The sequence below is a fragment of the Sphaeramia orbicularis genome, chromosome 14 (genome assembly GCF_902148855.1).
Source record: "Sphaeramia orbicularis chromosome 14, fSphaOr1.1, whole genome shotgun sequence".
In the NCBI taxonomy this organism is placed as follows: domain Eukaryota; kingdom Metazoa; phylum Chordata; class Actinopteri; order Kurtiformes; family Apogonidae; genus Sphaeramia; species Sphaeramia orbicularis.
The window spans coordinates 51,995,318-52,139,496 of NC_043970.1; the positions used below are offsets into that span (position 1 = coordinate 51,995,318).

A 144,179-nucleotide genomic window follows, 5' to 3' on the forward strand; every position below is an offset into this window, starting at 1 on the left:
TCATAAATGTAAATAGCAACTAAACCATATAGCTTGGTTAGGGGTGATAGGGAAAAGGGGAAGACGGGGGTGTAAATGAAAGTGAGAAAGAGAGAGGGGGGGAGTGAGGGGGAAAATAATAATTATTGTAATAATACAAAAATATTTAATAATACCAGTAGCCTAATTTGCTAGAATTATTGTGGCAGCGGTAGTGGTGGAGGCAGTCACAATACTACTAGTTAAATCATTTAATATTTGACATTTGACAAATATTAGACATTTTTGCAACTTCATGGAAAATAGGTTCCTAAGAATTTTTTTTGTATTATTACTATTTTTTTTTAATGTTTTTTTTTTTTTTTTTTACTTTTTTTAAAAATTTATTTATTTTTCATAAGAAATTTTTCAATCACATTGTTTTTTTCATGCCCAAAGAGGAATAAAAACACTCAGGAAAAAAATCTTGATTCAGGTTCTCATAATTCGTGCATGAAAGGGTTAAAACAACATGTTACAAAGTGCTTCACATAAAGGAGAGATAGATCAAATCAAATCAAATCAAATTTTAAGCCAATTCACAGAAACCCAACAGAATCCTCCAGGAGCAAACACTAGTGACTGGTGACAGTGGAAGGAAAAACTTCCTATTAGTGGCCGGTTGACAGGTTTATTATTTCAGATTTTTCTTCTTTCCTTTTTTTGTTTATTTTTGGTTTCTGTTGGATTTTCTTTCCATTTTGTTTTATTGTTGCCACACCCCCTTTTGGGATTTAATGAGGCTGATTGCCACACACCTGTTTTGCCATATGCTTCTGGGTTGCCACACAGAGCAGAGCAGGACTGTGCTGAACAAAGAAGTGAGGTGAGCACAGATAACATTTGAGTTTGATTTGTTTGATACATTATTTTTGAACAAATATCAAGCTTGACACTCATGTGGAATGGGCTGTTTTTGTTGTTAAAGCACAGTTTGATCCGCATACCTGTTATACATGGGATGAGTGAGGAGTTTGCGCCCTTGGTAGGCGGAGCAAGGTATGTGTTAATTGTAGTGGCATGTTTGTTCTTTTGTTTTTTGTTGTTTGAAATGTGTGTATTAAATTGCAAATTATGAGTAATATGTCTTGTTTGTAATGTATGTGCTTTTAAAGAAAATGTAACTAAGTAAATTTTGTAAAATAACTTATGTAAAAATGTTTGTGTTTTAGTTTCATGGTGCATCATGATGAAATAAAGATTTGCACCAGTCGAACTCTATGCCATTTCTTTGATGCCAAGGGCTGCTTTAACAACAGAAACCTGGAGCAGACCCAGACTCCTGGAGGATGGCCGTCTGCCTGGACCAGTTGGAGTTAAAGAGAGAGAGTAAAGGAGGAGAAAAGAGAGTGATAGAGAGAGACTGGGGGAGAAGGGGGGAGGTAGGGGGAGACGCATGGATGCAGCTGATGCACAGATAACTGAACTAGAACATCTATGGAATATATAATAAACACTATCGTAACTATATGGATAAGTGAGTGAAGGCAATGAAGGTGGAGAGAGGAAGGACCACAGCAGCAGGTCCAGAGATGATCCTGGGAAAACCTTTGATGATCCTGGGAAAACCTGTGAGGCAATAAAGCACAAGCATAAAGCACAAAACTGGACATAAGACACTTCTTTAGGAGTCAAAGTCAAACTCCAACCTCTTCAAAATTCAGCCGCTCGAGTGCTGATGAAGACCAGAAGGTGGGCTCACATTACACCGGTTTTAAAATCACTGCGTTGGCTCCCCTTGTGTTTCAGGATTGATTTTAAGGTCCTTTTAATAGTCTTCAAATGTCTTAATGGTCTTGTGCCTTCTTATCTTTTAGACTTTTACCTTATGAACCCTCGCGGACCCTGAGGTCCTCTGGCACTGGTCTTTCAACAGTTCCAAAAGCCACACAAAAACCCATGGCGAGGCAGCTTTTTACGGTGGCCCAGAGGTGCAACAGGCCAAAAAATTATCCACTAGACGAAAAAAATTATCTACTACAAGAAAAAAAAACAGCCTAAAAAATTATCCACTAGATGAAAAAAAATTATCTACTACAACAAAAAAAGAGAACAGCCTAAAAAAAATTATCCACTATAAGGGGAAAAAAAAGGGGAGAACAGCCTAAAAAAAATTATCCACTAGACAAAAAAATAATCTACTGCAAGAAAAAAAGAGAACAGCCCAAAAAAATTATCCACTATAAGAAAAAAAAGAGAACAGCCTAAAAAAATTATCCACTAGATGAAAAAAAAAAAATCCCCTATAAGAAAGAAAAGAGACCAGCCTAAAAAATTATCCACTAAAAGAAAAAAAAGAGAACAGGCAAAAAAAAATTATCTACTAGCCCAAAAAATTATTCACTATAAGAAAAAAAAAAAAGAACAGGTGAAAAAAATTATCTGAGAAAAAAAAAACATCATCCACCTTTTCAATTACGGGCGCGCTGTTTACCCGAAAGGTGTCTTGCTTTAAAATTAAGACCACCACAAAAAATAAAAGGATAGGCTGAAAATTTTAAGGCTTTCGGCTAATGTGGCTAATGCTAAGGAAGTACCCCACCGGAAGTGGAGGTCGTGCGCTAAAAAATAGTTATTTTAAAATATAGATATTTACATTAGTATAGTTTGCAAAGCAGTTAAATGATTAAATACGGTTCCAGTGTCTGCTCAAGGTTAGGCATGGGCGTTAAATGGTTAAGGTTAGGGTTAGGGTATGGTTGGGGTTAGTTTTCAGTGGTAAATGGCCCTTGTGTGCACTGTGTGAAGGTTCGTTGCTTAGCTAATGCTAACGCGAAAAGTTGACGGCAACTTTGTGAACTACCAGTGCGAGTAAACAATTGTGTGATTACGGTGTTGAATTGTTCAACTGCCTGACATTCAATATCATTTTTGATGAATATTCGCTACAAGAAGTTCTAAAATTATTTTATTTTGAGAGGAGGAGAAGAGGAGCTTCCTGTGGAGCTCCACTATCATGGCATCGCCCATTTGTTGAGAGCCAGCGAGTGCATATTGCGGCACTGACACCTGGTGCCGTGGCACCTCGGCTGGTGCCGCGACGTACCGCGGTACCACGGCTCGGTGCCAGGTACCCCAGCACGGCACCGCGTACCATGGCTCGGTACCACAGCTCAGCTCGTTGCCAGGTGCCGAGGCACTGCGGTACCACGGCACACATCTGTATCTCCACAAAATGTCCTTGATCTAGTGTTAGTGAAGACACTCCGTTTGAGTTGAGGAGGAAAGGTCTACCTGCAAACAAATGGGCGATGCCATGATAGTGGAGCTCCACAGGAAGCTCCTCTTCTTCTCCTCTCAAAATAAAATAACACAATGTTGCCGTCAACTTTTCACGTTAGCATTAGCTTAGCAACGAACCTTCACACAGTGCACACAAGGGCCATTTACCACTGAAAACTAACCCCAACCATACCCTAACCCTAACCTTAACCATTTAACGCCCATGCCTAACCTTGAGCAGACACTGGAACCGTATTTAATCATTTAACTGCTTTGCAAACTATATTAATGGAAATATCTATATTTTAAAATAACTTTATTTTTTAGCGCACGACCTCCACTTCCGGTGGGGTACTTCCTTAGCATTAGCCACATTAGCCGAAAGCCTTAAATTTTTTCAGCCTATCCTTTTATTTTTTGTGGTGGCCTTAATTTTAAAGCAAGACACCTTTCGGGAAAACAGCGCCCCCGTAATTGAAAAGGTGGATGATGTTTTTTTTTTCTTATAGTGGATATTTTTTTGGGCTGCTCTTTTTTTTTCTCATAGTAGATATTTTTTTTCACCTGTTCTTTTTTTTTCTTATAGTGAATAATTTTTTGGGCTAGTAGATAATTTTTTTTTGCCTGTTCTCTTTTTTTTTTTCTTTTAGTGGATAATTTTTTTGGCTGGTCTCTTTTTTTTCTTATAGGGGATTTTTTTTCATCTAGTGGATAATTTTTTTTTAGGCTGTTCTCTTTTTTTTCTTACAGTGGATAATTTTTTGGGCTGTTCTCTTTTTTTTCTTGTAGTAGATAATTTTTTTCATCTAGTGGATAATTTTTTTAGGCTGTTCTCTTTTTTTTTCTTATAGTGGATAATTTTTTTGGGCTGTTCTCTTTTTTTTTTCTTGTAGTAGATCATTTTTTTCATGTAGTGGATCATTTTTTTAGGCTGTTCTCTTTTTTTTCTTACAGTGGATAATTTTTTGGGCTGTTCTCTTTTTTTCTTGTAGTAGATAATTTTTTTCATCTAGTGGATAATTTTTTTAGGCTGTTCTCTTTTTTTTCTTATAGTGGATAATTTTTTTGGGCTGTTCTCTTTTTTTTTTCTTGTAGTAGATAATTTTTTTCATCTAGTGGATAATTTTTTTAGGCTGTTCTCTTTTTTTCTTTTAGTAGATAATTTTTTTCATGTAGTGGATCATTTTTTTAGGCTGTTCTCTTTTTTTTCTTATAGTGGATAATTTTTTGGGGGCTGTTCTCTTTTTTTCCTTGTAGATAATTTTTTTCATCTAGTGGATAATTTTTTAGGCTGTTCTCTTTTTTTTCTTATAGTGGATAATTTTTTGGGGCTGTTCTCTTTTTTTTCTTGTAGTAGATAATTTTTTTCATCTAGTGGATAATTTTTTTAGGCTGTTCTCTTTTTTTTTCTTGTAATAGATAATTTTTTTCGTCTAGTGGATAATTTTTTGGCCTGTTGCACCTCTGGGCCACCGTAGCTTTTCAGCATTATGCTCCTCGCCCTCTGGAACAGCCTGAAGGGAACCTCAGGGCCGCAGAGAATGTAGAAATTTTTAAAACCAGGCTCAAGACCCACCTTTTTAATTTGGCTTTTAACTAATGCCTCTGTTTTATCCACTCAAAGGTTTTATAGTTATATTTAATATATATATATATCTTAAGATTCTTTTAACCTGTTCTTCTGTTTTATCATTTTAACGTTTAATATTTTTATTATTTTCATATATGTCTTAAATTAGGTTCTTTTAATAAATTCTTTTATATCTTTTTAATGTTTCTTATTCTCCAGTGTTTCATCAGAGGGAGCCCTCCATGCCGGGGGGCGGCTGCGGACTCCGGGGGCTGTGGCACCTTCTCTCACTGGGTCTTTTCCTTTCTGGTGGGTGGGGGTCCCAGTTGGCCCTCTCCCACTAGTTGGGATGCGGTGCTGTGTCGCTGGTGCCTGGTTGCCGGGGTCGGCGGCTGCCCCCAGGTGTGGATGGCTCCCTGAGACAGCGCCTCCTCTTTTATTTTTACGTTTTTGTTCTGGTCTGCCCATGCTCAGCCAGTCTTTTTAAGTATGTGTGAGCTTGTGGGTTTGCGTGTGTGTGTGTGTGTGTGTGTGTGTGTGTGTGTGTGTGTGGGTGGGTGGGGGGTGGTACTGATTTTTAAACTGATATGTAAAGCACTTTGTGCTACAATTTTAATGTATGAAAAGTGCTATATAAATAAAGATTATCATTATTATTATTAAAGTGTAAGTTAGTTCAAGGGTCTAGAACTGTAGAGGCTCAACAACACAGATACTGAATAAAAGACACTCTTTAATACCAAACAGATACACTTTTTAAAGTTACTTTTACTTATTATTTTCATATATTGAGAAGAGAGCAACTGTATAAAAAAACACAGATAAAGAAAATTTGTGGGGAAAATACAATAAAACCTCAGGTTCTAGATGCTCATATGATTTTATCTGTATTTTTGGGGAATAAATTACAATAATAATGATTGAAAGTAAAAGCCTTTGAAATAACTGTACCATCAAACTCTATGATCATTGTATCTATAATCTGTTCATATGTCATGAATCAACATACTTATGTCAGGTGACGGACAGTAGAGAGGAGGGAGGAGGAAGAGGAGGAGGAAGAGGAGGAGGTAGAAGAGGAGAGGCTGTAAACTCACAGTTGAGGTTAAATAATGATGGATATGTTCGTCATTAGAATAACTTTGCAGAATGCATTAAATTCTTGCATTGTCTTTAAATATTCAGATATGCATTATAAACATGTCAATTACTGAATTATTTTTCTGACTATGATTGTTTACTTGTTTGATCAGCTCAACAAGACGTGAAATTATGATCGCAAATGCAAAAAAATATTAACTTTCAGGAGTGAGTGCTGCCTTGGAGCACTTTAGTGTCCACACCAATGTCCAAATCAAACCTACTCCTTTGATTAGTTGAATTAACTTACGGGGTTTTTTCTTTATTTTCAGACACTTAGAGGCTGTTTGGGTTCCAACCTTATATTTATTTGTGACTTAGATTCTTGGAGGTCGGAGGTCCTTCTGCAAAAACCTTATAATTTAGTATCATCTTTGGTTCATTTGTTTTATCATATGGGACTCATTTTTCCCAAACTAAGGGTCCAGACCCGTGATAAGTCATTGAATTCCTTGTATTGCAGAAAAATATTCAACACTCTTATGACATACAATGGTATATTAGTGCCATTTTAGATCAAACTAAAGAAAACTAAGAGTTGGGGAAGACAGGTAATATTTAAAGGAAAGAGTTCAAAGAGATTAAACTCATTAATTTTACAAAAAAGACAAACATGATGTTCTCTGAGATGAAAACTCAAAATTACAAGAAAAAAAAAAAAAAAAAACCTGTCCTCGACACTATAGAATTATAAATTTACAAGAAAAATGATTGATTGAAGTTGTAACATTATTAGAAAAACATCTTTGAAAGATTTTGATCGAAAAATCCCCCAAAACTACAAGAAAAAAAATTACATACTCCAAAATTATGAAGTCATAAATTCACTAGAAAAACTCATCAATTCAAGATTGAAATTGTACATTTATTAGGAAAACAACTTAATTATTATTTGAGATTGAACAAAAATTTCACAAATTTACCATAAAAAAATATCCTCAAGTCTCCTCATTTCCTGGCGTCTGAAAAAATATGTTTTACAGCCTGGATACACCGTTGTGATTTTTTCTAAACACGTTAACATCCAGTTTATTAACATTTAAAGTAATTTAGAGAGCTGTTTTTACTTGACAGAAAAGATGGGGAATTGTAAATCTGAAAAAGGAAATGGAGCTGTCCAACAAATTTAGTTAAATGAAAAAGTATATTATTTGCAACAGATATGCAGTATTAGTAAAGTTGCATCAATTTCTCATACTTTGTAACATACTTTAATTTTTTTTTTTTTTTTTCTCTTTTTATTGAAAGAATTCAGATTTTTTTTTTTTTTCATACATTGAAAAAACAAACACAAACTATGCACATCCAGAGAGTGGGTGTAAAAAAAAAACAAAACAAAAACATTTACAGCAGCTCATCATGGTCCTGGTATACAGGATCTCAAAGTAAAGAATCAATGTATAAATAAAGATAAATAAAAACACAAAAACTTATTTCCTTCAGAGGATTTTGGGTTCATTTTCATGCATTCATCTCAAATGCTTCACATATCTCACCCATCGCTCCCAGTGTTGCACAAAAAAATCCATCTTCAAATTTACAGTGAAGTTTATTCTTTCCATCCCATAAATTCCATTATTTATGTCTATCCAATTATTTATTGTCGGTTCTTCTTGTGTCATCCATCGTTTAGTTATTGCTTTTTTTCCTGCAGCTAGTAGTATGCTGAATAAGTATCTGTTTATGTTTTTGACCTCTGGAGAAATGTATCCCAAATACATGGTTTTGAAATCAAAAGGTAAGTAGGTATTAAGAAGGATTTTTATGGCTTTATGTATTTCTTTCCAATAATGATTAATTTTTGGGCATTCCCAGAATATGTGGAAATGATATGCTGTGTGGCAGCTACAATTCCTCCAGCATTGTGAATTCCCATTTGTATAGTGCAGGGGTCACCAATCCTGGTCCTCGAGGGCCGGAATCCTGCATGTTTTAGATGTATCCCTCTTCCAACACACCTGATTCAAATGATGAGTCTATCATCAAGCTCTGCAGAAGCCTGATAATGGCCGTCAGGTGTGGAAACATCTAAAACATGCAGGATACCGGCCCTCGAGGACTAGGACTGGTGACCCCTGGTATAGTGTGACTTATGGCTAGGGGTAATAAAGAAACGAGTTACGTTTATCCAACAGAATCGTAACGTAACAAACAGAAATTCTCATAATCGGACCAGATGCCTTCTCCGCTTCAGTTGAGCAGTTTATTGGTTCCCTCTACTCAAACATCACACCCACTGTTAAAAACCTTGGTATCATCTTTGACCAGCATCTGTCTTTCAAACACCATGTCACTAAGCTCGTCCAGTCCTGTTTCCTCCAACTCGGAAATATTGCCAAAATCAGACCCATCCTCTCCCCTTCTGACCTCCAGCTCCTCATCCACACCTTCATTTTCTCCCGTCTAGACTATTGCAACTCACTCTTCACCTGCCTCAACCAGAACTCCCTTAATCGTCTACAGTTAGTTCAAAATTCAGCCGCCAGGTTGTTAACACGCACCAGTCGTCGGTCCCACATCACTCCAGTACTCGCATCCCTACATTGGCTTCCAATAAAATTCCGCATCCACTTCAAAATACTCCGAATGACTTTTAAAGCCCTGCACAACCTCGCCCCACTTCCATTTCTGACCTCCTAGTTTCCTACTCACCGCCACGACCGCTCTATTCATCAAACATTAACCTCCTATCCATCCCCCGCTCCAACTTCTCAACAAAAGGCAACCGTGCTTTTGCAATTCTGGCCCCAACCCTCTGGAATAGTTTTCCCCATCACATCAGATCATCAGATTCTATAGACACCTTCAAGCAACTCTTAAAAACTCACTTTTATAAACAAGCATTTCATTAAATCAGGACAGTGTAGTGTGTGTGTGTGTGTGTGTGTGTGTGTGTGTGTGTGTGTGTGTGTGTGTGTGTGCGCGTATGCATGTATTTGTGTATGGAGGTTTGTTTACATCTATATTGTGTCTGTGTATTGGTGTATTAAGTGTTGGTTATGGGTCTGTCTTAGGGGTTGTTTGGGACATATGTGGCCATGGTGTTCGTTCAGTGTGTGTTGCTTGTGCCAGACAGTTTGTATCTGCATAGTCACAAGTGTTTGCTCCTGGAGGATTCTGTTGGGTTTCTGTAAATTGGCTTAGAGTCTGGTTTGGACCAACTCTATATATAAAGTGTCATGAGATAACTTTTTTGTTGTGATCTGGCGCTATATAAATAAAATTTGATTGATTGAGTGATTTGATTGGTTTTCCCCTGTAAGTCGCTGTGGAAAAAAGACGTCTGCCAAATGCATAAACATAAACATAAACATATTGAAAGTGTTTTCTTATTCTTGTCTTTCCTATTTGTTCTTATCTATCTCTCCTTTATGTGAAGCACTTTGTATCATGTTGTTTTAAAAAGTGCTGAATAAATAAAGCTTTACTTACTTACTTACTTACTTACTTACTTACTATACTTTAATTTTTAAGAGTACATTTTTTTGGGTCAAATATTCTCATTTTTAGTTTTCCACCGACAGAGGGCGCTGCTGTCACTTTCCGGATAAGGACACGTCACTACACTGAAGCGGCAAGGTACGGAACAAAGTTTGACTGACAGCAGGACAACCAATCAAACTACCATAGTGTTACCGTAGTGCAGCGTTCGACCAATAAACACGTAGCATAAGGAGATAGGGGCGGGATTAGTTTAAGTGAAGGTTGTGTGTGAAAAGTGTATGAGTAACAGGAGCGGAGCGGGTGAGTCTGTCACAGCATGAAATATTCAGCTGTTAGCACGTTTAAGATCTAAAGTGTTGTTTTGAGCTGTTGTCCTGCTTTTGTGTGTGATGTAGCTCCTGCTGTTTAGAGAAGAAGTCAGAGAAGAGATGTAGCAGTGTAGTATTCATTGTACAGTTAGCATATTAGCATCGCTAGCTGCTCATACAGCCTCAGTAGCATCAGTACTAGCCGGCCGCACACTGGCTAAAAGATGCTCCTGACACTCATCAATGTTTGCATTTATCTTAGATTTGCAAGTAAAGTTTACCAGCCGCTAGTTATTAAAATTTGAGCCGCTGTTTCCTTCCTAGCTGTGGCTGTTGTGTTGAATGGGTGTCTGACTAACTGTGAATCGCTTAAAGTTAGCATTAAATAAGGCTGTGCTAGCTTTAAAGTTAACATTTCCTGTGCAAATATGTTGATGTAATTTGTAAAATAGGAATAGGAATAGCAGAAATCAGTGCAGAGGTTGTCCAGAGTAGCTGCTTCCTGGTTCCTGACGCTACATTTTACTGCGTGGCCTTATCTGGTTGGACTGGACGTCAAGTTTACTGGAACAGCTGGAATACTTGGGTTTATGTAGAATATAAGTCTGTATGTCTGACTTGACTAGAAGATCTTTACATTTAGTTGCCTTACATGAAGCTTCTCAGTGATTTAAAACGTGCTGATTCTATACAAAGACCTTATTCATGTTTTTCAGAAGGGACAGATGCAGCACATGGAGATAAACTGAAATCAGCTCTCCACTTTTAGTATCTTATTGTTCATAAAGCAGGCTCATTTACAGCATCCATTCATTATAAGGGCTTTTATGATAGTAAGCATTAATAAGTAAAACTTAAGAGTCCAAATACGAGACAAGAGATGGAATAAATGCCATGAAAGGGTGAAGAATATACGCAGAAGCACAAGAAAATATACTGGCTACAAATGCATAATAAGATAAAACAAAAGATTTTCATGAAAAGTTAATAAATTGTACTCCAAAAATATGATAAGGTTAGATGAGCTACATAGATAAGGGTACACACTGCAGGACATTATGGTTAACATTCTGACACCAGTACCAGTTTGTTGCACTGAGTTACAGATAAAAATCTGAGCTAAAGAAGTTTTACAGAATAAAATGTTTGATTGCAACATAAAGTACTTGTGGTGTGTTCACTGCAGTTCTGTAATTTATTAATTTCCTCAACATTGATTCGGAACAATTCACCCATTTCAACATCTGCAAAATTTAAACTCTGTGGTGATACTACTGTATTTATGTTTTGTCTTCGCTGTTCAAGGCTTGATTGTGAAGTTGCCTTATTTTTTTTTTTTTTTACTCTAAATCTTAACATGATTTCTTTTCTTTGACAGGTAGTACGGTGAGCTGTCCCTAACCTCGCCAAAATGACCAAGCTGGGCTTCTTGCGTTTGTCCTATGAGAAACAGGACACGCTGCTGAAGCTGCTCATCCTGTCTATGGCTGCTGTCCTTTGTGAGTCCTCTGCATTCAAGACACTATGAGAATTCTACGGTAACAGCATTATCTCCCATTATATTAAAAAGTAATCATCTGTGTGCTCTGTCTCTGTTTAGCATTCTCCACCAGACTGTTCTCTGTGTTGAGGTTTGAAAGCGTCATCCATGAATTTGATCCGTGAGTGCAGCTTCTCTTATGTTATTTATGTCTTTCTGAGGATTTTTACTTGAGTGAACGAACGTCTCTCATTCATGTTCATCTCACCGTCAGGTATTTCAACTACCGTACCACCCGCTTCTTGGCAGAAGAAGGATTTTATAAGTTTCATAACTGGTTCGATGACAGGGCATGGTATCCTCTCGGGAGGATTATTGGTGGCACCATCTATCCAGGTAAGATTCTGAAGAAGGCATAACAAGTGGGCAAGTACAGGCATTTTAATTGGTCTGATTTATAGCTGGACCAGTGCCCCGTGTCCCATCTCCCATTAAAATGCCATTTCAGACACCACCTCAGATAAAATACTGTAAAATGAATGTTGAGAGCATAAAAGCCAAATGACTTTCCCAGATCAATCTGTGGTCCTCAGCGATCTTCTTGCAAGTTTTGTTCTGAGGTAGTGTGGCTCCTGTTCATTATCTATTCTAGCTTTTCCAGAGTTTTGCACTGTGGTTAGTAAATGTTTTGTGAGAAAAAACTTTTGGATGTAAGGCCAGAAACCTTGGGAATACCATGGAACCAAGAAATTTTTGAAGTCTTCTGAAAATGTAGGAGAGATCTTGGCTGGATAGAATGTAGAAAGCCAGATTGTGATTACTTTGACACATATGATAAAGGTTATATGAGCTACAGTTTAAGTGAGGTAGTCTGTACATTTGGTTTTCACTGTACTTTGTACTTGATATACTTTTAAGGGGATCAGTGCAATCATTTTTATTTTATTTAACCTTTAATTAACCAGGCAAGACAGATTAAGAAATCATACTTATTTACAACTGTGGCCTGGCAAAAGACAGGGCCTTTTGAGGGAGAGGGAAAAGGGAGCTAAAAAAACAAGATTAAAATTAAACAAATATGGTAATCAAAAAACTAGACTGAATTAACATATCAATAAATATTTACAAAGAGAAACAGGACAGACTAGAAGCAGCATTAACAGAATAATAGAATGTATACTTATGTGTGCTTGTTTTTTTTTTACCCACAATCTACTTATTTGACCTTTTTAGTTTTGTATTTGTATAATAGGTTTTATCTGAGTCACATGTTGGATGGCACTTTTGATTACGTTGTACATGTTACAATGCAACAATTACAGTAAATCTGTTCTATTCTGTTCTATTTTATTCAACCTTACTTATTGACATGATGCTGAATATCTGTTGAATCTGAGATGATACCAGAACCACTCTGCTCTCCGTCTACAGGACTGATGATCACCTCTGCCGTCCTGTATCACGTCCTACATTTTTTTCACATCACCATCGACATCCGTAATGTTTGTGTGTTCCTGGCTCCCTTGTTTTCCTCTTTTACCGCCATCGTCACCTACCACTTCACCAAGGAGCTGAAGGTATCGCTGCTAATAAAACACTCACACAAACCATCACTGAGGGTTAGAAGCTGTAAAGATACTTTTAAAATGTCATTCCTCTGTTGAATGTATACCGGGGATAAGTCATGTTTGTAAGTAAGTAAGTAAGTAAATTTTATTTATAGAGCACTTTTTACAGAGTCACAAAGTGCTTTATCAAATCAAATCAAAATCAAATCAAATTTACAGAAACCCAACAGAATCCTCCAGGAGCAAACACTTGTGATTGGTGACAGTGTTACTGCTGTCACATTACACACAGGTGTCAAACATACGCGGGCCATCCCACCGGCCATTTCGGCCAGTGGGATGAATTTTTGAAACGCAAAAATGACACAGAAGATATTAACAATCAGGGGTGTTCTTTTTAAATCTTTTAACTTCATATTCCACATACAGACCAGTATGATCTGAAGTGGATCAGACCATGAAAGTACTATCATAATAGCCTATAACTAATGAAAACTCCAAATTTTTCTCTTTTTGTTATACTGGAAAAGGTAAAATTCCATAAAAATATTGATATTTACAAAGTATCCTTTCACAAAAAATGTGAATAACCTGAACAAATATGAACAACGTGAAATGTCTTAATAGAAGTAAGTGCAGTTATACCAATATTCTGTCTGCTACCATATGTTTTGTGTATTTGTAGATCTACTGTGATTTATAAGTTGTAATGCACATGTGTAAATGATAAACAGTAAAAGTGCACTTATTTTTCTTAAGAAATGTCAGCTTGTTCATATTTTTTAGGAAACTTTGTAGATGTAAACACTTTCATAGTGTAATTTTACTTTTTTCACTGTTATTTTACTGGTCTGATCCACTTGGGATCATATTGGGCTGAATGTGAACTAAAATAAGTTTGACACCCCTGCGTTACACACATTTGGAGGTAAATGGAATGCTTAACTGTGACTCATCGGCCTTTTTCTGTCATCAGGATGCAGGAGCTGGGCTTCTCGCTGCAGCTATGATCGCTGTGGTTCCTGGTTACATCTCCCGTTCAGTTGCTGGTTCTTACGATAATGAAGGTATGGAACATGTCATACCGATGCTCTGTTATCAGCAAAAAATACCCGGGCTGTTTGGTCAGACCTGTTCTGTCTCCCACAGGTATTGCCATCTTCTGCATGCTGTTGACCTACTACATGTGGATCAAAGCCGTCAAATCCGGGTCCGTGTACTGGTCCTCCATGTGTGCGTTGGCGTACTTCTACATGGTGAGCAGCTGTCATGTCCAACATACGGCCCACCAAAGGGTCCAATCCGGCCTGTGGGATGAATCTGTGAAGTCTGAAAATTAGACTGAAGATACTAACAGTCAAGGATGTTAAAATCATTTTAGTTCAGGTTCCACGTACAGACAAATATGGTCTAAAGTGGGTCAGACCAGTATAAAAGAACATAACCTATAAATAATGACAACTACAATTTTTTCTTTTGTTTCAGTGCACGCACTCACTGCACACTTCTTACTTTATTATTAATATTATTGAACTTTTTTGTCATTTTAGTCACTTTAACGAACTTTTATTAATTTTTTTTATGTTACTATTTTTCTATGGTATTTGATGCATATTGTCGTGTGCTGCCGTATAGTTGAATTTCCGTCTTGGGGGATCATTATAGCATAGCTTATCTTATTTTAGTTTAGCTTAGCTTAGCTTAAAAAAGTTAAATTATATGAAAATGTTTATATTTACAAACTATCCTTTCACAAAAATGTGAATAACATGAACAACCTGAAATGTCTTAAGTGCAATTTTAACAATATTCTGTCTGTTATTGGAGGTTTTGTGTATTTGTAGATCCACTGTGATCAGTAAGTTGCAATGCACATGTAAATGAAAAGCTTAGGCAGAATATTGTTAAAATTGCACTTATTTTTCTTAAGAAATTTTGGGTTGTTTATGTCATTCACATTTTTTAAAGAATAGTTTGTAGGTGTAAACATTCTCATAATGTAACTTAACTTTTTCACTCGAAGACATAGAGAAAAGTTTAGAGTCGACATTATTTCTAGGTTATTATGTTGTTATTTTACTGGGTTGACCTGTTTGACATCATATTGGGCTGAACGTGGAACCTGACCTATAATAAGTGTGAGATCCCTGCTCTAAGGAGTTTCTGCAGAGCTCATATTCAGGTGTTTGTGGTCATGTAGGTTTCTTCATGGGGTGGATACGTGTTCCTGATCAACCTCATCCCCCTCCACGTCCTGGTTCTGATGCTGACAGGCAGATTCTCTCACCGCATCTATGTGGCGTACTGCACCGTCTACTGCCTCGGCACCATCCTCTCCATGCAGATCTCATTCGTGGGTTTCCAGGTAAAGACGAGTCTAATCCTTCAGTTACACCATAAAAACAAAAGGTTTGACTCAGTGAACCTGTTTACATGCACACCAATATACTCAGAGCATTAGCCAATTTCTGGAGTTATCGGACTATTAATGATCGTGTAAACAGGATAATCTAATATGTTTTATCAGATAACAGCAGTAATCTGAGTATGAGAAATCAGATTAACGCCTGGATTTTTCCTCAGTACTCAGATGTCTTTCTGCATGTACACAGGTTAATCTGATTTATTTAGTTGTTTTACATCTTTGTATGTGTAAAACAATTTAAATCATAGAAACTGGAAATTACATAGTCAAACATGAGCGGAAGACAACAGGAAGTTTGTGTTTACCGTCACTACATACGTACTCAAAGAAGTCCGATAATGGACTGGAGGGTTGAAAGCAGGATTTTCAATTACTGCATTTCTTAAATGCAGTAGATCTGATTATTACATTATCCAATTTCTCCCAGTTATTGGATTTTTATGCTCATGTAAACGGGTTCAATGTAACAAAGAAGCGTCTGAAACAAGGTTAAAACACTAATAGTTGTAATGAATCTTAGTTCTCTACAAAAAATATGAGTAGAATTAATGAAATAATGACAAACATTTTATGTTTTAGCTGAGGATGTAAAGAAAAGCACTAAAAATTAATTTAAAAAAGGAATAAATTAAAGTATTGATATTTATCCTTTTAAGGTCCAGCCCTCGCTACTCTGTATTTATGAATCAATACATTTTCTGATTAGGTTAGATGTAGTGGCTTTACCTTTAGCCACTACTATGGTGTGGAAGGGTTCAACTTGTATTTTTGACGCGTACATGAATGAATGTCTGGATGGTTTTCTTTGTCTTTGGATTTGCCAATTCATTTATTGACAAATATCAAGTCCAACCGTTCAAAATAGGTCACAATCGTCATTCAAAATATTCTCTATAAATAAACAAAATAGGCTACTTAATATAAAAAAAACACTGAAAACACAGACCAACTGAATTTACGCTGTGGCTCACGGTCAGAAAATTGTTTGGGGCTGTCCTCACACACACCGCCCACATCACACAGCAGGTATTTGTAACCTCACAACTAGGGATGTAACAATTACCAGTATAACAATAAACCGCGGTAAAATTGCCAATGGTTTGTATTACCGTTTAAATTCTAATTATCATGATAACCGTGTTTGATTACCGCACTTTTAGGGAAAAAACCCTATGTAAAGATCTGCTTTTATGTCAAATATTTGAGTATAGTTTTAATTTATTACAATTTTGATTTTCTACACCTAATACTTGGAACCAATATTCACTTTTAAAATCTTTGAAAAGGTTCGTAAAGCATCTTTGTGTTATTTATGCAATAAATTCTATATATTTTTCAAATTGGATTTTATATATATTTTTTGTGATTTCTGGCCTTTTATGTTGATATAGTAGGTTAAAGAGAAAAAAATAACAGGCAGATGATATAGATGAAGTTGTGCTGAAAAAAAAGATACCAAACATGGGTATAGTAAACATTTATTTATATAGAATATAAAGGTGAAATCAAAAGTATTAAAAAAACGGCCAAAATAAACTCAGACTCCTAAGGGTTAATACTTTTTTTTCAAAATTCAACTTGGTTAAATTATTTCAGTGTGTGTATTAGTACTTTTTGAACATTTTGAGCACAATTTCAACAATACGGCGATAATAATGATAACCGTGATAATTTTGGTCACAATAACCGTGATATGAAATTTTCATATTGTTGCATCCCTACTCACAACACCCGTACCAACACCCATGATGAATTGCACATGTGGTCATCATCACAGCCACACCCACTACACAATTATTAAATTAAGGTCAAAACAAAAAAAGGAATAAACAAACAAACATGTATTTTGGCTCCAACATTAGATGTGTTAATTTTTCCTTCACAGGAAAATTTTCACAATCTGTACAGCCACGAGAATACAGCTCATCACCCACAAACATGTAACACAAACTCAAAAACAGCCAGTCCACTCCATGTACCCGCCCAAAACAGCAAAGACAACAGTTCACGTTCGTTTCTGTGTTTCCTGTTTCCAGCCGGTGCAGTCGTCCGAACACATGGCGGCCTTCGGGATGTTTGGCTTGTGTCAGATTCACGCCTTTGTGGATTATCTGCGCAGTAAACTCAACGCCCAGCAGTTTGAGGTGCTGTTCAAGAGCGTCATCTCCCTGGTGGGCTTCATCCTGTTGTCGGTGGGAACTGTCCTCATGCTCACCGGTGAGAGGGTCAACGACGCGCCGTCAGACGGATTCACATGATTCACGCTGTATCAGCAGAAGTTCTTCAGTCTCAGACCAGTCACTGTTGTTTGTGTTGGTTCCTTCAGGTAAGATTTCTCCGTGGACCGGCCGTTTCTACTCCCTGCTGGACCCGTCCTACGCCAAGAACAACATCCCCATCATCGCCTCTGTCTCTGAGCACCAGCCCACCACCTGGTCCTCGTACTACTTCGACCTCCAGCTGCTGGTCTTCATGTTCCCAGGTAAAGCTTCACTCGGCAGATGGCGTGGGATCGCTACATTTATAGCTCACTGATGAAACTACTGATCGGATTCATTTCAAATTTTATATGTAGCTGCCATGGGACAATGTCTACAAAGTTTGTTCACAGTTTTAAGGAATTTGGAATTTTTTTTTTTTTTTTTTTACAAATTTTTGAAATATTAAAAATGTGCCTTTCCAGTGCAATCTAGTCCAACTTTATTTATAAAGCACTTTAAAAAAACAACCATAGTGGACCAAAGTGTTGTACAGAAAAATAAATAAAAAGCAAAATAACAGAGTAAAATGTAAGAATAGATTAAAAGACATAGAACAACTGTAAAAATAACATTAAAAAAATAATAAAATAAATAAAAATACAGAAGAATACATAAAACCTAAATAAAAGAATAAAAATACAAGACAAGATTAAAACATAAAAAGCTGTACAATTTAAAAACAACTACAAATAAGAACAATAAATCAATACCAAATAAAACAATTGAAGAAAAATAAATACATTCAAACATCTCACATGGTTTCAAAAGCCAAGGAGAAAAAGTCTTTGCTTATAATGGTCCATATTTTGATGGTTTATAACATGTAAACGGTTACAGATATCAATGTAGTTACTATTGAGCACTGATAGGAAGTCATACATGGACTTTCATTTGGGTCCATGACCTTTGACCTTGAAGGGTCAAACTTAAGGTCATCAATGTCATATTTCAACAGTCTTCTCTGAAACTACTGGTTGGATACATTTCAAATTTTTTGATGTGTCTTCCTTGGGACAATGTCTACAAGGACTGTTCAGAGTTTTGTTTTGTTTTGTTTTGTTTTGTTTTTTATTTATTTATTTATTTATTTATTAGATTTTTTGATGTTTTTGAAATATAAAAAATGTACCTTTACTTATAATGGTCCATATTTTAATGGTTTATAACATCTAAATGGTTACAGATATCAATATAGTTCCTATTGATCCCTGATAGATGTCATATATGAACTTGACTTGAGTTCTCCTCCAGTTAAAGTACCACCCACCTCTTTTGGGAGATTGATCTCCTGCATTCAGACCACAGAACTTTAACATAGAACAGAACCTGACAACCTCATAAATTCCACTGGGCATTGATTCTTTGTAGAACTCAAAGTTGAGAAACAGGGACATTGGGTCCATTTCTAACTGAACCGAAGCACTGATGACACCATTATCGTTAACCACAGACATGTTTTGACTGATTACGACCCTCTTTTCCCTTTAGTTGGTCTGTATTACTGCTTCAACAACCTGTCGGATGCGAGGATCTTCATCATCATGTACGGAGTCACCAGCATGTACTTCTCAGCCGTCATGGTACGTACTTCACCAGAAACTCAATAGTACTGTCCTCAGACGTTCCAGTACTAATACAACACTGAAAATACTCCAATACGCATCAAAGTACTGCATTCAAAGTCTACTTTAACTGAAAGGTTGCAGGTATTATCAGTAAAATGTGGTTTTCAGTGCCGTGATTGTGTAGTAAAATCAACGTTTTACCATTATATCTGATATTTTTGAGTAATTTTATCTGTACCTTTTGAGCTCATTTGACTTTATGAACTGTGGGTAATTTAATATACATCAATACATCTATAAGATCACCATATATTTGTATTTCTGTCTTGTGGGATTCATTTATCTATAAGTTTTCAAGAGCTCAGACCTGTTTTCAGTTTTTTGATGAGTTTTTAAGAAAAGGACTATTTCCTCATGTCATAAAAGAAAACTGAAAATGTGAAAAAATTGAGTTAATCACAGACATTTGAAATTAGAGCGTCTTTTCCCGCATTTTGCAAACAATTTATGATGTAAATAGATTTTCTGGCTTCATTAACTGAGGAAAAGGCTTAATTAAAAAAATTCTTTACTTATTAAAACCAAAAAAATATATAAATATAAAATATATATAAATATATATATATATATATTTATATATATATATATATATATATATATATATATATGAGGGAACAAATATTTTTATATTTAGTACATTACAAGAAGAAAACAAGTTTATTGAATCAAGAACACTCTATTAGTTTTGATTTATTTAGGGTATATTTCATGAATTCAGTGGAAAAAACTTCAATCTGATTTATTTGATGCATCGCTCCGTCCTGCTTTAAATGAATTCATGTGTTTGACTGAGCAGGAAGGAGATGGAAAACTGTAAACTGAGAAGTAACTAAAGCTGTCAGACAAATAACGTGGAGTAAAAAGTAGAATATCTACCTCTGAGATGAAGTACAAGTACCCGTCTACCTCCCAAATGTAATACTTGGGAGTTTGTCCAATTTTAGACAAAAACCAGAATATAATAAAGTCTAACCACCACTTCCTGTTTGATGATCATGTGATTCTTCGCTGCGTCCTCAGGTGCGTCTGATGCTGGTTCTGGCGCCTGTCATGTGCATCCTGTCCGGCATCGGCGTGTCCCAGGTTCTGACCACGTACATGAAGAACCTGGACGTCAGCCGCCCAGACAAGAAGACCAAGAAGCAGCAGGACTCCACCTACCCCATCAAAAATGAGGTGGGGCATGAGAGTTGAAGACGACGGTTCCCAGATTTAACACACACCGTTCTGTTCGGGTCGTCGTGTTATGATCACTGTTGTGCAAGTTACTTCCAAACTGTAATCCATTACAGATTACTTGTTACTGTTATTTAAAAGTAATTCCTTCTCTCAGAATTGTAATGTGTTACATGACTCCTGTATTATTTTTAAGTTACATACACAGGCTTCACTTCTTAAAAAGTCTTACATTTACGGATCTGCATTTAATACCTTAAAAAAGTCTTTAAAATGTATTTACATTTGATATGGTAGGTCTTAGGTTATGTTGCCATAAACTATAAACCATAAACAGTATGGACTTCCACATTCGAGCAGTTTTAGTGAAGCAGACCCTCACACACACACACACAAACACACACAGTTGGAGTTACTATGAAATAGGCTGTAAAATGGGCATTCAATTCTGTTCTAAATAGTCTTAAAAGGGTCTTAAAAATTCTTAAATTAACTTGTAGAAACCTGTAGGAACCCTGCATACAGACTCTCATCGGCGTGTGCACAGTAGAAACCCCCCCATAAATTTGCTCCCTAAAGTACATGTGGACAGATAGCTCAGTAAGTAACGCTACAGTCTACGATGTTCGAATCCCAACAGGAACACTTGTATTTTTTTCAACATTTTACATGTTCAAGCAGGGGGCAGGGCTGAGGACATTAGTAGATGAATCCCCAATCGATAAAAAATTCTAACTAGTCATAGAAACGTTAGCCTACCTTGTCATTGCTGATCACAGGGGTCATGCTAATGCTAACTAGCTTCTGTAAAGCAGGGTTAGGATTAGTAGTGAGCATACGTCCATGTGGACAATGGACTATCTTCTGCCGTCTCCACCCATTAGCTGAACACCAACAGGAAATAGAACTGTACAGATACATTTTTGATTCCTTAAGGTCTCACAGTCTTACTGTTTTGGTTTTTTTTTTTCATTTGAACAATTAAATTATGGGGAAAAGTGTGTTGTAACACAAGCGCTATTGAACATGTACCGAGTAATGTATTACTAGAAATTGATTAGTGATGCCTTACACTACTGCGTTACAGTAAAAAGTAATCTGTTACTATAATGCATTACTTTTGTATGTGTTACTCCCAACCAGGGGTGTTAGAAAATATGGTTTCTGCAATATATCGTGATGTTTCATTTCACAATACTGTATCAATATTAAAAAGTACTGTATCGATATTTTTAGATATTTATTCAAATGCAGATATGGCAGAGGTTCATTTTTGTTTTTTGGTTTAATTTATTGGTTATATCTTATTTATTATTATTGACCACTGTTTTATTAAATAATGGTTATTTGAAGTATCCTTAAAGTACTTTTTACTGTCTGACAGGCAGATGTTAGTTCCTTTGTTGGGATTGCACAAAAATAATGTTCTGATGTTAGTTCTGAACTAATTGAATATGAACATTTGAACAGGATCTTAATCTGTAATGTCTGTAAAACAGAATTTAAATTTGAACACAGGAAAATTTTGTGATACAACATTAGATCCTGTTCTGATCAAATAAAAATGCGTTCAGTATTTGTGCAGATTTCTGGTGTAATTCAGTTCTTCCAGGAAATAATCATTTTTAAAAAAAGAAACAAACCAAAAATTGCCTTTTTAACAGTATCGTGATATATTGTGATAAATGGTATCGTGATCCTAGTATTGTGATTTGTATTGTATCGCTAGATTCTTGCCATTACACACCCCTACTTCCCACACTGACTATGATAGTCGTTGTTTCTCGTGTTAACAGGTCGCCAGTGGAATGATCCTGGTCATGGCGTTCTTCCTCATCACATACACCTTCCATTCCACCTGGGTGACCAGCGAAGCCTACTCCTCCCCCTCCATCGTCCTTTCAGCTCGCGGAGGCGACGGCAGCCGCATCATCTTCGACGACTTCAGAGAGGCTTATTACTGGCTGCGTCACAATACCCCTGAGGTCAGAAAACTGATGTTTGACGTGCACGGTGGTGGTCAAGCCTTCAGGCAGATGTTTGAGTCTAATGTTCTCTTTCCAGGACGCCAAAGTCATGTCATGGTGGGATTACGGCTACCAGATCACGGCCATGGCCAATCGGACCATTCTAGTGGACAATAACACATGGAACAACACGCACATATCCAGAGTTGGTCAGGTGAGCATCTGATCTAACACAGGGGTGGCAAACGTGCGGCTCGTGGGCCAAAAACAGGTCGCTGAAAGGTCCAATCTGACCCGCAGGGTGAATTAATGAAATGCAAAAATTACACAGAAGATATTAACAATCGAGGATGTTAAAGTAATTGTAGTTCAGGTTCCACAGACAGACCAAGTCAATCTAAAGCGGGTCGGACCAGTAAAATAGCTACTTGCGGTCGTGCTCTGAAAAATCGATCTCATCCACTATTACTCAATTATGCGAAATTAAAATGAAATTGATCTAAAATCGATCAAATCGATTTTTTTACCCAGCCCTAGTGGAAAGAGTGAAAAGGAAAATTGTTTACATTTCCAAACTATTCTTTCACCAAAAAAGGGAATAACATGACCAACCATGAACAACCTGAAATGTCTTTAGAAAAATAAGTTCAGTTTTAACAATTTTCTGCCTGTTACTAAATGTTTTGTGCCTTTGTAGATGCACTGTAAGTAAGTTGTAATATACATGTCTGAATTGATAAACTGAGGCATAAATTTGGTGTTCATGTTATTCAGTTTCACGTGTAAACATTTTCATAATGTAATTTAACTTTTTTCACTTTACAACATTTCGTAGTTGTCATTATTTCTTGGTAATAATGTTATTACGAGCACGTTGACCTGTGGGGAACCGCGGGTCATATGAATACAGATACCGAGGGACTGAAGTTAGTTAATGCGTTGTTTCCGTTTTTAACTTCATTTCCCACCATCCAGTGTGGTACTGCACTTCCCATCAACCGTCACAGGCATAGCAAGATGACTGTAAGGCTGTTGTATTCCAAAATTACTAATATCTCCCAAATATTGGTCCTATCAACTCACCGAGATATTTAATGTGGAGATGGGACCAAATTGGCCGGTGAAAACATCTCAGTTTCTCAGAACTTTGCAGACACACACACAGACACTCTGAGACCTTCCAGTATTATGAAATAGATTTTACTGGTCTGGTCCGGCCCACCTGAGATCATATTGGGCTGAATGAGGCCCCTGAGCTAAAATGACTTTGACATCCCTGATCCAGGACTTCACTATCATGTAGGAGAAGTGTTGGTCCACAGCCGGTGCAGATGAGTGAGTCTGGTTTATCTTTTCCAGGCCATGGCGTCGACAGAGGAAAGAGCCTACGAGATTATGAGGGAGCTGGATGTGAGCTACGTCCTGGTCATCTTTGGAGGCCTGACGGGATATTCCTCCGATGGTAAGGCAGAAGAGAGAGGGTTTATTAAAAGAGTCATATTTTGCTAAACCCACTTTTATTTATTAGTCTTTGGTTCATTTATTTGTGTATTTAGACCCTAATAGTTCATATAGTTTGAATTTGAACCCTCCAGGTGCTGCAAAGCTATCTTAATATTCATTTGGGCACAAATCAAGTGGATTTCTACAGCCCGTTTTAATTCCTTCTTAATTTGTTATGTTTTATAACAAGTTACGTCACGACATTTACACAAATAAGGTCAAGACTTCCGATGAACTTTTCTCAGAGTACGACATAATTGTTTATCAGCAGCAGCGGTTGTAGTCCAAACTGAAAATATGTCCAAACTTTGAGCCGATTACCTAAAATGTTCAGTTGTTGGTTGAACAGGACAGAGCAGCACAGCCAACAACCTGGAGGGGGCGGGGTCATGTGCATTTAAAGGGCCAGTGCTCCAAACCACCTTTCTGGTGTCATTACTCAGAAATAGGGTTGAAGATGGACCTGTGGAGTTGAATGAATGAAGAATTCAGACACAAGCAGAGCATTTACAGTTTATGTAGACCGCAGGGACATGTTTTAAAATGCATAATTCCATTTAAAAGAGCAAAATATTGCTCTGTTAAGTTCATTATGGCTTTGAATGTGTATAAACTGACTCAATGATGCTAACGGTCACTTTAAACCTCTGGTATCCCACCCATAGAGGCCCTTTAATCACTGAAAGCAAGTAATCTGCACAGTGCTGTAGTAATGTCAAAATGTTTTTCATAGCTTTTTTTTTTATTTCATCAACTCGAAAACTGTTTTTTTTGTTTGTTTTTTTTTTGTTTTTTTTACCAATATACTTTTTCAATATAAGCTAATGAATTGGCAGTTTATGGCAGCTTTTTGAGGCTTTTGGCTTCATTCAGACGGTAAGTAACACTGTCAGGTCATAGTACAGGTATGACTGGAAGGGTTTCTAGGTTAGATTTGAACTTGGTGGTTTGCTTAGAGCAGAAGAATGACAGCACACCAAAACCTACACAGAAATCAGTGCATTAAAGGTGTTGGTAATGGAGATGGTCATTAACTGAGTAACAGAAGGAAATCGAACTGAAGGACATACATTCATCACATACATTCAAAGTCATTTTAAATGATTGGGAAAAGGTTAAACCTGGATGTAGATGTTTTTCTAATTGATTGAATCAGGTTCTGCTTTGAGATGCTTTAAAGCAGGGGTCTCAAACATGTGGCCCGGGGGTCAAATGCGGCCCGCCAAAGGTTCCAATTTGGCCCACGGGATGAATTTGCAAAGTGCAAAAATTCCACAGTCAAGGCTGTGGAACTCATTTTAGTTCAGGTTCCACATACAGACCGATAATAGTATAATAATCTCCAAAAAATAATGACTCCATATTTTCTTCTTGGTTTGATGTGAAAAAGATAATATTACATTATGCCTATAAATAATGACAACTTCAAATATTTGATTTTGTTTTAGTGCAAAAAATAACATTAAATTATGGAAATACTTACATTTACAAACTATCCTATAACAATAAAATGTGAATAACCTGAACTAATATGAACAACCTGAAATGTCTAAAGAAAATGAAGCACAATTTGAACTCTTTTCTGCCAGTTCCTCAGTGTTTAGTGTCTTTGTAGATCTGATCCTTAATGCACATGTAGAAATGAGAAGTGGAGGCAGAATATTGTTAAAATTGCACTTATTTTTCTTGAGGAATTTCATTTTTTTCAGGTGATTCACAACTTTTTTGTTTGGATAGTCTATAAAAGTAAGTATTTTCATAATTTAATGGAGGTTTTTTTGCACTAAAACAAAGACAAAAATTTGCAGTTGTCATTATTTATTGGTAATTATGCTATAATTTTACTGGTCCGACCCACCTGTGATCAAGTTGGACTGAATGTGGAACCTGAAAGAAAATGAGTTTGAGAGCCCTGATTTAAAGGAACATTGTTGATGATAGTTTTAGTAGCTTTTATATTATCAGCGGTGTTTTATATGTATGTTTTTAGTTTAGCGTTTTATGACTGGCTTTAGAACTGAGTTTTACTGTGTGTTTTATGTCTCAATGAATCTTTTTTCCTAGTTAAATAAAGGTTGATAATAAATAGTCAGTTGAAATCAGCAGATGATCGACCACTAGAGGTGTAAGAAAATATCGGTTCTGCAATATATCGTGATATTTCATTTCATGATACTGTATCAATATTAAAAAGTACTATATTGATATTTTTAGGTATTTATTCAAATGCAGATATTGTGGAGGTTCATTTTTGTTTTTCTTTTTTGTTTATATTTTATTTATTATTATTTAACACTCTTTTAATAAATAATGTTAGTTCCTTTGTTGGGATTGAACTAAAATACTGTTATGATGTTAGTTCTGAACTAATAGAATATGAACATTTGAACAGAATGTCTGTAAAACATAATTTAAGTTTTAACAGAGGAAAATTGTGTGATATAGCATTAGATCCTGTTCTGATCAAATAAAATTGTATTTAGTATTTGTGCATTTTTCTGGTGTAATTCAATTCTTCAAGGAGATAACCATTTAAAAAAAGAAACAAACAAAAAATCACCTTTTTTACCATATTGTTATATATCGTATCGTGATCCTAGTATTGTGATTTGTGTCGTATCGCCAGATTCTTGCCGATACACAGCCCTATCGACCACAGAATAAAATGACCCCAACATCACAAAAGCACACCAGAGTTGAACACCTTCCATTGTACACCTGTCTTTATTAAATCTCTGCGTTCCAGACATTAACAAGTTTCTGTGGATGGTCCGAATCGGAGGAAGCACAGACACAGGAAAACACATCAAAGAGCACGACTACTACACACCCACCGGCGAGTTCAGAGTGGACCGCGAGGGTTCGCCTGTTCTGCTCAACTGCCTCATGTACAAGATGTGTTACTACCGCTTCGGACAGGTCTACACAGAGGCCAGTGAGTAACGCCACTACATCTGCTTTAATGGCTGGGACACAGTTTCATCTAAATGTAATTTCTGTTTCATAAGTTTATACTGTAAGTGTACGGATACAGACAAAACATCAGCCTCTGACTCCACTGTCCACTTAGTTCACATTAAATATAAAACCACGGAATATTCTGGGTGAATTCTGATCATTTCTTCAATTTTTTTTTTTTTTTTTTTCCCAGAGCGCCCACCTGGTTACGACAGAGTGAGAAATGCTGAGATCGGAAACAAAGACTTTGAGCTGGATGTTTTGGAGGAGGCCTACACGACAGAGCACTGGCTGGTTAGGATATACAAGGTACCATGAGCATCTGACACATTTGTCAACATTTTCTGACCCTGTTTTCGTTTGTTTTTCACTTCAGATATTAACAATCATTTTAGTTCAGCAGCCAAATTCAGCCCAATTCAACTTCAAATGGATCCGACTAGTAAATTGCAATCATTATAACCTATAAATAATGAGATTCAACATCAATCAGTCAGTCAATCAAATTTTATTTATATAGCGCCAAATTATAACAAAAGTTCTCTCATGACACTTTACATATAGAGTTGGTCCAAACCAGACTCTGAGCCAATTTACAGAAACCCAACAGAATCCTCCAGGAGAAAACACCAGTGACTGGTGACAGTGGAAGAAAAAACTACCTTTAACAGCAGAAACCTGGAGCAGAGCCAGACTGAGGGTGGTGGACGTCTGCCTGGACCAGTTGGGGTTAAAGAGAGAGAGTAAAGGAGGAGAAAAGAGAGAGCGATAGAGATAGAGACTGGGGGAGAAGGGGGGAAGTAGGGAGAGACACATGGATGCAGTTGATGCACAGATAATTGAACTAGAACATCTATGGAATATAGAATAAACACTATCAGAACTATATGGATAAGTGAGTGATGATGAAGGCAGGAGAGAGGCATGTTCATCCATCCTTTTTCGCTGTATGGATGTCTGCCTGTTCACTGTCTAAACTTGTTTTCCGTCTTCTAGGTCAAAGATCTGGACAACCGGGGCCTTTCTAGGACATAAAACCTTCCAATTGCAGTGAAAATCACCTTTATACCGTACAGCACTGAGAGCCTTCCCCTGTGGTCAGCAGATGCAGATGAGTGGGAAAAGAATGCTTTTGTACTTTTGTTTTGGGGAAGAAAATGCATCAAAGAGATTTTGGTTTTTTTGTGGATGATTTTTTTTTTTTTTATTATTTTGTTATAACAAAATGTCTCATCTGGGATCAGAGGGAGCTGGTGTCAAAACGTCCAGTCTGGTGTCAGGAAGTGTAACTCACCATTAAGTGGTTTCAAGAAAGCAGTGTTCATTTACGAGCGCTTTGGATTTTTACAATGTGGTTAAATAAAATGGGATTAAATGTGATTGACTTGTCATTGTGTTCCTCCTTAAAGCTCACGTTATTAAGTTTATATGAAGCTGGTACTTTAATAACAATAATAATAATAGATTACATTTCTATAGCGCTTTTCAAGACCCATAAAAACCCAAATGACCACCGCTGACCAAAAGCATTTACTGATCTGTGTTTAATATCTATTGATCCACTAATCCTATCAATACATGTAAATAATTGCTGTAAAATACAATTTGTCTCCTTTTCATGGTCATCAGATATGACCCATTTGGACATTCAGAAGCTCTGTAGTTACCGTGGAAACGGTCATCTTCTACAACATTGATTCACCAGTCAAACCCATGGAGTTGGATCAATGACAGTGGGTTTATGTTCAGTTAATGATGTTTTACTAAAAGTCCCTTTTTCTTCAGTTTTCTGTTTTTGGTGTAATAACCCTCAAATGTAATCTCCTCATGATGATTTAAGTACATGATCAGTAAATGAAATAAAGGAAAATACCTGATTTTCACTGAAAATTGCAAAATAGAGGACCATATTATGATAAATGGTGATAAGTCTCTTGAGAAAGGTTAAATAGAAAGAAAATTATTTGGGAACTGCCACAGAAATGGCACTGGGTCTTAACAAGCGTTGAACAAACGGCCCTTTGGCCAAAATACACTATATATCCAAAAGTATTCCCTCACCCATCCAAATACTCAGACTCAGGTGTTCCAGTCCCTTCCATGTCCACAGGTGTATTAAATCCAGCCCTAGGCATGCAGACTGCTTTTACAAACATTTGGGACAGAATGGGTCTCTCTCAGGAGCTCAGTGAATTCCAGCGTGGAACTGTGATAGGATGCCACCTGTGCAACAAATCCAGTGGTGACATTTCCTGGCTCCTAAATATTCCACAGTCAGCTGTCAGCTGGATTAGAAGAAAGTGGAAGTGTTTGGGAACGACAGCAACTCAGCCACGAAGTGGTAGGCCACGGAAACTGACGGAGCGGGGTCAGCGGATGCTGAGGCGCAGAGTGCGAAGAGGTGGACGACTTTCTGCAGAGTCAATGGTACAGACCTCCAAACTTCATGTGTCCTTCAGATTAGCTCCAGAACAGTGCGCACAGAGCTTCATGGAATGGGTTTCCGTGGCCGAGCAGCTGCATCCAAGCCATACATCAGCAAGTGCAATGCACAGCGGTGGATGCAGTGGTGTAAAGCACGCCGCCACTGGACTCTGCTTGGCCCCTTAGTTCCAGTGAAAGGAACTGGGAATGCTTCAGCAGACCAAGACATTTTGGACAATTCCATGCTCCCAACTTTGTGGGAACAGTTTGGAGCCGGCCCCTTCCTCTTCCAACATGACTGTGCACCAGTGCACAAAGCAAGGTCCATTTGGACATGGAGGACAGAGTCTGGTGTGGATGAACTGGACTGGCCTGCACACAGTCCTGACCTCAACCCCATAGAACACCTTTGGATGAATTAGAGCGCAGACTGAGAGCCAGGCCTTCTGTCCAACATCAGAGTGGGACCTCACAAATGCACTTCTGGAAGAATGGTCCAAAATTCCCATGAACACACTCCTAAACCTTGTGGACAGCCTTCCCAGAAGAGTTGAAGCTGTTAGAGCTGCAAAGGGTGGAGCCACGTCAGACTGAACCCATAGACGAGGAATGGGATGGACCTGAAACTCATATGAGTCAAAGCAGGTGAGTGAATACTGTTGGTAATATAGTGTAGGTCCACCAAGCATCCAGTCCAGCCCTTTAATGCGAAAATTACACTTCAGTCTAAGGTGTTGAACTGGTTTTAGTTTACGTTCCACATACACACCTGTGTGATCTCAAGTAAAATAACAGCATAAGCTAAAAATAATGACAACTACAATTTTTTTTCTTGGTTTAATGTGAAAAAAGTAAAATCCCATTTGGAAAATATTTACATTTACATCCTATCCTTTAACACTAAAATGTGAATAATCTCAACAAATATGAACCTGAAATGTGTTAAATAAGCACAGTTTTAACAATATTCTGCCTGTTACTAAATGTTTTGTGTATTTGTAGATCTACTCTGATTTGTAAAGTGCATAAATAACAGTGTTGAAATTGCACTTATTTTTCTTAAAAAATTTCAGGTTGAACATGGATGTTCAGGTTATTCACATTTTCAGAAGGAGTCTTACTTTTATCACACTAGAACAAAGACAAATTTGGATTATTTATAGGTTATATTATTTTACTGGTCTGCCCCTCCTGAGATCATACTGGGCAGAATGTGGAACCTGAACCAAAATGAGTTTGACATCCCTGATGGAAAAAAAAAAAAAAAATCACACGATTTAGAGCCTTTGAAGATGAGGCAACAGTTCCTTTAATATAGTGCATTTTAATAAAATTTTAATCAAAGACATTAATATTAGTGTTAGAGGAACATAAAAGAATATGAAGACATTAACATTCTTTGTTCAGATATACAGTCGGGTTAGTGAAGTAAAAGAGGCACTTTAAGACAAACATAAACGTCCATTAGTTCCAGTCCCACACATTTTTCTTTTTAAAACCGTTTTAAAAAACTCAAACTCTGGGCTCGTCCGGCAGGTCTTCCAGAAGCGCCGGGTTTTTCCTGTAAATGTAGGCGTTGGGATTGTCGTCCAGCTTCACCAGCTCGGCCAGCGACGACACGCACGGATCGTGATCGACCAGCATCGTCGGCAGGCGCGAAGATTTCCGCTGAATTCTGCTGGAACGTCGAACCGGGGTCAGAAACTTGACGTCGCTGATGTTGCTCTTCCTCCTGGACGAGCCGGTACCGACTTCATCTGCAATTGTCTTCTTAACACTAAACAAAACACAACTTGGAATGTAAGGAGAGTGGAGAACAACCAGATAATGACACAGAAAAGTAACGAGACGACAGAGTGACTGGTCAGAAACGTGAGGCTGCAGAGCAGGCCGTACCTCTGCAGGTACGGCGTCGTCTTCACACTGTATTTAACAACAGACGCGTCCCGCACCGCCGACGTCGACTCCATCACGTCATCGTCGCTGTCAACTTCCTCCAGACTGTCTTCCAGTTCCTGCTCATCAGCCTCTTCCTCTGTTTTCTCAACAACGTCCTCAGGCTTTTCATCCATCACTTCTTCCTGTTTGTTTTCATCCTTTAACTCGTCCACAACTTCAACATCATTACATTCATCGGTCACCTGTGGGGGTTCTTTAAGAAAAACAAAAAAAAAAAAAAAAAAAAAAAAAAGACCAGTTTATGTCAGTGGAAGTTTGCAAACATGTATGTTTCTATTTAGAACGGGGGGCGTGTCAAACGTGGACCATGGGATGAAGTTACAAAGCGCAAAAGTTACCCTGACGATGTTGCACATTTATGTAAATATGTTTTTCTCTTGGTAATTGTAGTGCATATTTTTAGATTTTATGCTATTTTTCATGCCTTTTTTGATGCCAATTTGTTTTGGTTTTCATTTCCTAGTTAAATTATTCTGTTTCATTTTTTATACTTCTATACTTAACTTAAATTCTCGTGTCATTCAGTGTGAACGACAAAGTAAGATTTTCATTGTACAGTGAAACCTGTTTCTTTACTCAACACATGACAATAAAAGACTGAATCCTAACAGTCGACAGTGTTTAGAGGTCACATTCAGACCAGTAATATTATTAATAATAATAATAATAATAATAATAATAATAATAATAATAATAATAATAATAAATCTTTATTGTCACAGGAACAATGAAAATCAAGTTCAGCTGCTCTGTTCCGTTTAACGACTAAAAGACTAAAAATATCACAAAATACTGAAAAATTTAGGCATGTGCAAAAAGCTACAGGATAAAATATTAAATATACGTATGCTATAAAAGTATTACTAAAACTACTGAAATGTACAAAAAACAACTCCATACTACAGATGGGAAATATGTACAACAAATAATAACATATACAGGTAATATAGGATATATACAATCATAATAATAATAGATAGGATTTATCTAGCGCTTCTATAGTAGCTTAGTAAAGTAACAGCATAAAAACCTATATTGACAACTCCAAAGTTTTCTCTTTGTTTTACTGTTTAATTGCAAAAGTACAGTTTAATTATGAAAATATTTACATTTACAAACTATCTCTTTGCAAAAAATGTGACTCACTATTCTTTGTTGTTATAATCGGTTCCACAGTGTAGCAGTTATCACATCTGCTTTAAGCGCAGAAGGTCCTGGGTTCAAGCCCCAGTGGAACCACAGATATTTTCTGGAATTTCCCCTTGCGAGACTAATCTAGTCATATCTTATCTTATCTCTAACCTGAGCAAATATGATCAACCTGAAGTTTTTCCAAGACAAATCCAAGCAATTTTAGCAACATTCTGCCTGTTATTAAATGTTTGGTGTCTTTGTAGATCCACTGTGATCTGTAAGGTGGCATAAAACGGATAAGAAATCTCAGGTCATTCACCATTTTAAAGCATAGTTTGTAATTATGTGTTCATGAAGAGAAATATTTAGAGTTCTCATTATGTATTGGTTATGTTATTATTTTACTGGTCCGACTCACTTTAGGTCAAATTGAGCTGAATGTGGAACCTGAACTATAATGAGTTTGCCGACCCGGGTCATATTAGTGTCTAAATTTTAACATATAGGCCGTTTCAGAAATTGAAACGATCTGAAAACGGTGAAGAAGAGGCAGAACTTACCATCATTACAGCAGGAGGGCGTCTCCATGGCCTCCAACGCTTCACACAAGTTAATGACAATCTATCAAAATAAAAGCATAAAAACATTAGCAGTCAATACAAAAAGCTCAAAGGATTTCATATTTTATCCTGTAGTTTTTTGCACACGCCTCCATTTTTCAGTATTTTGTGATCTTTTTATACAGTTCTTTTTGCACCAACTATTTTTGCAGTTAAACTGATTTTCATCGTTCCTGTGACAGTGACAATAAAGATCTATTTTATTCTATTCTACAAATGTTAATATTCTCAATCAGGTTAAAATCAGAGCAGATCCACAGGTGGTCTCTTACATCATCGACTCCTTCCGCTGGATTAATGGACAGGTCCACGTCTGAGTTTTCCAGGAGGTCCAAGGTGGTGTTCATGATCTCTGGTGTTGGGTTTTTTTGGGTTACGTCCGGTTCCTGGTTCTCTACACGTTCATCTGCAGAGGTGGAAGACGGCTCATGTGTGTCCAGACTGGGTTCAGGTTCAGGTTCAGGGTTGCACTGTGCTGCAGGTTCAGGTTCAGGTTGAGGTTCAGGTTGGGGCTTCAGGTGGTCCTCAGGTCTTGCAGGCGCTTTGGTTTTTGTGGGCGGTCTTGTCACCATCGCTGGCCTTTTCAGATTCTTTCCCTTGGATGCGAGCCACTCTGCTAGTTTTGCTCTGTGAAAGGAATTATGAAAAGATCTTAAACATTTTCCTGAACATGAAACCACTCAAACATAAAGCGGGTCTGTAGGTGGGGGGGTCGGTCTTACTTTTTCTGCTCCTCGGTCTCGGCGGCCCGTCGGTATTGGCTCAGGGTGCTACAGACAGGAGGCTTGCTGGCTTTCCTGTCTGTAGCTGGAATCGTTGGCTTCGATATGAGAGTCCCGCATCGCTTTGTGGGACCCGCCGTGGCGTTTCTGGACCTTATCGCTGTTGGGACAGTTCTGGTGGGAGGACGGGCAGAGGAGAACCCAGTGGGAGGACGGCTGGCGACGGGTCTGGATGCGGGTTTAGTCGCTCCATCTGACACAGTCTTGGACCTCGGAGGTACAGGTTTTTGCGTGCTGCATCCTGCAGCAGGTGTGATTCTGCTTTTCGTCAAATTTCCGACCCTCTGGTTTGTTGTTTTGGGTGCAGATGGTTTTGCATCTTCTGAATTCAGGGAGGAACTTGACTTCCAAATGGATCCGATTTTCGACTGAATGATCCTGCCTTTGTACATGCCCGGGGCAGGCTTTGATGAAGGTGCAGCAGTCGGTGGTTTTGGAGCTTCTGCAGCCAGTTTCTTGTGTTTCGATGCTTGTGTAGAGGTGAAGGCGTGGCTCTGAGGAGCAGGAGCTACTTTTTCCACTTTCTTCAGTGTTATGTTTTTTACAGCCACAGTGGACGTCAACTTTCCATCCGTCTGTCTGGTGCTGGCTTTAAGAAGGCCACTTTTTGTCGTGGTCTGATCTTTTTCTTTGCCTTTTGGTTGCAGAGGAGCTTTCAAAGGAGGTTTAGAGATGCCTCTTCTGATTAAAGACTTGGTTTCATTTGCAGGCTGGGCGTTCTCCTTGTTTCCCTGAAACAGTTAACACAAAACCATTAGTAAGAATGAAAGACTCTGAATGTGACTCAGTAGTTGGCACAGTAAGTCAAACATTTCAGCTAGGGATGTAATGATTACCGGTATAACGATAAACCACGGTAAAAATTTCCGATGGTTAGTATTACCTTTTAAATTCTAATTATCATGATAACTGTGTTCAATTACTGCACTTAGAAAACTTGATATGTAAATGGTCAAACAAGCTCTACTATGACCTGTCCAACTCCTTTTTTTTCCCCCACTCAAAAAACACTCAGGAATCAATAGGAGAATTGATAAGGGATTGGACTGGTAAACAGAATCGACAATCGCATTGATATTGATAAAATCCTACCAATTCCCACCCCTAATGCAGATATCTCTGGCCATAAAGTGCCCTCTTTAATGCACATTTGTATGTTTACATGTTAATATTTGAATGTTTCTCCCACAGAAAGTACATTGTGCATGTTATTTTTTATTTTTTTCAAAATACAACTTGTTTACATTATTTTAGTGTGCGTTTAAGTACTTTTTGAATATTTTGAGCATATTTCAACCATACCGCAATAATACTGATAACCGTGATAATTTTGGTCACAATAACCGTGATATGAAATTTTCATATCGTTACATCCCTAATTTCAGCCAATATGAGTTCACTTACTTTCTTACTGGTGTGATTTCTCCTTGATGCTGCGACGGTGTCCATCGTGCAGCTTTAACCAGCTCTTATACAAATGGAAAATCCTAAAAAGGTGTAAGAAACAGAAAATACTTATTATAATATGGTTTTACACAATCTACTTAGATAGCAACAACTCAGTGGAGCATTCGTTTTTCTCTGTACTTTGTAACATTGCCAAAAAAAGACGTGTATATGTACAGTTCATTTTAACCCTCAAATATAACTAACACATTTTATCCTTGTTTATTTGTTGAATACATAAATAATACTTGACATGATCATTTGGGGGGGGGGGGGGGGGGGGGGCATGTGTAGGTGGAAAAACTTGGATGTGATCAACTCCAAGTCTACACTGGTGGGAACAGTTGTTTTCCGCACGCCCCTGTTATGAATCAACTCTGCACAGGTGTGGGGATGTTAGGTCACACACACACACACACACACACACAAACACAAACACACACACAGCTAAAACAGCTTGGGACCCCAGAGGAACACCAATGCAGGCAATGTGTCCGGCACATTGAAAAAATATCATCATGATAATTTTAAGTTTAATCAGTTGTCCCCATCAAATTAGGAAAAGCCATATAAAATAATATAAAAGGAATATAAAATTCAACTATTATTTATTGAATGAAAAACATTGAATGGGGTGAAATTGACCCTAAGGATAGTAAGAGGGTTGATTAAAAAAATAATTTAAAAAAATAATTAATAAATCATACATTATTGTCAAGTCTTCAAAAAATAATATTTAACTGACAACATTTGGTTATTTATCTTTAATGTTAAAACTCACCGTTACTCCAAATTACCTTCTTTACAGACAAATCTACACTTTTTTTGTTTCTAATTAATATCAGTTCAGAAATTTAACGTTAACAGATTAAACGTAACTCAGACATAAGCTAAACGTTAGCAGGCTAAACACAGGACAGGAATAACAATGACTGTACCCCAGCTCCCATCTGCTATTCGTGTAAAGTTAAGTTAGGAGTACACAAACTTACAGTGTTTGGCTCCTCTGTGGTTAAAACAGGACAAATGTCCGGCTCGGCACGGCTCGGCTCGGTTCTGCTGCTCTGTTCTTCTTCTGCCTTCGAGGCGGAAAACATCGGTTTGACTTGGCGGTTCTGCTCCGTCATTGGTCACGGAAACATCGCGAGAATACAAGACGGACCAATAGGGTGACTCCATTCTTGAGGAAAAACGATAAGTGAGAGTGCGCCACTGAAATCTGCTCTGGTTTGAAGGTTTGAAACTAAATAGGATTCCTGAAAAACCGGCCTTCACAAACCCCAGTGCATGACGGGCTGATGGAAAACAAGTAGGAAACAGAACACTGGGTCTGAATGAGTCTGAAAGTAACTGACTGATGTAAACACTGAGGCAGTTTTACTGTTTATTTATACATTTATCTCTATTAACATATGACAACTAATTATCAATGCTCAACTGGCAATAATAATAATAATAATAATAATAATAATAATAATAATAATAATAATAATAATAATAATCACTATTTTGTAGAAACAAATTATTTTCTTTATAATAATCGAGGGGTTCATTATATTCAATATTTTATTGTCACTAGTGGGGTTTCTTTGCAGATACAGGAACAACTCCTGTTCGAAAAGTGTCTGTTTCATTTGAAATTAACCCTTTCATGCATAGTGGTCACTACAGTGGACAGCTGTTCTCTTGCATATTCATGGGTTTTGTTGTTTTAGTTCCATATCAGCCAAAACAGTAGACGCTTATGCATCATCCCAAATTATGCATATTATCTCCATGAAGTGAGTAACAACTAATTTTAGAGTACACTAAAATGTGAGAAAACGGCATTAGCGGTGTTAAAAATGTTTTTATTTCATAGTTTTCATACAGTATATCACTTTCTAATGATGGGTTTTAAATAAATGTTTCTTTGTTTAAAAAATTAAACGCATGGTGTCCAGCTGAGTGGACATTTTTGTAACCTCATGAAAAATGGGTTCATGAAAAAATTCATTTGCATTGTTTTTTTTCACGCCTAAAGAGGAATAAAATCACTCAAGAAAAAATATTGACTAAGGTTCTCATAATTCATGCATGAAAGGGTTAAATGAGACAGCAGAATAAAAAAAATACTGCATTTGGAGTCTGACTGTGTAAAGACAACATGGGTTCTTTATATAAAATAGACAGACAATCTTCAGTGTGATTTATACTTCATGGTATGAATGAACGAATGAACGAATGAATGAATGAATGAATGAATGAATGAATGAATGTTTTTATTGTTGTGTGTTGCATACAGACATGCCCAGCCTTTACATGGGCTTATAAAACACCATAAATACAAACCAAAGATCAAATACCACACAATAATATGGAATAACATGGTAAGTTTGGGCAAAAAAACATTACTATAAGTATGTCAGGTTTATTTATAATGCACATTTCATATACAAAGACTACAGATGCACCAATGTATTGGTTGGACATCCAGGCAGATAAACTGTATTCACTGATGGCAGTGGCAGATATTTACCTCTTGTGTTGGTTTTTTGATAATTTTGTTAAAACTGTATTCATTCAAACATAAATACTCAAACTAGCAGATTTAAATTAGAAGATTTATTTGTTATTATTTATTTGTGTATTGTCTATAATAATACATTTATTGATAATGGTGGTTTTTGGTAGTTGTGCTTCATCTTAAATGTAGGAAATATCATCCATATGATTATTATGATTAGGCTATTGTGTCACTTGGTGCCCAATGTTAAGTGCATGATATGTGTAAATGGAGACTGACTCTGAAAAGCAGCCTGTAACAGTTGTATTATACATTGTACAGCAGCACCATGTACACACTGCATGTGTCACTTTAAACATAAAGATACATACATACAAGACGTCTGCAAATATAATGGCATGTTGCAAAAGTCTGATCACTGTTCCAATCTAAATTTTGCAGTTTATTTATATGATCACACCTGTTTGTTTGAATGTTACATCAAAATAGTAAATGAATTCAATGTAAACAAAGAATAAGAGCACTGAATAGTAATAACAAATCAATAAACCTTTAAATGTAAATACATGAATGCATATTAAACACTTAATAAATGTGTTGTAGTTTCGACTAAACTGTTAAAAAAAAAAAAAGTGTATCAGTTTATAGTTACATTTTTCGGTCTGACATGGTTAAGGGCTTGCACATGACAGGGCATGTCCGCAAAGGTCAGCTACTATGGATTTTGGGCGTGGCCTCGGTGGCGCGCTCAGAGGGCGCGCTTATTTGATTTTTGTTTTACATAAAGTTTTTCAATTTAAGCTGCAAAACGGAAACACACTTGCAAAATAAAGTAAATAATTTAACTCCAAATAATATTTTATGTACCGTAATCCCCTTACAATGTATTATGAGTCGTGTATTCTTTTGTTGAGTATATTATTTAGACTTTAAATAGGGAAACCTTATTTTGCTGTTCTACAGTGTTTAGTTTAAGCCTTTCATCCAACAAAGGTAATATGTAGCTAACCTAATGGTTACTGGGACAAATTAGTAAATTGATATTTAAGGGCTTTTATAAACGGTTAAATATGTGTGAATTGCTCGCATAATGGTACATTCTGTACATTAAAAAAAAAAAAACTTTTGAAGGGCAATGGTTTGATTTTTTTTTTTAATTTTTATTTTGAAAGAATAAGTCGGAAGTCATTATTTTGTTTCCGGTAGCTTCATGGCTAACGATAGGCTAGCATTAGCATAGTCACAGTTATCTGTCAGCAAACACCTGTCAACAAAAAAACAAGGTTTAAAATTGTAAATTACAAAATGCATAATCAGTGCGTTGTGTCGAACTGCACAAGCGGAAAATCTGACCCTCAGTATCTCTTCAGATTCCCCCGCGACCCAGAAAGGTAAGGCTAATACTGGAGCTAAAGTGGACAGGAAGAGCTAATGCTAACGGTAGTCAGTGATAAGAGTTAGATGATGTTACACGTGAAAATATAACAAAACAAACGCAGGACCAGTTTTATTAGACAATCTCATTAACATTAAATGAAAATCCTTATAGATATCCTGTAGCAGGTTGGGTTTTATGTTTGAAAATAATAGACTTTAATCAATGCAAACAGTCTGAAGAAGTTTTGACAGGGTCAGACATTAACCACAATGTTAATATGTTTGTAAAGCTGTACAATTCTTTGACCTAAACAGAACTATTTGAATGCACTGGTAAGCAATACATTAGAATCCATGCATCCTAAGTAAAAAAAAAAAACTTCTCATGCACTTTTGTGATTTATCAATAGCTCTTGTACATAAGTAGGTTTTACATTTACATTCTGTATTTGGGATTCAAATGTGCAGTAATATTGCATGTGCATGTATTTTTATATCATATGCAAACTAATTCCTGGAATTACATTACAGATTTAATACATTTTCCTGTCCTGGAGTATGTATTGTTTTTTAATCTCATTACATAGATAATTCTGATCATCATTATTCTTATAGGGTTATGTATAATGCGTCTGAACTGTCAGTCCACATTACTTTTTTGTTGTTGTTGTTGTACTAAATGGAAGCTCAAGAATGACTTTTTAACTCTCTCCAACTGTTTCTTACCGTTTTTCAGGTGCAAGAAATGGGTGGAGAAATGCCAGCGGCAAGATCTCGCAGATAAACCACCAGACCAGTTGTACAGATACTACAGACTTTGTGGAAAACACTTTGATACCTCTGCATTTGACAGTGTAAGTCCTGGTTTAATGTTGTTTAGAGAATGTTATCGGTTTTGACAGAACCTGATAGTGCCTGATGGATAGTATTACAATTCCTAGGTTGAGTTCTCCTGATTTCTGTGGTTATTTTAATGTTCAATGATCCAGTTATTAAATGATTTACATTTTTACTTATTAATTACTACAGTTATTTAGTTTCTAACAAAGCCAGTTGTTGCCACAAGAGATTGAATTATCATTAACAATGTTTTTTTTTTTTTAGGATGCCCAGAGTAAAGTGTTGAAGGATGATGCCATACCGACTATCTTTGATTTGACAAACCAGCCACAAAACGGACAAGGAAAGCGTGGTAAAGAGACGGTGGGTTAAACATTCTTTACAACTTTAAGTGGGACAAGTAATTTGTGTTGTCAATGTTTTGTTTTGTTTTGTTTGCTAATTACACATTTGTATCTGTTTTTGCAGACCAAAAATGAAGAAAAAGAAAGTAAAGGAAGAAAAAGTAAGTGTAAAAGAACCATTTTATAGAACTCCTTTAAATAAATGTAATGGTTATTACTTTACAAAGATGAAATCACACACTCAGATTTATGTCTGGGAATTTAAACAAATTACAGTCACATTCTGCACATGAGTTTGGTTGCTTATTTCTTTGTAGAGATGAAAAAGTCTCCAGCAGAACCAGCCAAAGATGACGTCCAGACAGCGCCAGAAGAAGATCCATACAAAGAATATCTGAAGTCACTGTTTGAAGTTCTTCTACTATTGGGAGCACAAAATATTCCTCCAACAGGACCGAGGGATGATAAGCAGGACAACCTCAAGTCAAGCAACTTCCAGGCATTGTTAGATTATCGCATGAATAGTGGAGATGAAGTCCTAAAGAAGATGTGTGGTGAGAACACGGAGGGTTTCTCCACAGAGCGACTGAACCAGTTGATCGAGGTCTGTGAGAAATCCATCCGCGGTGAGCTGGTGAAAGAAATCAACCAAAACGGCTTTTTCTCGTTGCTTACTGATGATTTGGTGAAGATCTCCGGTGAATGGTTCCTCCCTGTGTTTCTGCGTTTTATGGATCAGTCAAACTGCCAGCGAGAGAGGTTTCTTGGATTCTTGTCCTTTGAAGGAAACGGAGACGCCTTGGCAGAGAAACTATTATCAGAAATAACTGACACATGGGGTTTGAACATGGATCAGTGCAGAGGTCAGGCCCACGCCAGCTCCAGGGTGCATTTTATTAAAATCAAAGCATTCGCTGCTAAAATAACCGAGAAGTATCCAGCAGCGGGGCTGACCCTAAAATCCACTGAGACCTTGAACGTGTCCCTGGCCAATGGCATAGCTCTGTCTGGAGTTCAACTCGTCATGTCCACCTTCAAGAAGATCGAATCATTCTTCAAAAACACCCCGTTATTGCAGGTGGAGTTGGAGCATGCCATCTCCATCTTCTATCCAGATAAAGAGGAGAAAGCCAATGAGCTGAAGGAGATCTGCCGCACCAGCTGGACCAGAGGAAACAATGCATTCGAGGTCGCAGTAGAAATATTAGAGGCGATGCTGCTCTGCGTGGACAGCGTTCATGACAACGAAGATATGAGGTGGAGCGACCAAGCTGCACACGACGCCTTGGAGATTTCAAAAGCTCTGACTGATTTTGAGTTTGTCATAGCGTTGGTTGTGCTGAAAAACACCATGACACTCACTCGGGCCTTTGGAAAAAACATCCAAGGGAGCACAGCAGACCTTCATTTCGCCGCAAGCAGTTTAAAAGCCGTCGCGCACTCGCTGAAGGAAGTGTCCGACAACATCGACGTGTACCACGAGTTCTGGTACGATGAAGCCATTAATCTCGTCGCCGCACTGGAGATCCCAGTCAAGGTTCCCCGGTCGTTTGTGAGGAAGCATCACACCGAGTCCTTGTCCATTCTGCCGGAGAGTTACTACAAGGAGCACCTGACCGTCCCAGTGGTGAACCACGTCATCCGAGAAATGAACGAGCTCTTCAGCGACGACAGCCTGAAGGCTCTGCGATGTCTGGGGCTGGTCCCGGCCATCATAGAGCACTACAAGACCACCGAGCCCGAAGAGGACAGCGTCCAGGTGTTCAAGAATGACATCCCCAACGCAGGAACCCTCTCTGCCGAGCTGCACTGCTGGTGGGTGAAGTGGAGCAAAAAGGGCAAAGGTGAGAGTCTGCCTTCGACTCTGGGTGAAACGCTGCAGCTCGCCGACGTTAAATTCTTCCCCAACGTGCTGGCGGTGCTCAGACTGATCGGCATCGTGCCGACGTTGGCTCTGGAGGACAACTCAGATGTAGCATACAAGAGTTTCAAGACGTACATGGAGAACACGCCGGATAAGTTTAAGTCAAAAACAATCGCGCTTCTGAACATAAACTCTGACGTTGGGTGTGACCTGGATTCAATGGTGGAGCTGTACATGAACACGTACCCGGAGAGGGACCAGGGTCAGGGTCAGTCATCATGAGGACACTGGGACTCAGGATCAGATGATTCTTATTTTGACCCAGTAGTTTGTAGACTTTGTCTTGTTTTTTTGGTATGAAATGTAAATTAATAAAGCTAAATGAGTCGTCACTTCAGTAGTTACCATCAGACCCCAGTGACCTTTGTTTTTTGATGTGTTTTTTAATACAGTCATGATATTGCATTTGTTTTATTAGGAATAGACCAATTATCAATTTCAGCAGAACTTGACCAATGGCTAATAGATGTATAATGGACCTGATAACAGACAAAAATGAAAATAAAAGGTTCATAAATATAAATTGATTTCACCCAAATTAGGCTCAATTTTAGTTCAACATTTTTCCATTTACAGCGGTTTAGATTTTTCTTCAGGTAGGAGGATTAAATGACTGTTTCGTACCATATTCTCATTAAGCTTTAAAAATTCACCCTGGGTCAGATGATGTTTTGATTTTCACAATGGACAGGAGGCCTGATTTCTGGTCTGTTTTCACTTATAGTTTTTGTATAAGTAGATAGTTGATGTAAGTATTTGACATTTCAATTCATTAAACTGTAAAACCACCACTGTCACTTAGGTAATTTTTTTTTTTTAATAGAAAATTAGACTCTTTGGTCTTGAACCTTTAGTGATCGTCTTGTTCAAAAGGTCTTAAATGTGATCTTCCATCAAATAGGTTTTTTTTGTGGTTCTTTTTTTAGTAGAAATCCCTGAATGACCAGATGAATTCAGATCCTATGGTGTTGTTTTACGCATAGTCTAAGACACAGGTGTCAAACATGCGGCCCGGGGACCAAAACCAGCCCACCAAAGGGTCCAATCCGGCCCCTTGGATGAATTTGTGAAATGCCAAAATTATAATGAAGATATTAACAATCAAGGATGTGAAAATCATTTTAGGTCAATTCAATCTGAAGTAAAATATAATCATAACCTATTAATAATGAAAAATGCAAGTTTTTGTCTTTTTTTGTGTGTAAAGGAAAAAGTAAAATTACACAAAAATGTTTACATTTACAGACTATCCTTTTACAAAAAATGTGAGTAACCTGAACAAATACGAACGGTATGAAATTTCTTATGAGACGTATGCAGAATTTTACCAATATTCTGCCTCCTACTAAATATTTTGTGTATTTGTAGATCCACTGTGATCTGTAAGTCGTGATTCACAAGTATAAATGATAAACTAAGGCGTAATATTGTTAAAATTGCTTATTTTTCTTCAGAATTTTCAGGTTCATATTTGTTCATGTTATGTTCAAATACTGTTCGCCGATGTAAACATTTTCGTTATGGAATTTTACTTTTTTGTCTCAAAAAAAGAGAAAACTTTGGAGTTGACATTATTTATAAGTTCTTAACCTATTATTTATATTATTTTACTGGTTCCGGCCCACTTTAGATCAGATTAGGCTGAATGTGGAACTGAACTAAAATGACTTTGACACCCCTGGTCTAAGATCATGGGTGGATGATTGGAAAAAATGTGTATGAGTTTTTCAGTATTTTTTTAAATTTTTACTTTCAATGAATCTACTCGCTTGTGTAATAAAACCATCAAATGTTCTATTTAATTGCAGGTATTTTAATCACACTGACAGTAAAAGCACAGCTGTAGTCGACAAAATGTGTCATGGGTGGGTTTTATTTTCACTACTTTAGTGACTTATCTTTATCTGTTTTGGGAACATTGGTTCACTCATATAGAGGAAGCTAAAAGCTGAAACATGCAGTAAATAAAAGATGCTTTTACACATACTGACACTGATACTATTGTTCTTTAATAAGAAAAAGGCCTTTGTTGCTTTAGTTTTGTAAATGTCACTGCAAAAAAGACTAATTTATATTTACATTTATGACACACTTGATGCCCTGAGGATAGAAACAAACAAATAGTATGTGTTTGGCAGGAAATGATATAGTAAATGTAGCCATTAGCACGGACACATGACGGGGTTTTTCCGGGGTCAACATGAACAGGAGGCGGTTCCATCTGGATCATGTGTCCTTCATCTGGCTCAAGGATTTTGCTGTAAGTTCTTTTAGTATCTGTAGTCCTTATATGATGCTGAAAATGACTGATATCTTAATACAGTAAAACTTTTCACTGTTAGTTCAACGAGACAGACTTTAAACAAACCAAATCGCTGAATATATTAATGTCACTGAATGCAGATTTGCTGATTTTTTAACTGATAAAGACCCAAATAACCAGCGACCAGTGTAAAATGTTAAATAACTGATCATCTATTGTAATATTATCCTCTGTATTTTGCATTTTTAAGTGAAAATCATCAGGTATTTTCCTATATTTAATTCACTGATCAAATAGATGTTCATAAAAGCTCAGAGTAAAGTTAAGGGTTATTATATCAGACACAGAGAAAACTGATGGAAAAGGGACTTTTTCAATAAAATACATGGGTTTGTTATTTTTTTCTTCAGTGTCATTCAGTTTGTGGTTTAGTTTGTTCTTGTTGCTTATTATTTTTGTCAATTTTTTAAAATCCATTTTGTTCATTTTATTGATCACTTTGGCTGTTTTTGTTCCTTTTTTTTGCTTATTTATCCTTTTTTTTTTTTTTAACTTAATTTCAGCTGGGTTTTTTTGCTTATTTTTTCACGTTACTTATTATTTTGCAACATTTTTGTTAATTTTATTTACTATTTAATATATATACAATCCAAAAAAGAGACAGTAGACAGTAGACAGTTCTTCTCCAGCTGTTCTCTTTATATTCATGGATTTTACTGTTTTAGTTCCATATCAGCCAACACAGTGGACGCCTATGCATCATCACATACACTGACATTCATACCATTACTGTAACTTTGCTGTTCTTGATAAATCTGATCTGCACTAACATGTTTGAGTGTGAATCAGTTGCTTGTTATTGTTATTAGACTGTAGTTTTTTGTTTTTTGTTTTTTTTTTGCATATTATCTCCATAAAGTGAGTAATAACTAATATTACAGTATATTAAAATGTGACAAAACATCAGATTAGCAGCATTAAAAAAATTATTTCATAGTTTTCACTCAGTATATCAATAAATACATGTTTCTTTGCTTCAAAAATTAAATGCATAGTGTGCAGCTGAGTGGACATTTTTTGCAACTCCATGAAAAAAAAGGTTCATAAAAAATTCTTCAGTCGCATTGTGTTTTTTCAGGCCTAAAGAGGAAATAAAAACACTCAGGAAAAATATCTTGATTAGGGTCAAAACACAGTATTCAAAATCTCTCTGACGGGACATTTTAGAGACAATTTGACCCACATTTTTACTTTTAAATTCATTTTTGCTTTAGTTGGACCACAAGGGATTATCCAAAACAAGGAGCTACTTTATAGTGAAATAAACACTGGAATGGCAATCAATTAAAATTCGCTCTCTGACTGGACACGACTGTTTTGACCCATTAAGATTCTCATAATTCATGCATGAAAGGGTTTGTAAAACAGCATCACCTCATGTCAGTCAGTTAATGTTTGGACAGTTTGTTAAATGAGCAAAGTGTCAGGTAGTGGTGTCATCTATTTTTAAATTATTTCTAGTTCAACATCAGTTCAAAATGCTGATGTCAAATGGACAGACATGGTGGAACAGATGCCTGGAAAGATGATAGAAATGAACAAAGCAAAACTGGATTTCTAGAGTATGATATACTGCATATGGAAAAACAATGTGTGAAGTACAAACTGCAGCTGAAACAAAGCCAGTAACTGAACATATAAAATAACAAAGGAAAAAAACTTTATTAAATAAGCTTAAAAACAAAGAGCTGTTTAATAAAATATATGAAACTGGAAGTTTAAACAAATAAAAATGATAAAATGGACATTTAAGAGGGAAAAAAAACTCACAAAAGTACAATGAAGGACCAATAACAGATCATAACACATGAATGAAAACAGTAAAATAATACAGAATACTAATAAACAAACATCTGCACTCATAAGTTAAAATTATTATCGTATATATGGCGATACATGGAATCCATTTGAAGAACCCATAGAGCAGACCTGTTAAATAACAGCGCTCACAAAAACCACAACACCTCAAATGAAAGAGGCTCATTGTAACACCATTTATGACATTGTTGATCTCATATGAGGTTTGTGTAAATGTACATGTGTGTTGTTCCTCCATCTGTTACCTGGTTCACTGTACTGCTGCTTATCTTGGCCAAGACGTGGAAAAGAAAGTTTTAATCTCAAAGAGTTTGTCTCGGTTAAATGAAGGTTAAAGAGATAAGAAACACAGGCTCTGTGGGACAGAATATTAATATGAGATAATTTTCTGCTATTTAGAATTATTTTAAAGTCCTCATTAATGCATGAATTACTTGTAAAATATAGCCCTTAAACTTAATGTATTTTTTTTTTTAGCCTTTGCTTATTGATGTGTTTCTTATATTATCTTGGCATCAAAAGAAAAGAAAAGAAAAGAAAACTGCCCACTGCAAAGGACTTTCCATAATAATAATAATAATAATAATAATAATAATAATAATAATAATAATAATAATAATAATAATGATTTATAAATTAGAAATGTCTCAGTAAAAAAATATTGACTATTATTTACTTTTTCTTTACTGTGTCTAAGGAGGATGTATTAAGTTTTGATGTAGTGTGCTGTTTTTTTTAACATTCTATTTTATTTTATTTTGTAATTAATCCTTCAACTTTATTGAACCAAAATCTGGACATACATTCTGAAGAATTACAGAAAAACACTTTTTTCCAGACTGAGCATAGAAATATCAACCTTATGCTGAACAGTACTTGTAAAGAACATTATAAAGATAAATAAATAAATGAATAAATGAACAAATAAATAAACAAACAAACAAACAAACAAACAGAGGTCTATTCAGGTATCAATACATTTAAACTTTCATAGACAATAAAGGCTTGTTTGGTTTTTACATGTTTCAGTGTTTTTTTTTTTTTAAGTTTATTTCATTTAGTAGCATCATTTAGTTTCATTTAGTTAGTATCTAGTTTAAATATGGATATGTGAGTATAATATTATTATATTACTATATAAGACAATATAGAATATTATATGTATTTATATTATATATGTATATGTGTTTTTGTTTGTTTTGTTTTTGTTTTGTTTTTTTTAGTTTTTATTAATATCTAGTAGGATAAGTAGTAAATGGTATTATCATATTAGTGTAAATAGGAAAAAGGATGTATGATATTGTTATATTACTATTATTATTGTTGTTGTTGTTGTTGTTGTTGTTGTTGTTGTTATTATTATTATTATTATTATTATTATTATTATTATTATTATATTGATATTCATACAAAATAATAATTACTATATAGTGATCCTAAGGAATAGAAATTGGGGGCAGGAGTACACAAGTTTTTACTTCTTCCAACTCCTTTTCGAGCATGTATAATTCCATTCCATTTGTTTTATTTATCTTCTTCTTTTCTTTTTTTTTTTTCACTGTCTGCATGTTCGCAATAAAGATTTTATTTATTTATTTGTTTGTATTTTTATTTATTATTATTATTATTATTATTATTATTATTATTTATTTATTTATTTATTTATTTATTTATTTTTTTACATTTTTCTTGCAGTTCTTCCTGGTCCTGGTCCTGCTGGGTCTGTTCTTGTTCGGCCTCTTCCTGTTTTCCGCTCCGCGGCTCCACTGCGCCCTCTGCCGGCCACCAGCGGCCTGTACACGCCTCAGTTCCTGGTTGTAGGATAACACGCTTTCGGCTCCTCTTGGCTCAGCACGGAACATCAACTTTGGAAAGCATGGAATTAGACGGTTCTTAAGTCTTCCAAAGATAGTTTAAGCGAAAGTAGCGTTCAAAGTGAAGTGTGCCGGCCGCAGGCTTCGCTTAAGGCATGTTTGTGTAGAGTCCCTGCAGCTTTGCTCACACAGTAGCTTTGCCAGTTTGCAACCGCCAGCTAAGCTAACTTGTTAGCTTGGCTACATTGCAGTCCAAAATGACTGACTCCTGCGCTGCAGCCAACTGTGCTTATCAGCAAGGGGGATCTGATAACACCATCCCGCTTTTCAGCTTCCCACTGGATCCGGAACGGTAAGAGTTGTGCTTTTTGTACCCAGATATGCATAAGAAATTAAGCTCTTAGTGTGCAAAATGACTGTGTTAGCTGCTAGCGTTAGCATTAGCGCTAGCTTGACATGATGTTGGCTAACAGCGGTAGAAGTCAGTGGAAAATGGCGCAGACTATCGTTACTCTTCAAAGAAAAGTCAGAGTGAAATAGACTCGGATTATTGATTCAGGCTTAAAGGAAGACGCTGAGCTCGGGTTTTGATTGAAGCCTGGTATCTTAACTCTCCATCCAGTCTGCAAACAAGAATAAATAAGACCACTAGCAAACTTTTGGTGTTATTTCAATCATCGCTACTCGACACTTGTCGTGTGAACTGTGTGGTCTGACGTTAGCTTAGCGCACTTTACCTGACTTTAAACCAAGTAGAATCACTTCTCCAATCCGGTTTTTCTGTTCAGCGGGGCTGTTGTGCTCTAAACCTTTATGTGTGTGCAGTCATTTTGCTCTTTAAGTCATTGTGGACTCATTCAGAGGAGTGTGTGTTTGTCCTAACAGGTGATGTTCTGTCCTGTCTCCACAACTGGCGCTTTTCACTGCGGCCAATGTGCTGATGCATGAGGGTTGATCTGGATTTAATGCATCCGGTGTGAATTAACTGATGTAAAACCCATAAATATATCTGTGAACAGGAAATAGATATCACTGATAAGTCAGCTTCTGTCATACATGTGATTTTTCATCTCCATCTTTCATCTCTTGTTAAATTTGACACATTTCATGGAGGTGATTTTACTTTTCTAAATCTAATCCACACCTTCTTGATGTGCATGAATGAAGTAAACAAAGCATGGCTGTCCTACACAAATGTAAATGCTTTAGTGCACAGGTGTGAAACATCTGGCCCGGGGGCCAAATTCAGCCCGCCAAAGGGTCCAATCCGGCCCCTGGGACGAATTTGTAAAATGCAAAAATGACACTGCAGATGTTAACAATCAAGGATGTTCAAATCATTTTAGGTCCTTTCAGTCTAAAGTGGATCAGACCAGTAAAATACTATCATAATAACCTATAAATAATGAAAACTGTAAATTTGTCTCTTTGTTTTAGTGTAAAACAAGTAAAATTAGATGAGCCTTTAACAAAAAAGTGAATTATCTGAAATCTCTTAATAGAAGTATGTGGAATTTTAATAATATTCTCCCTGTTATTTAGTGTTTTGTGTATTTGTAGATCCACTGTTATCTGTAAGTTGTGATTGACATGTACAAATGATAAACTAAGGTGTAATTTTGTTAACATTGCACTTATTTTATTAAAGAATTTTCAGGTTGTTCATATTTGCACATATTATGTCAGTGTTTTTCAACCTTGGGGTCGGGGCCCCATGTGGGGTCGCCTGAAATTTCTGTTAATTGATATGGTGAGTTGAGAGAGACAATAATACATAAAAGACATGACAAACTGTGAAGCTGAAACTGCAGCACTGTGGTTCTGTTTATCTGTCAAATGTTCATTGTGGTCAGTTTCAGATGCTGCAGCTCTTTCATAATTCATAGTTTCAGTTCTCGTTTGTTCAGTATTAATTGTCCTCCTTGTAAATCACAGCTGGACTGACTGTACATATCCTGACCAAGGAAAATCAAATTCTCACTTTGTGCAGTAATCTACACCTGGCTTTTCTGCCTCCGCCCATAATAATATACATTATGTAGACTAAATGTCCTCTAAAATTAATGTTTATTTGCAACATAGTATAGCAAACTATTACATGATCAAAAACAAATTCATTTTAGCAAAAAAAAGTTTCTGTTTTGAATGTCTGGGGTCGCTAGAAATTTGTGATGTTAAAATGGGGTCATGATTCTAAAAAGGTTGGAAACCAGTGTGTTATGTTCAAGTACAATTTGTAGATGTAAACATTTTCATTACGGAAATTATTTTTATCACTCAAAAGTTCTTATCCTATTATTTTACAGGTCCGGCCCACTTTAGATCGTATTAGGCTGGATGTGGCCCCTGAACTAAAATGAGTTTGACACCCTGCTTTAGTGCAATATTCACTCCAATAGTTTACATTCCTATGTTTATATTGTTGTGTTTTTCAGCTGCAAACAATGGGTAGACAACTGTCAACGCCAAGATTTGGTATCGGAGCCTCCGGAGCAGTTGCACAAATCCTACAAACTTTGTGCGAAACACTTCGATCCTTCTATGATCTGTCAGCAGGTAAGAAACATATTATGAGTCTGTAATTATTACCACCCCACCCCACCCCAAAGGGGAGGCAAAGGGTATTGTTTTTGGTTGGGTTTGTTTGTTTCTTTGATTAACACTCTAGCGGCAAAACTATTGGTTGAATTCATACCAAACTGGGTTTATAAATTGTCAATGACACAGAATAGATGTCATTACATTTTGGGAAGAGTAGGACAAAGTTGAAAATTTTAATGAATTTTTAAATCTTTTTTTTCCCCGTATTTAATTTTAATGGGCGAAAGTTCAAATGTCTGTAGCAGCAAAACTATTGGTTAAATTCATACCAAACTGGGTTCATAGATTGCCAGTGACCCAGAATAGATGTGATTGCATTTTGGGAAAAGTAGGTCAAAGTTCTGAAATTTCAAATGTCTATAAAAACATAGATTTTGTTTCAGTTTACCTCACACTTGGCACATTTATAGAGGCAGTTGATATTATTACATCAGCACATGCAAAGACATGATGACATCAGCTGGATCCGTGTCGAAATAAGCTACAATACGTGTGAGGGGCGGGGTTTGTTGTGCCTGGCACCACTTGTTGTTGTTATTATGTTTTAATATCTGTTCTGATCTATTTTTTTTCCTGATTTTATGAGCTTATTAACTATGTGATTCTTACAGTCTGGAATGTTATTTTGCTCATTTCCAGGTCTGGATTAATATCATAGTGAGACTAATGGAAATAATGTGTCAAGATTTGATTAAAAAGTCATACTGCAATTTTTGTGACTGCAGTTTTAATCTGCTAGCATGGTTCACAGGAAAATGTGCATATTTATCATGTAGAAATAACAATTCAAACATAGACACATAAAGTAGGATCACTGAAATAATAAAAACTAATAATAAAAAAAAACAAACTAAAAATGAATGGGGTGACTTTCAGTTTGCTGCTCAGTGTCAATAAATCCTAAATAATTTAATCCAGTTTTTTTTTTTCCTCTTCTACAGTTAGTTCATCCTTAATTCTTCCAAATCTGGACCTGGAAATTACATCCCTTGCGATTATATAATTGCTTAAGCTGTAATTATTATTGCAATTTCTTTAATTGTGCTGCCTTAGTTAAAACTATTTTCCAGATAGAAATAAACATATGTTAATTGTATATTTAAGGCATTCGCATAAACTTAAAATCATACAACATTAATTATGAGATGGGAAATGTGTGGGAACTTAGACAAATAATCAAAATATTGATTTATTTATTTATTTTTTCAAATAACAATTGCTAGTCTCCACACTTGGATCTGAATCAAATCAAACTGACAGCACGTTGATTAAATCTTTCTGAGGCGTTTCTGATGTGTTTCCTGGAAAGGAAATTTGAGAAGCATGTGTCAAAGTACAATGTAGTGAAGACTCACAGTGTCAGATAAATAGATCCTCAGTCGTTCAGATCTGAGCTGACACTGTCTGACAGTTTATCAATAAAAGCTAAACGTCAGTTCTGTTGTACTTGAGTGTCTTAAAGAGGATCGAATGAATCAGTGTTGACTCTGATCATCTGGTGTTTGAAGGAAATGATTATGATGCTACTTTTATTATATTAGAATGTAGTTGTTTCAAGATGCTACTAATATTTTTACTAAAATCCATGCTGACATTCTCAGATTCAAACTTTTATTAATCCCAGCAGGAGCCATTTATCAACAACTCACACTTTAGGTCAGGGCTGTCAAACTCATTTTAGTTCAGGGGCCACATTCAGCCTAATACGATCTAAAGTGGGCCGGACCAGTAAAATTATATAAATGATAGGATAAGAACCTACAAATAATGTCAACTCCAAAGTTTTTTTCCTCTGTTTTTGAGTGAAAAAAGTCAAATTCCGTAACGAAAATGTTTACATCTACGAACCGTACTTGAACATGACATGAACAAATGTGAACCTGAAAATTCTCAAGAAAAATAAGTGCAATTTGAACAATATTATGCCTTAGTTTATCATTTATACATATGCATCACAACTTACAGATCACAGTGGATCTACAAATACACAAAACATTTAGTACGAGGCAGAATATTGGTACAATTCCCCATACTTCTCATAAGAAATTTCCGGTTATTCACATTTTTTGTGAAAGGCCAGTCTGTAAATATAAACATTTTTGTGTAATTTTACTTTTTTCACACTACAACAAAGAGAAAAAAATGTAGTTTTTGTTATTTATAGGTTATTATGATAGTATTTTACTGATCTGACCAACTTGAGATTGAATTGACCTAAAATGATTTTAATGTCCTTGATTGTTAATATTGTCAGTGTAATTTCTACATTTCACAAATTCATCGCAAGGGCCAGATTGAACCCTTTGGTGGGCCGGATTTGGCCCCCGGGCCGAGTGTTTGGCACCTGTGCTTTAGATAAACCACAGTGTAGCATATAAACATATAGAAAACAGATAAAAATCAAACAAAAAATATGTCAAGAAGCTCAATGGAAGAAAGAAATCGATACGGAAAACGAAGATGTTGGTAATTGGTTACTATAAAGAAGAATCAAACCAGTAGAAAATACAGATGAACGGAAACTCTGGATCCATTTACTTCCTATTTGTGAAATGTATGAACTTGTCAAATGATGAAGAGGAGGAAGGAGAAGTGCATCCTTCATCCTCAATATTTTGAATAAAATGGAATATTGTTTAGTAGAAAAACCCAGTGTTTTAGTTTTAGTGGTAACATGTTTTTTTCGATCTACCTATTAATAACCTTTTTAGTAATACTCAACTTTCTGTGTTAAAAAAATTAAAGTTTTAATGAATATATGCTTAAAACATTAATCACATGAGGTTTTTTTTTTTTTTTTCCAAGTTCTGGTTATTTTTACAAACAAAAAATTGACTGAACAGAATCTGCCCAAAAGAAGCTAAAACACTTGGTCCTGTCAGGAGGATTCTTAGTAACAAAGCTTATGGTGTTTGTTCTTCAGTCGTATGAAAGTCACTTCATCGTATGACAGTAGCCCATGGAGACCCAGCATCCTGTACGGAAGAATAATGGACTGTGTTGTTTTTTCTTCATTAGAGTGACTCCAACTGTGTCCTAAAAGAAGATGCTGTTCCTACAATATTTGACTTGACAATGCCGGTCAACAGTCAGTCAGGATGCAACAGGAAACGAGCTAGAGATCCCGTAAGCGATGGATTTACTAACATAACTCAGAGCAGATTTAATGTTTTTAATAAGATGTATAAACCTGTTTTTATCCCTCTTTATGCATCCAGTGTGAAGAAGACCCCACATCTGTGAAGAAAACAAAAGGTAGAGTAACTGTTTGAATAATTTCTGGTTAAAACAACAACAAAAGAAACAAAGCTGCTAATATAATTTCCTCGTTCTGTGATGTCACCTTTAAATGAATCATTTCTTTTTCCCTCCAGAAGTGAGCGAAGAATCAACAGAAATGTGTGAAGGAAACAGTGCAGCTCTCGAACTCCAAGATGAAAACCAAACACAAGAGGATGTAGCCACCTCCAAAGCAAAAGAGACACTCAAAGTCTACTTCAAGGAAATCCTGGCCCTGACTGGATTCAGCATCAACGGCGCAAACCCCGACGAGTCAATCGGAGGCGCTCGGGGTCAGCAGTCTCTCAACCCAATCTGCGTAGAAAAGATCGACAAGAAAGAAATCCTCCAGTTCAGCGAAGACCTGATGCGGGAGGAGATCCAGAACAGCCTCAGGTTGGCGCGCTTCTTCTCCATCCTGCTTCAGGATGTGACAAGCATCGAAGGGAAAGAGCAGATCCCAGTTTTCATCAGGTCCGTCACCGTCGCCGGGTTCCCACAGAAGCACCTTGTCGGGTTTCTGCCCTGTGAGATGGATGCGGAGAATCTGTTTTACATGCTGCTCTCAGAGTTGAGAAACAAGTGGGGTCTGAGGATGGAGCACTGTCGAGGACTCACCTATCTGGTCACAGGCAAAGTGTGTCAGAAGATCCGAGACCTCACCTGCAGGATACTCCAGGAGTTTCCGCAGGTCGTTCTGTCACCGAGCGACCCGTACGCCTTCAACATATGGATTATCCGCTGCATGCCGGTGCAGTCCATTCAGGACGTTGCAGACACTGTAGAGGAGGTGGCGTCGTTACTCAGGAGAACACCGGAGCTTTCCAAACGCCTGGAAGGAAAGATCCAGATGGCCTACGGGCACATGAGAGGGGAAGTGGACCGGGTCAAGGGAGCTGTGAGCGGAAACTGGGAGCACGGTACCGATGCCTTCCAGACCATGTTGGACATCCTCGAGCCATTCCTAAACTGCATCAATGAGATCATCTCAAAGGTAGACGAAGATACTGCTGAACAGATGGCCAAGCTCAAGCCAATTTTGAGGAATTTCAACTTCATCATCACACTCGTCGTTCTGAAGAACACCCTCTGCTGTGTGAGCATACTCAACTCAAGTCTCAGGGGAATCATTAGCATCAGCAGTACCTTACAGTACACAATTTCCAATGCCTTAAAGCTGGTAAACAAATACCAACAGGAGATCGCAATATTCCACAGAAAATGGTTTTCCGATGCAGTTGGGAGGGCGAAGAAGCTAGGTGTCGAAGTCATCAAACCAGAGACTGACCAAGAAAACGCATCTGAAATCCCACTGGAGGACTTTTACAGAGAAAGTCTGAGCCGGCCCATCCTGCAGTATCTGGTTTTAGAGGTAAAGAGAGTGTTCAGCACAGAGATGGTCAGGATTCTCCGATGGTTGTCATTAGTGCCGTCGTACATGGCTGACCACAACTTCAGCATCCGCAGAGATAAAGTAGCAGATGCCAACCTTAACAACCTGGCGAGGCCCGACACGTTCTATGAGGAGCTGGGATGTTGGGAAGTGAAGTGGAGGCATGCCAGCAAACGCAGAATCCTCCCGACCACCGTGTTTGCGACGCTGAAGATCCCAGATATCGGCTTCTACCCCAACGTGCAGAGCCTGCTGAGGGTGTTGGGAACCGTCCCATGTGTGAATGCCGAGGCGGATGTTTACGGGCAGTACCACATGGTGCTGGAGCGATGCCACGCCTACCTGAATGCCACCCAACAGGAGCAAAGACAGTGTAGCATGGCGTACATCTATGTGAACCAAGACGTGCACTTCAGTGTGGAGCAAATGGTGGAGTCATATGTCCAGAAGCATCCCGACATACTACAGCTACTGCAGACGGTGACTATATCTAATGTAGATCCTAACTTTGAATCTGTAAACAACTGTGGTTCCTTATCATACTTACATTGTGTTTTTGTTTTTTTTGTTTTTGTTACAGGACGACGATTCTAAAGAGAAGCTTCCCCAGGGTAAGAAAACATAATTTGACATAAAATGCAGGCTGCAATTTTGCATAATTATACTGTTATGTTATCACATAACCTCTAATTCATTGCTGCAGCTGACTAGTAAAAGAATAAGCACACCACAGTATTTTCAACACTTTGATTTTATTAAAGCTGTGTGTGACTTTCGTCACCAATTTTTCTTCAAATCTGTAAAAACTGAGTCATAGCCTAAGTATCACGAATCCATAAGTCTTTCCGTGAATACGCACCTGAATCATTTCCCTCACCGTGAACAATTTTGAAGTGTACTCCTCCTTTAACAGTCCATTTGTTTACAAACAGAGCTAATAGGTCACTCAGGCATTTTTGGAAATTTGTCACGATGTGCATTGTGGGAAGCAGAGCTCCATGCAGCTGCAGTAGCAAGAGGTAATGAAGCCGTTTCCGTGTTTGTTGCCGCTGTGGCCATAATGTGGCTGCGTGGAGCTCCGCTTCCCATGGTGCATGTTGCGACAAATTTCTGAAAATGCCCGAGTGACCTACCGGCTCTGTTTGTAAACAAATGGATTGTTTATGGTGGAGTACACTTCGAAATTGTGCGATCTTGTGTTCTCAGTGTCTATCAGAGTGAAGTGAATGTACAAAGTAGATCGTTATATTGTGTACAGCTCTACAGATTTAAAGCTTCAGTACACTTTCTGCTTGTAACTCCAGTCTCATCTCAAACAGTCATTCCCATCTCTCATTTCAGTGACAGCCCAGGGAAACCATGCTGAAAAGGACACTGAGGAAGAATTACACCTGATAAACTTAGAGATGGATGCAGAAAGGCTTGTGGAGATGAAGTGTGCAGAGACCGACAGGGAGGCTCTGAAATCCGCTTTACAAGCCGCAGTGACGGCTGCGTACACCAGCCAAAGCAGGCAACACTGTGAGGTTCCTCCAGCTCAGGATGGGGAGGTCGAGTACGTGACTAAGTCTGAGATGAAAGAGGTCCTCACTGTCTGCGAGAACGCTGTCAGGGAGGGAATCCTCCTGGAAGTGGGCAGTTCGTTCTTTTCTTTGTTCATTGATCGGGTCGTGAAGTTAGGCGAGAAGAACTTCCTTCCGCTTTTCCTTCGGTTTGTGGACAGTTTCGATGTCATGCGGTTGGAGTTGATGGGATTCCTTGAAGCAGATCTCGATTGTGACGACATGGTGCAGCGTCTGTTGGAAATAGTAACAGTGGAGTGGCATCTTGATTTAAATAACTGTAGAGGTCAAGCATATCTAGGTTCCGGTGATGTTTCCTACAAGCTGAAAGCCTTTGCCTGCAAAATCCAGGAGAAGTATCCTCTTGCCATAAGCACACATAGTTCTTCCTATTCCTTCAACACATGGTGGTCAAAGTCCATCCCAGTGCCTGCTATTAAAAGAGCTCTGGATACTTTTGAGGAGGCGTTGATGTTCTTCGGCAGTAGCGATATGCTAGAAAATCAGTTAGACCATGTGATTGCCTATGGTCTCAGAGAAAGCTACGAAAAAGTCCAAGAGTTACAGGGAAAGTTCTGTTCCTTTTGGCAAGAAAAGCACGACTCTTATGAGGTGTTTGTGCAGATGCTCGAGCCCCTGGTCGAGTGTTTGGAGAAAATCAAAAGCAACCCACAGAGGTGGAAAGCTGCCGTGTCTGAACAGGCCGGGGCGATTCTGCAGAAGGTGATGGAGTTCGACTTCATCATTGCCATGGTGGTGTTGAAGAACGCGTCCTCTTTCACCAGAGAGTTGAGTGCAGGTCTACAGAAGGACCACTTCAGTGCCGCATCCCAGCTTTGCCAAATCGGTGGCATTGTGGCCACGCTGAACCGTGTAAAAACAAACATGAAGGTGTTTCACCAGAACTGGTTTGACGAGGCCTCTGCAATGGCCCAGAGTCTTCGAGTGCAGATTGAAGTGCCTGAAAACTCTTTGCCAAGGGACAGTATGATCAAGCCAGTTGGGTTTTACAAAGATAGCTTGAGCGTGCCCCTCGTCGATAACCTCATCAATGCTGTGAAGGATCATTTCTCAGATGATCATAAAGAAGCTCTTAACTTCCTGTCCCTCGTCCCATGTTCAGTCACAGTGAGTTACATGTTTGAGAGCTTGAAGTCAAAGCCTCCTCTCTACAGCAGTGATCTGCCCGATGCTGACAACTTCTTCACAGAGCTTTGCTGTTGGAGAGTGACATGGAAGACCAAGGTTGCATCTGTGACCATCCCAAGCTCAATATTCCACACGTTACGTCTGCCGTTGATGCAGTACTTCGGGAACATCAACGCCCTGCTGAGGATTATGTCCGTGCTGCCCAGTACGGCGCTGGAGGACTGTGGTGTTGTAATGAGGCACAAGAGGTTCCAAGAGTATCTGAGAAACACAAATCCCAAAGACCGGTCCCCGTGTTTGGCAATGCTGCAGGTGGGCACGGACTTCAACCGAGACCTGGACCGAATGGTCACCCAGTGTCTGAAAGTGACTCCACAAGCCTTGGAGGGGATCTGTCTGGTAAGAACATGTCCAAATTTAACTGAAACGAGGATTTAGTTGAAGTGGTCAGTTAAATTCTCATTCTGTTTGCATAATTCTAACTTCATTTACCTGTTTTTGTTCACAGGACAAGGAGTCCAAAAGGTTCAACAGAAATGCTGAAAATAACATGGAAGGTACAGTTAACAACATTTTATTAAATAATGGCTTAATTTTAGGGCTGTGATATGACCAGAATCTTCTGACCTAAATCTTATGACTTATTAAATGAACAATACGTGACATGGCCCATTTTCCCAAAGTTCAGTAAACAAAAAGTTAATAAAAAATAACTATATATTTGACAAATAATTAGACAAGATGAGATTTGACTGCGGCGTTGGAACTGCAATGTACAGTATATAAAAGTACCAGATGGGCCGCATTAAGTGCTTTTACAGAAGTATTAATTTACTTTAGCATTGTTTGTTTTTCTTTTTTATTAGAGACCTCTGTGCAAATACTCAATCATGTTACATATTGTTGCTGTCGGGCAAAAACCTCTTATGTCCAAAACAGTTATTTTTCAGGAAACTGGAAAAACAATGTATATTCTAAATAAATGAATGGAGTTAAGAGATGTAGTCATAAGCACTACACTTTTCATTGGTTAAATATTTCTAAGGCCAACGTGAAGACTGATTAATAGAATCATTTTATGACAAAAAAAAAAAGGCCAAAAATGAACTTAGGAGATTTCTTTCTGACAGTGACAATATGATAAAATATGACAAGTTTGGTTATCTTGTCCAAGTCAAACACATTCTCTTTCCTTTGTGTTCTGTGTTGCTTTCATCCTTGTATGTCTGTCTGCTATCCCTGCCACATATATGAACACAGAGCATCATCCAATTTAAGGCTGCACAATTATTGTGGGAAAAAAAGTCATATTTATGAGTGTTTTGAGCGATATTGATAATTAAGTCTGTTTTCTTGGTTGCCAAGAAAAGTGCACAGATGACTGTATTCCAGATCTGATTTTTTTTCTCCATTTCAATTACACAAACTTAAACTAATATGAAAAAAAAAAATTTTTTTCAAAGTAATAAAAACCACACGCTTGTTTTCATTCTGCATATTTAAAGTCAGTGACACTGAATTACTGATTTCTACATACACTTTGGTCCTTTTGTTTTTATATAACTGACCCTACAGTTCCATTAGATGTTCAGCTCGAGCACAACTAATAACAAATTTTGTCATAAATGGGACTTGCTCTAGTTAAATATTTGACTATTGAATAATACAAGATTTTGTCATCCTATTATTTCTACTCCATTGCTCTTCATTTTGTAATAAGATACTTATGTTATGCAAGGAACTTATTGGTTTAATGAGGAAATAATTGGATTCATATGTTTGCTATTTGCTACAGTTTGAGTTTGTTGTGACCCCTTCTGTTTTTTCTTCTACATTTAGTCGACTCTGTCAAGGAGGATGATGAAGACCTGAAAGTTCAGCAGTCATCTGTCAAGACTGAGGATCAGGAGATGAAGCCTGCAGATGAGAACGGCCACACAGGAGATAATCGCCAAAGTCTGGCAACAGTTTTCAAACTAGCCGCACTGCTGGGGAAAAAGAACAGCAGTCTGTCCGACCTCTCCGAGGAGAATCGAGAGCTTTTTGTTCAGGAGCTTGCCATGTGCCACTGGTTTGGAAGTGAGAGCAAATGTAGTCAAGCCATAGGCGAGGCTGAGATGGTGAAACTACTCATACAGGGAGTCAGAGATGTCATCCTTAAAGAAATACAGGACTCTCCGTTCTTCTCACTTATCACAGACAAACCTGTTAAAATCGCAGACAAGACACACCTGCCTGTGTTTGTCCGGTATGTTGGAGAATCTGCTCCAAAAGTAGAACTCATGGGGTTCCTACCATTTGATGAAACCTGTAATGTTGATATACAAGCAAATAACCTCGCTAAAGTTCTCACCGAAGACTGGGGCTTGGTCATGTCTCAGTGTCGTGGACAAGCATTCATGCACCTGGGCTCAGGTTACCAGAGCCTGAAGATGATGTCAGTAGATTTCCTCAAGAGCTACCCACTCGCTGTTGTGACACCTAGTGAGTCTTGCGGCCTTGCCCACTGGCTGGCGCGAAGCGTGCCTTGCCCGTCGATAGTGAAAATGCTCGATATTGCAGAAGACCTCCTGCTCTTCTTTGATGAATCCCCCTGTCTGGAGGAACAGTTAGCTCAGGCTGTTGATGGGCTGCTGAATATGCCAAGGGAAGCTTTAGAGGAAATCCCAGAAACATGTTGCTCAAGGTGGAAAAAAAGAGAGGATTTCTTTGACATACTCACTGACACATTAGAGGGCGTTCTCAGCTGTCTGGATGCTGTTAGTTCTTGTGCCACCGGTGCCAAGTCCATGCACGCGCAAGTTCTCTCCACTGCTTTGAGAAACATGGATTTCATCGTCTCGCTTGTGATTCTGAAAAACGCCTGTGCTCCCCTTCGTAACTGTAGCACTGTCTTTCGCTGTGGAAACCCTGCTGATATTCTCTGCGAGGTGGAAAAAATCCCCACAATCATAGAGACACTCGGAAAAATGTTGGAAAACATAAGCACTGTGCACTCCACTTGGTTTGAGCAAGCATTTCAGCTAGCAACCAAGATCGCACCTGAACAAGTGTGTTTCTCAGAGGAGGCCAACAACTACGAATCCCCTGAGATCTACTACAGGGAGAATCTGAGTGTTCCTCTTCTTACAAGTCTCATTGATGAAATGAGGCACAGCTTCTCAGACAACCACTTAAAGGCTCTGTCAGTCCTTTCTTTGCTGCCCTCCTGTAACCCACAGCCCATTCTACCAGAGTCCACCCACAAGCCCTTCAGCATCTACCTGAGCGACCTCCCTGAGCCTGAAGCAGCCGAGCAGGAAATCAACACCTGGGCTGCTGTGTGGAGAGAGAAGTACCAGGATGTTGCTCCGCCGTCGTCCATTGCTGAAACACTCGCCCACGCTGAGTCCAAGAGCCACCCGGCCATCACTTTACTACTCAGGCTAGTCGCTGTCCTGCCTAGTGTCAGTATGGAGTTTGACCTGATGAAGACAACGCTGAATTCCATGAGGGATCTCTTAAGAAATACTGTATGCAAAGGCAGCAGAACCGACCATGTGATGCTGCTCTCTCATGCCACGACACTGCAGAGACTACCGGAGGTTATTGAGAAGTGCATAGAGGTGGACCCAGAGAGCAGTTCATGTCTCTCTAAGGTAGGTTTACATAGTTCCTTTAGCATAATATAAATCATATTTAATGGTGTGGTTTTGGATTCCATCATCAAGTTATATTATGTTTTTTTTTTAGGTCATGGAAACTTTGCAGAGACTGAAGTTGGACGGTGGTAAGTGTGAATTACTGATTTATTTTGCTCTTTGTTAAACATGCTAAATTGTGTTGTAGTAATTTCGGGCATTAACATCCACTGTTTTTAAAAATAGGAGGTGGTGAAGGAGCACCTGCAGCATCGACAGAATCGCAGGCATCTGTGACAGTAGAGTGTCCCACCGATGGAGTAGTGAAACCATGTGAGGGGCTGAGGAAAACCGTGTCTTTCTACAACCCACAACTACGTGAACAAATCCTCAAGGAACTCTGGGACTCTCAGTTCTTCACAGTTATAACCGAACAAGCTGTCGACATCGAAGGTGAGCTCTATGTCCCATTGTGCATCAGGTATCTAAACAAAGAAGACATCCAGTGTGAGGAAACGCTGGCTTTTATCCCTGTCGTTGAAGACCTGTTTGCTCTTTCTGAAGCTGTTGAGACCGCCCTGTCTGAGAAATGGGGACTGAACATGGAGTATTGTAGGGGGCAGGCCATGCTGAGTGTAGGTGAAGTGGGAGCTCAGATGAGGGCTGTAAGTTTAGCCTTAGCTATGAAATACCCCCAGGCTATAAGAACTATCAGCTCTGCTTTGTCCCTTAATGTATGGCTGGCTAAATCCTCTTCGGCAGAAGAAGCAGCCGACTGCGCCGTTCTGATTGGTAAAATATTAAACTGGCTCACAGAGGACGCAGAACGCCAGAACAAGCTGGAAGACATGATCCTTCATGTGTTCCAGCACGATGAGGCGAAGGGTAATGAGGTGAGGGACAAACTCGTCAAAAACTGGGAGAAGAGTCACGACATGCACGAGGTGATGGTTGAGATTTTAGAGGCAGTCATGCTGTGCTTGAACGAGCTGAAGGGCGAAGGAAATGCATCAAACCAACGGCAAGCTTTACAGTTCTTCAACGCCGTCAGAAATTTCGAATTCATCCTGTCAGCGGTGGTGCAGAAAAATGTCTTGAGCGTAACTAAAAAGCTGAGTCTGTCTCTTCAGGGGAAGCCTTTGGATATGTTGCTCGCAGTGCTCGTCATGCCTGAGCTCAAAGCTTCCCTCGCTCAGCTGAAGAGCGACATCGACACCCATCACAAGGCCTGGTTCGACGAGGCGGTGGCATTGGCTTCTAAACTCCACGTCACAATGATGCATTCAGTCCTCCTGGAGCCGCTGAGCGAGTTTTACAAAGAATCTGTAAGCCTGAAGGTTGTCGAGCACTCAATAACAGAAATCGACGACCTCTTTACAGACAAGGTAATGGATACATTGCGGTGTCTGGAGATTGTGCCTTACGCAATGTCCAAAGTAGAAACCAGCATTCTTAGTGGTCTTGTTTTCCGCCTGTACAAGGAGGACTTGCCAGATCAGGCCTCCCTCCACTCTGAGATGAAACTGTGGAAGGAGAAATGGTTGGATCCCTTGGCAGGCTATCTCCCGACTACTGTGCTCGATACTCTCAAGACGTCCCAGATAAGAAGCTTCAGTAACATTGAGACTCTCCTCAGACTGCAGGTCATCTTGCCATTTTCAAGAAGGGAGAGCAATTTCAGGCAGGGAAAAAGAAGCTTGCAGGAATTTCTACAGCAGGAGAAGAGAACCCTCACTGAGCTACATCCTCTGTAATAGTTGCAGGTCTTCCGTCACAGTTAGCAGATTAAAATAAATGCGTTCAAGAGATGTCATCGCCACCATATTTAGGAACTAATGTAACCTCAACCCTAACTGAGGCCCCGAGTTCTGAACTGAATTTCTGTGTACATTATCTTTGAGATTTCCCTTTGTTGTTACTCTGCAAACAAAGCCCTATGTTATGTTTTTTTTTATTCTGTAGTTTGTACAGTTGGTACTGCCCAATGGGACCAATGTCTTGGCAAAAAAAAAAAGAGAAGGAAAAAAGCAATGCTCCACTGACGATTATCGACGCTTGTGTGCCTTGATGCAAAATGAATAATTCACCCCATGTATCATGATGATAATACAGATGTTAAAAATGTCCCATTGGCATTCGAAAAAACTTTATTTTTATCATAACCAAAAATGAGCTGACTTTAGTAAATTCACTGTCATGGATTCATTATAATTATAATTATAATTATTATTAAACTGCACCCTTACCTTTCTGGGCACAAATAGAAACGGTTAGTTCCATCATGTCTTCTGATGATTTATCATGTTTCCTGTCTCTTTGCAGGAATGAATTTGCTGTAAACGTATCTTTGAAAGAATGTTTCCTTAATAGGAAAACCTTCATATATATTTGTCAAAAAAGTAATAAAATGATCCAAAAAGATGCTGTGCCTTTTGGTTTTGCTTCATTTTGTTTGCTTTAAAGGTGTGTTTTGTTGCTGTGACTTAAATTTGACACAAGGTGGCACTCTTTAGCTGTGATTTCACCTTGAAGAAAACCGAACAGATGACAGACACTGAACACTTTAGAGAGGAAATTAGTCAGTTTGTAATCATAATACCTGCAGGGATAATTGTGATTCAGTTTTGGTAATTATGACAGAAGAAGGAAGGTTTAATCAACAAATTATGATGGTAATACACACCCAGAAGACTTGTGTGGTTACCTGAGGAAGTAACTGAATATTTGTGGGTTATACAGAAGCGCTGACGTAATCATATAATGTTTTAATCGTACACTCATCTAAGGCTGAAAACATACATGCTTCAAATGTTAATGATTGCTGAGTAGAAACAGGCCTTTCACCTTCGAATCTGGGTCAGATTGATGCGATTAAAACTTCTTTCATGAGTCACTTGCAGATCAACAAGGATGTGAGTTTACCAGGAGGGTTACTGAGGTCATTCAACCACTGTATTACCTCCACATACCTGGCAAATATTTACCCAACAAATACCTTTTGTCGTCGATGAAATGGAGTGCCGCTGCATTGTTTGGTATGCGAGGTTTAGCTGGTTTGAGCCAGTGATGCAAAACATTACTTTCTGGCTTCATTGTTGCCATTGTGGTTTGGTTAATGTGTAATTTTTAAGAACAAGTGTATTCTGTATGTTTGCTGTAGGACAGAGTCGCCCTTTCTCGTCAATTATTTGCAATGAATTCCAATGAGATCTGTAAGCCTTTTCAAACTGCTGCACAGCCGATTAATTCCATTAAAAACGAGCTTTTCTGTGTGGCATCGCACAGTTTGCAATTTTTTTTCACCTTTATTTAACCCTCCGGTATCCGGGTGTGTCTTTTATGCACACTTTGCACTTCGTTTTAAAAAGCTTCATATTATTTTTCACAATTTAAATAAAGTTAGAATTCAAAAGTTGTTCATTTTTGCATGATCTTTAAAATTCTGGCCACCAACTAAAATGTGCACATTGTAAACAAAAGAAAATTACCAGACTAGCATTTGTCTCCCAAGTGTGCCTAAAACGCACTATTTCTTCCATTTGATCTGTATGATTAGGGCTGACCTGGATTTACAAAAATAAAATCAAATTAGAGCAGAAAAATAAATCAATATATAATATTTAATAGTTTGATTTATAGGTGTGCATTTTGTGCACACTTGGTGACAGATGCTAGTATTTTTGAACATTTGACCTAGTGCCAAAAATAATAATGCAAATTAACCAATGTTGGAGTTAATCATTGACATATGCCAGGATGAAAAAATCAAATAATGTGATCCACTTTTTATGTAGTACACTGAAAAAAACTTTTTGTGTGTGTTTTTTGCATCCAAAAAAATGGTTTGTTTACATTACAAACACGGCATTTAAAGGGTTAAAAAATGTGACCATTATTGAGTATTTGGTATTTTTATTTACAGCTCAAGTTGGTGAAATAGAAAAAAGTGTAAAAGAATTAAAAACAAACTATGAAATATTTTTTGACGTTATTCCACAAGTGTGCGAAAAAGGCACACTTGGTGCTTAGTAAGGGCCTTGGTGGACGGGATACCAGAGGGTTAAACAAGAAGTATCCACAGGAACAGGACCAGCAAAGATGAATCTAAAACAACTACAATAATCATAAGCACTGGATAATAAAGCTTTAAAGCCTTTGAGAAGAGTGAAGTTCATCAGTTTGATGAGCATTTGTGGCTCATACGGAATACTTAAGAGGTGTCGAACATAAAACTCATCCTCCAGTGGGTCAGATCTGGCCGACGGGATGAATTTACAAAGTGCAAAAATTACACTGAAGACATTAACGGTCAAGTGGTTTTGATAGTAAAGTTAGATACTGTATTTTTCAGTTCCAGGTACTTGTTACTAAATGTTTTGTACATTTTTTAATCTACATTGATGTATAAATGATAATTTGAGGCATAATATTGTTAAAGTTGCACATATTTTCTTAAGAAATTTCAGGTTTTTCATGAATGTTTAGGTTCGTCACTTTTTCTGAAAGGATAGTTTGTAAATGTAAACCTTTTCATACTGTAATTTTGCTTTTTTGCACTAAAAGTTTAGAACAAAATTTAGAAAACGTTATGCTATTATTTTACTGGTCCAGCTTGTTTGAGGTCAAATTGGAGTGTATGTGGAACAAAAATGAGTCTGACATCCATGATCTAAGGTTAAATAATGACTACTGTGTCCGGAAGATGCATATTTACATGACTGGTTTCAATGAATAACAAAAGATGGCTGTTTCTTCTTCAGTTTAAGGATGTCAGACCAAAAGCATGACACAGGGTGATCATCTGTATAAAAACAGGATATAAAACTGAAATGTTTCTCTAATATATTCTATCTTTTTTTTTTAACTTATTTTTTATTAAAGTTTTCTTGAACTATTACAGTGAAAAGGTGAAACACATGTATGTTGTTGAGTATTCAACCTTGCGATGAATCACCATGTCCTTGATGTCCAGCAGTAGAAGAACCGGTGGTGTGTCTTCTTCCTGCCTTCTATAATTTGTCCATTTTTCCCACTTGTTCTCAAATTGTGACTCTTGCAGTCTCAGTCTGTGTCAGTCTCTCCAGAACATGGATCTCCTCCACAGTGCACGCCCACTGCTCCATGGTCAGGGAGGTTAGTTTGGTCCACAACCTTGTGATGGACTTTTTACTTGCAGATAACAATAGTTTAATTAGATACTGATCCTCTTTTTGTACAGCCTCACCCGTCAAAAGTCCCAGCCGTACAAGATTTGGGTATTTCATATCCTTTTTTTTTTTTAAGGTCTGCCATATTTTGTCCTAATACGGTTTTATCTTTTGGCAAGTCCAAAATATATGTGTATGGTCTACATCCATGAGTCCGCATGATCTCCAGCATGGTTACTGGATTGTTACCACTCCCCTCCTGATTTTAGGAGTAATGAAATATCGGATCAAATTTTTCCAATTGAACTTTCTCCACGTCCTGGAGTTAGTGGATGTGCACTGCGTTTCACACATGGTAGACCATTCCTCTTCATAATATATTCCACAGGTGTCAAACATACGGCCCGGGGGCCAAATCCGGGCCGCCAAAGAGGGTCCAAACTGGCCCATGGGATGAATTTGTGAAATACAAAAATTACACTGAAGAAATCAACAATCGATAGTGTCACAATCATTTAAATTCAGGTTCCACATCCAGATGTATACAGACCAATTAGTTCTCAAGTGGATCAGGGCAGTAAAATATAATCATCATATCCTATCAATAATGACAGCTGCAAATTTTCTCTTTGTTTTGGTGTAAAAAAGCAAAATTACATAAAAATGTTTACATTAACAAACAATACTTTTAGGAAAAAATACCAAAAATTTGAATAACCTGAACAAATATGAACAACCTGAAATGTCTAAAGAGAAGTTAATGCAATTTTACCAACATTCTGTTATTAAATGTTATGTGTATTTGTGGATCCACTGTGATCTGTAGGTTATAATGTACACGTGTAAATGATAAACTGAGGCACAATACTTTTTAAATTGCATTTATTTTTCTTAAGACATTTCAAGTTGTTCCTATTATTCAGATTTTTAAGGAAACTTTGTAGATGTGAACATTATCATAATTTAATTTAACTTTTTTTTTTACTGTTATTATTTTACCGGTGCGGCCCACTTGAGATCACATTGGGCTGAATGCGGCCCCTGAACTAAAATGAGTTTGACACCCCTGATATATTCTATCTTGACAGCTGATTGTTAAAAAACAATCCTTCTGCAGCACCGACAAATCCTCCAGGCTTATTGAAGTCACTGTGAGTAAAGCTCTGAACCCAGGCCTAAGCTGTCCTTTTGGACTGAGTGTCTGTGCTTCTGTTCTGTCCTCTAAATACCCTAAACCTGTGTACATTCATTTTGTATTCGTTGACACGGATCGGCAGTGTCTTTAACACTGATAACCTCAATGAGAGCTCTTAAAGAGACATGTATTCTTCCTGTGAGCTGTAACAGCAGATGCCTCGCCGACAAAGCCCTGATTGTTGGTGTTCAGCTCAGGGTGAAAGGAGCATCTCCATGGCCCCGCTCAGCAAACCAATCTGTCTCCTCTGAGGGCCGCCTGAAGCAGTGTTACCGGGCTTTTCTTCAACCATATGCAGCCCAGAGGCATACCAGCGTCGTCCCGCAACCCCAACGCCACACCGCCGGCCAAGAACGGTAATACCTCCTCCAATCTGTCTTCTATTTATTTACACTTTTGATCTAGAAGTTGGCATTCTTACAGCTGAAGTCTCAGGTGTAGCTGGTGTGTTTGAGTATTTCAGGACACACCCCCCCCCCCCCTTTCCCTCAGTCTCTAAGCAAAACAAGGTATTGCCATAATTGACCCGTGCACCAGGTTTCCTGCTGGAAGTCAAGGTTGTGCACTGATGTAAGACCCGTGGCACTCTGTAATCATGTCCATACACAGCCAGGGTTTAACTACACTCTGGAGGGGAAGACAGAGGGCTTAAGTGGATTTTATTTCAAGGTTCTCTTTCAGGGAAAATTGGCAGCACAGGCCACAACTCAGATCCTCCTCGTACAAGCAAAACTTTTGGTTTGAATTATTCAGACTTGTTGATTGTTCTCCTTATGAACGCTTGGTTTTTACTTAACATTTTAAAACCAGATTACGGCTGTGAGCTAAATGTGACGGTCGGCCTTTAATGAGTTTTTACTGATAGTGTGATCGTACAGTAGTCGGTCATATTTCAGTCATGCCTGTTCCCACACTCCCTAAATGTCTGGCATTACTTCATTCAAGTCCAATCCTCCTCAAACACCGCCTGGCTCTTAAGTCTTGCAACATCGTAGGTTTATTCTTTACAAAACTTGTCAAGGATTCACAAAGCGTTGATTACACTGGGTTACAAAAAAATGTTTTTTCCAAGTTGTCTAGGTTTTTTCAACTGAATTAGGACCATTTTGCACCACTAAATCCAAAAATGACATCTGTTTTTCTCAATCAGGTCAGGTTTTTTTGCTAATTTGATTTTGAAAAATTTGATCTTCTCACAAAATATAATAATTAATACCAAAATAAGATTGGTAAGCACACTTTATGAAACTTGTGACTTGATTCCTGTTAGGTACAATGGTGTATTCAGCGCAGATGTAACAGAATACGTCAGGCTTATTTTTGCAACATCTTCTAGTCGAAGCCATTTCATTCACCTGTAATATTAAAAAAACCAATAATCATAAATTGGCAAAAGTAAAATCTTCAGAACTCGTTTATTGCAAGAAATATGAAAGAATTTTGTATCATATGATGTGAAAATGCCCATAAATGTAAGCAAAAATGTTCAAAAGCCAATATGTAGCAGAGTTCAGAAAGTTGACCTGATTGAGCAAAATGAATGTGATTTTTGGATTCAGCACCAAAATGATCCTAAATCAGCTCAAAAAACTTCAACAATACATTTGTTGTTGACCAGTGTAATGAGATTGTAAAAATTTTTTAAAAGAAGTTCCCACAGTTGATTGATTCTGGTTCAGTCTTTAACCCTTTCATGCATGACGTGCACATCTGTGGACACACAGTTGAAGCTCACCTTCCAAAGGGTTATAAGGGCAGTGTTCTCCAAACCACATGGGGGCAGTCTCTGTAGACCCTAAGCAATACGATGACAAAAAGGATCGTCTTAGTTTTAGAATTTGGACTGTTCTGTGATCTCATAAAGTTAGATATGTTTTTTTTTTTTTTTTCAGTCCAAGTTTGTAGACAAGAGCTTCACAGCTTTATTTAACCCTTTCGTGCATAGTGGCCACCACAGTGGACAGCTGATCAAAGGTGTTTTCTTGTATATTTATGGATTTGTTGTTTTGTGTATCATCCCATACGCTGCAATTCATCCCATTACTGTAACTTTGCTATTTTAGATAAACCTGATCTGCACTAACATGTTTGAGTGTGAAAAAGGGCTAATTGTTACTAGACAGTAATAAACAGTTTTGTTTTTTAACAAAAAGTTGTTTGTTTTTTGCATATTATCTCCATGCAGGTATGTTAAAATGTGAGAAAACATCAGATTAGCAGCATTAAAAATGTTTTTATCTCATAGTTTTCACACAGTATATCTGTAAATACATGTTTCTTTGCTTCTAAAATTAAACGCATGGTGTCCAGCTGAGTGGACCTTTTTGTAATTCCATGAAAAATAGGTTCATAAAAAAATTAATCGCATTGTTTTTTTTTGTATTTTGTCATGCCTAAAGAGGAAAAAAAAAATCTTGATTAAGGTTCTCATAAGTCATGCATGAAAGGGTTAAAAAAGCAAACAAACAGACAAACAAAAAACTGTCCACCGCAGAAGGGCATTCCATAAATATTTGGGGAAAAATTACATCTAAAAAAACTGTTGCATCATGATGTTTCCAATATAAGCCATTAGGCATATTTAATTTTAAAAAAAGCCAAAACTTGTGCTTTCCTGGGTCTCAGGAGGTCAAATATCTTCTTAATAAAACCATATTTTTAAATAAAAAAAATTCAAAATGCATTTCAACATTAGCCTAATTATCTCCGCCAAGGAGGTTATGTTTTTGCCAGGGTTTGTTTGTCTGTTTGTCTGTCCGTTAGTGTGCAACATAACTCAAAAAGTTATGGACAGATTTTGATGAAATTTTCAGGGTTTGTTGGAAATGGAATAAGGAAGAAATGATTAAATTTTGGTGGTGATCGGGGGTGGGGGGGCCCACGGGGGGGGCCACTGATCAGCCTTGGCGGAGGTCTGCGCTCTCCGAGTGCTTCTAGTTTTGAGCAAGAAAATCAATCTAAAAAAAATCTAGATGCTTTTTTTCACAATTCATGCATGGAAGGGTTAAAGATAAAGTTGCTGGTGTATTTTCTGTTTTGTTGGATTGCGTCGCTCACTTTCAGAGCTGCACAACTACTTATCGACAGCTAAATTAATCAGCAAGCCTTCCAGAAAGTCTTACATTTTCAGCTTTATTTACTTGCATAGCAACGTCGAAGGAAAAAACATAGGAATGAAACACAAATATAAAAGGAGAAACTTGAAAATTCTGATTATGTCATCTTAAACGCCGTATTTTCTGACTTCTTCTGACAGCGAACGGGTTATCGTAGTGTTTTGTATCAAATGAGACATTCAGGGTGTCGTCTCTGGCTTTGGGAACCCCTTTTTCACCTCTACCTGACATTTTTTGGAATGGAATCGACCCAGTCGCCAATGAAAACAATCATTAGCTGCTGCCTGATGCACTTTATCTTGCTCTTTTTGTCAGTTAGCGCGTTCAACTATTTACTGATGACTTACTGCTATTTCTAACAGATAAAAGGAGCCTTATTGTAAAGTGTTAAACCCAAAAAAACGAACAAAGGATCTGAGGCTTAACTACGTCTAAAGTCCGTCTATGGTCTTTACAGCTTAAATAGAAACCATTTCTAAAGGCAGTTTGGTTCTAAAGTCCGTAGGTATGCAGCTCCATGTTTTACATGTGACGTCTTTCTTTTGTAAGCTCAGTTTTTTATCATTTATCAGGATGCTCTGGTGCTCTCACGCCTCGTCCGACCGCAGTGAAAAAAAAAAGGGGGGGGGGGGGGGGATTCATGAGAAACAGATGTATGTGCACAATTTATCTCCTAAAATGTTCGGAGGCCCTCGGCAGCGCTGGTTCCTGTCCTTGCGACTCCTCTATCTACCATCCATCGCCGTTCAGACTCGTATTTACCGAGAGGCGTCTGCAAATGACCCGAGCACCCCCGACTCTGCTGAAGTCATCACCCCACCCACATGGTCCACCTCAACCCCCCCGGCCCTCAACACCTTTTGCTCCTCTTCAGTAACACCTCTTCAGACTCGGCGATATGGCTTCATACTCGGCGTGATAAAGGACCTGTGCGAGACGGCGCTACCACCCTCAGCGTTGGGAAATGACTCTTAAAGGAAAAACAACACATAGGATATTTATTTATTTTTTCAGTAAAGTATAGCTCATTTGTTCTTGGGACTCGGACCAGCTGAACGTCGAAGAGACAGACCGTAATAATTATGTTACGAGCCAAATCCTGCAGCTGCTTTAAGACAGTAAATACAACAACTCCCATGTCAGCGACAGCAGCCATATAGATTTAAGTGGATTATTGACGCATTTTCTAATCCGCAGCTGTACTTCTTTCTACTACATTCAAATAAAACGTTTTTTTAGATGGCAGGCGTTGGGCTAGAAGTGGAGTAGGAGGCCAAAAACATGTCACCTGAGTACACAATAGGGATGTAACGATTACCGGTATAATGATAAACCGCAGTAAAATTGCAGACGGTTAGTATTACCGTTTCAGTTCTAATTATCATGAAAACTGTTTGATTACCGCCCTTTTCAGGAGAAAATGCCTATGTAAATGCTTTTATGTCAAATATTTGAGTATAGTTTTAATTTATTACAAATTTAATTTTATACACCTAACGTTTGGAACCAATATTCACTTTTAAAGTCTTTGAAAAGGTTCGTTAAGCATCTGTGTGTTTTTTATGCAATGAATTATATACATTTTTCAAATATGATTTTTTTTTTTTTTTGTGTGTGTGTTTTCTAGCCTTTTGAGTTCTTATAGTAGGTTAAAGTGAAAAAATAATAGGCAGATGATATAGATGAAGTTGTGCTGAAAAAACAGATCCCAAACATGGGTATAGTAAACATTTGTTTATATAGTATATAAAGGCAAAATCAAAAGGACTGAAAAACGGACAGAATAGGCTCAGACCACTAAGGGTTAATATTTGAATGTTTCTGCAACAGAAGGGACATTGTGTCAATTATTTTATTTGTTTTCTTTTGTTCTTGTTGTTTTGTTTTTTTTCAAAATACAACTTGGTTAACCCTCTGGTATCCGGGTGCGCCTTTTAGGCACATTTTGCACTTCGTGTTAAAAAACTTCATATTATTTTTCACAATTTAAATAAGGTTAGAATTCAAAAGTTGTTCATTTTTGCATGATCTTTAAAATTCTGTCCACCAACTAAAATGTGCACATTGTAAACAAAAGAAAATGACCAGACTAGCATTTGTCTCCCAAGTGTGCCTAAAACGCACTATTTCTAACATTTGATCTGTATGATTAGGGCTGACCTGGATTTACAAAAATAAAATCAAATTAGAGCAGAAAAATAAATCAATATATAATATTTAATAGTTTGATTTATAGGTGTGTATTTTACGCACACTTTTTGACAGATGCTAGTATTTTTAAACATTTAACCTAGCGCCAAAAATAATAATGCAAATTAACCGATGTTGGAGTTAATCATTGACATATGCCAGGATGAAAAAATCTAATAATATGTGATCCACTTTTTATGTAGTATACTGAAAAAAAATTATTTTTTGTGTTTTTTGCATCCAAAAAAAAAGGTTTGTTTACATTACAAACACGGCATTTAAAGGGTTAAAAAATTTGACAATTATTGAGTATTTGGTATTTTTATTTACAGCTCAAGTTGGTGAAATAGAAAAAAGTGTAAAAGAATTAAAAACAAACTGGATGAAAAATTTTTTGACATTATTCCACAAGTGTGCCAAAAACGCACACTTGGTGCTTAGTCAGGGCCTTGGTGGACGGGATACCACAGGGTTAAATTATTTCAGTGTGTGTATTAGTACTTTTTGAACATTTTGAGCAAAATTTCAACAATACCGCGATAATAATGATAACCGTGATAATTTTGGACACAATAACCGTGATCTGAAATTTTCATATCATTACATCCCTAGTACACAATTATCATTTTCATTTCCGTTTTAGAATCATAGGGGTTTGATTATTCCATTTAATAAGAAAAGGACATTAGACTTCCTGTTTAGACGTGCTTCTCATGCAGTTAAGAGGCTGGTTTAACTCGGGTTTACAGTGCTCTGGCTGATCTGACAGGTCTGTAATGTGCTCAATTAGTTGCATTACTGGAATCCTTTCTTTTATAACCTCGGCTCAAAGCAAAACAGTCGCGGTTATGTTGTTTTTCTGCCGAGCAGTAACGCGATCGGTGCCACATCACGCTCACGACAGTGTAGACGGATTCATCCTCCGAGACCACATGACGTGTTCAGAAGTGCCACCCATCTGTCACTTGAAAGGCCCCCCGTCCTCAAAGCACAATAGAGACAGAGGTCATAAACAAATGGCGTACGAAAGATGTTGGTCCAGTCCTGTTTGGGGGAGACTGGACTGGGGTTGTTGTTTCTGCGATTCCCCACTGTGAGCCATGGAGGGACGTCAGGGGCTGATGGGATTTTCACATGGTTGAGGTGAAGCTGCCACTGGGTCTCTGCAGGTCTGACGTGACCCTGTAGGACACTGGTTCCCAACCTTTTTTGGCTCCTGACCCCATTTTAACATCACAAATTTCTGGCAACCCCAGACATTCAAAACTGAGACTTTTTTTTTTTTTTTTTTTTTGCTAAAATTAATTTGTTTTTGATCATTTGATAGTTTGTTTGCTATAATATGTTGCAAATAAATGTTAATTTTAGACACATTTAGTCTATATAATGTATATTATTGTGGACAGAGGCAGTAAATCCAGGTGTAGATTACTGCACAAAGGGAGAATTTTATTTTCCTTGGTCAGGATCTGTCCAGTCAGTCCAGCTGTGATTTACAAGGAGGACAATTAATACTGAACAAACAAGAACTGAAACTATGAATTATGAAAGAGCTGCAGCATCTGAAACTGACCACAGTGAACATTTGACACATAAACAGAACCACAGTGCTGCAGGTTCACACTCAGTTTGTCATGTCTGTTCTGTATTGGGATTGTCTCTGTCAACTCACCATACATTTTTTATTAGTTTTTTTTTTTTTTTTTATCAATTACTAGGAATTTCAGGTGACCCCACGTGGGATCCCGACCCCAAAGTTGAAAAACACTGCTGTAAGACGACTGTTTGGAATCTGTGATCAGGGTTAGCCTTAACGTTAGCATCCACCCAAGGTTCTCATAGTGTTGGATTTTTCATTATAGTTTAGTTTTATTTAGTTTGGACTTTTTTTTCTCTAATTCAGTTCGTTTTAATTCATTTTTAGAGCAGGTTTGCTAGTTTTTATTAGTTTGCATTTTTTTTCTAAATGCTTAGTTTTAGTTTAGTTTTAGTTTCTTTATATCTTTTCTCTTCTTCTCTGTCGTCGTATTCAAATAAATCCCAGACAGGACTCTGCTGCTTTCTCCCAACTTTAGTCTCCATGTTTCCAGGTAGAGTGGGGACCAGAAGACGACTGGAAACCACAAGTGAACACAAGTGACGGACCAAAAAGTGTCGTATGGTGACAGCAGCTAAAATTGCTAGAGTGAAATAAATCGCTTTCGTATCAATCCGACATTGACAACGACGAAAACGAAGGGAATTTTATCCATAATTTTTTTACGTTTTAGTTAGTTTTGTAAACACACAATACAGTTTCAGTTAGTTATCGTTTTTTTCTTTTAATTATAGTTTTTATTTATTTCAGTTAACGAAAATGTTTTTTTCAATTCCAGTTTTCGTCATTTTGTTAATTTTCGTTAACGATAATAACCTTGCATCCACCAAGTCCTCAGCATTAGGGTTAATGTGGAGCCATGGTTACACCGATGTGTTTCAGTTACACATTAAATACAGAAAATAGAAGATACTCCATTTCAAATGACGTCTAATAACATGCATAATGGACTTAAAATGTGTCTGTTTTTTCTGCACAATGAAAGTTCTTCTGTCTAACTCTAACTTAGGACCATGTGTAAATGGATGTATTTAATTGTGTTAAATACAAAAAATGACAAAATTCTCCTCGAAATGAAGCCAAACACTTTGGACTTAGAGTGTTTTCATTTTAACTCTAACCCTTGCTTAACGTTGATGGATGATTTTTATTATTATATATAAGTGTATGAATGTAAAACACATGCAGAACTGAAAAAGAAATCTTTCTGAAGGCATTAGATTCAGGGAAAAGTCCCCGTAGGTAGTTAGTCCGCATAGATTTTAGAGGATTTTAAGCTTTTAACGTCTACTGTTTTTCAAGAAATGTAGCTTAAGGTTAGAATTAGGGTTAAACTGAACCATGTTTAAACCAATTAAACAGAAGATTGTGTTTTAGTTACATGTTAATACAGAAAATAGAAGATACTCCATTTCAAATGACGCCAAATAACATGCATAATGGACTTAAAATGTGTCTGTTTTTTCTGTACGATGCAGGTTCTTCTGTCTAACTCTAACTCAGGGCCATGTGTAAATGGATGTATTTAATTGTGTTATATGTTAATTACAAAAAATGAAGAAATTCCCATTCAAATGAAGCCAAAAACAGTGGACTTAGAGTGTTTTCATTTTAACTCTAACCCTTGCTTAGTGTCAATGGATGATTATTATTATATATATATATATATATATGAGTGTGAATGTAAAACATGCACAGAAGTTAAAAATAAAACTTTCTGAAAGCTTTAGATGAAGGGAAGTCTCTGTAGCCATAAATTTTAGATGATTTTAAGCTTTTAACGTCTACTGTTTTTCAAAAAATGTAGCTTAGGGTTAGAGTTAGAGTTACACTGAACTATGTTTAAACAGATTAAACAGAAGATTGTGTTTTAGTTACATGTTAAATACAGAAAATAGAAGATACTCCATTTCAAATGACGTCTAATAACATACATAATAGACTTAAAATGTGTCTGTTTTTTCTGTACGATGAAGGTTCTTCTGTATAGACCTAACCTGAGTTTAGGGTTGAAGTTACACTGGGCCGTGTTTAAACAGATGTAGTTCAGATTGTGTTTTATTTACACATTAAATACAGAAAATGGATGAAATTCCCTGTCAAATGAAGCCTAATAACATGCATATTGGACTTGGAGTGTTTCTGTTTAACCCTCGCCCTTGTTTAGCGTTGATGGATGATTTTTGTTATTATATATGCACGTATGAATATAAAACATGTGCAAAGCTTAAAAATAAAACTTTCGGGAGGCATTAGATTTGGGGAAAAGTCACTTTAGTTCGTTATGATGCTTTGTACATTGTTTTCAGATGATTTTAAGATTTCAACATCCACTCTTTCCTGAATAACCTAACGCTAACCCTAGGTTTACAGCCATGTTTAAACCAGTGTAGTTCAGATTGTTTTTCAGTCACATGTTAAATACAGAAATTAGACAACAGTCCCCTTCAAGTGAAACTTATTAATATGTGTATTGGATGTACAGTTCCTCTGTTTAGCCCTAACTCTAAAAACTAGGGTTATGGTTCTCATAAGAGTGGCTGTTAAAAGAATAAAATCATTAATGTACAGAACATCAGAACTAACTAAAGCAGTGTTTTTCAACCTTGGGGTCGGGACCCCACGTGGGGTCGCCTGGAATTCAAATGGGGTCGCCTGAAATTTCTAGTAATTGATTAAAAGAAAAAAAATTACTGACAAAAAATATGTTTGAATAATTCAATATACATGTCATTATAGTTAAAACGCAACACACTTCCTAATAAAAATAAAAAAAGCTGCATTATATACATTGCATAGCTTAAATGTCTTCTAAAATGTATGTTTATTTTGCAACATAGTATAACAAAATATTACATAATCAAAACAAACTAATTTTAGCAAAAAAATGTCTCCGTTTTGAATGTATGGGGTCGTCCCAAATTTGTGATGTTAAAATGGGGTCACGAGCCAAAAAAGGTTGGGAACCACTGAACTAAAGTGACTTTTCCCATATCTAATGCCTTCAGAAAGTTCTATTTTGAAGCTTTTTAGAAGATTTACTTTCATGCACACATATACAATCATACAAACTAACAAAAATTATGCTAAATAAACAGGAAGAAAACTCCAAGGCACTCTCTTCAAACATTAAAATGCCTTTATTACTATTGCATGGTCATACCTAGACCTTAAAAAACACTTCTATGCGTTTCAGCTTCAAGTCTTCATCAGGAAGTCAAATGAACAAAGTGTTTTTTAAGGTCCAGATATGACCATGCCGTGGTAATAAAAGCATTTTAATGTTTAAAGCGACTGCCTTGGAGTTTTCTTCCAGTTTATTATCTACTTTATGAATCCCTTTTACCTCGAATAAACTCTTTTTTGATCCTAGAAGCGTTCCTTCATGAATTTTTAAAAATTATGCTAAATTCAAAGTTTTTCTTTCAAAAACATGATTTTCTTGTTAAACTGACCTCCAAACATGCATCTAAATCTGTAAAAACCTTGTAGAAAAAGCTCGACCCCAAACAGCGTCGAATCCTCCAAAAGCCCCGATGATGTTTTCGTTATTTGTCAATAACCGTCCGGCCGCAGATGCCGCTCAGTGTCTGATAAGAGACAAAACCAACTGTTAAGAATACGACTGGCAGATTGTTTCCATGTGAAAGGTCTCTTTTAAGTCCGTGCTTTATTGTATTGACGGCGGCTGTTAATCACTGTCCTGTTTTAAAGTTTGATTGGAACATTTTCTCTGGTTAAATGGATGTAAGTCTGGAATGGAGCACAGGCAGAACCAGACGCACATACCTCAGCCGAGTTTGAACCTTTATTAACTTTTATCTGTTGTGGTTTATATCAGACGTGGACGAAACAAAGTGAGTTTCAGACTGAATCCATGACTGCAAACTTAAATGAATCTTTATTTTTTCCTTTTGTGAAATCACGTCTTCACGTTATCCACTTATGTAAAACACAGGCTGGTACGGGTGCTTGAAATCCTGGAAAATGCTTGAATTTCAGTGGTTTTTGAAAGTCTCAAACGTGCTTGAATTTTAGTTTAAGTGCTTGAAATTTTAACTCTGTGATGTGATTTATTAATTACCCCCCCCCCCCCCAATGGGTTATGCTTTTGGTTCGGTTTGTTTGTTTGTTTACACTTTAGCGGCAAAACTACTGGTTGAATTCAAACCAAATTGTGTTTACAGATTGCCTGTGACCCAGAATAGATGAGATTACATCATTACCAAATGGCTTTTATTTTTTTGGATAAAACTTTGTGTTCTCCTTTAATTTCTAAACTTTTTGTTATTATGAAACAAAATCTTAGATGTTTTCTTGCATAATACAATGTACATCATTATGATAAACGAGTCTGTGTATTCCTGTAGGTATGTACTTTACTCCAGTGATCGGGTGCTGTGCTGTAAAAATTTGAAAATAGCTAACCTACAAAAAGTTGTGGCCTTTGCATCTTTACTAGCTAGACGTACCATTCTCTTCAAATGGAAGGACTCATCACCTCCAACACACAATCAATGAATCAGAGACATCATGTTTAATATAAAGTTAGAAAAAATGAGGTGCACCCTAAATAACTCTAGCAACAAATCTGACAAAATATGGGAGCCTCTTTTACACTGTGTGAATATGTTGCCTGGCTTGGAACTTTAAAAACATTTTAGGTTTTTATATTGTTATTGACCTGTTTTGTTTATTTATTCATTTGTTTGTTTGTTTTCTCTCCTCCTTTAATGGTACCAGAATGCACTGTCTTGACTGTCTTTATGCACGTCTTGTTTGTATTGCCTTTGTTTGTTTGTTTTGTTTTGTTTTGCCTTGGGTTCTGTTTGTTTATCGTGTCCAGTGTCAGTCTTTGTTACCTCCGCCAAGGAGGTTATGTTTTTGCCAGGGTTTGTTTGTTTGTCTGTTTGTTTGTTTGTTTGTTTGTTTGTCTGTCTGTCTGTCTGTTTGTTTGTCTGTCTGTCTGTCTGTCTGTCTGTCTGTCTGTCTGTCTGTCTGTTTGTTTGTTTGTTTGTTTGTTTGTTTGTTTGTTTGTTTGTTTGTCTGTCTGTCTGTCCGTTAGTGTGCAACATAACTCAAAAAGTTATGGACAGATTTGGATGAAATTTTCAGGGTTTGTTGGAAATGGGATAAGGAAGAAATGATTAAATTTTGGTGGTGATCGGGGGTGGGGGGGCCCACGGGGGGGCCACTGATCAGCCTTGGCGGAGGTCTGCACTCTCTGAGTGCTTCTAGTATTATGAATACATTGCTTGAAATTATAAATGTCATACTTGTGAAATGAAACATTTTATAAATGTTGAAAAGTTCTATAAATAAAGTTTAAAAAAAAAAAAAAAACAATTGAAAAGGACCCTTGAAAGTGCTTGAATTTGACCTTGAAAAATGTGTGCGAACCCTGAAAACAACTTAACACGCATTTTGGTTTCATTTGAGCAGAGAAACATCAAAACATTTCCGGCGATTGGAAAGAATCACCTCTGTAACAGATACACCACTGCCGTTCTGTTGGGGGGCGGGTAGTGGTGGTGGAGGGGGGTGGGGGGGGGGCATGGGAGTATTTTCCAGGGGCATAATAGGAACTCTGCACCCATTCAGAGCTGAGATCCTCCAGGGTGAAAGCTGAGTGTCCTGTCCTTCCCCCCTGAGAACCGTCCAATTCATGATATCGGTCCGATCCCCCCGAGACGCCGGCCACAAAGGCTCGGTGCTCCCATCCAGAAATCTTTCCTCTCCGGCTTTAACGCTGCAGAGCTCGGCTTCACCACCACACATTCGCCTGCAAAAGTGTTTTACCACAAAAGAAACGTAACATACAATTCACATGAAAAATGACACACAACGGCAAATAAACTAGTTCATGATTATGCACTTTTCATACTTGATGTATTTTTGTTTTGGTTTTCCATTGTTTAAAACTGACACTTAGGGTCAGGACCAAAAAATAGGTCAACAGGCAGAGGAAAATGTAGAGAATAATACGGGACGGGAATTCATTTTTCTGATTAAAACACAAGAAAAGTGTTGTCTGGAAGAGTTTATAAGTGGTGGCCTCAAGAAAGCAATGAAATGTTGAGGAGAGGAGCCAGGAAAAGACACAACAAGAGGAAAATGACAGAAAAATTAGGATTAAAATGAGGTTAAAGATGCAATAAGTTAAGAACGATGTAGAAAATGCCAAAATATGACAATGGTGTAAAGACACAGCCACACAAAAAGGATGGAAAGATTAAAGTGAAGTAAAACATGCAACAAGCCAAACATGACAGAAAAAAAGGATTAAAATAATGTTAAAGATGAGAATGATGTTGGAAATGTCAGAAGATTAAAATGATGCAAGGCACAAGAAGCCAAAGAAGAGGAAAACTGCATAGAAAAAATAGTATTAAAATGAGGTTAAAGATGCAACGAAAGGAAAATGACAAAAAAAATTAGGATTAAAATGAGGTTAAAGATGCAATAAGTTAAGAACGATGTAGAAAATGTCAAAATATTACAATGGTGTAAATACACAGCCACACAAAGAGGATGGAAAGATTAAAGTGAAGTAAAAGATGCAACAAACCAAACATGACATAGAAAAAATCTGATTAAAATGAGGTTGAAGACACAACCAGAAGGAAATGACAGGAAAAAATCTGATTAAATGATGTTAAAGATGCAACACGACAATGAAAATGTCAAGGACTTGCACAACAACACAAAAAAAGGATGTAAAAAGATTAAAATGATGTTAGCAAGACAACAAAAGGAAAAAAAAAAAGCACAAAGAAATAGGATTAAAATTCTGTTAAAGATGTAACAAGATGAGAATGATGTAAAAAATGTCCGAAATTACAGTTATATAAAAGACTTATCAAGACAAAAAAGATGTAAAAAGATTAAAATGATGTAAAAGTCACAAGAAGAAAATGACAGAAAAATAGAATTAAAGATGCAACAAGCCAATAATGAGATGGAAAAAAATAAGACACAAGAGGAAAATAAAAAATTTAAATAATAATAAAAAATTTAAAAAATAAATTAAAAAAATAAAAAAAAATAAGCAATGCATATAATGAGGCAAATATGATGTAAAATCTGTAAAAAGAACATTAAACACACAAGATTTCTTTAAAAAATATAAAATGTAAAGACAAAAACAATGGAAAAAATTAAAAGAAGAACCAAAAACACACATGAAGCTTAAAAAAATCCATAAACGCAGACTTCCAGAGAGTGTTTTAGTCTGTAAAACATGTCAAAGATGCAACAAGAAAAAAATAAATAAATAAATATAAAGAGGCTATAATGGTGCAAACGACAAAAACAATGAAAAAGATTAAAAAAAGAAACAAAAACATTCAGGAAGCTTAAAAAATCCAGACTTCCAGAGACTGTTTTCTCCGTAAAACATGTAAATCAAAGCCAAATCGTGACACGTTTCTCTAAGTTTGAGGAAACAGCGAATTTCTCTTTGGATTCTCGAGCTGAAAAACGTTTGGAAGCAACAGTTTACAGACATTTATCAGGTTTATTTTCTCCAACTGATGGAGGAGTAAACCTCCAGCTCTGTCATCGTGAAGTAATAAAAGAATATTCTTGGACACAGTCTGGAAACGTTTTCTTTGTCGACTCTTCAGCTTTAATCCCAAAACACGAAACGCTGATTCTGTGACGGAATGAAAGGATGACGACGCCGTAACAGAATCTGCTGTCGCCTCTGAGCGCGGATGTTCAGCATTTAGCATCAGTCCTTTTCGTGCTGCTGCTGTGACATGAGTTATTTCTTTATCATGGACTCCAGAGCCCCCCCGGGGTTTTCAGTTAGATATTTTGGAGAGGTGGAAGTGGGCATGACTAAAGATGTCCGCATGAAATTTGGTGACAATTGATCGCAGTTTTCGGACATTAAGCTATGTTAAAGGTGCGAGAGACTTTTGTGACCAGTTTTTCCTCACATCTGTCCATCCTCAGTCAGATCCTCAGTGTCATGAACCTGTCGGTCTGTCAGTACTCAGCTGAATCTCTTCCATTACAGTGAACAGTTTCTTAGTTCCATCCACCAGAAACAAACCGTGTGTTTACAAACAGGAGGGAGGGAACTCAGGCATCTTTGGAATTTTGTCGCGACGTGCATTGTGGGAAATGGAGGTTCGTGCAGCCGCCTGACAGCAGCAGCTGGAACAGACACCAAACTCCAAGACCCCAAAGATGACCGAGTTCCCTCCTGGCTCTGTTTGTAAACACATGGTTTGTTTCTGGTGGATGGAACTAAGACACTGTTCACTGTAATGTGAGAGATTCAGCTGAGGAATGACAGACAGACGAACAGATTCATGATACTGAGGATATGACTGAGGTTTGACACATTTTTAATGAAAAATTGGTCACGGAAGTCTCCCGCACCTTTAAGCTTTTTTACGTTAATGTCCAAAAACTGCAATCAATTATCGCCAACTTTCGTGTGGATATTTCTCGTTAGCATCCATAATACTGGGGTTTTCATTCAGATTTTTCACAGAGCTGAAAGTGGGCATGACAAGAGATGCCTGCATGAAATTAAGTGATGACTGATCGCAGTTTTCAGACATTAAGCTACGTTGAGCTTAATGTCCGAAAACTGCAATTGATCATCACCAACTTTCACGTGAACATTTCTAGTTAGCATCCATAACACTGGGGTTTTCATTTTGATTTTTTGGAGAGGTGTATGTGGGCATGACTAAAAATGTCCTTATGAAATTCGGCAATGATTTATTGCACTTTTCGGACATTAAGCTATGTTAAACTTTTTTACATTGATGTCTGAAAGCTGCGATCAATTATCACCAACTTTAGTGTGGACATTTGTAGTTCGCATCCATAACACTGGGGTTTTCATTTAGATTTTTTTGGAGAGGTGGAAGTGGGCATGACTAAAGATGTCCTTATGAAATTCGGCAATGATTGATCGCAGTTTTCGGACATTAAGCTACGTTAAGCTTTTTTACATTGATGTCTGAAAGCTACGATCAATTATCACCAACTTTCATGTGGACATTTTTAGTTAGCATCCATATCACTCGGGTTTTCATTTAGATTTTTCAGAGAAGTGGAAGTGGGTGTGACTAAAGATGTCCACGTGAAATTAAGTGATATTTGATCATAGTTTTCGGTCGTTAAACTACATTAAGCTTTTTGACATGAATGTCCAAAAACTGTGATGGATCATCTCCAACTTTCATGTGGACATTTTTAGTTAGCATCCATAATACTGGGGTTTTCAGTTAGATTTTTTGGAGACGTGAAAGTGGGCATGACTAAAGATGTCCACGTGAAATTAAGCTATGTTAAGGTTTTTTATATTTTTGTCTGAAAGCTACGATCAATTATCACCAACTTTCGTATGGACATTTGTAGTTAACACCATAATACCGGGCTTTTCATTTAGAGTTTTTTGGAGAGGTGGAAGTGGGCATGACTAAAGATGTCCTTATGAAATTTGGCAATGATTGATCGCAGTTTTCGGACATTAGCTATGTTAAGCTTTTTTAGGTTGATGTCCAAAAACTACAATCAGTTATCACCAGCTTTTGTGTGGACATTTCTAGTTAGCATCCATAATACTGGGCTTTTCATTAGGATTTTTTGGAGACGTGAAAGTGGGCATGACTAAAGATGTCCTCATGAAATTAAGTGATGTTTGATCGCAGTTTTCTGATATTAAGCTATGTTAAGGTTTTTTATATTATTGTCTGAAAGCTACGATCAGTTATCACCAACTTTCGTGTGGACGTTTGTAGTTAACATCATAATACCGGGCTTTTCATTTAGATTTTTTTGGAGACGTCAAAGTGGGCATGACTAAAGATGTCCATGTGAAATTTGATGATGATTGATCGCAGTTTTCGGACGTTAAGCAACATTAAACTTTTTTCCATTAAGCGTTTTGGAATGTCCCCGCTCACGCTGCCCGGCTGGTGCCCGTTCACAGTTGACCACCATGTAAAACACATGGAGTCTCTGTGGAACCGGGATCACAGACCCACCGTAAATAAGAAACATGCATATGGGGGGGGGGGGGAGCGGGCGACCCGGTTTGGCGAACAGATCTGGACACAGGATCCGGGTGTTCCTGGGGGAAGTGGGTTTGTTGTGACCTGTAAAAGTGTCTGCTCCACAGACAGTTTGACAACACCTGATCTGCCGTTCCCAGAGGAGCCGGCGGCGGTGCGCCAAGCCGGCCATGTTAGCTATACCGGCGGCAAGGTCACGGTCTGGACAAATGCTCACTATTGGCTTTGTGTGAGCGCTGGAGGTGCAGCAGATTCTCAGGGAAACTATACATTACTTTCCCACAGCTGGCTCGGCAACGTATCGCTTACAGTGTGGTTAATATTTAAGGAAATCAACTGGAGCAGGAAAACTCTGAGTAACTTTACAAAGGTTTTATTTTAACCATTTAAATAAAAAACACATGATGGATCTACATGTCTGTGTCTACATGTGTGTGCTCTGAACAGAACGGCAAAAAGAAGCAGGAATTGTTCATAAATCTCGTTGCAGCTTTAAAAACAGGTCTGCACTGTTGGGTTTTATATTTGCACCATTCTGTTTGTGGTTTAGCCTCACACTATTGGTACAGTTCTGTGAAGTCATTCTTATTCTTTTTTTCCGTATTTTCAGATAAGATCAGAAGCTTTATTGTCATCGTATTAACACGAGGCATCAACGTGACGAAATTCAAGGTGCTCTTCAGGTCAGTGCAAATGGAGCTTAACATAAAAACATCGACTACATCCAAAAATACAAGAAGAGACGGAAAGAGTGAAGGGAGGAGAAAAAGGAAGAAGAAGGTGATGAAGACCCTCACAAGAACATGTCAACAATGCTGACAATAACAACCATGAGGATTATTATAATGGTAATAATAACTAGAACAACTGAGTAAACGGAGCAGAAAGACTAGACAAACAACACTACACTGTAAGCCCAGAATTTGTATTCACTAAAATGTTTTAATTACAAAGTATTTAAATGATTTTAGTTTTATCACATTACTATAAAATGTTAGGTATATTCTACTATTTTGTAGGCAGAGTCAAAAGTACAAAAACAGTTTAAGTTGAATGGATTTAAATCACTAAGTTTTAGTCATGACCACACCTTTTTTTTTTTAATCTCTGCATTGCATTGTGGGTATTGGGCATGTTGTTGAAAATGTTATTTTTCTGTGCAGGGGTTCAGCGGGGTTGTGGTGTCAGGGTTAATTTGGATTTAATGTGTGTATGTCAGTGTTTATTGGCCTTTTTATGTTTGTTTTTGTATTTTTGTAGAGCTGCACCATGAGTCAGAGCCAGAGGAAGAACTATGGCTTTCCTGTTCTTCTAAGGTTGTTGCTGCTCAGTACACATCTTTATGCTTTACCAATTTAAAAGCATGTCCTGGACTGGTAAAATTAGATTAAGTTAACTCCTTGCCTAATTTCCATCCATGCTACAATATATTAACTTTAATAATTATGCAAAGCAATTTATATTGCAGAAGATTTTAATTTAAATCAACTTGGATTTGAGTCCGAGGAGCTGATGATATTAAGTTATAGATTGTACAAAGCAATTGACATTGGAACAAATTTTAAGTTAAATTAACTTGGCATTTAGTGTGTTGGACTTAAAATAACAATTCCATTCAAATCAAGCATTTAAGTTTAATGCACTCAAGTTTTCATTTCTCATTACTTAAATTTTTTAAGGTAACAGGTTTAGAGTTACAGTACTTAAAAATTTCGATGTAATCAGTTTACAGTGTAGAAAAGCTTGTGCCAGTATCAACCTTTCCTGAAATTTTCGTTCAAATCTGAACATACATTTTTGAGTTGTCTTGCACACAGACAGACAAACCAACACTGGCAAAAACACAACCTCCTTGGCAGAGGTAATTACAATAAAATAAAATAAATAAGACCTAGTAACCTCCTCAGACCCAGCTATGGGTTTTCTGTTGTGGACAAGAGTTTCACAACTTCATAGAAAAAAAAGAAAAGAAAACTGTCCACCACAAAGGACATTCCATAAAAAATTTAAAAACTGCACCTGAGAAAACTGTTCCATCATGATGTTTCCAATATAGGCACTAATTTAATTAAAAAAAAAAAAAGCTGGTACTTTGCTGACATTTCCTGGGTCTTAGGAGGATAAATGAGGAATATAAGAAAAGAAAACATGACCAGAATATCATAAACAATGACAGCCCAAATAACAGCAGCAACAAATGCACACTACATCAGTTATTCACATTAATCTGACTGCATCAGAGTAAAGCAAAGAGAATAAGACACAAGAAATCTACCTACTTTTATTTTCAGATAAGATAAGAAACTTTATTGTCATCATATATTAACACGATGCATCAACATGACAAAATTCAAGGTGCTCTTCAGGTCAGTGCAGATGGAGCTTAATATAAAAACATCGACTACATCCAAAAATTAAAGTAGGTAGACTTTTTGGGCCTTATTCTATTTGCTTTACTCTGATGCAGCCAGATATTAACATGAACAACTGATGTGTGGATTTGTTTGGGCTGTCATTTATGATATTCTGTTCATGTTTTCTTATATTCCTCATTTAATAGGTCTTATTTATTTTATTTTATTGTAATTTAGTTTGTTTTCTGTCTTTCTGCTCAGTTTACTCCCTTCAGTGCTTGTTCTAGTTATTATTATCATTATAATTATCCTCATGGTTGTTATTGTTGGTATTGTTGACATGTTCTTGTGTGGGTCTCCACCTTCTTCTTCCTTTTTCTCCTCCCCTTCACTCTTTCCTTCTCTTCTCCCTGTTCCTTCATGTCAAATCCAGCATCGAAATCCAGCAACAAAACTCATAATAAAGACAGTAGAATATCCAGGGAAGCCTCTTAGACGTTATGAAGTTTCTCTTGGCAAAAGGCAGAAGGCAGTCAGACTAACATTAACGTTAGGATGCTGGACAAGACAAGTTAAAAATGAGAAAAAAACAAAAGACAAAGAAAACACACACTTAGCAAAATATGTACTACACATGTACACCCACAGCTTAGCAACCAGAGGTGGGTAGTAACACATTACATTTACTCCGTTACATTTACTTAAGTAACTTACAATTTCGTTGTACATATGTATAATGACAATAAAGGCATTCTATTCTATTCTATTCTATTCTATTTTTACATAAATTGTACTTTTAAGAGTACTTTTCATGAAACATACTTTTTACTTTTACTCGAGTATATTTATGAAGAAGAAACACTACTTCTACTTGTTACAACGGTGCACATTCAACTTGTTACTTTTATTTTTGGTCATTTGTTATTGCACGAACCATTTGTTCTGTTTTGTTAGAAAGATTTCCGCCAAAAACTCACATGAGTTAAAGAAATTCGACAGATATGTTTAAAGACATCTAGGCTAACTGGTAAAAGTAAATAGAAAACCATGTACAGTATCCGCCTCTATCAGAACAGACTAGATATTAAAGTGATGGAACCAACAATGGATATCACGAGGTATATTTGTAACTAGCTGTAATGTTCCCATATACATTTTCTATATTTTATTTTAACATTTCATTTATTAATTGTTGAATTTAAAAGAACACTAAATCTGATGTTACTCAGGAAGTACTCAGTACTCGAGTAATTTTTTCATTAGGTCCTTTTTTACTTTTACTTAATTAATTATTTGGAGGACTACTTTTTACTTGTACTTGAGTAATATTTTTCTAAAATGACAGTACTTTTACTTGAGTCTACTTTTTGGCTATACTCCACCCACCTGTGTTAACAACAGAGGCACACATGTAAACACAGCATAAACAGAAGCTCATTGGTGGTATGGAGGTGAAACAGGTGCGTAAACACTAGATATTTTTGCACATTATTGTTTAAATGTTCGTATTGTCCAGGGAAAGAAACTGTCTCTCATTTTACACACATACTATCTATAACTATTACTAGAGATAATCTATTACTATGTATTAGCATGTGAGAGCTAAGGTTAAGCCAGAGTCCAATTCTCTGTTTCTTTGCACAGACTTGTCCAATAAATCAGATATAAATTCTGATTCTGAAAAACAGTCAAATAAAAGTGAAGTGTCCTAAAAGAAGCTCATTCCAGCAAAGAGTCTTAATATTTCTACACAAGATGCAGTTATTTTTCATGAGCCTGAAAAGTCTGTCATATGAAACAGTTCTGCAACAACAGCTGGAGTTTTACAGCCTCCAAATAAAACATAAAATAGCTTTAAAACACATTAACTTTTTAAGAGATCTTTTATTCTCTGATGTACTTTATGCAGGAAAAATGGTGCAAATTTCTGCAAATATTTCTTTTGTTTCACTGCAGGAAAATGGTGAAAAATTAACTTCTATTTCTATGTTTGATATCACAGAGAAAGAAATGACATGTATGCTTTAACGACAAATTATTATTATTATTATTATTATTATTATTGTTGTTGTTGCTGTTGTTATTTTTTTGGCATATTATCTCCACGAAGTGAGTAATAACTAGTATTAGAGTATGTTAAAATGTGACAAAACATCAGATTAGCAGCATTAAAATGTTTTTATTTCATAGTTTTCACACAGTACATCAGTAAATACATGTTTCTTTGCTTCAAAAATTAAACATGGTGTCCAGCTGAATGGACATTTTTGCAACTCCACAAAAGATAGCTTCATATAATAAATAAATAAAGAAAAAAAATTAAAGAAAAAAAAAAAATCAATCACATTGTTTGTTTTTTTAAGCCTAAAGAGGAATAATAAAAACACTCAGGAAAAAAAATCTTGATTAAGGTTCTCATAATTCATGCATAAAAGTGTTCAAATGTTTTTATTTCATAGTTTTCACACAGTATATCAGTAAATACATGTTTCTTTGCTTCAAAAATTAAACACATGGTGTCCAGGTGAATGGACATTTTTGCAACTCCACAAAAAATAGCTTCAGAAAAAATAAAAATAAAATAAAAAAATTTAAATTAAATTAAAATAATTTTAAAAAAAATCAATCACATTGCTTTTTTTAAGCCTAAAGAGGAATAAAAACACTCAGAAAAAAAAAAAAAATCTTGCTTAAGGTTCTCATAATTCATGCATAAAAGCGTAAATGTTGAACCTCCTCATAATTCTAAATAAAAGGTGCAAATCCGCGGCTACCGTTGACCTCAGCCAGAAAAAGTCCACTGAGAACTGGAAGAATGTTTGATGGTAATATGGTAATACCGGAGAAGTCATAAAAATACCATTAAAATAAGGTCACCGCGGATTCTTTACCACCTCAGACACACTCGGAATCCTTTGCAGCTCCCAGTGGATCCGGTCCGGGTTCGTTCCGGTGCGCAGGAGTCGTGTCCGTGTGCGCGTCCCGCCGCTGCGCGCTTTCTTATGCTAATGCACGGTCTGACATCAGCAGTGAGATCAAAGCGGGGCAGGGGTACTTTAGAGTCCGTCAGCCCCCTCTCAGCCTCATTCAGTCCGCCTCGCACCAGCCTCCCGCATCCGCGCACTCCCTTCCCCAGTCCGCGCCCTGATCCGCGCACCATGCGTACCTGCCCGGAGCCGCTCCACCGAACCCCCGTGCTGGATTTTACCGACGCGTCAGGCTGATACCGAGCCGGGAAAGGGATACCGAGACCTGCCGACACTCACACTGTCTACTTTTTTTGTTGGTTTCATCCTTCAGTTCTTTTGTTTGAAAGCTGACGGCTGCGCTAAAGGTGAGGACAAAGTAGTTTGGACTAAAAAAAAAAAAAAAAAAAAAAAGTAGTTTTGTGAGTTTCTTCTACGCACGGAGGTTGAGCTCGGTGTTGGAAAGACAAAGCCGGACTAGAGGAGTCATCTGCTGACATCTGAGTGGAAAAACTTAGAGGTTAGATCTGCTTTAGTTTCCACAGATTTCCACAGTTTTAAAGCCTGTGCGTCTGCAGTCTGAATCTGCGCTCCAATCTCTGTTTTTTTTAAAAAACATTTTGGAAACGCTTATCCTTCGCCAGATTATTACAGAACTACTTAAAAAATATATTTCCTACTTTCTATTGTGGCCTCATCAGAATTTAGACCATTTTAAGCAGATTTAAATGTTTCAGTTCAGTTTAACCCCTTCATGCGCAGTGGTCACTCCAGTGGACAGTTCTGCTCCAGCTGTTCTCTTGTGTTAGTTCCAGATCAGCCAACACAGTGGACACTTGAATGCATCATCCCATAATAATACACTGACATTCAGAGCATTACTGTAACTTTACTGTTCTAGATAAACTTGATCTGCAGGAACATGTTTGCGGGTAAATCAATTCCTTGTTATTATTATGAGACTGTAATTAACAGGGTTTTTTGTAAGTAAGTAAAGCTTTATTTATACAGCACTTTTTAAAACAACATGTTACAAAGTGCTTCACATAAAGGGGAGATAGATCAAATCAAATCAAATCAAATCAAATGTTAAGCCAATTTACAGAAACCTAACAGAATCCTCCAGGAGCAAACACTAGTGACTGCTGACTTTGTGAATATTATCTCCGTAAAGTGAGTAAAACTTCTATTAGAGTGTGTTAAAATGTGACAAAACATCAAATTAGCAGCATTTTAAAATATTTTATTCATAGTTTTCACAGTGTATCAGTAAATACATGTTTCTTTGCTTCAAAAATTAAAGATATTGTGGATATTTTTGCAATTCCATGAAAAATAGGTTCAAAAAATTCAATCGCATTGTTTTTTTCATGCCTTTAGAGGAATAAAAACACTCACGCACAAAAAAATATCTGAAATTTATGCATGAAAGGGTTAAACAACCACTCTCCAAGACCCAAAAGACGCATTAAAAGACAATCAAACGCGCAGGACATTCCCGTATTCCTGCTGGATCCTGCAGCTCATTCTTTTTCTAATCCGGTTCCTTTTACGCGCAGCAGTAACCGGGTCAAGCCGCTCATTTTTGCGGCACATGAACTGATCTGAGGATGTTTGGAGCAGTCGGAACACGGGACCGGAACCTGCGCCTTAAAGCGTCCATTCTCGGTACCTGTGCGTCTGAACGCGCAGGCTCTAAGCTCCCTTCAAAGAGATTCCTTATCGACAGCTCAACGCGCTATCAGATAATGGTCCCTAATGCGCCTGCCTTGTGCTCCTGCCGCTGATTTACTGCGCTAATCTGCGGAGTCTGACAGTGGAGAGCAACCATTTGAGATGTTTTTGATAAAAGAAACTGGGAAAAATCTGTGGAAATGAGCGCAGCGGTGTGACAGAGTCCAGGCCCAGAACTGTGTGTGAGAGGAAAATGTGGACAAAGGACAGTTTATTCCAGGAGTGTCCAACTGATCTGAGTTCAGTTCCACTGTCAGCTCAGTTTGATCTGCAGGGAGATGATCACAGTGAAAAAGTAAAACTCTATTATAGATGGGCAAAAAACTAAACCTCCTATCTGCAGATTTTTAGATTTTAAGTTTTCACATTAAACCTAGTACACTGTAAGAAATGACTGTAGAATTAACACCAAAATGTTGTAAAATTGCAAAAAACAAAAAAAAAACAAAACGTAAGTGACAATACAATGCAAGGTTGTTTATTTGAAAAGATTTTTGTGTGAACGATTAAATCAAATATAGCTGTAGTTTTTCCAGGAAGAGTATGTGAACAAAAGCAGATTTGTATGAAGAAATGATGTGTTTCTATTGTTTTTAGAAAATAAAACTGTAAATTGAAAAACAATGTGGTGCCGTTTAAACTGCAAAGACCATAATGTTGAAATAATGGCGTATTTGCTTTTTTTTTTTTTTTTTTAATAAAAAAGTTATAAAAAAGTAAACATTTAACCATGTAACATGTTAAACTTGTAAATTAACGGGTTGGTAGAGTTGGTAGAGCGTCTCGTCCAATAACCAAAGGGTTGGTGGTTCCAATCCTGGTTCTGACTGTCCATATGTTAAAATGTCCACAGAAATCCTAAATTGACCTGGTGGCTTTGGACACCATGAAGGTGGAGAAAATGCCCTGAATATGTGCAGTCCATTTACCAGTTAAATCTACAGGTTTAAACTGTAAATATGTTTACAGTTGGATGTGTTTTTTACAGTGTTGTTCTGGAAACCACAGCTGGCAGTTTTTTTCAGTAAAAACAACACGATTTTTTTTTTTTTTTTTTTTTTTTTTTTTACAGTGTAGAACAGTCTGTGAGAGGAAAATCTGGACAAAGGACAACTTATTCCAGGGGTGTCAAACTGATCTGAGTTCAGTTCCACATTCAGCTCAGTTTGATCTCCAGTGGGCCGAACCAGTGAGATGATAACAGTGAAAAAAGTAAAATTCTATTATCGATGGCCAAAAAACAAAACCTCCTATCTGCAAATTGTTAGATTTTGAGTTTTCACATTAAACCTAGCATACCTAGTATGTATTGTTAACACATAATATAGAAAGAGAGTCATATTTGTTCAGGTTATTCACATTTTTTGTAAAAGTACAGTTTGGTAATGTAAACATTTTCATGTAATTTTACTTTTTTACACCAAAAAAACAAAGAAAATTTAGGGTTGTCATTATTTATAGGTTATTATAATAATATTTTACTGGTTCTGACCGACTTGAGCTCTAATTGGACTGTATGTGTCTGTATGTGGAACCTGAATTAAAATGGTTTTGACACCATAGATTGTTAATATCTTTGTGTAATTTTTGCATTACACAAATTCATCCCGCGGGCCAGATTGGACCCTTTGGCGGGCTGAAATTGGCCCCCGGGCCACATGTTTGGCACCTGTGACTTATTCTGTTTCAATCCACTGGAAAGTATTAATATTTATCACTTCTAACACAGTGGCGTTAACATGTTTTACTGGTAAATACTGGTGTTTTACACTTTGTGCAGCACATTTGGCTTCTGTTTTGGAATGAAATGTGTTGTAAAAATAGTTTTGCTTTAAAAGTGTCCTACTGGGTATTTGTATTTTTCCCTGAATGCATTGTAGTTCTTTACTTTTGCTTTTAAAAACCCAACAGGATAAATGTCTTAGTGGTTTTTTAACCCTTTCATGCATGGCGGTCACTCCAGTGGACAGTTCTGCTCCAGCTGTTCTCTTGTATATTCATGGGTTTTGTTGTTTTAGTTCCATATCAGCCAACACAGTGGACGCTCATGCACCATCCCATAATACACTGCAGTTCATACCATTACTGTAACTTTACTGATCTGGATAAACCTGATCTGCAGTTACATGTTTGAGTGCAAGTCAACTGCTAATTGTTATTACACTGTAATTAACCGTTTTTTTTTTCTTTTTAAAACAAAAAGTTGTTATTTTTTTTGCATATTTTCTGGGTGAGTAATGACTAGTATTATAGTATGTTAAAATGGGAGACAGCATCAGATTAGCAGCATAAAAAATGTTTTATTTTATTGTTATCACTTTCTGATGATAGGTTTCTTTGCTTCAAAAATTAAACACATGGTGTCCAGCTGAGGGACATTTTTGTGACTCCATGTAAAATAAGTTTCTAAAACATTTTCAATCACATCGTTTTTTCATGCCTAAAGAGGAATAAAAACACTTAGCAAAAAAAAAAATCTTGATTAAGGTTCTCATAATTATCAAATTCATTATCAAATTCATAATATTCAAATTCATGCATGAAAGGGTTAAATTTTTTCTTGAATGCATTACAGTTCTTCACTTTGTGTTTTATTTTTCTTGGGCGATACAGAAGCTATTTTTTGAAATTCCACAATCAGACAAACAGCCTAAAAAAGCACACTTGGATCATATTGAATACATGGTCTACATGTCAAATGCTTCCAGAATAAAAGTAGTGACATTTTACCACGTGTGAGTCACTGATAAAGAAAAATCCAGTCATAAATGTTGGTTGGCTGAAGTTTCCAAGATACGTGGGTCAAAATCTGAAATTCAAGAATGAATGAGTGCATGGGTTTAACTCCACAGGAATATTAGTGTCAGAGCTACTAGATCTACTTCAAAACACTGTCTGCACATGACAACACATGCACTGTACAGGTTCTATCAGTGGAACATTTATAAATCTGTTGTATAAACGTACATAAACCAACATATATGTGGAATAACACTATCATAACACCTTGAAAACATCAAACCAGTACTTTTGTCATTTGTTTTCCAGTTCATCTGATTAAAATACGTAATATTTAGCACATTTAATCTCCGAAAAAGATAATTTAGGAAAAAAATTGCAGCCCAGTCATGTATGTTTTGTTAGATTTCACACATTTCCTGACTCTCCTCCTGATCCTCTGTTGTTGTCTGTGTTTATTCCAGGTTTATTAGAGGAGTGGGCCGTGCAATGAGAGCCGACTTCTAACTCTGACCCGTACAAGCCTCGACCGCCCTTTTTTTTTTTTTTTTTTTTTTTTCTTTTATGTTTGTTTCCTGCGTGAACTGGAGCCACTTTCCAACCATGAGGAGAAGCAGCTCTCATGTGGTTGTTGTCGGTGTGTTCGCTGCCCTGCTGCTGTCTCAGGTCTGCTCCGGCATCAAATGGCTGTAAGTATCCACGTTCCCGCCGCCATCGCCCTCTCACACCTTTCACCGCCTTTTTCAATCCAATCCAACTTTATTTATAAAGCACTTTAACCTCCTAAGACCCAGGAAATGTCAGCAAAGTACAAGCTTTTTTTTGTTGGTTTTTTATTAACCCTTTCATGCATGAATTATGAGAACCTTAATCAAGATTTTTTTTTTTCCTGAGCGTTTTTATTCCTCTTTAGGCATGAAAACAAAAAACAAAAAAAAACAATGTGATTGAAATTTTTTTTTTTTTTTTTTTTTTAAATCAACCTGTTTTTCATGGAGGTACAAAAATGCCCACTCAGCTACACCATGAATTTTATTCTTGAAGCAAAGAAACATGTATTTAAACCCAATATCATAAAGTGATATGAAAACAGTGAAATGAAACCATGTTTAATGCAGCTAATCTGATGTTTTCTCACATTTTAACATATTCTAATACTAGTTATTACTCACTTCATGGAGATAATATGCAAAAAATAAATATTAACAATTGATTTCCGCTCAAGAACCAATCAAGAACAGTGAAGTTACAATAATGGTATGAATGTCAGTTTATGAGATGATGCATAAGTGTCCACTGTGTTGGCTGATATGGAACTAAAACAACAAAACCCATGAATATACAAGAGAACAGCTGTAGAGGAACTGTCCACTGGAGTGACCACTGTGCATGAAAGGGTTAAATCAGTGCCTATATTGGAAACATCATGATGCAACAGTTTTATCAGATGCAGTTTTTAAAATTTTTATGGAATGTCATTTGTGGTGGACCCTTTTCTTTTCTTTTTACCTCTGCCAGGAAGTATTGTGATCACTTTGCTTTGTTTGTTTGTTAGCAACTTTACGGGAAAACTCTTCCACCCATCTTTCCCAAATCTTCCCCACAGATAGGCCTAGGCCCTGGGACCAACCCAGTACATTTTGGGCCAAATAGGTCAAAGTTCAAGGTCACAGCAAGGTCACAACATCTACAATTTTCCTATCTCTCATTATTAAGCAATTTTCCGAAATTCATCAAAAATTCCAAACGACTCCGATTAGCCTCCAGTTTGATCCACCTGTAGCTTAGAACAATATCTTGTATCTGGAACTAAATTGTCCACATCCACTGTGGAATGTGGACTCTGTGGACATTTACATTGAACATTGAAAATCCCATTTACCACACATTTTTCATTATAACTTTTCATATAATTATTTTGTTTTTATTTTGTTTTGTTTTTTTGTTGTTTTTTTTTGCATGTTCGAAATAAATAAATCAATCAAATCAAATCAAATAACTCAACAAATATTGATTGGAATTTAATATAATTGGACAGACACATGACTGGTACCAAGCTTCAACTTTTTCTGCTGTATGGAACAACCTGGAAACTGTTGAATTCAAACAGAAATAGTCCACACATGCACACCGTTTGGGGTGCTTGGCGGAGGTTTGCGTTCTCTGAACACTTGTTTTTGTATAAAGTTGTGAAACTCTTGTCCACAAATGTGGACAGAAAACCCATAGGTGGGTCTGAGGAGGTTAAAACAACCCCAGTGGACCAGAGTGCTGTACAGAAGAATAAATAGCACAATACAAATGAACAAAAGCATTAAAAACACCCAAATCAAATCCAATAAAACAAGTTTGAATATAAAAACAGAAACAAAATGTCAACATTGCACGAGTGTTCAAAGGCCAAAAAGAACAGGTGGGTTTTAAGAAGAGGTTTAAAAACGGGCAAAGAGGAACGCTGTCCGGTTGTTCCACGCTTTTTCACGGCGCTGAACGTCCAAAACTGTGTCAGAGCAGAAGATAGATGACGTTGTGTGAGTCTTTTATGGAGTTGTGCATCCGTGGCGTGCTTCCATTCGGGCGCCAACATTCCTGGTGATGAAGGGAAAGCCTGAGTTCTGTACATGTGCATCTAATGAGTGACAGTACAGCGAGCAGTGCAGGTAATGAACACATACTCTGGGTTTATTAACTTCACCGCTGCCTCAGTGCAAAGACACCTGGTGCATATTTGGACTCGAAGATGGCGCTGAGAGACCTGCTCGTATCCAGGGGTGGAGTATCCAGGCTTCAAATAAAAAAACAAAACCCTGAACTGGAGACGGAAACAGCGCCGTAAATGACGAAACAACTGTTTTTACGCTACAAAGTAAGCAATAATTTTCGCAAACAATTGGGACGGTACGAAAAATTCCCAAGTGCTATTTTCTGAATTTGTTGATGTCTCGGGTGAATGTTTGTTTTTGAGGTTTACCGTGCAATTTAGTGACGCATGACTTTTTTTTTTTTTTTTTTTTTTTTTTTTTTTAATCTCTGCACTTTGTGGAGGCACATCCCAGAAATATTAATGTTTTTATATGAGAAGAAAAGAAGAGTTAACCCTGTATAGTTCACCCACAGGAATACTCAACATGTCAACTTTAGTGTGTTATTGGAGGAGCTAACAACACTTTATTACTTTTGTGGAATTAAAAAAAAAAAGCATTGTCATGTAGAATATTAAGGTCAGTGAAGTTACCATATTTGGTTCCTTGCCCATAAATTGCAAAAAAAAAAAACCAACAAATCCAAGAAGTATGAACAAAAAATACAAGAAAACACATATTTTAGAACATTACAGCAACATAAATGCTGATCCAGACACCTGTCAATGTACACATTATCATTACATTTATAAATGACCAAAAATAGTCACTTGCCTGATAAAGGGTTAATATTGTGCAAAATAATACAACGTTTATTAAAGTTAAGGTTTTGTCTCACAACCATCGATGCTGTTACAGGTTTAAAAGAAGCTGATGTTTTCCAGGTTTAACCCTTTATAAGCCACTCAAATATACTCTGAAATACAACATTTCAACTTCAGTGTGTTATTGGAGGAGCTAACAACACTTTATTACTGTTGTGAAATTTAAAAAAAAAAAAAATACTGTCACGTAGAATATTAAGGTCAATGAAGTTACCATATTTGGTTCCTTGCCCATAAGTGGCAAAAAAAAAACCTAACAAATCCAAGAAGTACATACAAAAAATACAAAAAAAACCCCACGTATTTTAGAACATCACAGCAACATAAATGCTGATCCACACACCTGTCAACATACACATTATCACGTCATTTATAAATGACCAAAAATAGTCCCTTGCCTGATAAACCTGGAAACATCAGCTTCTTTTAAACCTGTAACAGCATAGATGGGTGTGAGACAGAACTTAAACTTTAATAAACGTTGTATTATTTTTCACAATATTAACCCTTTATCACTGTTATTAATCAAAAAAAAAAAAAGAACGGCTCTTTCCAAAGACTCGGTTCCCAACGTTCATTTCAAAGAGCCATTCAAAAGATTCGATTCGTTCATGAACATCACATCACTACTATTCATGCAGAGGTGGACCTTCCAGACCTTGTAGACCACATCAGACCTGAGATCATTGACTCACTGTGACTGTTGCTGTCACTGTCGCTGTCTTGCGGAAATGACCAAAAATAGTCACTTGCCTGATAAACCTGGAAAACATCAGCTTCTTTTAAACCTGTAACAGCATCGATGGGCGTGAGACAAAACCTAAACTTTAATAAACGTAGTATTATTTTGCACAATATTAACCCTTTATCACTGTTATTAATCCAAAAAAAAAAAAAAAAAAAAAAGAACGGCTCTTTACAAAGACTCGGTTCCCATCGATCATTTCAAAGAGCCGTTCAAAAGATTCGATTCATTCATGAACGTCACATCACAACTATTCATGCAGAGGTGGACCTTCCAGACCTTGTAGACCACATTGGACCTGACTCACTGTAACTGTTGCTGTCACTGTCTTGCAACATATGCGGAAATGACCAAAAATAGTCACTTACCCCATAAAGGGTTAAGCAGGTGTGTCCATGAGAGCAGGAGGATGGCATGAGCTGAGGCTAAATCTAAAGCCGGAGTTCTTCCAGGCCTGGTAACACAATGCAAAACAGATGCGGCCGTAAACACCTGCGAGTGGCGGATTACGACGGACCGGGCGCAGTCGCAGCTTATCATCGGGCACGGAGCGGCGGCCCCCTCGGCCCCTAATGCGAACCAGGCCACGGTGCAGGCGGCGCTGCTCGGTTCTCACGAACTCTGAGCAGAGTGCAAGACCCAGAGAGAGCAGATCACAGCTAACCTGGTCGGCCTGTGGTTTCTCTATTAAGTTAATCCTTAACAGGTTTAAATAGTTTAAATCAGATCTGTGCAACCCCTAATAGTCTATAAATAGCTGATTCATGTCAAACAGAGGCCACAGAGACGGATGCTTCCTGTGGTGGAAAATGCAAATGTCGAAGGATCCGTGGAGTTTTTTTTTTGTTTTTTTTTCATCTGACAACTGTGGGTCAGGATTCAGAGGGTTTTTCAGACGTTTTTTGGCAAATCTGCCGGCCTCTTCTGCGCTGCAACAAAAGAAAAGGCCTGTGCCAAGAACGTGTCACTTATGTTTTATGAATCTGCAGCTGACTTTCCTTTGGGATTTTCACTGTGATAAGATGGTTCTGCTCTGTGGTGCATGCCAAAAATATTTCCCCGCCTGAAGCATTATCTGTTTCGATTTTTCAATTGTTTGTCCGGAGTGGATGTTGTCTCAGCGGTTAGAAGTGTGTACACAAGGAACTCAAATGACTAACATACCACTGTAAATAAAAGCCACAGCATTTACTTATTCCCATAAAAGTGAGAACTTCACTGCTCATAAAAGAGGAAAAAATGTGATTAACCCTTCCATGCATAGTGGTCATTACAGTGGACAGTTCTGCTCCAGCTGTTCTATTGTATATTCATGTGTTTTGTTGTTTTAGTTCCATATCAGCCGACACAGTGGACACTTACGCACCATCCCATAATACACTGTAATTCATACCACTACTGTAACTTTGCTGTTCTAGATAATGCTGATCTGCACTAACATGTTTGAGTGCAAAAGAAAAAAAAGGAAATTGTTATTACGTTGTAATTAACAGGAATTTTTTTTTTTTTTTTTGTATTTCTAGAGGGGTTTTTTTTTTTTTTTTTTTTGCATATTATTTCAATGAAGTAAGTAATAACTACTATTAGAGTATATTAAAATGTGAGAAAACATCAAATTAGCAGCATTAAAATGTTTTATTTGGGTTTTGTTGTTTTAGTTCCATATCAGCCGACACAGTGGACACTTATGCACCATCCCATAATACACTGAAATTTATACCATTACTGTAACTTTACTGTTCTAGATAATCCTGATCTGCACTAACATGTTTGAGTGCAAAAAAAAAAGCAAATTGTTATCAGATTGTAATTAACAGGATTTTTTTTTTTTTTTTTTTTGCATTTTTAAAGTTTTGTTTCTAGTGCACTGGCAATGACTGACGAGGGATTATTTTATGTAGTTTGTTGTCTGCTCTGCTTTGCTTCTTTTTTTAAATTTTTTTAAAATTGTTTTTCTATGGTGCTAGTTGCGTTTAATTTACACCTATGCTTACTTGGGATTTCTTTGATGACCATCCAGCACTGCACTTGTATTATCTTGAGAAAACTTTAATAAAAAGATCTTGATTGAAGTAATTAACAGGATTTTTTTTTTTTTTTTGCATTTTTAAAGGTTGTTTTTTTTTTTTTTTTTTGCATATTATTTCAATGAAGTAAGTAATAACTACTATTAGAGTATATTAAAATGTGAGAAAACATCAAATTAGCAGCATTAAAATGTTTTATTTGGGTTTTGTTGTTTTGGTTCCATATCACCCAACACAGTGGACAATTATGCACCATCCCATAATACACTGAACTTCATACCATTACTGTAACTTTACTGTTCTAGAAAATCCTGATCTGCAATAACATGTTGCTAATTGTTATTTGACTGTTATTAACAGTTTATTTTTCTTTTTGAGCCCATTAAGACCCAAACATCCACCATCTACCAAAATCATCTACTGATATAAATTGTTCAATCCCTGATAATCGACTAATCCATGTCAATAATTGGTGCAAAATACAGTTTGTCATCTTTTCATGGTCATCAGATATGACCATATTTGAACGTTCAGAGGCTCGGTAGTTACCGTGGAAACACCGTCATCTTCTACAACATTGATTCACCAGTAAAACCCATGGAGTTGGATCAATGACAGTGGATGGACACACTGGGTTTATGTTCAATTAATGATATATTTTGCTGAAAAAGTCCATTTTTCTTCAGTTTTCTCTGTTTTTGATAAAATATGTCTCGACTTTTATCCGAGTTTTTATGAACATGTACATGATCCTGAATTAAATATAGGAAAATACCTGATTTTCACTGAAAAAAATGCATAATACATAAATAGACAGAAAAAAAATTGTAATAATTGGTGTAAAATACAGTTTGTCGTCTTTTCGTGGTCATCAGATGTGACCCATTTGGACATTTAGAGGCTCCGTAGTTACCATGGAAACACTGTCATCTTCTACAACATCAATTCTCAATTTTGCCAAAAACTTTTTCTTCAGTTTTCTCTATTTTTGAAATAGTAATACTCAACTTTTGTCTGAGCTTTCATGAACATCTACATGATTAGTAAATTAAATGTCAGAAAATACCTGATTTTCACTGAAAAAAAAAACACACAATACAATAAATAATATTACAATAATTGGTGATAAACCACTTAAGGATGGTTAAATATGGAGGAAAATCCATTTGAGAACTGCCACAAATGTCACACTGGGTCCTTATGGGTTAAACAAAAAGCTGCTTTTTTTGTATATTATCTCCATGAAGTGAGTAATAACGAATATTAGAGTGTGTAAAAATGTGAGAAAGCATCAGATTAGCAGCATTAAACATGTTTTTATTTCATAGTTTTCACACAGTATATTCATAAACACATGTTTCTTTGCTTGTAAAATTAAAGGCATGGTGTCCAGCTGAATGGATATTTTTGTGACTCCATGAAAAATAGGTTCATAAAAAAATTCAATCGCATTGTTTTTTTTTGTTTGTTTTGTTTTTTCATGCCCTAAAGAGGAATAAAACCACTGGGGGAAAAAAAAATCTTGATTAATGTTCTCATAATTCATGCATGAAGGGGTTAAGCCAGGGGTGTCAAACATGCGGCCCAGGGACCAAATGCGGCCCGCCAAAGGGTCCAATCCGGCCCACAAGATGAATCAGCAAAAATTACACTTCAGATATTAACAATCAAGGATGTCGTGGTTGTTTTTGTTCAGGTTCCACATACAGACCAATGTGATCTCAACTAAAATAATAGCATAATAACCTATAAATAATGACTCCAAATTTTCTTAGTTTAATGTGAAAAACATAATATTACTTCACACCTATAAATAAGTGAGGACAACTCCAAATATTTCTCTTTGTTTAGGTGTAAAAACTTACATGAAATGATGAAAATATTAACATTTGCAAACTATCCTTGAACAATAAAATGCGAAAAACCTGAAATTTTGAAAGTGAAATTTTAATTATCAATTACACTGGGTTACAAAAAAATGTTTTTTGCAAGTTGTCTAGGTTTTTTCCACTGAATTCGGACCATTTTGCACCGCTAAATCCAAAAATGACATCTGTTTTTCTCAATCAGGTCAGGTTTTTTTGCTAATTTGATTTTGAAAAATTGGATCTTCTCACAAAATATAATAATTAATACCCAAATAAGATTGGTAAGCACACTTTATGAAACTTGTGACTTGATTCCTGTTAGGTACAATGGTGTATTCAGCGCAGATGTAGCAGAATACGTCAGGCTTATTTTTGCAAGATCTTCTAGTCGAAGCCATTTCATTCACCTGTAATATTAAAAAAAACATTAATCATAAATTGGCAAAAGTAAAATCTTCAGAACTCGTTTATTGCAAGAAATATGAAAGAATTTTGTATCATATGATGTGAAAATGCCCATAAATGTAAGCAAAAATGTTCAAAAGCCAATATGTAGCAGAGTTCAGAAAGTTGACCTGATTGAGCAAAATGAATGTGATTTTTGGATTCAGCACCAAAATGATCCTAAATCAGCTCAAAAAACTTAGACAATAAATTTGTTGTTGACCAGTGTTATTCTTCCTGTTATTGAATATTTTGTGCCTTTGTAGATCCAGTCCGTAATATGCACGTATAAATGGTAAGTTGAGGTGTAATATTATTAAAATTGCACTTATTTTTCTCAAGAAATTTCAGGTTTTTTTTCAGGTTATTCACATCATTTTTGTTTGGATAGTTTGCAGATGCACATATTTTTATAATTTAATTTTGATTGCACTAAAACAAAGAGAAAAATTGGAGTCGTCATTATTTGCAGGTTATTATGCTACTGTTTTATTGGTCCGGCCCACTTGAGATCAATTTGGCCTGAATGTGGCCCCTGAACTAAAATGAGTTTGACACCCCTGGGTTAAGCAACCATAACCACAGTCAGACGACCTGTACTGTCTGATACTCGCTGACTGAATGACTGATGCCTCCTGTTTTTTCTTTTCTTTTTCTCCTCCTTTTAGAGCGCTATCACATGTTTCTCCATCTCTACACATCAACCAGACTCAACACTGTAAACTGCTGCCCGGCCTGGTGTCGTCCCAAGCCCAGCTGTGCCGCAGTAACCTGGAGCTCATGCAAACCATTATCCAAGCTGCCCGTGAAGTCAAGAAAACATGTCAGAAGACCTTCGGCGATATGAGGTGGAACTGCTCCTCCATCGACATTCCCATCGACGCTCCCAAGTACCGGCCAGACCTCGACCGAGGTATAAACAGTCTGGAATGATGCTCTAGTCTCCAAAGAACTGGTCCAGAACCTTTTCCCCTCGGGAGTCTAATGTTTAAGGTTGTGTTTGACGCCTGTTGAATTCATGAAACCCATGTTTTTTACCCATTAAGACCCAAACATCCACCTCCGACCAAAACCATCTACTGATCTAACCTGTTTAATACCTGTCGATCCACTAATCCTATCGATACATGTCAATAATTGGTGTAAAATACAGTTTGTCATCTTTTCATGGTCATCAGATATGACCCATTTGGATGTTCAGAGGCTCCGTAGTTACCATGGAAACACAATATTGAAATACTGAAAAAGTACATTTTTCTTCAGTTTTCTCTGTTTTTGATATAATGAGCCTCGACTTTAGTCCGAGCTTTTAAGAACATCTACATGATCCTGAATTAAACATAGGAAAAAAATACCTGATTTTCACTGAAAAAAATGCTAAATGCATAAATAGACAGAAAAAAAAAAAAAAAATAGTGTAAAACACAGTTTGTCATCTTTTCATAGTCATCAGATATGACCCATTTGGACATTCAGAGACTCCATAGTTACCATGGAAACACAGTCTTCTTCTAAATTAACCCATAAAAACCCAAAATTGAAAAAAAATTTCACTGCAATATTTGTAAAAACAGAAAAACGGTTGAAGATTATTGCACTCAAGAAAAAGAAGTAATCCTTTAGATGTTCAGAGGCTCCGTAGTTACGATGGAAACACCGTCATCTTCTACAACACTGATTCACCAGTAAAACCCATGGAGTTGGATCAGTGACAGAAGTTGAAGATGCTTGTTTTTATGTTAAGTCGTTGATGCTCTTGCTGAAAAAGTCACTTTTTCTTTAGTTTTTTTCTGTTGTAAAATAATAACCTTTGAATTTGCCAAGTGTTCATGAACATCTACATGATCAGTCAATTAAATGTAGGGGATAAATACCTGAATTACACAGAAAAATGCAGGTTTTTGACACTTGTTGAATTCATGAAACCCATGTTTTTAACCCATTAAGACCCAAACATCCACCAGCGACCAAAACCATCTACTGATCTAAACTGTTTAATGCCTGTCAGTCCACTAATCCTATCAATACATGTCAATAATTGGTGTAAAATACAGTTATTCATCTTTTCATGGTCATCAGATATGACCCATTTGGACGTCCAGAGGCTCTGTAGTTCCCATGGAAACACTGTCATCTTCGACAACATTGATTCACCAGTAAAAGCCATGAAGTTGGATCAATGACAGAAGTTGTAGGTGCTTGTTTTGATGTTAAGTCGTTGATGCTTTTGCTGAAAAAGTCACATTTTCTTCAATTTTTCTGTTGTAAAGTAATAACCTTTGAATTTACCAAGTTTTCATGAACATCTACGTGATCAGTCAATTAAATGTAGGGAAAAAATACCTGAAGTACGTGGAAAAATGCAGGTTTTTGACGCTTGTTGAATTCATGAAACCCATGTCAGTAACCCATAAAGACCCAGGACTACTTTTGTGGCAGCTCCAAGTGATTTTTTTTCTCTTTATTTAACCTTTCTTAAGTGATTTATTATAATATTATCTCTTGTATTTTACATTTTTTCAGTGAAAATCAGGTATTTTCTCACATAAAATGTTTAAAGTTCAGATTAATGTTGACGGTTATTATATCAGAAACAGAGAAAACTGAAGAAAAAGTGACTTTTCCAGCAAAGATATCATCAACTGAACAGAAAACTTGTCTTCATCCACTGTCATTGATCCAACTCTATATGTTTTACTGGTGAATCAATGTTGTAGAAGAAGACGGTGTTTCCACGGTAACTACGGAGCATCTGAACGTTCAAATGGGTCATATCTGATGACCATGAAAAGACGACAAACTGTATTTTACACCAATTATTACGATTTTTTTCTGTCTATTTATGTATTATGCATTTTTTTCAGTGAAAATCCCATATTTTCCTATATTTAATTCAGGATCATGTACATGTTCATAAATGCTCAGATTAAAGTCGAGACTTATTTTATCAAAAACAGAAAACTGAAGAAAAACAGATGTTTTCAGTCAAATATCTCATTAACTGAATGTAAAAACAAGTCTCCATCCACTATCATTGATCAAACTCTAGAATGTTTTTCTGGTGAATCAATGTTGTAGAAGATGACGGTGTTTCCACGGTAACTACGGAGCCTCTGAACGTCCAAATGGGTCAGATCTGATGACCATGAAAAGATGACAAACTGCATTTTACACTAATTATTTGCATGTATTGATAGGATTAGTGGATCGACAGGTATGAAACAGTTTGGATCAGTAGATGCTTTTGGTCGGAGGTGGATGTTTGGGTCTTTATGGGTTAAAGCTGCGTCCTTTACTTTTCCACTTTACAGTCACTGATCACATGATACTCGTGTCTTAGAGGATCCTGGCTCACGGCCGCTGTAGATTTATTGGTGTATATTAGCATTAGCAGTGATCTAAAGCACAAAACAGGATCCTCCTCTCAAATGATTGCTGGTTTGAAGATGACACGTTGCATCGGCTTTCCATTTTCCATGCCAGCGAGAATCCTCTGACTGTTTATGTCTAAGCGGCGGCGGCGGCTCACGCTACAGAATCCCCCCTTCCATAACATGTGTACATTATCTATGATTTAAGAATTGGCTGTTTTTCTGCAAAGACCGCCGCATTATCCGACTGACTTAGCTGTTCCTAGGGCCAAAAAAAAGGACCTTGAATGTGCCTGGGAGCTGTGGGTGGGGGTGGGGGGGGTCTGCAGCGCCATTTACCAAATGAACAGTCGACTCCCAACAGGAAATGGCTCATCTCTGTCCAGGGATAGCTTTGATCTAACCAAACCCACGGTCATACATGATTTCTTCTTCTCCTCTGTAGCCTTTAACATGTGTGCTTTGAGTGTACGCACATCACTAGCAATTACATCAGGACTCAGTCTAGGTTACAGCATAAGCCACAGGTGTCAAACATATGGCCCGGGGGCCAAATCCAGCCGGCTAAAGGGTCCAATCCGGTCCGAAGGATGAATTTATGAAATAATGTTAGTTCCTTCGTTGGGATTGCACAAAAATACTGTTCTGATGTCAGTTCTGAACAAATAGATTATGAACATTTGAACAGGATCTGAAACTCTAATATCTGTAAAATATAATTTAAATTTTAACACAAGAAAATTTTGTGATATAGCATTAGATCCTGTTGTCATCAAATAAAAATGTGTTTAGTATTTGTGCAGATTTCTGGTGTAATTCAATTCTTCCAGGAAATAATCATTTTTTTAAAAAGAAAAACAAAACATTGCCTTTGTAACAGTATCATGATATATCGTGATATATCAGATCGTGATCCTAGTATTGTGATTTGTATCATATCACCAGATTCTTGCCGATACACAGCCCTAATCACGGGTGGACTGGAACTCAGCGTTAATATCTTCAGTGTAATTTTTGTATTTCACAAATCCATCCTACGGGCCACATTGGACCCTTTGGTGGGCTGGATTTGGCCCCCAGGCCACATGTTTGACACCAGTGTTGTAGAAGGTGACAGTGTTTCCATGTTCGGTATGGAGTCTATGGATGGATCCGAAAAAGACAAACTGCATTTTTACAGGTACAGGATTAGCGGTGTAACAGTTTTCGGTCAGTAGATGCTTGTGGGTTAATTGGCGCCAGTTCCATGTTCTAGAAATGATCGGTATTGGCAGAACACGGTGCTAATAAAAGGCTCCTCAACTGGAATTACAGACTGAGGGAAACTCCAAATCACTCCCACCTACATTTTATTCGCGTTTCTTTGATGTTCGGTTCCAGATGTATTTATTTAGGTATGACTTTGATTTGGTCGTCCTGTTTCTAATAAAGCCAAAGATTGTTCGCTTTCAACAGCGTGAATTTTTTTTCCGCGGGGTGTTGTGGGCTGGCGTTTTTTTGTTTTTTTTTCTTAACCCTTGTTATTATATAAAATTGCCGATCGAATGGCGTCTAATTCCAACGGATCTTTTGATATAAATTCTTTAAACCTGTTGAATTGGTGTTCCTGCTTCCATTTAAGCATCTGACTTCAATAACGTACACACTTCCAGATACCGGCTACACACACTTATCCTTATCTGTTTGATCAGGGACCAGGGAGTCGGCGTTCGTCTACGCCCTGTCTGCGGCCACCATCAGCCACACCATCGCCCGGGCCTGTACCTCCGGAGATCTGCGCCTGTGCTCCTGCGGTCCCATTCCCGCCGAGATCCCCGAACCCGGGTACCGATGGGGGGGCTGCGCTGACAACCTGCACTACGGCCTGGTCATGGGGTCCAAGTTCTCCGACGCCGCCATGAAGATGAAACGGCCGGGGTCGCACGCCAACAAACTGATGCACCTACACAACAGCGAAGTCGGCCGACTGGTACGACCCGCCATTTTGTTTTCATTTTTGTAAAAAAAAATCCTGATGCAACCATGACCTGCAGGTCTGGTTTGAACAATAATGCACCATGACAGAGCAGACTGCACTGGATTAATGACAGTTTAATTATTTTACGGGCAAATCAAGACAAATTACTGTCAGAAACAATAGATGGAAAAATCCCAAAACATCGCAAATTAACGTATTAAGTAGTTTTAGTGGAATGCACTGGTTGTGAAGTTCTACTGATACTGATTTGTTCTTCCTTTATAAAAAGGAAACAATGAATTATTCATTATAACTGAGTTTTAAGGTTTTACAGCCCTTCACATTATCTTTAAAGCAGCGCAAATAAAAGAAAAAATCCCCCAAACATCGCATTTTGCTAAAAGTAAAATATTGCTAAAACTAAATTTAGAAATATTTTTGTAATTTTGTGAAATGGCCGGGGTCACACGCCAACAAACTGATGCACCTACACAACAGTGAAGTCGGCCGACTGGTACAACCCACCATTTTATTTTCATTTTTGCATTTTGCATTTTTGTTTCAGTTTTAGCAATATTTTTATGATTTGTTCTTCTTTTTTGCCACGGAAACAAGGAAATCTTTATAATAAGACGTTTTAATGTAACATCTCTTCAGATTATGTTCAAATCAGTGCAAATTACAACTTTTTCCTCAAAACATTACATTTTATGTTTTAAACCAGTTTAGTTTTAGTGGAATTCACTGGTTGTGAAATTCTAAAAATAAATTAAGCAGTATTTATGTAATTTTGTTTTCATTTTCAATCCTGATGCAACCATGACCTGCAGGTTTACATCCAGCTGTCTGGTTTGAACAATAATGCACCATGACAGAGCAGACTGCACTGGATTAACGACAGTTTAATTATTTTACAGGCAAATCAAGACAAATTACTGTCAGAAACAACAGATGGAAAAATCCCAAAACATTGCAAATTAAGGTTTTAAGTAGTTTTAGTTGGAATGCACTGGTTGTGAAATTCTTGGCTGATATTGAGAACACTATTTTTGTGATTTTTTTTCTTCCTTTATACCAAGGAAACAACAAATTCTTCATTATAACTGGATTTTCAGGTCTAACAGCCCTTCACATTATCATAAAGCAAATGCAAATTACAACCTTTTCCCCAGAACATCGCATTTTATGTTTTAAGCAGCTTTACTTTTAGCAATATTTTTATGATTTGTTCTTGTTTTATGCCACGGAAACAAGGAATTATTCATTATAAATGGGTTTTCAGGTCTTATAGTCCTTCACATTATCTTAAAACCAGTGCAGATTCCAACTTTGAAGTACTAGCTCAAGCGAACATCATCTTACCGGCCAATCGACCAGTTTTAACGTGGACATTTTTACATTTAACACTTTAAATCTCCCTGAATTCTCTTTGTAACCTTCATTTTCCACCTTCTGTTCAGGTGTTGAAAGAGGCTCTAGTGATGAAGTGTAAATGCCACGGCGTGTCCGGCTCCTGCTCCATAAGGACCTGCTGGCGAGGCCTTCAGGACCTGAGGGAAATCGCCATGGACCTGAAGACCAAGTACCTGTCGGCCACCAAAGTGGTCCACCGGCCGATGGGGACGCGCAAACAACTGGTGCCCAAAGACATCGACATCCGGCCGGTGAGAGAGAACGAGCTGGTTTACCTGCAGAGTTCTCCAGACTTCTGCACCAAGAACGACAAACAAGGATCTGTGGGAACCCAGGACAGGTGAGACCACATCCACATCGCATCTCTGTGTTTATAGGCGATGGATTATTAGAAGTGGGCTTGAATGAGGAACCCGGCAAGTTCAGCAACAGGACTTTAGTCACCTAAAAAAACTCAACATCATTTATCAGTGGAGACCATGTTTATCAGATTTTATCACTTTATCTTCACATCAGACAGAATTATTTTCCTGAAATCGAGATTTCCTTGGTGTTTTGCCGATAACTAGGACATATTTGGTTGGATTTCTTCTCCCTAGATTTTCTGCAGCCAGAAAACAAAGAGAAGGCGTAGATGCAGAAGTAGGGCTGTGTATCGGCGAGAATCTGGTGATACTATACAAATCACAATACTAGGATCACGATACGATATATCACGATATATCATGATACTGTTAAAAAGGCAATTTTTTGTTTGTTTCTTTTTTTAAAATGATAAATTCCTTGAGGAATTTAATTACACTAGAAATATGCATAAATATACCATACCATGAAGTAATGGTACTAATGTAAGGAATAGGGCAAGAATCTACCGATACGATACAAATTACAATACTAGGATCATGATATGATATATCACGATATATCATGATACTGTTAAAAAGGCAATTTTTTAAAAATGATTATTTCCTTGAAGAATTTAATTACACCAGAAATCTGCACAAATACTAAACACTTTTTTTTGATCACAACATGATCTAACGCTATATCACAAAATGTTCCTGTGTTCAAACTGAAATTGTGTTTTACAGACATTACAGTTTCAGATCCTGCTCAAATGTTCATATTCTATTAGTTCCAAACTAACATCAGAACATTATTTTTTGTGCGATCCCAACAAAGGAACTAACATTATTAAATAGAAGAGTGTTAAATAACAATAAATAAAATATAAACAAAAAAACAAAAATGAACCTCCACAATATCTGCATTTGAATAAATACTTAAAAATATTGATACAGTACTTTTTAATATTGATACAGTATTGTGAAATGAAATATCGCGATATATTGCGGAACCGATATTTTCTTACAGCCCTATGCAGGAGTATCATGTCCTCTCAGACACTTTAATTACTAGTGATGCTAAAATCTCTCAGGCCCTGGAGCCTTAAAATGATTTACCTTTATCATTTATCGTCCGCGCTTCTCCATTAAAGCTGGACTGAATTCACTGACTATGCATAATTACCTCATTTCCAATACTCTGACTTAACCCTGTCAGGTAAAATAGATAAGAATCCACTCTGATCTGGGTTTGGAGTTATTAGTGTGACTCAGAGCAGACCAGTTCAGCTGACAAATAGGAAATGACCGATCCGGCCTGTGCGTCCACTCAGGATGTTGACTTTAGCTGAGTATCATCCTGCCTGGTGGCACCGTTTAAGCTGCATGATAACGCCCAGCGGCCCCTGAGAGCCCCCCCCCCAATTGCCACCACAGCTCGACCCCTCAACCCGCTATCTGAATACAATGACTAATGCGTCTATTCTTAGGGGAGAGTGCACTTAGGCTGATACCGATTGGAGATGGCCACACAAACGTGGAAAGAGTTAATGGTTCCCCAGAGATAAAGGCTTCACCTCCACTGGGTGTTTACCGCCACTGGTTTGGGCTCCTGAGAGGATGGAGTGGGCAGTCAGGAGCCTTTTTGTCTGGAGCTCCACCCACATTGGGATCTGGCACAGAAATATGGCACAGACATGCAATACTTTGTCCAAAATGTCCATTTTCGGACAACATAGTATATAGCAAGGTTATAGTAGTTTGGGGTTTTTCATTATAGTTTAGTTTTATTTAGTTTTGACTTTTTTTCTCTAATTCAGTTAGTTTTAATTAGTCTTTAGAGCAGGTTTGCTAGTTTTTATTGGTTTATGTTATTTTCTAAATGCTTAGTTTTAGTTTAGTTTTAGTTTGTTCATATCTTTTCTCTTCTTCTCTGTCGTCGTATTCAAATAAATCCCAGACAGGACTCTGCTGCTTTCTCCCAACAATAGTTTCCATGTTTCCAGGTAGAGTGGGGACCAGAAGACGACTCCAAAAAACAAGTGACAAGAAGTGACGGACCGTTAAATATCATATGGTGCCAGTGGCTAAAATTGTTTGAGGGAAATAAATTGATTTTATATCAATCCGACATTGACAAAGACGAAAACGAAGGGAATTTTATCCAGAATTTTTATACATTTTAGTTAGTTTTATAAGCACACAATACAGTTTCAGCTAGTTATCGTTTTTTTTTCTTTTAATTACCTCCACCAAGGAGGTTCTGTTTTTGCTGGTGTTGGTTCGTCTGTCTGTCCGTGTGCAAGATAACACAAAAAGTTATGGACGGATTTGGATGAAAATTTCAGGAAATGTTGATACTGGCACAAGGAACAAATGATTAAATTTTAGTGGTGATCAGGGGTGGGGGGGCCATGGGGGCCCACTGATCTTCCTTGGCGGAGGTCTGCGCTCTCCAAGTACTTTTCTAGTTATAATTTTTATTATTTCAGTTAACAAAAATGTTTTACAATTCTAGTTTTCGTCATTTCCTTAGTTTTCGTTAACGATAATAACCTTGGTATGTAGTATTTCTAGTGCACCATCGGAGGACATTGGAAAACACATGGAAACCCTTTAACAGAACCTGAAAACACCTCAGACGGTTTATTAATGCACTAGAAAGGACCTAAGTCTATTTAGAATGATTTTAAAATTTTTGTCCAAAATGTCCATTTTTGGACATACTATAGGCATGGGAACAGTCCCCCAGGGGTCGGGGTCTGCTCCAGGTTTCTGTCTGTTAAAAGGAAGTGTTTCCTCACCGCTGTCACCAAGTGTTTGCTCCTGGAGGATTCTGTGGGGGGTCTGTAAACTGGCTAAGGGTCCAGTTCTGACCAGCTCTAGTATCGTGAGATAACTTTTGTTATGATTTGGCGCTATATAAATAAAATTTGATTGTTTGGCTGACTATAGTCTTACTATGACACCACCGGAGGACAGTGGAGACCACATGGAAAAACCTTTGATAGAACCTGAAACCCGTATGTCTGACACCCCTGTTTTACGGCATCAGTTTCAGAATATAAAGCCGTCGCTGCTGCCTGTGATAAATGTCGTCCGTCATGTGACATGTGTCATATTCCATGCATGTGCACAGATACCCAGTGGTCATGTGTCATGTCAGAGACACTCAGTTCTCATCTACAGCTGATAAAACCTCAGCTCCACGGTTCAGCAACGTTAGCGACGCAGACGAGTCACGAGACGTTGAGTTTGATGTGTCATGAACAGAATGTGTGACCCTGACGTGCACACCTTTCCCTTTCATTTAGTGTAATGAGATTTGAGTGTCTGAATTAGAGCTGGACATTTAATCTGTCTGTGGATCTATCTGCAGTGATTGCTTTATTCAGTTTGTTTCCTCTTTGTTCTACAGTGAAACCTGTTCAGAGTTTGAACTGTCAGGCAGTTTCATTCCACATAGTCTTGGTTGTTTAGGTTTTCTTGGTCAGAGGCGTACTGTGTGGGTAGAACATGTCGGAGACAGGAAATGACGCAGAGAGTGAAAAGTTGTGATTGTGGTTTGATGAGGGCAGCTCGAGTCATCGATGTGATAAAGTGACGACAGTGTAATGATCGAACAGCTGCTAGTTTCAGCTTAGTTGGCTCTATTTTCTTTACCTCAAATGATGAATGAATCCTGATAACGTCCTGACTTGTTCATATGTAAAGTGTCTTTGGCCCGTCTGGACAAAGTCTGGACAATGCACTGAGAATCATGGACAGTAAGACCCAAACATCACCTTATCCCCCTTTCACTTATTAATGCATTCCTGCTAGACTAAGACACCTTTGAAATATATATAAAATTTTGTCCAAAATGTACATTTTTGGACAACATACTATAGTCTTACTATTGGACCACCAGAGGACATCGCAGACCACCTGGAAAAACCTTCTAAACAACCTGAAAATATGACACAGATGGTTTATTAATGCATTAGAAAGGGTCTTAAACCATTTAGAACAATTTTAAAATTTTTATCCAAAATGCCATCTTTCGCACAACATACTATAGTCTTACTATTGGACCACCGGAGGACATCACAGACCACCTGGAAAAACCTTTAATAAAACCCGAAAACACCTCACAGATGATTTAATAGTGAATAGAAAGGACCTAAGACCATTTGTAATTAATTTTTTAAAATTTTATCCAAAATGTCAATTTTCTTAGCTTACCGGCAGACTAAGCTATTGTCGTCATGCAGCATCTGTCGTCATCTGTCGTCGTCGTCCGTTACAAAAATTTCAATCTTCTTCTTCTCTGAAACTGCAGTTCTGATTGACTTCAAACTTGGTATACAGCTTCTTTATGGTGATGTCAACAAAAGTTAGTGAAATTATTTGGATCCAGATCTGATTCTGGATTTGGTGCCACTTTGAAACATTTCCCCATTATAACAGATAGGAAGTGGATGGATGCAATAACTCAGTAAATATAAATAATATCCAGTGTAAATGTCTCCAGTCCAGCCCTGATGGGGAGATGACCAAAATATAATGTCCACATGCTGATCAGGATCTTCTTCTGGATCTGGAACTGATGGAAAATTTAACATGGGCTCTTATGGGGAAAAATTTTCAATCGTCTTCTTCTCCCAAACTCCAGTTCTGATTGACTTCAAACTTGGTATACAGCTTCTGTATGATGATGTCAACACAAGGGATTGAAATTATTTTGATCTGGATCTGATTCTGGATTTGGTGCGACTTTGAAAAATGTTCCTATTATAACAGATAGGAAGTGGATCCATTCAGTAAATCACTAAGTATCAATGATATCAAGTTGGAATTTGAATTTGTTACAGATCTGATTGGAATAGGACCAAAACATGGGCTATTTCTGTAATAGAATAAATACACAGAACTGGGTGATAATAAATGGCATCTGCATACATTTCCCAAAGCTTTTAATTTGGCCGGTCAGCTGCAGGGCCATTGGTCCTATTTTTGGCCATACTATTGCACCAACAGAGGACATTGGAGACATTTTAAAAAACCTTCAATAGAACCTGAGAACACCTCACAGAGCGTTTATTCATCCACAAAAGCTTCTTCAGACCAATGATAACCACTACCGTCATCCTCAGTCTGTGTTTTTTCATCTTCTTCTCATCCTTGTTTCTTTTTTCTGTCTCTTCCATCACTCACATGTTTTATTCACTTTAATCCTGACCGTACGTTCCTTTTTATAAATATCTGAATCAAATCTGACCCAGTTTCAGCACAAGTAAAACATTTTTTGCCCAATCACGACTGAAAACCTGGGTCATGGACACATCTGCTGCTGTTGCTAATGGATAAAGTGTGACTGCTGATTAATAATGTGTCCCGGCCTTTTCAAAGTATGTGCTTTCGTCTTAAATTGCGTTACGGCTGCTTAAGCCAGCAGATGTGAGAGTTCTCATGTACAGTCGGGGCTTTTTGTTGCTCTATTTGCAGCACAACAGTGATGTTGTTCCTGAAAAACCACCACTGAGTCTGGGTTTGTGTTGTAAACCTGTCTTCGTCCTCCCCCTCCTTCTGTCCTCTGTCCTCATGCTGCTCTTTAACACTTGGACGTCATAAAACAATGTAATTATGCAGATGTGGAGCTAAAGAGGGGGCGACGGGCCGTGCATTCAGGCTGATTTATAACGGGGCTATTCTGCGCTCATTCAGGACTTTGGACTCTGAAACCAGAGGCGTCCGCTGGCCAGAGACGGCCAAACAAAAAGAAAATGAGAGGAAAAATGTTTAGAAGAAGGGCCACACAAAAGGTTAAGGCCAAGGGGTCAGCGGCGTTAAAGGCCTATTGTGGCCTCGTCACGGGTTGGGAGATCGTACAGGCGGCGGCCGGACACAATGTTTTCAGTGAAGCTGTAAATGTGATTGTTTTGAGCAGGAAACTGAAGCAGAAATACTGTGGTTTTCACAGCTGTAGCCAAAGTCAAAATTAGGGACAGGAACTGGTAAGAACTTAGCAATTCCACTTCCATTATCCATATCACTTATCAGTTCCATTCTCTATAGCACAGGTGTCAAACATGCGGCCCAGGGGCCAAATCCGGCCGGCCAAAGGGTCCAATCTGGCCCCTGGGATGAATTTGTGAAATGCAAAAATTACACTGAAGATATTAACAATCGAGGATGTTCAATCTAAAGTGGTAAAACAGTAAAATACTATCATAATAACCTATAAATAATGAAAAAAGCAAATTTTTCTTTTTGTTTTAGTGTCAAAAAAGTTAAATTACACAGCAATGTTCACATTTACTTTAGGGGCCCAAAAAAAAGCCCTACTTTAGTCTCAAGTGGGTCAGATCAGTAAAATACTACCATAAAAACCTACAAATAATGACAATTCCAAATTTTTCCTCTTTGTTTTAGTGTAAGAAAGTGAAATTATATGAAAATGTGTAAATTTACAAACTAGCCTTTCACAAAAAATATGAAAAATTAGAAATTTGTGACCCATTTATCCGTGAGTTACATTATCACTATGATACAACTTTAGTCTGTTTAGGTCACAGGTGTCAAACATATGGCCCAGGGGCCAAAACCAGCCCACCAAAGGGTCCAATCCGGTCCGTAGGATGAATTTGTGAAATGGAAAAATTGCACTGAAGATATTAACAGTCAATCATTTTACTTTAGGGGCCATAAAAATATTAACAAGATATGAACAATCCTTTTAGTTCAGGTTCCACATTCAGACCAGTTCAATCTCCAGTGGGCAGGACCAGTCAAATACTATCATAATAACATAGAAATAATGGCAACTCCAAATTTTTCTCTTTGTAAATGTAAATATTTTCATGTATTTACACTAAAACAAAGTATAATTTCGCAAAAAAATGTGAATAACCTGAACAAATATGAACAAACGGAAATGTCTTAAGAGAAGTAAGTACAATTTTAACAAGATTCTGCCTGTTATTAAATGTTTTGTGTGTTTGTAGATCCACTGTGATCTGTACGTTATAATGTACATGTGTAAATGATAAACTGAGGCAGAATATTGTTAAAATTACACTTTTTTTTCAGTTTGTTCATGTTATTCACATCTTTTGAAAGGACAGTTTGTAGATGTAAACCTGTTCATAATGTAAATTTGCTTTTTTCGCTCTAAAACACAGAGAAAACTTTGGAGTTGACATTATTTATATATTATTATGTCATTATTTTGGTTGTAGTTCGGCCCACTGCAGATCAAATTTAGCTGAATGTGGAACTGAACTAATATGAGTTTGACAGCCCTGCTCTGTTGGATCAGAATACACTATAGTACAAATGGCTTTGGTTGCATTAACCCATAAAGACGCAGTTCTACTTTTATGGAAGTTCCTAAACTATTTTTTTTTGTCTTTTCATTTATTATAACATTATCTTTTGTATTTTGCGTACTTTTTTTTTTTTTTTTGGCAGTGAAAATCAGATATTTTCCTACATTAAATTCACAATTATGTAGATATTCATTAAAGCTCAGATTAAAGTTGAGGTTTATTTGATCAAAAACAGAAAAAACTGAAGAAAAATTGACTTTTTCTGTAAAATCCATCACTAACTGAACATAAACCAAATGTTTCCATTCACTGTCATTGATCCAACTCCATGGGTTTTACTGGTGAATCAGTGCTGTAGAAGATGACAGTGTTTCCATGGTAACTACGGAGCCTCTGAACGTCCAAATGGGTCATATCTGATGACCACGAAAAGATGAAGAACTGTATTTTACACACATTATTACATTTTTTTTCTGTCTATTTATATATTTAGCATTTTTTTTTCAGTGAAAATCAGGTATTTTCTTATATTTAATTCAGGATCATGTAGATGTTCATAAAAGCTCGGATTAAAGTTGAGGCTTATTTTATCTGAAAATTGAAGAAAAATGGACTTTTTCTGTAAAATCCATCATTAACTGAACATAAACCAAATGTTTCCATTCACTGTCATTGATCCAACTCCATGGGTTTTACTGGTGAATCAGTGCTGTAGAAGATGACAGTGTTTCCATGGTAACTACGGAGCCTCTGAACGTCCAAATGGGTCATATCTGATGACCACGAAAAGATGAAGAACTGTATTTTACACACATTATTACATTTTTTTTCTGTCTATTTATATATTTAGCATTTTTTTTCAGTGAAAATCAGGTATTTTCTTATATTTAATTCAGGATCATGTAGATGTTCATAAAAGCTCAGATTAAAGTTGAGGCTTATTTTATCTGAAAATTGAAGAAAAATGGACTTTTTCTGTAAAATCCATCATTAACTGAACATAAACCAAATGTTTCCATCCACTGTCATTGATCCAACTCCACGGGTTTGACCGGTGAATCAATGTTGTAGAAGATGACGGTGTTTCCATGGTAACTACGGAGTGTAACTTTAATGTCAAATATGCACTAATATTCTGCATTTGATTCAAACCGAACCAATTACACTGGTCTTCAATTTTTTAGAAATGATTTGCTTCAGAGATTTAATGTGTTAAATGTTATGTATTTTAATCAGATTAATTGGAAAATAAATGACAAAAGTGCCGGTTTGCTGATGTTTTCAAGGTATATGATTAAGTGTTATTCCACACATATATTGGTTTATGTAGGTTTATATAATAGTTTTCTAAATCTTCCACTAAATCGAACCTGTAAAGTGAATGTATTCTAATGTGCAGACAGTGTTTGGAAGTAGATCTTGTAGCTCTGAGACAAATATTCCTTTGGAGTCAAACTCATTCTCTCGTTAATTCTTGAGTTTCACATTTTGACCCAAGGCTGTATCTTGGAAAGTTCAGCCAACCAGCATTTTTGACTGGATTTTTCTTTATCAGTGACTCTCATGTGGTAAAATTTCATTACTTTTACTCTGGAAGTATTTTCTTTGTAGACCAGTGTAAGTGGAATCATTAACATTTCGGTCCAGACAGGTGTATAATCGCAGCAGAACTAATGCGATGTCTAACCGTTTTCTGTTTTTCTCGTCTGATTTTTAAGGCAGTGCAACAAAACGTCGGTGGGTAGTGACAGCTGTGACCTGATGTGCTGTGGCCGTGGATACAACCCGTACACGGAGAAGCTGGTGGAGCGCTGCCACTGCAAGTACCACTGGTGCTGCTACGTCACCTGCAAGAAGTGTGAGCGCATCGTGGAGCGATACGTCTGCAAATGAGCGGGAACCTCCGCCCGCCGCCCGTCTGCTCGTACCCGGCCACGCCAGGCCAGGCCAGGCCATGCCATGCCAGGCCAGGCCAGGCCAGGCCAGGCCACAGATTAACCCAAGCACTCCAGTACCAACAAGGCTTACCGTGTCTTAAGCTTCAGCATGTGTATTTCAACAAGAAGCGGCCTGTTCTTGTGTCAGTATAAGTTTTGTATCCATCTCCGAACTCTCAACTGGGTTTTTTTTTGTTAAAGCTTCTTCTGCTTCACAAACCGGGACATGGAGCGTGGCGACAGAGTCGGTTTACGTGAAGACCGCCGTCCTCCTGGGTATTTTCCTTTTCTTGTACGAATAATAAACCTCCCCCAAATGGGACAATGAAAGTCTATTTTATTATATCTCTAATAAAGCAAATGTTATTGGATTTGATGGCGGAGGAGAGGGACTGTCTTGACTCTCCGAGGGTTCGGAGGATCCACGTGGTTCTGCGTCAGAGGTACTGCAGATCGTTTTCCTCTGCGCAAACGGACAATAGAGGACAAACAGAACACAAAGGGAATTTTTATGTACTTTTTCAATCACGGAGCTTTTTGTTGTTGTTGGTTTTTTTTTGTGGTTGACGCTTCGCCCTGCACAGATCTTCTTGTTCTGGGCCAGACCTGCACCCTGTGGATTATGAGAAGAGAAATGAGGACTTTTCAGATTGATGCTGCATTATCTCCTTTATGTCTGACTTCCAGGCAGTTCAAAGTATATTCTATTTTTCAGAGCATAAGAGCTGAACTCATGGATTTTGTAAACCACTTCTGTGTGGATGTACATACTGTTATTTTGTATACTGAAATAAAGAAAGAAGTATTTATAAAATAATTAAACCTTCACCATCATCTTTACACATATGAGTTTCTCCTTTTACTTCAAAAACTCTGAATTATCATGTAATTATCCACAACCATAACAGCACTATATACATATACATATATGTAACATTTAGGCGTAGGACAGAACACAGTGTAGTGCAGTGGATGGACACACTCGGAACATGGAAACACCGCCATCTTCTACAACACTGATTCACCAGTAAAACCCAGACAATGGCTAGAATGAACAAAAATGATTTTTAAAAAAAAATGAAAAATTTTAAATATTGTTAAAAAAAAGAAAGAAATGTAATAAAATAAAGTTTAAAAAAAAGAATAAATTAAGCAACAAAATGAAATGAACAAAAATGAATAAATCAACACAAATAATGAGGAACATTATCAAAATAAACCACAAACTAAACTGAAGCGAAGAAATGTTATGGGGGTTTTTTTAATGGACAAAAAAACAAAAGAAAAGAAAGAAAGAAACACTGATTCACCAGTAAAATCCCCCCCAAAAAAGTGTTTTTTTGTTTGTTTGTTTGTTTTTTTTGGGGGGGGTAATTTTTCAACAAAATGTCCAAAAATACAGCTTTTTCTTGACTGTAATAATCTTCAACCTTTTTTTTTTTTTAACAAATAATGCAGTCAAAAACATTGCAAAAAAAAGTGTTTTTTTATTTTTTTATTTTGAGGTTTTTATGGGTTAATTTTCTCTAGAAAATGCCAGAACTGCTGCAAAAGAAAAAACGTACTTCAGTTTCTTGAATGCAGTAATCCTCAACTTTTTTTTTTTTTTTTTTTTTTTTTTAAACAAATATTGCAGTGAAAATAGTTCAAAAAAAGAAATTGCTAAAAAAAAAAAAAAAAAAACTTTTTTTATTTTGGGGTTTTTATGGGTTAATTTTTCTACGAAATTCCAGAATTGCTCCAACAAACATGCTTCTGTTTCTGGAATGCAATAATCTTCTTCTTCTTCTTTTTTTTTTTTTTTTTTTAACAAATACAGCAGTGAAAATGAACAAAAAGAGAAATTGCAAAAAAAATGCTCTTTTTTATTTCGGGGTTTTTATGGGTTAATTTTCCTACAAAATGTACAAAAAACACCAAAGGTGACTTATTTTTCTTGACAGTAATAATTGTCAACCTTTTGTTTTAAATATTACAGTGAAAATAGTAAAAAAAAAAAAAATAAATAAATAGAAAAAAAAAAAGGGGCTTTTTTATTTTGGGGGGGGGGGGGGGGGGGCGGGGGGGGTTTGGGTTAATTTTTCTACAAAATGTCCAAAAATACTGCAAAAATTTTTTTTGTTTTTCTTGAATGTAATAATCTTCAACGTTTGTTTTTTTGTTTTTTTTACAAATATAGCAGTGAAAATAGTCGAAAAAGACAAATTACAAAAAATGCCTTTTTTATTTTGGGGTTTTTATGGGTTAATTTTCCTACAAAAGGCACAAAAAACACAAAAGATGACTTATTTTTCTTGACTGTAATAATTTTCAACCTTTTGTTAAAAATATTACAGTGAAAATAGTTTTAAAAATTACCAAAAAAAGTGCAGTTTTAGTCAAATACCATTGAATCCTGTGACCCCGACAGCACCCCGAGCCTCAAAGAAACCCAAGAAAAACTCTGCACCAATGCTAATATTTTAAGTTACGCAACCATTAGTGTAATTTATAGCGAGTCCTTGTGTTGTAAAATAACAGTTTACCACAACAGCCCACTGTGACTGTAAATCAACACAGCACACACTGTAATGATTTGCAAAGTTAACGTGGCAGCCCAATGCGATCACTTTCTAAATAACCCAAACCCTGGGAAAATGTTTGTCTTGACATTCCACATGTTCGTAAAAGCTGCTGTGAGTCGTTTCCTGTCACTGCGTCCTAAAGCCACTTCTTCACATATTCCACCGCTCCTCTGGAAAACAAACAGGTAGATCCGCACCGTCGATGGGAAGCGGTTCTCATGATTTTACACCGACCAGAATAGATGTGGAGGATGTGGAGCTCATGCTGGGAGCTCACATGATGCATGGCGGCGGCGGCGGCGGCGGCGGCGTGCACACTCACCCAGCTGAACCCTAACACTTGACCCCGGCTGTTGAATGAACACAGAAACAACAACCACCTCTGGAAACACGTCCACAAATAGAAGGGCTGACGGACCATGATCTGCAGGCCTTTAAGCTTTTACAGACACTTCATGCATCAGGAGGCGCCGTTTTTAAGGTTTTGTAGGAAAATGTATTACTGATGATGCAAGTTAAAGGTGCAAAGTGTAAAATAACTGACAAAAGTTCCACCCATTATATCATAGCCATAGTTAGTTTGGTTTAAATTATTATCTTTGCTTCCAAAACGCAGCAAAGACGGTTTTTACTTAATTTCTCTCAACAATGATTTTATTTATTTTTATCCAAGACTATGATTTTAAATGTTCTAACTCTAAACTTCTAGAATATTATTTGTGCTCTTTTCTACCACAGCCAACCATCTACTTTCTTCCCATCCCACTGAGGAAGAAAAAGATTTTTTTTTTATTCATTTTTGTTCATTTTAGCCACTGTCATTGATCCAACTCCACGGGTTTTACTGGTGAATCAGTGTTGTAGAAGATGATAGTGTTTCCATGGTAACTACGGAGCCTCTGAACATCCAAAGGATTACTTGCTTTTCTTGAGTGCAAATATTGCAGTGAAAATAGCCCAAAAAAACTGCAAAAAAAAAGTGATTTTTTTTTTTTGTTTTGGGGGTTTTATGGGTTAATTTTCCTACAAAATGCCAAAAACACTGCAAAAAATGTACTTTTCTTGAGTGTAATAATCTTCAACCTTAATTTTATTTATGTATTTATTTATTTTGAGATATCGCATTGAAAATAGTAAAAAAAAAAAAAAAAAAAGCAAGAAAAGAGGGATTTTTTTGTATATGGGTTTTTATGGGTTAATTTTCTTACAAAATGACATAAACACTGAACACTGAAAAAATTTTTACTACTTTTTCTTGAGTGCAATAATCTTTCACCTTTTTTTTTTTTTTAGAAAAAAAAAAGTTTTTTTTTTTTTTATTCTGAGTTTTTATGGGTTAATTTTCCTACAAAATGGCAAAAACACAGAAAAAAATTACTACTTTTTCTTGAATGCTTGAACCTTTTTTTTTTTTTTTTAACAAATATTGCAGTGAAAATAGTAAAAAAAAAAAAAAAAAAAAAAGTGTTTTTTTTTTTGTTTGTTTTTGAGGGTTTTTTTGTTAATTTTCCTACAAAATGGCAAAAACACCGAAAAAAATGTACTTCTTTTTCTTGAGTGTAATAATCTTCAACCTTTTTTACATTTTTTTATTGCAGTTAAAATAGTTTTTAAAAATTACAAATGAGTGCAGCTTAATTTTTTTTTATTTAATTTTTTTTTATTTTTGGGTCTTTAAGGCTTAATTTTCCTACTAAATGCCCCAAACTCTCCACGTTAAGGCTAAAGTAGTTGTTTCTTAAAGGCTGATCTGTGGATGTCGTTCAGCAGCTGTTGCAGAAAAAGCCAGTGAAGATAAAACACAATGGACTGGGGTCTTATGGTTCGGGGGCAGGGAGGTCCGCAGGTGGTGGTGGGGGGGGGGGTCTGTCCATCCACAGCCTCAAGGACTCTCCAGTACCCAGCATTCCTCAGGCTGGCAGCGTCAGCGTACACCAGGGGTCTCAAACATGTGGCCCGGGGGCCAAATACGTCCCACCAAAGGTTCTGACCCGGCCCCTGGGATGAATTTACAAAGGTGCAAAAATTCCACAGTCCAGGCTGTGGAACTCATTTTAGTTGCGGTTCCACTTACAGACCAATCTGATCTACAGTCAAGTAATAACAGCAGAAGAACCTGCAAAAAATAATGACTCCATATTTTCTTCTTGTTTTGATGTGAGAAAAATAATCTTACATTATGCCTATAAATAATACAAACTTCCATTTTTTTTTCTTTGTTTTTGTGCAAAAAAAATCACATTAAATTATGGAAGTATTTACATTTACAAACTATCCTGTCACAACAAAATGCGAATAACCTGAACAAATATGAACAACCTGAAATGTCTAAGGAAAATTACGCACAATTTAAACAGTTTTTCTGCCTGTTCCTCAGTGTTTAGTGTCTTTGTAGATCTGATCCGATCCATAATGCACATGGAGAAATGATGAGTTGAGGCAGAATATTGTTAAAATTGCACAAAATTTTAAGTTTTTTTTTAAATTTAAATTTCATTTTTTTCAGGTTATTCACTTTTTTTGGGGATAGGTTATAAAAGTAAGTATTTTCATAATTTAATTGGGGTTTTTTGCACCAAAACAAAGACAATAATTTGGAGTTGTCATTATTTATAGCTTATTATGCTATTATTTGACTCGTTCGGCCCGCTGGAGATCAAATTGGGTTGAATGTGGCACCTGAAAGAAAATGCGTTTGAGAGCCCTGGTATAGACAAACACACGACACAGAATAGAAAACACTCCGATCAGAATAAAATGAGTAAAAACTAGCTGAACTTTTGACCCTTTTCGATCCCAACAACATCTTCCACTCAGGTCTTGGAATTCAGTCAATGTCCGACCCTGTTCTTATGTAAACGTCCACTCATGCACAGAAACACTCCAGGTATTTATCATCAGCAGAAGCATGTGAAGGTATCAAACCTCCGCCTGACATTGGACTAATTTCATCACACCTCAGCAGATTAGAAACAGCCTGGTCTGTCTGGAAAGGCTGAACCTGGCTCTGTTATCGTCAAACCGTGCAAGTATTCGTCCGACCTGCGTCTAACCCTTCACAAACGTCTAACCTGGATTCAGTCCACACCATCAAACAACAGTTCATGTGACGTCTCGACCTGTCGATGACATTATTTGTGTCTACTTTCATCCATTTTCAACAGAATAACAGTAAGATGAGGAACATTTTCTTCTCAAAGTCTCCAACATATCGTCTTCTGATCGGATTAAAGGTGTCCGCAAGAGCCGCCAAAGCTGAGTTCAGGCATGTTCAGTGCAATGACGTGGTTTATGCACCGTATTTGATCAAAAGTGGATTAAACACACGGTTTGTTTCTGGTGGAGGGAACTAAGAAACTGTTCACCACAAAGCAAGAGATTCAGGTGAGGAACGACAGACAGACTTAGAGATTCAGGAGACTGAGGATATGACGGAGGTTTGACAGAGCTGAGGAAAAACTGGCACAAAGTCCCCAGCACCTTTAAGTTAAGTTAAGTTTAGTTTAGTTTAGTTTAGTTTAGTTTAGTTTAGTTTAGTTTAGTTAAGTTAAGTTAAGTTAAGTTAAGTTAAGTTAAGTTAAGTTAAGTTAAGTTAAGTTTAGTTTAGTTTAGTTTAGTTTAGTTTAGTTTAGTTTAGTTAAGTTAAGTTAAGTTAAGTTAAGTTAAGTTAAGTTAGGTCAGGTCAGGTCAGGTCAGGTCAGGTCAGGTCAGGTCAGGTCTGGTCTGGTCAAGTCAAGTCAAGTCAAGTCAAGTCAAGTCAAGTCTAGTCAGGTTAGGTTAGGTTAGGTTAAGTTAAGTTAAGTTAAGTTAAGTTAAGTTAAGTTAAGTTAAGTTTAGTTTAGTTTAGTTTAGTTTAGTTTAGTTTAGTTTAGTTTAGTTAAGTTAAGTTAAGTTAAGTTAAGTTAAGTTAAGTTAAGTTAAGTTAAGTTAAGTTTAGTTTAGTTTAGTTTAGTTTAGTTTAGTTTAGTTTAGTTAAGTTAAGTTAAGTTAAGTTAAGTTAAGTTAAGTTAAGTTAAGTTTAGTTTAGTTTAGTTTAGTTTAGTTTAGTTTAGTTTAGTTAAGTTAAGTTAAGTTAAGTTAAGTTAAGTTAAGTTAAGTTTAGTTTAGTTTAGTTTAGTTAAGTTAAGTTAAGTTAAGTTAAGTTAAGTTAAGTTAAGTTTAGTTTAGTTTAGTTTAGTTTAGTTTAGTTAAGTTAAGTTAAGTTAAGTTAAGTTAAGTTTAGTTTAGTTTAGTTTAGTTTAGTTAAGTTAAGTTAAGTTAAGTTTAGTTTAGTTTAGTTTAGTTTAGTTTAGTTTAGTTAAGTTTCGTTTCGTTTCGTTTCGTTTCGTTTCGTTTCGTTAGTTAAGTTAAGTTAAGTTAAGTTAAGTTAAGTTAAGTTTAGTTAAGTTAAGTTAAGTTAAGTTAAGTTAAGTTTAGTTTAGTTTAGTTTAGTTTAGTTAAGTTAAGTTAAGTTAAGTTAAGTTAAGTTAAGTTTAGTTTAGTTTAGTTTAGTTAAGTTAAGTTAAGTTAAGTTTAGTTTAGTTTAATTAAGTTAAGTTAAGTTAAGTTTAGTTTAGTTTAGTTTAGTTAAGTTAAGTTAAGTTAAGTTAAGTTAAGTTAAGTTAAGTTAAGTTAAGTTAAGTTAGGTTAGGTCAGGTCAGGTCAGGTCAAGTCAAGTCAAGTCAAGTCAAGTCTAGTCTAGTTTAGTCAGGTCAGGTCAGGTCAGGTCAAGTCAAGTCAAGTCAAGTCAAGTCAAGTCAAGTCAAGTTAAGTTAAGTTAAGTTAAGTTAAGTTTAGTTAAGTTAGGTTAAGTTAAGTTAAGTTGCGATACGATAAGTCAAGTCAAGTTAAGACAAGTGTAGATAACATAAGATCAGTTAAGTTAAAATAAGATAAGATAAGTTAAGATAAGAAAAAATAAGTTTAGTTAAGATAAAATAAGTTAAGAAACAATAAGTTAAGGCAAGATAAGACAAAATAAGATAAGTTATGACAAGTTAAGATGAGGTAAGTTAAGTTGCGATATAAGTCAAGTTAAGTTAAGATAAATTAAGTCAAGTTAAGTTATGTCAAGTTAAGTTAGGTTACGATAAGTCAAGTCAAGTTAAGTTAAGTTATGATAAGTTAAGTCAAGTCAAGTTAAGTTAAGTTAAGTTAAGTTAAATTAAGTTAAGTTAAGTTAAGTTAAGTTAAGTTAAGTTAAGTTTAGTTTAGTTTAGTTTAGTTTAGTTTAGTTAAGTTAAGTTAAGTTAAGTTAAGTTTAGTCAGGTCAGGTCAAGTCAAGTCAAGTCAAGTCTAGTCTAGTCTAGTCTAGTTTAGTTTAGTCAGGTCAAGTCAAGTCAAGTCTAGTCTAGTCTAGTCTAGTTTAGTCAGGTCAGGTCAGGTCAGGTCAAGTCAAGTCAAGTCAAGTCAAGTCAAGTTAAGTTAAGTTAAGTTTAGTTAAGTTTAGTTAGGTTAAGTTAAGTTGCGATACGATAAGTCAAGTCAAGTTAAGACAAGTGTAGACAAGATAAGATCAGTTAAGTTAAAATAAGATAAGTTAAGATAAGTTAAGATAAGAAAAGATAAGTTTAGTTAAGATAAAATAAGTTAAGAAAAGACAAGTTAAGGCAAGATAAGACAAAATAAGATAAGTTATGACAAGTTAAGACGAGGTAAGTTAAGTTGCAATATAAGTCAAGTTAAGTTAAGTTATGATAAATTAAGTCAAGTTAAGTCAAGTTAAGTTATGTCAAGTTAAGTTAGGTTACGATAAGTCAAGTCAAGTTAAGTTAAGTTATGATAAGTTAAGTCAAGTCAAGTCAAGTTAAGTCAAGTCAAGTTAAGTTAATTTAAATTAAGTTACGATAAGCTAAGTCAAGTCAAGTTAAGTTAAGTTAAGTTAAGTTGCGATACAATACGATAAGTCAAGTCAAGTCAAGACAAGTGTAGATAAGATAAGATCGTTAAGTTAAGATAAGATAAGTTAAGATAAGAAAAGATAAGTTTAGTTAAGATAAAATAAGTTAAGAAAAGATAAGTTAAGGCAAGATAAGATAAGTTATGACAAGTTAAGACAAGATAAGTTAAGTTGCGATATAAGTCAAGTTAAGTTAAGTTATGATAAGTTAAGTCAAGTTAAGTTACGTTAAGTTAAGTTACGATAAGTCAAGTCAAGTTAAGTCAAGTTAAGTTAAATTAAGTTACGATAAGCTAAGTCAAGTCAAGTCAAGTTAAGTTAAGTTAAGTTAAGTTGCGATACGATAAGTCAAGTCAAGTCAAGACAAGTGTAGATAAGATAAGATCAGTTAAGATAAGATAAGTTAAGATAAGAAAAGATAAGTTTAGTTAAGATAAAATAAGTTAAGAAAAGATAAGTTAAGGCAAGATAAGATAAGTTAAGACAAGCTAAGTTAAGACAAGATAAGATGAGTTATGACAAGTTAAGACAAGATAAGTTAAGTTGCGATATGATAAGTCAAGTTAAGTTAAGTTATGATAAGTTAAGTCAAGTTAAATTAAGTCAAGTTACGATAAGTTAAGTCAAGTCAAGTCAAGTTAAGTTAAATTAAGTTACGATAAGCTAAGTCAAGTCAAGTCAAGTTAAGTTAAGTTAAGTTAAGTTAAGTTAAGTTATATAACAACTCAAATGCAGTTGAAACAGGAGTTCGCTCGGTAAAGTCAGTCTCAGTAAAGTCGGGTTTATTTGCGCGGTGCTTTTAGGTGAAGGGCAGGACGGTGCGTTCAAAGGCCGTGAATGTTTGGGTTCAAGCTTTTGGGGGCGGCCTTCGTCAGGACCTTCAGGACCTTCAGGACCTTCAGGACCTTTGACCAAACAAAAGTAAAGACAACAAAAAACGGAACTAATGATGGCTGAAGTTTATATTACTTTTCTCTTTGAGCGTCTTTGTGTGAAAGTATCTGAGTATCTGTTCACGGTCGGTTTGACCCCCGGCTCTGTGGGAATTGCCCGGTAATAGAGAGGGAAAAGAGGCCTTTAATGGAGAGCAGTGAAAATATCAGGGGTTAATGTCAGCCGCTCCAATCTAAAGCCACCGGCCTTTGTGCAGCCCGTGGTCCAGATAACGAGCTGTGAATGAGCCAGACAAAGAATTTGGCTGCAGCGGTAAAGCCTTTCAGATGTACTGACCCGTACTGTAAATGGACTGGGGGGGCCCCTCCCCTCCCCCACCCCCACCCCAGGACTATGAGCCGTTAAAGGCCGGGTTTTGTTTGGCCGTGCGTGTCCCGGGCCGTTGCCGGGAGATCCCACATCATGCAAACTATGCACCTTTGGACATAAAGAACATGGACGGCAGCAGCAGACGCACTTTACGAGCTGAGTTTAGAGCGAAAGGAACTGGACGAAAGAGAGTGAACGTGAACCCACATTTAAAAAAAAAAGGCGAAAAGAGGAGACGCTCAAGGATTCTGGGGAGTTTTGTGCTTTTTCTCCTGTATTTTTGTGTATTTTCTGTGTATTTTTGTGTATTTTCTTCAACATTTTCTATGTGTTTTCTTCTATATTGTCTATGTATTTTCTTCAACAGTTTCTGTGTATTTTAAATGTATTTTCGTCTATATTTTCTATGTATTTTCTTCTATGTTTTGTGTGTATGTTTGTGTATTTTCTTTTTAACTTTTTGTGCATTTTCTTCTGTTTTCCGTGTATTTTTGTGTATTTTCTTCTAAATTATCTGTGTATTTTCATCTATATTATCTGTGTATTTTCTTCTATTATATCTGTGTTTTTTGTGTATTTTCTTCTGTTTTCCGTGTATTTTTTTTGTATTTTCTTCAATATTTTCTACGTATTTTCTTCTATATTATCTGTGTATTTTTTTGTATTTTCTTCAATATTTTCTGTGTATTTTCTTCTATATGATCTGTGTGCTTTTGTGTACTTTCTTCTACATGTTCTGTGTATTTCTATGTATTTTCTTCTATTTTGTAGGAAACTTAACACATACAAACCCAAAAATAAAAAAACTGCGCTGTTTAAAAACTTTTTTTTTTTTTTTTTGCAATTCTTTGGACTATTTTCACTGCAATATTTGTAAAAAAATAAAAATAAAAATAAAAAATTTACATACACACACACACACACACACACACACACACATATATATATATATATCTTTTTTTTATACTGTTTATATCTTTGACTTGACTTTTATGTGATTGTATGTTTTTTAACCTTTATACTTACACTTTTACAGACCTGTGCACAATAATTGCTGTGTACCTGAATGTGTAAAAATGACAAATAAAACTATCTGTCCATTTAAAATATCAGTATCAGCGTCAGCCATGAATATTGACCCCATACTTAGAACCAAAACCGAAAGAAATTACACATAAATTACTAAAAATCCGATATATTATAGGCTCTTCCGCTGTCATTTTCATGCTCCTACATGTTTTTTGTCTCTCCTGTGACGTCATTTTATTTTTGATGCATCTTTTATATCATTTGTTTGTTTGTTTTTACATCTTCCTTGTCTTGTTACATCCTTTCCATCCTCCTTTCCATTCCACATGACGTTGTCGAGGTCACCATCTATACACTCTTTGTGTTTGAATCAGGAAAATAAATTCACAAATCACATTATTATTACTCTGTGTTTTCCTCTGCCAACTAGAGACCCAATAAAAACAGCTCGTTTTGGAGCTTTAGACCCTGTGATACTGGTGTTTTTCCATATAATAACTCTACTTTACCTTGATCTGAGCTACAACACAGATCTTAACTTTTCTGAAAGACCTAAAGTCTGTCAAATAAGTGCAATAAACCTGTAATTTAATGCAGAGTTTGGCTCAGAAAATCTGTCCTTATACAGTAACATACAGTCCAACAGAAACGCTGCGATGGTTTTTAATAATTCATTCAATTTGCCAAAATACATCGAGTTTAAATGATTATTTTAATGTTTAGAGCCAAAACTAAACATGTTCCGATCTGAGTTTTTATCTCTACATGGAACTAGAGGCACTTTGGCTCGAATAAATTCAAGTACATGTCAGATAGTTTGGGATAAAAGTGATTTGGTTCAATTTCAGAGCAGATAAACGAATAGGAAACCCAGATCCAGAAATGGAGTGTGAACGTCTGAGGAGAACAGATGAATAGAAGCGAAAAAGCAGGAAAATGAGGAGAGACTGAATTAATGTGAATAAAAGAAACAGCAGGCTAAGTACTCTGGGAAAAGTAAACACTGGTGGGTGTAATCACAGTAAATCTGGCTGGGGGGCCGACGGAGGAGGCTGCGCCCCCGGTCCAGGAGTCAACAAACCCGGGGGGAAAAAACGGCGAAGTAACGAACAGAAGTGAGGAGGTTAAAGAGCGGAGCGGCGGCGCTTTATTCACCCCCGGATCAGGAAAACGCCACCGTGTTTACCCAACGTCTGGCTCCGAACAACGATGAAAACCAGGAATTTAAGGAGAAAATAAGTCTTCAGTCGTATTTGAAAGGGTTTTGAATTCATGTGTGTGAGAATTTAGCCTCTGAACGGCATTAAACCTCCAACGTTGGAAGAAAACATTCAGTTAAAACATGAGATAAACCAAGCGAACGACGACAGACGATGGAGAAAAGGTTTCAGTTCCAGTCGAATGCAAAATGTTAGCGCATGTTTGACGCCAAAGAGTTCAAAGACCCATAAAGGTGGAAGATTATTACACACAAAAAAAAGTATGTTTTTTTGCAGTGTTTTTGGCATTTTGTATATTAACCAATACCCCCCCCCCCCCCCCCCCCAAAAAAAAAAGAAAAACACTATTTTGGCAAATTTTTTGAAAATTTTCACTGTAATATTTGTTACACTATTTTACTATAGTACTATTATATACTATTTTGTTACTATATTTATTACACTCAGGAAAAAGAAGTAAGTTTTTTTTAGGATTTCTTTTTCATTGTTTTTTGCATTTAGTAGGAAAAGTAACCCATACCCCCCCCACACACACACACACACACACACACCCCACACCCCCACACACACACACTGCACTTTTTTGGCAATTTTTTGAACTATTTTCACTGCAATGTTTGAAAAAAAAAAAAAAACACAAAAGAAAGGTTGAACATAATTACACTAAAGAAAAAGAAGTACATGTTTTGCAATGTTTTTGGCATTTTGTAGGAAAATTAACCAATACCCCCACACACACACAAAAAAGCACTTTTTTTTCAAATTTTTTGACTATTTTCACTGTAGTATTTGTTTTTAAAAATGCTGAAGATTATTACAGTCAAGAAAAGAAGTCTTTTTTTTTTTTTTTTAGTTTTTTTTTTCTCAGTGTTTTTGGCATTCAGTAGGAAAAGTAAACCCATAAAGCACTTTTTTTTTTTTGCAATTTTTTAAAAAACTATTTCAATGCAATATCTGTTAAAAAAAAAATCAATAAATTAAAAAGGTTGAAAATTGTTATAGTAAAGAAAAACAAGGTTTTTTTTCAGTGTTTTTGACATTTAGTAGGAAAAGTAACCCATAACCCCCCCCCCAAAAAAAATCCCAAAAAACTGCACTTTTTTTTTTTGCAATTTTTTGAACTATTTCAATGCAATATATATATATATATATATATATATATATATATATATATATATATATATATATATATATATATATATATATATATATATATTGTCTGTGTTTTTGGCATTTAGTAGGAAAAGTAACCTATACCTATACAAACTACCACTAAACATGAAACAAAACAAAACAAAAGGGGTGGGGGGTGGGGGCGGGGCACAATAATATAAATCATGGTATGGGTAAATTAAATAAAGGACACTTTCACATGTTCTTTGTAGCTTACAGGGTATATGATGCTATGGGAGGGTGTTGAGCCTATCAAATACAAAATTAAGGGATTATTCATTCATTCATTCATTCATTCATTCATTCATTCATTTATTTACTATTATTATTATTATTATTATTATTATTATTATTATTATTATTATTATTGAATAGCTTATGGAACTTTCCAGTTGATCCTCTGGTGAAGTTTTTTTTTTTTTCCAATTTTAGGAAAAACATCAAATCGCTAAAACATGAAATTGATTTGATGAGTACCTGTACTTTTATTCGAGTACAGCATGTGTGTACTTGTACAATGACCATATCTCTGTTTTGTGTTTTTTAATCCTGTATATTCAGCACCTGTTTCTTCCAGTAGCAGGTTATTGATGATTAATGGTGGCACAGAGTTTCCAGTCGAGTTTTTTTTTTTCCAAGTAAAAAAAAAAACAAAAAACCTCTTTTTTCCCACGTGGCGTTTCACCAATCAGACGTTTCACAAATCAAATCAGTGCTGCAAACAGTGCTAATCACACATAATGGCTCTGCTGGCCGCCCTTCCCACTCTGCCTTTTGCCAAATAAATTGTATTACCTCATTCAGGCTGAAAATATGGAAACAGTTAACCAAAAGGGGGGGGGGGGGGGATCTGGCTACCACCCAAAATGACCCCTTATGTTACAAATGGAGGACAGACTGAAATAAATATGCGTGATTCCCTTCTCACGTTGGTCGGTTTTTCTAAATGAGAGCTTAAGTTGAACGATTGGCCGAGGCAGGAGATTGATTTACTGCGACGCGCTCGAGTTGCAACGTCTGAATCTGAAGCCGAGGTCGTTTATTCCAGAAACTGTAGAGAAGAACCGAGCAGATCAAGAGGAGTTTAATCTGTTTGAATAGTTTTGGATTTTTCATTTGAGTTTAGTTTTAGTTAGTTTGGACTCACAACTCCAAATTTTTCTGTATGTAAACGTAAAACTTTTCATGTCATTTTACCGTATTTACACTAAAACAAACTAACATTTCAAAGAAACAGGAAAAACCTCAACAAATATAAACATTTTGAAATGTCTGAAGTGTAATTTTAACAATATTCTGCCTGTTATTAAATGTTTTGTGTATTTGTAGATCCACTGTGATCTGTAAGTTATAACTGACATGTTTAAATGATAAACTGAGACATAATATTGTTAACCCTTTCATGCATGAATTATGACAACCTTAGTCGAGATTTTTTTCCTGAGTGTTTTTATTCCTCTTTAGGCATGAAAAAACAATGCAACTGATTATTATTATTTTTTTAATAAACCTGTTTTTTTATGAAGGTAGATTTGTTTCTTTATTGCTTTAACTAAAAAAAATAAAATCACAAAAAAAAGTGTTTGAAAAAAAAATTACGATCCAAAAAAATTGTATTTGAACACTTTTTTTCCTTGATTGGAAGTGATTTTTTTTTTCTTAATTGAATTTTTTTTTTTTTTTTTTTTTAATGATTTTTTTTTTTTTTTTTTTTTTTTTTTTGGTTAAAGCAACAAAGAAACAAATCTACCTTCATAATTTTTTGTGGAGTTCCCCAAATGTCCACTCCACTGGACACCATGTGTTTAATTTTTGAATATCAGAAACTGATCTACAAAATCAAAACATTTTTAATGCAGCTAATCTGATGTTTTTTTGGTTTTTTTTTTCTTTCGCATTTTATCATATTCCCAATTTTTATTAGCAGTTAATTTACATTCAAACATGCTAATCTGATGTCTTCTCACATTTTAACATATTCTAATGCTAGTAATTACTCACTTCATGGAGATAATATGCAAAAAAAAAAAAACCTTCTTGTCTAACAAATAACAATTGATTTACATTCAAACATGTTAGTGCAGATCAGGTTTATCAAGAACAGCACAGGGACAGTAATGGTCTGAATGTCAGTGTATTATGGGATGGTGCATGAGCGTTCACTGTGTTGGCTGATATGGAACTAAAACAACAAAACCTGTGAATATACAAGAGAACAGCTGGAGAAGAACTGTCCACTGGAGTGACCACTGTGCATGAAAGGGTTCAAATTGCATTTAGTTTTCATAATAAATTCAGTCTGTTCATGTTATTCACGTTGTTTTAAAGGATAGTTGGTAGATGGAAACATTTTCATCGCATAATTTTACTTTTTTTGCTCTAAAACATAGAGGAAAGTTTGGAGTTGACCTTATTTATATATTATTATGTTGTTATTTCACTGGTCCGGCCCGCTTCAGATCAAATTTGGCTTCATGTGGCCCCTGAACTGAAGTGAGTTTGACACCTGTGATCTACGGACTGATCCGGCCTCTGAACGGGACTCAAAGGAAACCCTTGCACACGCTCAGATTCGACCTTCACCGCAGTTGATTATTTGTCAGAAGTAAACAGTACGCACATCTGCTTCCTATAAATCAATATATATGACAAACAAAGTTGTTTTTCAACAGCTGAAACAAAGCGGAGCTCACACTGCGCTGACGATCAACAGGACGCCGACTTTACGACCGGTTTCGACATCTTTACCCCTTTAACCCCTGACGTGTCTGCGGTGAGCCTTCTGAACGCATGATTTATTTCAAATATCCATCGAAATTCAAGCATTTGCTCAATAGGAAAAATTCCAAAATGTGCTGATAGAACAGACTTTGTTTTTTCCATAGACATCTGAGCATGCTCAGTTCACCCCCCGCTGCCTGTGGAATGGAGGGTAAAACACAAAGGAGTGAGTGAGACCGACTCACCATGAAGACAGACGGTTTGGGCTTCTTTTTTTTAAACACTGTTTTCCTCGTAGTTTTTTGTTTTTACTGTTGTTTCCAGTGTTGTGGTGATTTTCCTTTATTTTTTTTACTGTTTTATGGAGTTTTGACTGTGGAAATGTTTTATGGAGTTCAACCAGTCAATTTCTTTTGCATATTTTTTCATGTTATTTATTTATTTCAGAAATATTTTATTCATGTTTGTTCATTTAGTTGCTTATTTTGTTTATTTTTCTACATTTTGTTTTTATTTTATTATTTTTTCTTCAATTTTGTTCAGTTTGTGGCTTAATTTCTTTGTGTTACTTTTTTTTTTTGCTATTTATTTAATTTTATTGATCACTTTGGCTGTTTTTTAAAAATTATTATTTTCTTCTTTTTCTTCTTCTTTTTTTTTCAATGTCACTGCTTTATGGAGTTCAACCAGGTGTCAAAAAGCAGCCGCACTGATTTAGAAAAAGAGTCCAAAACAAAAACTGCTGGGCCTAAATTCACATACTTGATGCTTATTTGATTTGATTTGATTTTTTTTATTTAATTTCAGTCAGTTTTTTGTTTGTTTGTTATTTATTTATTATTTGATAAATATTTTATTTGTTTTTGTTCATTTAGTTGCTCAATTTGTTTATTTTTCTATATTTTGTTTTTATTTTATTATTTTTTCTTCAATTTTGTTCAGTTTGTGGCTTATTTTGTTCGTGTAACTTAATATTTTGTCGGTTTATTATTCATTTTTGTTTGTTTTATTGATCATTTTGGCTCTTTTTGTTAATTTTGTTGCATATTTTATTCTTTTTTTTTTTACTTCATTTTAGTCAAATTGTTTTGCATATTTTTTCATGTCATTTATTATTTTGTAAATATTTTATTCATTTTTATTCCTTTAATTACTTTCATTTGTGGCTTTCAGTTTGTGGCTTTTTTTGTTCATGTAACTTATTATTTTTGTTGGTTTATTATTCATTTTTGCTCATTTTATTGATCACTTTGGCTGTTTTTGTTCAATTTGTTGTATATTTTATTTTATTTCTTTTTTTTTTTTTTTTACTTCATTTTAGTCTAATTTTTTTGCAAAATTTTCATGTCATTTATTATTTCGTAAATATTTTATTTATTTTTCTACCTTTAGTTGCTTATTTTGTTTATTTTTCTACATTTTATTTTATTTTTATTAATTTATTTTTTTGTTAATTTTGTTCAGTTTGTGGCCTTTTTTTTTCATGTTACTTATATTGTTATTTATTTTTCATTTATGTTAATTTTATTGATCGCTTGGCTGTTTTTGTTCATTTTGTTGTATATTTTATTGTTTTTCTTCTTTTTTTTGCTTCATTATTATTATTATTTTTGTAAGTTTGTTGTAATATCAATGAGTTCAAACCAACATCTGCACCTCGTGTGATATTAAAACGTCCTGATGCTAACGTCAGCTGCAGCTCAGACTCGACCACCTCTTTGTTCTCTAAACGTTTTCCTTTACATGCTGTAATTATTTCACATCTGCCGTCAGTTCTTTTCTTTGCTGCTTCAATGACATTAATCAACTTGGCAGCACATGACGCCCAACTGTTTTATTAGGATATTATTAAGTCTTTCACACAGGGCGATAAAACGCAAAGGAGAGTATCACAGCATCTTCACCCATAAAGATCTAAAACTATTTTTGTGCCAAGTCATTTATCAATAATTATGATCTTAAGTATTCAATGAAAATCTGGCGTTCATCTGTATTTAATTCACTGAGCAAGTAGATGTTTATGAAATGTCAGAGTACATTCAAAGGTTATATGAAAACAGAGAAAACTGCCTTTTTCAGCAAAATACATCATTAAACTGAGTATAAAGACAAACAAAAAGAACTAAGGCTCCATTCAGACAGCAGGGCTTAATGCACAATTCAGATTTTTTGGTGAAATCTGATTTTTTTTGTGTGCTCGTTCATATTACACATTAAATGCGACTTCTATCAGTTTTGAATCTGAACTGAATGTGACCCTGATGTGACCCACATGCACTGAAGAGGTCCTGACGGAATACGTGTTTACGGAATTAAATATGTTTTTCCCACCGTTTCTCCTGCTCGGACACAGAATTGTGATGTTTGTTGCATTTCAATGATGTAAAGGTCGGATAAATGTGACCTGGCTGTTCAGACTGAAGTCGCATTACAAAATATCAGATCTGTATCGGATTAAGGACCACATATGAAAGTGGCCTGGGTCGGATTTGAAACAAAAAAAAAAAAAAAACTGCTTTGTGCTGTTCAAACTGTCTTTAACAGATTGGATACAGGTCACATATGGGCAATAATAATAATAATAATAATTATTATTATATAAAAGGTTAACACACAATCTGAGTTTGACATCTTTTTTTTTTTTTTGCACAGTGTAACAGTACATATAAAAAAGTGGAATTGCAGTGCATACATTATAGATTATACATTGCCTTTTATATAATTTTTCCCCCATGCTCAAACCAACCCCAAGGCCCTCTGAGAAGGGTCTGTGTGCAGTAGAAAATCAATTAAGTACAAACAGAAACAAATCTGTGATATACAAAAATAATAACTGAGCCAACAGAAAATAGAAAAGAGAGAATTAAAAAAAAAAAAAAATTGTAGATACATATGCTTACTTTAACCCATACAGACCCAGCGCTACTTTTATATCAGTTCCCAAATGACATTTTCTCTATATCTAACCTTCCTTAAGTGATTTATCACCATTTATTAAAATATTATCCTCTGTGTTTTGCATTTTTCCAATGAAAATCAGGTATTTTCCTATATCTAATTTACCGATCATAAAAATGTTCCTAAAAACCCAGATTAAAGTTGAGGGTTTTTATATCAGAAACAGAGAAAACTGCAGAAAAAGGGACTTTTTCAATCAAATCTATCATTAATTGAACATAAACCAAGTGTTTCAATCCACTGTCATTGATCCAACTCCATGGGTTTTACTGGTGTTTCCATGGTAACTATGGAGCCTCTGAACGTCCAAATGGATAAAATTTGCTTTTTTTCTTTATTTATAGGTTATTATGATAGTATTTTACGAGTTTACCACTTTAGATTGAACATCCTCAATTGTTAATTTCTTCAGTGTAATTTTTACATTCCACAAATTCATCCCAGGGGCCAGACTGGACCCTTTGGCGGGCCGGTTTTGGCCCCTGGGCCGCACGTTTGACACCTGTGCTGTAGAACAAGATAAAACAGACAATGCATAAAATACAAAGAAGTAAACAAATAAATAAAAGAATAATTACGATATGAGTCAAAGCATTGTATTCGAAATCTCTCTGACGGGACATTTTAGAGACATTTTGACAGATCAGTGTTGCTAAATGAGCCACATTTTTACTTTTAAATTCATTTTTGCTTTAGTTGGAGCATAAGGGATTATCCAAAACAAGGAGCCACTTTATATTGAAATAAACGTTGGAATGGCGATCAATTAAAGTTCACTGTCTGACGGGACATGACTGTGTTTTGACCCAAATATAGAAATGAAGATCTAAAATGGAGGTGGGCTAAGTTATTATTTTTTTACTATTATTCAACTGTAAATGTCTTATTTATTTATTTAGTGTGTCTGTGGTTTGTAGTTCTTGTGGTTTGAGTCCTAGTGGTCTAACAACAGAACCGGGTCCCCGTTGGACCTGAAACGTGGATGAAGGTTTGGATCCACGACGTTAAACCAGCTGCATCTGTGTTTTTTGTTTTTGTTTTTTTTTAACATATTTTATGACTTTAAATGCCAACAAAAACCTTGAGACAAAAACACATCGGAGGACGCCAAAGTCAAACCAGGAAATGGATCTGTTCACTGGATGCACTCTCCACTTTTTTTCTCCTTCATAAAACTTTGGCGTCGGGTTTAAAACGCGTCTTATCGTCCGACTGATCGTCCAATAGTTTTTCTGGGTGATTGTTTTCGATCCATCTGACTTCTTTTCACCAAAGCTGCCTCATCTCCAGATGTTGTTTTGTGTGTCATGACTCAGTTTATTGGTTTCAAATGCTACTACTGGACGATATCACAAACTAGAAAAGAAAATGCATATAATAATAATTATAGTAAAGACTCACATGAACAAAGAACAAGATGGTATCGTCTTGGCTTGAATAAAACCGAGCTGTAACCTGCAAATATCCTGCACCCAATAAAAAATATGCTCAGTATGTGTCATCTACAGCCAAAAAAAAGAAGAAAGAAAAGGAGTCAGCAGAGTAAAAATACTACCAAGGAATATAAAAAGAAGAAAGAAAAGGATTCAACAGAGTAAAAATACTACCAAGGAATATAAAAAAAGAAGAAAAGGAGACAACAGAGTAAAAATACTACCAAGGAATATAAAAAAAAAAAAGAAAGAAAGAAAAAGAATCAGCAGAGTAAAAATACTACCAAGGAATATATATATAAAAAAAGAAAACGAGTCAGCAGAGTAAAAATACTACCAAGGAATATTTTTCCTGCTCTGACTGTAAATAATAATTTTCTACCACAACTAACCATCTACTTTCTTCACATCTCACTGAGGAAGAAAAATCTAACATTAAACTTTAACAAAATATTGATGTTTTTATCTCAAATCATCATAAACAGGAAATCTTACAGCTGTAGACATGATGTGTCCCAATATTTATGTCCATATAGTTTAAAACATAAATATTTCCTTAAAGTTTAATGGGAGATTTTTCTTCCCAAATGAGATGTGAAGAAAGTAGATGGTTAGTTGTGGTAGAAAATTATTATTTACAGTCAGAGCATGAAAAATATTTTAGAAATTTAGGGGTAGAACATTTAAAATCATAAATATAGATTAAAAAAAAAAAAAAAAAAGTTCACGTTTTTACATCAAATCAGAGAAAACTGATGAAAAACTGGCTTTTTTCCAGTAAAATCTCTCGTTAACTGAACATAACCCCAGTGTGTCCATCCACTGTCATTGATCCAACTCCATGGGTTTTACTGGGGAATCAATGTTGTAGAAGATGGCAGTGTTTCCATGGTAACTACGGAGCCTCTGAACATACAAATGGGTCATATCTGATGACCATGAAAAGATGAATAACTGTATTTTACACTGATTATTTCCATGCATTGATAGGATTAGTGGATCAACAGGTATTAAACAGTTTAGATCAGTAGATGGTTCTGGTCGGTGATGGATGTTTGGGTCTTTATGGCTTAATTCATGAAATAACTTGATAAATATTATATACTGGCCTATTGTAAGCTGATATGAACCTACGTATCGGTGCCTTCCCTCCAGTGGAAGACAACGTGGATGTCATTAAACAGCAGTTGCACTGACTGAATATTTTCCATCAGTGACAGAACGTATTCCACGCTGAGGGAAGACTCTAAAGTCGATCCAACACTAACTTCAGAATCTGGCACCAGAGTTTTACAGTGTGGTTCACCTTCAGAACAAAAACCAAAAGAGCCACGAGAAGTCTCAAAAACCTCATGACAAACACGATGCGCTTTGATGCGTCTGATTACGATCGAGTGACGACCGAGTTCACGTCCATGTTGATTTGAGATCAGTCTGAGCTACTGCACGTACTGTGAGTTCACCACCCTACAGTCATGGAACAAGTCAGGAACAAAACTGCCAAACAAGAGCAAACAAAATTAGCAGAAAAAAAAAAAAAAGCACATATTGATGCAAGTGATGCTCAGGCCCCACCTCCTGACTCAGACACAGAGCGCCTTAAACTTGTTTATGGATGATGTTATATTGATATCGGCTAAAATTTCCTTAGGGGGTCTAATGAGTGTCCGTTTGTGTCAAAAAAAAGAAAGTTGTCAGAAATGCATAGAACTGTGTGTAAATAATGCTAATCCATTTGTGCACAGACTACTGATACTATCTAACAGTGGAAGCTCTATTTTCATAAATATTGGATTTGGAATAGCACATGTATGTGAAAACTTTTACTGGTGGACGGAGGTGACATTACCCATGATGCTCTGGTCAGTACCAGTACTTTATTAGGAATAAACTTATACATTTACATTTATAAATTTGGCAGACGCTTTTTTCCAAAGCGACTTACAGGGGAAAACCAATCAAATCACTCAATCAGTCAAATTTTATTGATATAGTGCCAGATCACAACAAAAAGTTTTCTCATGACACTTTATATAGAGAGTTAGTCAAAACCAGACTCTAAGCCAGGGGCGTCAAACTCCTTTTCCTCCGGGGGCCACATTCAGCCCAATTTAATCTGAAGTGGGCCGGACCGGTGAAATAATAGCATGATAGCCAATAAATAATGACAACTCCAAATTGTTTTAGTGAAAAAAATAACATTCAATTATGCCAATATTTACATTTACAAACTATCTAAACAAAAAGGATGTAAATAACCTGAAAAAAATGGAATTTGTAAAGAAATATAAGGACAATTTTATCAATATTATGCTTCGACTTACCATTTATACATAGGCACAAAACATTTATTAAGAGGCAGAAAACTGTTAAAATTGCACTTAATTTTCTTCATTTTGTTGAAGTTACTCACATGTTATTGTTAAAGGATAGTTTAACGTAAACATTTTCATAATTTAATGGTTTTTGCACTAAATCAAAGAGAAAAAATTGGTGTTGTCATTATTTTAGGTTATTATGATATTATTTTTTGAGTCTGATGCCCTAACTTTCACTTTGCAAATTCATCCCAAGGGCCAGATTGGAACCTTTGGCGGGCTGGATTTGGCCCCCGGGCCGCATGTTTGACACCTGTGCTCTAAGCCAATTTACAGAAACCCAACAAAAATCCTTATAGACTTACTATTGCTAATTCTCGTCTTCATAAATGTTAGTATTGTGGATCTAAAACCATCCCAGCTGACACAAAAACACTAAATGTGTCAGTGGACGGATGTGACATGGTTGTTGTGGATCCCATCATACTGATGCTCTGCAGCCATGTCAGCGTTTACACTAATGATCCCTGTGCAAAAACTAGGATCAGAGTTATTTATTGGATAGTTTATCATCAGACTAAAGAGTAAAGAACAATATAGAATTGTTCTTTCTGTATAAAAATGCTTCTTATTGTAAAACTGTTGATGTAAACAGTACTGTGTGCCATTCTTCATGTATGTATTGGTGGAACAGAAGCAGGATGGATCAGCACCATACTCCAGATTGAACCTGTACAAATAAAACATGTGATATGGAGGAGAGAATCTGGGAAGAAAAACTGGGGAATCTGAAAGAAGAGAAGATTTGTTTTTCAGGTAAATTCAGTTCAAATAGAACTTGTCCATTTGTGACATGAAAAAAAAATTATAGCATTAATTGTGATGAAATTGGACATTTTTGAGCTGAAAACATAGTTCATATGAGCATCAATATGTTGAACAGAACTGAAATCCTGTACATTTGCAGAACTGTCATTTACCAACACAAAGTTCCTTGTTCTTACGCACAAAGATACAAATATGCGGTGGCCCAGAGGTGCAACAGGCCAAAAAATTATCCACTAGACGGAAAAAATTATCTACTACAAGAAAAAAAAAGGAGAACAGCCTAAAAAAATTATCCACTAGATGAAAAAAATTATCTACTGCAAGAAAAAAAAGAGAACAGCCCCCAAAAATTATCCACTATAAGAAAAAAAAGAGAACAGCCTAAAAAATTATCCACTAGACGAAAAAAAAAAACCTATAAGAAAGAAAAGAGACCAGCCAAAAAAATTATCCACTAAAAAAAAAAAAAAAGAGAACAGGCGAAAAAAATTATCTACTAGCCCAAAAAATTATTCACTATAAGAAAAAAAAAAAGAACAGGTGAAAAAAATTATCTACTATGAGAAAAAAAAAGAGAGCAGCCCAAAAAAATATCCACTATAAGAAAAAAAACAAACATCATCCACCTTTTCAATTACGGGGGCGCTGTTTACCCGAAAGGTGTCTTGCTTTAAAATTAAGGCCACCACAAAAAATAAAAGGATAGGCTGAAAATTTTAAGGCTTTCGGCTAATGTGGCTAATGCTAAGGAAGTACCCCACCGGAAGTGGAGGTCGTGCGCTAAAAAATAAAGTTATTTTAAAATATAGATATTTACATTAGTATAGTTTGCAAAGCAGTTAAATGATTAAATACGGTTCCAGTGTCTGCTCAAGGTTAGGCATGGGCGTTAAATGGTTAAGGTTAGGGTTAGGGTATGGTTGGGGTTAGTTTTCAGTGGTAAATGGCCCTTGTGTGCACTGTGTGAAGGTTCGTTGCTAAGCTAATGCTAACGTGAAAAGTTGATGGCAACTTTGTGAACTACCAGTGCGAGTAAACAATTGTGTGATTACGGTGTTGAATTGTTCAACTGCCTGACATTCAATATCACTTTTGATGAATATTCGCTACAAGAAGTTCTAAAATTATTTTATTCTGAGAGGAGGAGAAGAGGAGCTTCCTGTGGAGCTCCACTATCATGGCATCGCCCATTTGTTTGCAGGTAGACCTCTGCTCCTCAACTCAAACGAGTGTCTTCACTAACACTAGCTCAAG

General features: G+C 36.6%; 5 protein-coding genes and 1 non-coding gene across 8 annotated transcripts; 5 read left to right on the forward strand and 1 right to left on the reverse strand.

The window, feature by feature from the left end:
- Positions 1-9,642: 9,642 nt before the first annotated feature.
- stt3a (STT3 oligosaccharyltransferase complex catalytic subunit A) lies at positions 9,643-28,045 on the forward strand. Its single transcript, XM_030153381.1, has 18 exons — positions 9,643-9,694; positions 11,081-11,201; positions 11,303-11,363; positions 11,457-11,578; positions 12,614-12,759; positions 13,727-13,817; positions 13,900-14,006; positions 14,951-15,115; positions 17,212-17,392; positions 17,502-17,657; positions 18,925-19,016; positions 20,082-20,237; positions 22,034-22,222; positions 22,302-22,418; positions 23,564-23,666; positions 26,454-26,642; positions 26,859-26,974; positions 27,662-28,045. Exons 2-18 carry the CDS (start codon positions 11,114-11,116, stop codon positions 27,698-27,700), a joined length of 2,118 nt encoding a protein of 705 aa, XP_030009241.1. The 5' UTR covers positions 9,643-9,694; positions 11,081-11,113; the 3' UTR covers positions 27,701-28,045.
- Positions 28,046-30,380: 2,335 nt separating this feature from the next.
- Positions 30,381-36,110, reverse strand: LOC115432515 (cytoskeleton-associated protein 2). The gene is made up of 7 exons (XM_030153384.1): positions 36,023-36,110; positions 34,989-35,071; positions 33,525-34,315; positions 33,075-33,429; positions 32,743-32,803; positions 30,986-31,241; positions 30,381-30,866 (listed from the first exon to the last, which is right to left on the reverse strand). The coding sequence occupies exons 2-7, from the start codon at positions 35,031-35,033 to the stop codon at positions 30,602-30,604; spliced, it is 1,773 nt and encodes a 590-aa protein (XP_030009244.1). The 5' UTR covers positions 35,034-35,071; positions 36,023-36,110; the 3' UTR covers positions 30,381-30,601.
- Positions 32,215-32,287, forward strand: trnal-uaa (transfer RNA leucine (anticodon UAA)). The gene has a single exon. It is a non-coding gene; the product is annotated as a tRNA-Leu (tRNA).
- A 2,644-nt stretch (positions 36,111-38,754) lies between the features above and the next one.
- Positions 38,755-42,812, forward strand: thap12a (THAP domain containing 12a). Its single transcript, XM_030153380.1, has 5 exons — positions 38,755-38,927; positions 39,650-39,767; positions 40,018-40,116; positions 40,222-40,258; positions 40,415-42,812. The coding sequence occupies exons 1-5, from the start codon at positions 38,842-38,844 to the stop codon at positions 42,241-42,243; spliced, it is 2,169 nt and encodes a 722-aa protein (XP_030009240.1). The 5' UTR covers positions 38,755-38,841; the 3' UTR covers positions 42,244-42,812.
- A 5,132-nt stretch (positions 42,813-47,944) lies between these two features.
- LOC115432510 (uncharacterized) lies at positions 47,945-64,002 on the forward strand. The gene is made up of 11 exons (XM_030153376.1): positions 47,945-48,328; positions 50,412-50,532; positions 53,596-53,703; positions 53,796-53,832; positions 53,952-55,729; positions 55,830-55,860; positions 56,591-58,359; positions 58,469-58,517; positions 59,800-61,598; positions 61,693-61,729; positions 61,827-64,002. Exons 1-11 carry the CDS (start codon positions 48,234-48,236, stop codon positions 63,332-63,334), a joined length of 7,332 nt encoding a protein of 2,443 aa, XP_030009236.1. The 5' UTR covers positions 47,945-48,233; the 3' UTR covers positions 63,335-64,002.
- Positions 64,003-90,295: 26,293 nt separating this feature from the next.
- wnt11 (wingless-type MMTV integration site family, member 11) lies at positions 90,296-120,357 on the forward strand. 3 transcript variants are annotated; one of them, XM_030153396.1, is made up of 7 exons: positions 90,296-90,553; positions 95,123-95,347; positions 103,877-104,121; positions 108,271-108,548; positions 109,997-110,289; positions 119,322-119,539; positions 119,585-120,357. In XM_030153396.1, exons 2-6 carry the CDS (start codon positions 95,223-95,225, stop codon positions 119,494-119,496), a joined length of 1,116 nt encoding a protein of 371 aa, XP_030009256.1. In that variant the 5' UTR covers positions 90,296-90,553; positions 95,123-95,222; the 3' UTR covers positions 119,497-119,539; positions 119,585-120,357. The 3 variants fall into 3 exon arrangements, with proteins under 3 accessions (XP_030009256.1, XP_030009254.1, XP_030009255.1); XM_030153394.1 differs by having other exon boundaries at positions 119,322-120,357; XM_030153395.1 differs by lacking the exon at positions 90,296-90,553 and adding an exon at positions 90,600-90,705 and having other exon boundaries at positions 119,322-120,357.
- Positions 120,358-144,179: the final 23,822 nt, after the last annotated feature.

Excerpts from the sequence above, each read along its gene's own strand:
- LOC115432515 (XM_030153384.1), bottom strand. The coding sequence starts at position 35,033 with ATGGACACCGTCGCAGCATCAAGGAGAAATCACACCAGTAAGAAA. Across the intron at positions 31,242-32,742 it reads GCCCTCCTGCTGTAATGATG|AACCCCCACAGGTGACCGAT; the intron begins GTAAGTTCTGCC and ends TTTTTCTTAAAG. Across the intron at positions 30,867-30,985 it reads ACGACGCCGTACCTGCAGAG|TGTTAAGAAGACAATTGCAG; the intron begins GTACGGCCTGCT and ends TGTTTTGTTTAG.
- LOC115432510 (XM_030153376.1), top strand. The coding sequence starts at position 48,234 with ATGACTGACTCCTGCGCTGCAGCCAACTGTGCTTATCAGCAAGGGGGA. Across the intron at positions 53,704-53,795 it reads GGAAACGAGCTAGAGATCCC|TGTGAAGAAGACCCCACATC; the intron begins GTAAGCGATGGA and ends TTATGCATCCAG. Across the intron at positions 61,599-61,692 it reads GCAGTTCATGTCTCTCTAAG|GTCATGGAAACTTTGCAGAG; the intron begins GTAGGTTTACAT and ends TTTTTTTTTTAG.
- wnt11 (XM_030153394.1), top strand. The coding sequence starts at position 95,223 with ATGTTTGTTTCCTGCGTGAACTGGAGCCACTTTCCAACCATGAGGAGA. Across the intron at positions 104,122-108,270 it reads CCGGCCAGACCTCGACCGAG|GGACCAGGGAGTCGGCGTTC; the intron begins GTATAAACAGTC and ends CTGTTTGATCAG. Across the intron at positions 108,549-109,996 it reads ACAGCGAAGTCGGCCGACTG|GTGTTGAAAGAGGCTCTAGT; the intron begins GTACGACCCGCC and ends CCTTCTGTTCAG.
- stt3a (XM_030153381.1), top strand. The coding sequence starts at position 11,114 with ATGACCAAGCTGGGCTTCTTGCGTTTGTCCTATGAGAAACAGGACACG. Across the intron at positions 20,238-22,033 it reads CCTACCCCATCAAAAATGAG|GTCGCCAGTGGAATGATCCT; the intron begins GTGGGGCATGAG and ends TCGTGTTAACAG. Across the intron at positions 23,667-26,453 it reads GACGGGATATTCCTCCGATG|ACATTAACAAGTTTCTGTGG; the intron begins GTAAGGCAGAAG and ends TCTGCGTTCCAG.
- thap12a (XM_030153380.1), top strand. The coding sequence starts at position 38,842 with ATGCATAATCAGTGCGTTGTGTCGAACTGCACAAGCGGAAAATCTGAC. Across the intron at positions 39,768-40,017 it reads ATACCTCTGCATTTGACAGT|GATGCCCAGAGTAAAGTGTT; the intron begins GTAAGTCCTGGT and ends TTTTTTTTTTAG. Across the intron at positions 40,259-40,414 it reads AGAAAGTAAAGGAAGAAAAA|AGATGAAAAAGTCTCCAGCA; the intron begins GTAAGTGTAAAA and ends ATTTCTTTGTAG.